This window comes from Delphinapterus leucas, chromosome 1, assembly GCF_059928025.1.
Source record: "Delphinapterus leucas isolate spDelLeu-1000000601 "Yukka" chromosome 1, BTC_Dleu_Yukka2, whole genome shotgun sequence".
In the NCBI taxonomy this organism is placed as follows: domain Eukaryota; kingdom Metazoa; phylum Chordata; class Mammalia; order Artiodactyla; family Monodontidae; genus Delphinapterus; species Delphinapterus leucas.
This window is the reverse complement of record NC_143129.1, coordinates 102,569,932-102,698,597: the sequence shown is the minus strand read 5'-3', so window position 1 is coordinate 102,698,597 and position 128,666 is coordinate 102,569,932. Positions and strand designations below refer to the sequence as shown.

The 128,666-nt window shown below is 36.0% G+C and overlaps 1 protein-coding gene across 2 annotated transcripts; it reads left to right on the top strand.

Annotated features, from left to right (window-relative positions):
- The first annotated feature begins 44,487 nt into the window (after positions 1 to 44,487).
- AGL (amylo-alpha-1,6-glucosidase and 4-alpha-glucanotransferase) lies at positions 44,488 to 127,749 on the top strand. Of its 2 annotated transcripts, XM_022584250.3 has the most exons (34): positions 44,488 to 44,820; positions 45,359 to 45,508; positions 56,710 to 56,920; positions 57,238 to 57,404; positions 58,811 to 59,014; positions 65,902 to 66,083; positions 66,248 to 66,359; positions 69,406 to 69,529; positions 69,873 to 69,975; positions 70,071 to 70,168; positions 70,827 to 70,966; positions 72,011 to 72,198; positions 73,954 to 74,077; positions 74,667 to 74,830; positions 75,108 to 75,209; positions 75,323 to 75,478; positions 75,568 to 75,718; positions 77,935 to 78,059; positions 78,149 to 78,261; positions 78,380 to 78,514; positions 80,940 to 81,070; positions 83,936 to 84,072; positions 84,345 to 84,478; positions 85,385 to 85,560; positions 89,802 to 89,904; positions 93,123 to 93,348; positions 94,551 to 94,662; positions 107,067 to 107,202; positions 108,540 to 108,652; positions 109,507 to 109,718; positions 110,917 to 111,014; positions 112,554 to 112,641; positions 112,751 to 112,884; positions 120,818 to 127,749. In XM_022584250.3, exons 2-34 carry the CDS (start codon positions 45,427 to 45,429, stop codon positions 120,933 to 120,935), a joined length of 4,599 nt encoding a protein of 1,532 aa, XP_022439958.1. In that variant the 5' UTR covers positions 44,488 to 44,820; positions 45,359 to 45,426; the 3' UTR covers positions 120,936 to 127,749. The 2 variants fall into 2 exon arrangements, with proteins under 2 accessions (XP_022439958.1, XP_089778487.1); XM_089922361.1 differs by lacking the exon at positions 44,488 to 44,820 and having other exon boundaries at positions 45,454 to 45,508.
- Positions 127,750 to 128,666: the final 917 nt, after the last annotated feature.

Genomic DNA, 128,666 nt, shown 5'->3' with positions numbered 1-128,666 from the left:
AGCCTTCTTCCCGCAGACATTAGACTATCGAAACAGAATGTGTAAGAGAAAGGGGATAGGACAAAAAAATAATAATAATAGGCAGTCTGGAAATAGTGAAACTTTTTGTCCATTTTTAGCATAAGCGAATTCACTGATAGCTAACTAAGAGTCCAGTCTGGATGGTGTGCCGTTGAGCAGGCTGGCTGGACTCAACAAAGATAATAATTTCAGTAGTTTATGGATTCTCCAGGAAACTTTGATAATCCCTATGGAGCAAACAGGAGCAGCTGTCTCTTTTTGATGGCTGCCATGTCTGTCCATTGGTCCCAACTCTGAGAGGCACTTCTGCACTCATCTAATACTCTCCTCCGGTCTCTTACTTCCCATCAGCCAACAGCAGAGCTGAGTACTGATCACATTAGTGATCTAAGTGCTTAGGAGAGTTGCTTAGTAACTAATCACTCCCAGTGCCTTCTCTGGGTCTAAATCTTTAACACACTGTTCTCTGCTGACCCCAGTAGGCCACGTTTGCTCTTCTCTAGTCTAAAATGGGATATTTTCTTTTAAGATATTAAAAATAAGACTCTAAGTTCAGAACACTGAATAAATTCTTGACCTGAATTACTAATAACTTTACCTCTCTGAGAGCAAAGGAAGCAACAACCAGAACTTTATCTCTTGAGTCAATTCTGATCAACAGAGAAATTTTGATGAATCCAAAGATAGAAAACTTGAGGGAAACAGGAAGAAATTGGAAGTGGTGGCATCTATTTGGATGGGAAGATTGGTGGGAAACAGGGGAGGAGCAGGTTTGAAGGGTAGAAACCAAGAGATGAGTGTTGGACATATTAGGTTTTAGATGCCATTAAAATATTCAAGTGGAGACATCTTTTCATATACATGTATGAAGATACACATTTGAGTCATTGGCACTATGGTGTGAGCATGGATGGAAAAAAGAAGAGGTCTAAAGAATAGGCCTCAAGTGCACTAATGTTTAGAGGTTGGGAAGAACAGGCAAGTTCAGTAAAGGAAATTGTGATTGATTGGCCAGTAAAGTAGGAAGATAACTGAGAGAGTGGTGAGTCCCAAAATGTAGAAAGTGGTACCGGAGGTGGATGAGGTCCATCATGTCCAATGTTGCTGAGAGCTTGAATATACTGGAGACTAACAATTGACAAATGAGCATGGTTCTCAGAGTCACCTGTGGACCTCCTGCATCAGAATTACCTACTTATTAAAATGAGATTTCTGGACCCACCTCAGACCTACTGGACAGACTTTGTAGGAAGGCACTCAGAACTGTGCACTTAAACAAGCACAGGGTTATTCTCACATACCCAAGAGTTGCTGTATTAGAGTTTTTGTCATCGGAATGATATCAGTCATTTCTCTAGACCCATGGTTCTCGGGCTTTAATATGCATCAGAATCATCTGATGGATTCCTTAAAACCCAGATTACTAGAACCCACCTCCACAGTTTCTGATTCAGGAAGACTGGGGTAAACCTGAAAAATTGCATTTCTAACAAGATCCTGGCAATGCTAATGCTGTTAGTCTGTGGCTACAATTTGAGAACCACTGTACCAATGTTTTTTTAAAGGCCCTTTAAAAACAGAGTAAGAGGGGCTTCCCTGGTGGCGCAGTGGTTGAGAGTCCGCCTGCCAATGCAGGGGACGTGGGTTCGTGCCCCGGTCCGGGAGGATCCCACATGCCGTGGAGCGGCTGGGCCTGTGAGCCATGGCCACCGAGCCTGCGCGTCCGGATCCTGTGTTCCGCAATGGGAGAGGCCACAACAGTGAGAGGCCCGCGTGTTGCAAAAGAAAAAAAAAAACAGAGTAAGAATATGTGTGATTCAAAATGTAGCCCCCTTCCCTGGCTAATAAAACTCTAAGATAACATGGTCTTCAAGATAATAAATTTCTCTCAAGTTTTCTCTCTCTCACCATAGCTGGAATTTCTCCTTCTTCAGGGAAGTCTCTGCTTTTAAGGCCTTTTAACATGCTCATCACTGCACCACGCTCACCCCAATATCTCGGACAATCTCCCTTACTGAAAGTCAACTGATTATGGACTTGAATCACATCTACAAAATACCTTCACAGCAACATCTAGATTAGCATTTGATGGAATAACTGGGGATTATAGCCGAGCAAAGTTGTTGACATCAAACTACTGTATCTAAAATAGTGCTCCTTTTAACTCTCTACCCATACCTTACTTTATTTTCTTCACAGAACTTATCACTGCCTGATATTATGTTTACATATTTATTTCTTTATTTATGTATTGGCTAGCTCATCTGCTGGAATATAAGTTCTGTCAGGGAAAGAATTTTATCTTTTGGCTTTGCTTTTAACTACTCTTTGTTCAAACAATCTCCTATTTTGGACATTGTGTTTCATTCTGCTGTTTTATTATTATGAACAACATTAATGTAAATATTCTTGTATATACATACACCCTGGGTCACTTCTTCAATATTTAATTTTTAAAAGTAATCTTTTTTAAATGTCATTTTTTGGTTAATTTTTTTCAAGTCATGTTTATAGAAGTATAATTCTACAAAGAGTGAAATTTTCCCTTTTTAGTGTAGAGTTCTGTGATTTCTGACAAACATGCAGTCATGTAACCACCACAATCAAGAAACAGAGCATTCATATCACCTCAAAATGTCCCGTTGTGACCCTTTATATTCAACATTTGCCTCACCCCCACTCTAGAAACCATTTGTATTAGTTTGCTAGGACTCCTGTAACAAAGTACCACAAACTCAATTGCTTAAAAAATAGAAAATCTACATCTCAAAGTCCGAAATCAAGTTGTCAGCAGGGTTGGTTCTTTCTGAGGGCAGTGGGGGAAGGATCTGTTCTAGGCCTCTCCCCTTGGTTTATAAATGACTGACTTCTTCCTATGTCTCTTTACATCATATTCCCTCTATATGGTTCTGTGTCCGCATTTTCCTTTTTTATAAGGTCACTAGTGATGTTGAATTAAGGCCCACCCTAAAGGCTTCATTTTTAACTTGATTACCTCTGTAACGACACTACTCCAATAAGGTCACATTCTGAGATACTGGAGTTAGGACTTCAACGTATGAATTTTGGGGCCACACAATTCAACCCATAGCACCATTGATCTGTTTTCTCTCCTTATAGATTTGCCTTTTCCAGAATATCATATGAATGAAATCATAGCTTCTATGGCCTTTTGCATCTGGTGTCTTTCACTTAGCATAGTTGCATTTGAGATTCATCCATGTTGCATGTATCAGAAGTTCATTCCTTGTTATTGCTGAGTAATATTCCATTGTATGTATGTACCAGTTTGTTTATCCATTCACAAGCTGAAGGACATTTGAGTTGTTTCCAGTTTGCAGCAATTATAAGCATAGTGACTTATAAGTCTATAAGTCACCATAAACATTCACATACTGGTTTTTGTGTGCACAAATGTTTTCATTCCTCTTGAGTAAATACCTAGATGTGGGATTGCTAGATCATATGGTAAGTGTATGTTTAACTTTATAAGAAACTACCAAATTGTTTTCCAAAGTGACTGCTCCTTTTTTTTCATTCCAACCAATGATATGTGAGGATTTAAATAATAAATAAAATTGTATTTTGTGACATCATTTGGTAATACTTAAGGATATTAATTCAGTATTGCAGAAATGATGGAAGCAAGGGGTATAGTTTTAACTCAGAGGTTATCTGCCTACACCACTCCACCCCAAGAAAAGCTCTTTGTAAGTAGCCTATTCTGAGGGGGGGGGGGCGGATTCTTCTAATTGCAACAAGTTGTTTATACATATTTAGTTCTTAAAAATTTTATCAAAATAAAACATGCAAATAGGTTTTTAAAAACCAAGTAGTACAGAAGCCATATAATGAAAAGCAATCATTCTGTGTTACTCTGTCCCCTACCATCAGTTCCCTAACCTAGAGGCAAAATCTTTTACATATATCTGCTTTGGTTCTTTTGGTTATTACCATTTTTGTTAATAATATACTCTTCCTACTATTTCTTGATACAATACCTTTAGACATTCTTTATTAATTTCCTGCCACTCTCCTCTGTTCACTTCTACTCTCTATATGTTCATATCACTATTTTTAGCTCCTCTAACTGGCTACTTTTGTGACTTAATATAATACCCAAACTTCTGTCTACTTGTCTCGAACAAAGACATTATCCATTGAATTTCTCCTATAGTAGATGAGGATAATAGGACCTGTAGCATTCTATTTATATTCCTTTCCCCATCCCCTCCCATCTTCTGTCAATAACTTGGTCAAGGTGAATAACATATTTACAGTCTATTCTGTAACCCTAATTAGGTCTTCCCTGTTTTGCCTGTAAATTGATTTCAAAATTGAAAACTATAAAGATATCTACATTATGATTATTGATTACTTTAGTATTGTTCACTGAAGAGTCAAGATGGATTTCCTAATTTATGTCTCCAAGTCTTGATCCAAGTGCCACTCAATATGACAATGTACAAAACGGATTCTCTTTTCTTAATTCCCACCCATTGTTAGAAATCGGACTACACTTTGTGTTGCTTCATGTTTAGAACATTGACTTTCCCATACTGTTTAATGTTTCTTTGTTTTGCCTTGGGGTTTCTTAGAATCTTTTTGTTTTTCTTGTAGGATAAAGAAGTAAATGCATTCCACCCAATATCTTTAATATCATCCAGTTTCTTATTCATTCCATCTGTCGCTTAGAATCCATATCCATTCCATTTTCCTTTAAGTCTATAGATTTCCTATTTTCGACTGGATTTTAGATTACGAGTTGCTTGTATAGTTTTTTTTTTGAAGATTTTAATTGTTTTTCCTTTCTAAAAAAAATGCATTGTATGCTCTTTGCCATGTCCTAAAGTTCTTACCTTTTTTTTTTTAACGGATTCAGTAGTTTCTTAAATTTTTCTGCGTATTGAAGGGCTTTATCCTGTTTTCAAATAGCTTCTGTTCTCTGAATTATCTATTTCCCTGAGAATCAGGTTTTTTCTTTCATTATTTTAGTTCCTCTTTTTTATATTATAGGCTTCCTGCAAATGACAGGAGGTTCAGCTGCTTATTTCAATTTAAGAATGTGGCAGTGGAAAGTCTGACGAGGCCTCAACAGGAACAACCTCACTCTTCCTCCGGTGTGTGTCTCTCACTCTCACACTACTGCCACACTCACTTCTCACACCAGATGTGTATGCATTTTTCCTCACACCAAGCAATTCTCTGAGACACCATCTAGGTGTCCTACAATTTAACTGAATTCTGACACTATCTACCTGGAGATAGCATCAGATCCCACAGGTTAAGGGCTCAGTTCTACAAGACTTCCCCCCACCCTCCCACTTCAGATGCCAATCACAAGTCCAGGTTGTTACCTAGGCTTCTGACTGACTGAACTGAAGGTTCCCATAACCCCCTCCTTGGGTTCAATCAATTTACCGGAATGGTTCCCAGAACTCAGGAAAACAGTTTACTTCTAAGATTACCAGTTTATTATAAAAGGACATAACTCAAGAAGATCCAGATGGAAGAAATGCACAGGGCGAGGTGTGTAGGAAGGGGCACAGAGCTTCCAGGCCCTCTCCAGGCCAGCCACTCTCCCAGGACCACCACGTGTCCACCAGCCCAGGAGTTCCCTGAACGCTGCACTTTTGGGGATGTTTGTGGAGGCTCCATCATGTAGGCATAATCAACCATGAACTCAATTTTCAGCCCCTGTCCTCTCTCTAGAGAATGGGGGTAGAGGGCTGAAAGTTCGAAGCTTCTAATCACAGCTTGGTCTTTCTGGTGACCGGGCCCCCTCCAGGAGCCCATCACATGTCAGCTCATTAGAACAAAACACATTCACAAAAATCCAAGAGATCTCAGCGTCCGCAACCCAGGTCAAACACCAGATATTGGAACAAACGACTGCTTAGGAAATTACAAGGATATTAGAGGCTCTGTGCCAGGACCTGGAGGCAGAGGCCAATGTTCATTATCTCTATTGTCTCACACCTTTTGTAAGAGGACAGGGCTTACGGTCAGATCGCTTTTGTTTTGGGGTGGGTAACCTATTGGAGAATCAGCCCAGACATCCTACTGGCTCCCAAATACCAAAAAGTTAATCAATAGATCTAAATATGTAGCTGTAGGTAAACTTTGAACATTACTGAAGGCACAAAGCAGATGTAAAGAAACTTCCAGTGGGACCACTAGACCAGGCTGAAGAATGTAAGCAGAAGCTCTGTACAAGTCCCAAGTGGCAGCAGAGTCCTGGAGACAGCCAGCCTTAAAAGAGCTGCTGCCATTGCCACCACAGACCCAGAGTGGCTACCCATTCAATGCTAGGAGCGGAGAGTCATGAGCAGGACCCTCAGAGAGATGAGTTGAGGGGGCAGGAGGCTACCAGGACTCAGAGCTGCCCTTGTGGTGCAGGAGCTACATCTTCTTCTTTAGGCTATATTTTTGTGTTCACCCCCTTAACCTCGGCTCCAATAACAGTGCCTGGCACATAACTAGAAGTTGAAAGTCTCCCAAATGCTGAACTCTGAAAACATAATCAAATGTATCTCAGCGAAGAGGAAGAAGAAGCAGCATTTGTGGCACACAACACTAATTTTTCCTCAGTGCTTATTCTTCCCTTCTCCTTTTAGTAATAGATACTCTTCCTCTTTTCAGCGGGGCATATGGCCACTCATCAAGGAAATACACTTCCCAGCCTCCCCTGCATTTAGGTTACATGATTAAATTCTCTCCAGTGGAATGTGAGTGGAGGTGACAGAAGAAACCAAGCCACTGGATGATCTTGAGAAATAAAACCAACAATAGGCCTTGGCTTGCCTGTCTACTATTGTGTAAAAGAAAAATACAATTATCTCATATTTTGTGCTTTCTGGTACAGCAAGTGTGCTTATCCCTCAGCCAATACTGTATTCAAACAACATAATTTGACTACTGAAGGAGCTCTCCAACAATATCAAGTTTGAAACCAATGACTATATAGAAATGGCACCAAAGCCAAAGATTTATGACAGAGAGACTAAAGCCCAGAGTCAACTGAAGTATTTTAATATGGCAAGAAGATTAATAAGGGCCTACCTGCTAAGGAATGCTTCAAGTACGAGATTGAGGAAGATAGAATCTCACTAAGAGAGCCAGATAGTAAATTTAAAAATGGCAGTGGAAAATAGAACTATCAATGCCTATTTTACTTTTTTCTCAATCAAAGAGAATAATCTTGAAAGTCGAAAGATTAAAACAAACATGATCAGAGAGAATAAAAAGAACAAGAGAGAGAGATGATGAAGTGCAGCTTCTGCATCTTGGGCCCAAATTACTTCCAGCCACTGATGACTTTTACCTGAAGCTTTGGTTCTCCCAAGTTTATAAATCAGAGAGCAGGTGTCAAACGCCAGACTCAGAGGTGCCTTAAAAAGACTAGTGAAAATATGCCCTTGGGGGTGGAGGGCAAGGCCTCGGAAGGTGTGGAACAAATGGCCTGATTTGTGAGAATTACTCGGATATGAATTCATTTGGTATTTTTTGTTTGTTTGTTTATTTGTTCGTTGTCTTCTTTCCACACACACACATCATGCGTCAATTAAAATGTAAACAGAGACATTGTCAGTCTTGTTTTCCACTGTGCCTAGAATAGTGATTAGTACACCCACTGAGAGGGTTGCTTGATTGACTCTCTTCAAGCTTGTTTCTGGCATACAGACATGTTGCCGTTTCTCCCCACTTAACAAAAAATTTCCGTGACTCCATTCCCCCTGACCAAAACCATCCCAATTTTTTTTTTTTTTTGTCTCCCTGTTACAACATAATGCAAGAGTTGCCTATACTCTCTGTATTGGTCTGCTCTGGCTGCCATAGCGAAATACCACAAACTGGGGTGGCTTAAACAACAGAACTGTATTTCTCACAGTTTTGGAAGCTGAGAAGTCTAAGATCAAGGTGTCAGCTGATTTGGTTCCCAGTGAGAGCTTTCTTCCTGGTTTGCAGACTGCGGCCTTCTTTCTATGTCCTCACCTGGCCTTACCTCCATGTGTGCACATGGAGAGAGTAATCTCTCTTTCTTTCCCTTCTTATAAAGCCACTAAGCCTATTCTAAGGGCCCCAATCTCATGATCTAATTTAATCCCAATTACCTCCCAAAGCCCCCATCTCCAAATACCATCACACTGAGAGTTAGGGCTTCAACATATGAATTTGGGGAGATACAAACATTAAATCCATAACATTCTACTCCTGGTCCCCTCGAATCCATGTCTTTCTCATATGCAAAATACATTCATTCCATCCCAACAGCCCCAAAGTCTTAATTCATTCCCACATAAGCTCTAAAGTCTAAGTCCAAAGCCTCATCTAAATAATGTCTAAATCAGGTAAGTGTGAGTCTCCAGGTATGATACATCCTGAGGCATACTTCCTCTCCAGCTGTGAAGCAAGGTATGTGCTTCCTAAATACAATGCTGGGCCAGGCATAGGAAAGACATTCCCATTCCAAAAGGGGGAAGTAATAAAAAGGGAAGGGTGATGGGTCCCAAGCAAGTTCAAAACCTAGCAAGGTAAATTCCATCAGATCTTAAGGCTCTAGAATAATCCTCTTTGGTTCAACACTGTCTTACTTTGTTCTGCGGCTTTGCTGGCAGTCGTGGGGGATGGGGTTTGTCATGCCCACAAGGCTCTGCAGGTGGTCCCAGCCCCATGGCTCCAGAGGGGACTCCTAGTCCCAGGGTTTTATTTGGAGGTCAGAGGCTGTCTGGCCTATTGAGACTGAGGTGGACGCCCTGCTGATCTCTGAATCACCTTCGGGGTCACTTTTCCCTCTTCCTGAAGAGCAGCACACATTCACAGCCAAACAGCTCTATTGTCCTGTCCCATCAAATCCAGGAAGTCCAAAAGCCTTCCTTCATTTCATCCCATTTCCATCCCATTCAGCTCATACTGGTAGTATTTCTATTTATATAATCCCATAAACTCTTTATCAAGTGAGAGTCCAGCCACATCCTTGGTATTCTCTTCAGAACACACTTTCTCATTTTTTGCAATATGGATAGGCCAAGAATTTTAAAATCTTTAAGTTCCGATTCCTTTTTGCTTAACAATCCCTTCTTCAATTCATATCTCTCCTCCCACGTTTTACTATAAGCTGTCAGGAGAAACCAAGGCATTCCTTCAACACTTTGCCTAGAAATCTCCTTAATTTGTGAAATAAAATTCATATTTATGGCAAGACAAGAAAAATTTAAACATAAAAATTCTTCTCTGCCCTTTGGCCTCCCCTCTCCTCGCACTGTGCATTGTGTATCCTCATTATGCATTGACCAAACCTCCCCCATCAGCAGGAATACCTTCTCAACCATAAATAGCAACATTCTCCTAGCATCAAGTCAACTCCTTGGGACTTCCCTGGTGGCACAGTGGATAGGACTCCACGCTTCCAATGCAGAGGTCCTGGGTTCAGTCCCTGGTCAGGGAACTAGATCCCACATGCATGCTGCAACAAGAGTTCACATGCCACAACTGAGGAGCCCACGGGCAGCAACTAAGGAGCCCTGGAGCTGCAACTAAGGAGCCCGCCTGCCACAACTAAGACCTGGTGCAACCAAATAAATAAATAGATATTAAAAAAAAAAAAAAAAACTCCTTAAAAGATAACATTCCTTCTTGATCTTGTAAAGGGTCACATGACCCACCACGATGGCACTTAAAACTGGTTTATGTAAGCTGTCAATAATACGTCATTTAACGTACAGCCCTCTGTCTCAAAAAACTTATATAAACTGTGTCTTGACTTCTAAAGGGTGGAAAGGTTCTCAGAGCATCCTGAAATGGTCTTCCTGGTAATGGTAATCCTCAAATTTGGCTTGAATAAAATTTTCCAATTCCTTCTTAGATGAACTGATTAATTTTTTGTCAGCAGTTAAACGTCCAATTTCATTGCTCAAAGGGTCTACCTTTCACAAATCTAAAATACAACACAAATGAACATATCTATGAAACAGAAACAGATTCACAGACATAGAGAATAGACTTGTGGTTGCCAAGGGGCAGGGGGAGTGGGGGAGGGAAGGATTGGGAGTTTAGGATTAGCAGGTGCAAACTAGTATATATAGAATGGATAAACAACACGGTCCTACTGTATAGACAGGGAACTATATTCAATATCCTGTGATAAACCATAATGGAAAAGAATATGAAAAAGAATAAATATATGTATAACTGAATCACTTTGCTGTACAGCAGAAATTAACACAACGTTGTAAATCAACTATATATCAATAAAAAAAATTTTTTTTAAGTTCTACCTTCCACAGAGCACTAAAACGGGAACACAATTCATCAAGTTCTTTACCAGTTTATGCTAAGAATCACCTTTCCTCCAGTTTCCAATAATATGTTCTTCAGTTCTATCTGAGACCTCACCAGAATCACCTTTAATATTTGTATTTCTAGCATGACCTCAAAATTCTTCCAGCTTTTACTCATTACCCAATTCCAAAGTCACTTCCCCGTTTAAGTGTTTGTTACAGCAGCTCCTCGCTTCTCAGTACAAAAATCTGTATCAGTCTCTGCAGAGAAACAGAACCAATAGGCTGTATATATTTATATATATACAGTGACTCAATTCCTTATAATAAAACTCTTTATATTTCCTTTATTTTTATATTTAATTTTAAATTTTTGTATATTTTTAAAATTTTATGTATATGAAGAGATTTATTATAAAGAATTGAGTCACACAATTATGGAGGCTGAGAAGTCCCAAGTTGGGCAGTCAGCAAGCTGGAGAACTAAGAGAGTCAATGACACCATTCCAGTCTGAGTTCAAGTCTGAAGGCGGAGAACGCTGACATTCTAGCCCAAAGACAGTCAGACAAAGAGACTCTTCTCTTACTCAGCCTTTTATTCTATTCAGGCCTTCAATGCATTGGATGAGGCCCACTTTGAAGAAAGCAATCTGCTTTTCTCAGTCTACCAATTCAAATGTTAATCTCATCCAGAAACACCCTCACAGACACACACAAAATATCTAGGCACCCTGTGGTTCAGTCAAGTTAACACATAACACTAACCAACACACTCCCTGACTCCAGCTCTTCTCTTCCCATTCTCAGCTAAGCCCACCCCAACAGGTTTCTGTCCTCAGCACTTCATGGAAACTACTTTTGTCAAGGTCACAGTGTCCTCTGCTCTGCTAAGTCCATCTTCCTCATCTAGTTTGACATATTAGAAGGATTTGACATGGTGACCACCCCTCTTCCTTGATATATTCCATTTGACTCCCAGGACAGCACACTCTCTGTGATTTTCTTTACCACACTGGTTCATCTTTCTAAGTCTCCTTTGCTGGTTTCTCCATTTTTCCATGATGACTTTTTTTTTCTTTTAATATCTTTATTGGAGTATAATTGCTTTACAATGGTGTGTTAGTTTCTACTGTATAACAAAGTGAATCAGTTATACATATACATATATCCTCATATCTCTTCCTTCTTGCATCTCCCTCCCTCCCACCGTCCCTATCCCACTACTCTAGGTGGTCACAAAGCACCAAGCTGATCTCCCTATGCTATGCAGCTGCTTCCCACTAGCTATCTATTTTACGTTTGGTAGTGTATATATGTCCATGCCACTCTCTCACTTTGTCACAGCTTACCCTTCCCCATCCCCGTATCCTCAAGCAAATTCCCTAGTAGGTCTGCATCTTTATTCCAGTCTTGCCCCTAGGTTCTTCATGACCTTTTTTTTTTTTAATTCCATATATATGTGTTAGCATATGGTATTTGTTTTTCTCTTCCTGACTTACGTCACTCTGTATGACAGACTCTAGGTCCATCCACCCCACTACAAAATAACTCGATTTCATCTTTATTGTGGCTGAGTAATATTCCATTGTATATATGTGCCACATCTTCTTTATCGATTCATCTGTTGATGGACACTTAGGTTGCTTCCATGTCCTGGCTATTGTAAATAGAGCTGCAATGAGCATTGTGGTACATGACTCTTTTTGAATTATGGTTTTCTCAGGGTATATGCCCAGTAGTGGGATTGCTGGGCCGTATGGCAATTCTAGTTTTAGTTTTTTAAAGAAACTCCATACTGTTCTCCACAGTGGCTGTATCAATTTACATGCCCACCAACAGTGCAAGAGGGTTCCCTTTTCTCCACACCCTCTCCAGCATTTACTGTTTGTAGAATTTTTGATGATGGCCATTCTACCGGTGTGAGAGGATATCTCATTGTAGTTTTGATTTGCATTTCTCTAATGATTAATGATGTTGAGCATTCTTTCATGTGTTTGTTAGCAATCTGTATATCTTCTTTGGAGAAATGTCTATTTAGGTCTTCTGCCTATTTTTGGATTGGGTTGTTTGTTTTTCTGATATTGAGCTGCAAGAGCTGCTGGTAAATTTTGAAGATTAATCCTTTGTCAGTTGCTTCATTTGCAAATATTTTCTCCCATTCTGAGGGTTCTCTTTTCGTCTTGTTTACGGTTTCCTTTGCTATGCAAAAGCTTTGAAGTTTCATTAGGTCCCATTTGTTTATTTTTGTTTTTATTTCCATTTCTCTAGGAGGTGGGTCAAAAAGGATCTTGCTGTGATTTATGTCATAGAGTGTTCTGCCTATGTTTTCCCCTAAGAGTTTGATAGTGTCTGGCCTTACATTTAGGTCTTTAATCCATTTTGAGTTTATTTTTGTGTATGGTGTTAGGGAGTGTTCTAATTTCATAATTTTACATGTACCTGTCCAGTTTTCCCAGCACCACTTATTGAAGTGGCTGTCTATTCTCCACTGTATATTCTTGCCTCCTTTATCAAAGATAAGGTGACCATATGTGCATGGGTTTATCTCTGGGCTTTCTATCCTGTTCCATTGATCTATATTTCTGTTTTTGTGCCAGTACCATACTGTCTTGATTACTGTAGCTTTGTAGTGTAGTCTGAAGTCAGGGAGCCTGATTCCTCCAGCTCCATTTTTCTTTCTCAAGATTGCTTTGGCTATTTGGGGTATTTTGTGTTTCCATACAAATTGTGAAATTTTTTTTCTACTTCTGTGAAAAATGTCAGTGGTAGTTTGATAGGGATTGCATTGAATCTGCAGATTGCTTTGGGTAGTAGAGTCATTTTCACAATGTTGATTCTTCCACTCCAAGAACATGGTATATATCTCCATTTGTTTGTATCATCTTTAATTTCTTTCATCAGTGTCTTATAATTTTCTGCATAGAGGTCTTTTGTCTCCTTAGGTAGGCTTATTCCTAAATATTTTATTCTTTTTGTTGCAATGGTAAATGGGAGTGTTTTCTTAATTTCACTTTCAGATTTTTCATCATTAGTGTATAGGAATGCCAGAGATTTCTGTGCATTAATTTTGTATCCTGCTACTTTACCAAATTCATTGATTAGCTCTAGTAGTTTTCTGGTAGCATCTTTAGGATCCTCTATGTATAGTATCATGTCATCTGCAAACAGTGACAGCTTTACTTCTTCTTTTCTGATTTGGATTCCTTTTATTTCTTTTTCTTCTCTGATTGCTGTGGCTAAAACTTCCAAAACTATGTTGAATAACAGTGGTGAGAGTGGGCAACCTTGTCTTATTCCTGATCTTAGTGGAAATGGTTTCAGTTTTTCAACATTGAGGACGATGTTGGCTGTGGGTTTGTCATATATGGCCTTTATTATGTTGAGGAAAGTTCCCTCTATGCCTACTTTCTGCAGGGTTTTTATCATAAATGGGTGTTGAATTTTGTCGAAAGCTTTCTCTGCATCTATTGAGATGATCATGTTTTTTCTCCTTCAATTTGTTAATATGGTGTATCACATTGATTGATTTGCGTGTATTGAAGAATCCTTGCATTCCTGGGATAAAGCCCACTTGATCATGGTGTATGATTCTTTTAATGTGCTGTTGGATTCTGTTTGCCAGTATTTTGTTGAGGATTTTTGCATCTATATTCATCAGTGATATAGGCCTGTAGTTTTCTTTCTTTGTGACATCCTTGTCTGGTTTTGGTATCAAGGTGATGGAGGCCTCGTAGAATGAGTTTGGGAGTGTTCCCCCCTGCTATATTTTGGAAGACTTTGAGAAGGATAGGTGTTAGCTCTTGTCTAAATGTTTGATAGAATTCACCTGTGAAGCCATCTGGTCCTGGGCTTTTGTGTGTTGGAATATTTTTAATCACAGCTTCAATTTCAGTGCTTGTGATTGGTCTGTTCTTATTTTCTATTTCTTCCTGGTTCAGTCTCAGAAGGTTGTGCATTTCTAAGAATTTGTCCATTTCTTCCAGGTTGTCCATTTTATTGGCATATACTTGCTTGTAGTAATCTCTCATGATCCTTTGTATTTCTGCAATGTCTCCTTTTTCATTTCTAATTCTCTTGATTTGAGTCTTCTCCCTTTTTTTTTGGGTTCGCGGGCCTCTCACTGTTGTGGCCTCTCCCGTTGCCGAGCACAGGCTCTGGACGCACAGGCTCAGCAGCCATGGCTCACGGGCCTAGCGGCTCTGCGGCATGTGGGATCTTCCCGGACCAGGGCACAAACCCGCATCCCCTCCATCGGCAGGCAGACTCTCAACCACTGCGCCACGAGGGAAGCCCAGTCTTCTCCCTTTTTTTCTTGATGAATCTGGCTAATGGTTTATCAATTTTGTTTATCTTCTCGAAGAACCAGCTTTTAGTTTTATTGATCTTTGCTATCATTTTCTACATTTCTTTTTCATTTATTTCTGATCTGATCTTTATGATTTCTCTCCTTCTGCTAACTTTGGGGGTTTTTTGTTCTTCTTTCTCTAATTGCTTTAGGTGTAAGGTTAGGTTGTTTATATGAGTTGTTTCTTGTTTCTTAAGGTAGGATTGTATTGCTATAAACTTCCCTCTTAGAACTGCTTTTGCTGCATCCCATAGGTTTTGGGTTGTTGTGTTTTCATTGTCATTTGTTTCTAGGTATTTTTTGATTTCCTCTTTGATTTTTTCAGTGATCTCTTGGTTATTAAGTAGTGTATTGTTTAGCCTCCATGTGTTTGCATTTTTTACAGATTTTTTTCCTGTAATTGATATCTAGTCTCATAGCATTGTGGTTGGAAAAGATACTTGATACGATTTCAACTTTCTTAAATTTACCAAGGCTTGATTTGTGATCCAAGATATGATCTTTCCTGGAGAATGTTCCATGAGCACTTGAGAAGAATGTGTATTCTGTTGCTTTTGGATGGAATGTCCTAGAAATATCGATTAAGTCCATCTTGTTTAATGTATCATTTAAAGCTTGTGTTTCCTTATTTATTTTCTTTTGGATGATCTGTCCATTGGTGAAAATGGGGTGTTAAAGTCCCCTACTATGATTGTGTTACTGTCGATTTCCCCTTTAATGGCTGTTAGTATTTGCCTTATGTATTGAGGTGCTCCTATGTTGGGTGCATAAATATTTACAATCTTCTTCTTTGATTGATCCCTTGATCATTATGTAGTGTCCTTCTTTGTCTGTTGTAATAGTCTTTGTTTTAAATTCTGTTTTGTCTGATATGAGAATTGCTACTCCAGCTTTCTTTTCATTTTCGTTTGCATGGAATATCTTTTTCCATCCTCTCACTTTCAGTCTGTATGTGTCCCTAAGTCTGAAGTGGGTCTCTTGTAGACAGCATATATATGGCTTTTGTTTTTGTATCCATTCAGCCAGTCTATGTCTTTTGGTTTGAGCACTTAATCCATTTACATTTAAGGTAATTATCGATATGCATGTTTCTATTACCATTTTAATTGTTTTGGGTTTGTTATTGTAGGTCTTTTCCTTCTCTTGTGTTTCCCACTTAGAGAAGTTCCTTTAGCATTTTTTGTAAAGCTGGTTTGGTGGTGCTGAATTCTCTTAGCTTTTGCTTGTCTGTAAAGGTTTTAATTTCTCCGTCAAATCTGAATGAGATCCTTGCTGGGTAGATTAATCTTGGCTGTAGGTTTTTCCCCTTCATCACTTAAACATGTCCTGCCACTCCCTTCTGGCTTACAGTGTTTCTGCTGAAAGATCAACTGTTAACCTTTTGAGGATTCCCTTTTATGTTATTTGTTGTTTTCCCCTTGCTGCTTTTAATATTTTTTCTTTGTATTTAATTTTTGATAATTTGATTAATATGTGTCTTGGCGTTTTTCTCCTTGGATTTATGCTGTATTGGACTCTCTGTGCTTCCTGGACTTGATTAACTATTTCCTTTCCCATATTAGGGAAGTTTTCAACTATAATCTCTTCAAATATTTTCTCAGTCCCTTTCTTTTTCTCTTCTTCTTCTGGGACCCCTATAATTCGAATGTTGGTGCATTTAATGTTGTCCCAGAGGTCTCTGAGACTCTTCTCAATTCTTTTCATTCCTTTTTCTTTATTCTGCTCTGCAGTAGTTATTTCCACTATTTTATCTTCCAGGTCACTTATCTGTTCTTCTGCCTCAGTTATTCTGCTATTGATCCCTTCTAGAGAATTTTAAATTTCATTTATTGTGTTGTTCATCACTGTTTGTTTGCTCTTTAGTTCTTCTAGGTCCTTGTTAAATGTTTCTTGTATTTTCTCCATTCTATTTCCAAGATTTTGGATCATCTTTACTATCATTATTCTGAATTCTTTTTTAGGTAGACTGCCTATTTTCTCTTCATTTGTTAGGTCTGGTGAGTTTTTGCCTTGCTCCTCATCTGCTGTGTGCCCATGACCTCTTAATGTTGGGATACGTTAGGTTTCAGTTCTTGGACATCTCCTCACCTTACAGTCTTTCCATTGGAGATTCTATTCCATGTCATGTGTATAAACACATCTCTATGTCCACAATTCTTAAAGTTACATCTTTAGCTCTAACCTCTCTGCCAAACTCTCAGTTCATATGTTCTACGATCTCTAATAGACATCTCAACCTCAGCATGTCCAAAATTGAACTCTTACTATCTCCCATCTTCAGACATGCTCTATTCACAGCCTTTTCCACCTCAAAAGATAACTTTCAGCTTACGTGATTTCCATGTGTCGTTGAATACTATGGGTCACTCCAGTTCTCTACATATTTTCTTAGCTACTGTGACTCCACCTTCTCCTAGTTTTCCTCTGATGGCCCTGGCATCCTGAACTCAGCCTCCTACATGGACTTCTATCTATACTCTTAAAGTTTTGGACTTAAACATTAAGCTTCCTCAGACTTTCGCACACAAATCTGTTGCAGGAAACAGATCTGTTGCAGGAAACCAAATGTTTAAGTTTAGGACTTAAACATTAAGCTTCCTCAGACTTCCACACACTAATCTGTTGCAGGAAACCAATCTGTTCCAGGGCCCAAGAATGGGCTCTTGTCTAACCCCAGAAATGTATTGTCTGAGGAGATGCACATGCTGGCAAGAGAATTTATTGGGAAGGGGGCGCCCGCGCAGAGAGCAGGAGTGCAAGGGAGCCCAGGAGAAATGCTCTGCCACGTGGCTCACAGTTGGGTTTTATGGTGATGGGGTTAGTTTCCAGGTTGTCTCTGGCCAATCATTCTGACTCAGGGTCCTTCCCGGTGGTGTGTACATTTCTCAGCCAAGATGGATGCCAGTGAGAAGGATTCTGGGAGGTTGGTAGGTCATACAGACTGGTGTCTCCTCTCTCCTTTTGACCCTTCCCGAATTCTTCTGGTTGGTGATAGCTTGTTAGATCCACATTCCTTACCAGGACCTCCTGTTGTAAGATACCTCATGCAAGTGGTTACTATCGTGTCTGGCCAGGGTGGGCAGTTTCAGTCAGTGGTTCCCCTAACAAATCTATTTTTCCAAATACTCATTCTCCAAGCTAGAAACCTGGTGCTTATCATAGTCTCCTTTCACTTATCCTCTACATTTTATTGATCATCAAATCAATACTATCCTACCTTCAAAATATTGTTCATATGCTTCCATGTTTTTCTACCCCCTCTATCTTAATCCAGGCCCTCATTGCTTCTTGCCTCCTAGCTGGTCCCCCTGCCTCCAGTCTTGTACCCCCTCTAAATCCATCTACTACACTGGTTTGTATGTATTTTTCTAAAGTATAAATCATTATATCATTTCCTTGATTAAAATCCTTTCCGTTTAAAATATTTTCCATATTGAAAATCTTCTGTTTTCACTATCAAGTCCAAGCTCTATAGCATAACACTCAAAGCCCTCTAGAATATGATTCCTGCTTACCTCTCTGGCATAATCTGCTACTTAGACACACTCTGCACTCACCACTGAAAACTCTTTGCAGTGCCCCACAGCCAAGCTTGTTTCAATTATGCTGAAAAGATAATATAGTACTTTCTGAGTTTAAGTTTATGTAAGCCTCTATACCAGAGCTAAATAAATACTGGTTTTCAAAAAGAGATATAAATTAAATTCTAGAAACTGCAGAGCTAGATGACAAGCCTCTAGAAAGCATTGATTGGCTCTACAATAACATATATGAAATTTAGTGTACTTATAAAAAAACTCGTGGTTGTATTTTGGGATCAAGTTAATGGTCTATAATGACAGGGAGTCATTCCCTGTCCCTACTCTTGCCTTTTAGCACCACTTTCCTACTCATAGTCAAGTGTTTCATGGGGTATGAAACATTTTTTAAATTAAGAATAAAGTTTAATATCAATCTAATAACTATAGCCACAATAGTGCAATACATCTTGAATCTGACAAATTATCTGACAAGCTGTGAGCTCTCAGCTTTAGGCCAAGTTGTGCCACTGCTGGATTTAAGCCTGTCCAAGCTTGTTTGGGGAATGACATAGGCAGAACCCACAGAGCTCTCTTTGTGTGAGGAGCTGAGTTATCACCTGAGAGAGAAATTTTCCCATAGGAATCAGGCAAAACAAGCTGATTCAGTAACAGAGCTTTGGTGGGAGGAGAAGGACAATTCTGAGCACAGCGTGGTGATTTTCAATTATATTTACTGCCAAGAACAATCTCCAAGGACTTATATTGCAGTCCTGTGAAGGGGGGAGTAATGTAAGCAAAACCAAAGAACTGTGTACTCATTATCTATTGTCATATAACAAATTAGCACACATTTAGCGGCTAAAAACAACACACATGTGTCATCTCACAGAACCTGGGCATAGTTTAACCAGGTCCTCTGTTTCAGGGTCTCTCATGGTGCTGCAATCAAGGTTTCTGGCATCTCATCTGAAAGCTCAACTGAAGAGGGATCTGCTCCCAATTTCACATGCTTGTTAGCAGGATTCAATGATCTATGTCCTGTTGGGCTGGGGACCTCAGTTTCTTGCCTGCTGACAGCCAGTAGCTGCCCTCAGTTCCTTTTCACTGGGCCTCCCATATGTGGATGCTTGCTTCATGCATGCAAGCCCAGAAGGCAGTCAGGGGAGTCTCCTAGCAACATGGAAGTTTTAGTGCTATGTAATGTAAGTATGGAAGTGACACCCCATCACCTCTGCCATAGTCTGTTGGTTAGAAGCTAGACACAGATCCCACCCACAGTAAAGGTAAAATGGTTACACAGGGCATCAATACCAGGAAACAGATAATTGGGGACCATTTTAGAGTTTCTCTGCCTCAAACTGACTTATCAAAAACTCAAAGTCATTGACGTATCAGCAGCATGACTTTAGTACTGCTTTAACACAGTGCTACAAAAGAGAAGAGTATTTAATGACGGAACCTCATTGTGAGTTTGAAAGCACAGGGAACCTAGAGGGGACTTAGGAGACAATCTGAGGTGAAGAGCACTAAAACACACTTAAAATTCTTTGTATTTTGGCTTAGGACAAGCCTTTACGGGAAAATACTCATTTGAATTCAATAAATGTAAATACCCACACGGTGGCAGTAGATGCCAGGAAACTCTAGGTAATTATAAGCCAGCGAGGTACAGAAGAGCAAATTTATCTTCCTATATGGCAACCCATGTTTTCCTTTTTGTCTAATGCTTCTTTCTGAGAAGACTCAAGAATTTCCGGGTCCTCTTCAAATGGATGTGATAAGGGATTGTCTTCTTCTTTATGTATATTCTGCCACAGTCTCCTCAAGCCCCATAAGTCTGGGATATTCCAGAGAGACTCCCTCAGAAATCTCTAGACTAGAAATAGGCACCAGTCTCTATATTCATGTTTGCCCCAAATTCCAGAGGGTACAAGTCAAGTTCTCCTAATAATTTCATCACCATACTTCCATGACAGCTCCAGGGGAGACCTATGTGTTCTGTGACTCAGCAAGCATCCAACTGAGAAATAAATGCCCCTCTCCTGCTTCTTGCAGGCTTAACGATCTTTTCAATGAACTGTCTTAATGCTCTCCTGGATAGATGTGATAGATTCAACCCTTGGGAAAATGGTTGGGGGAAGAAATGAAAAGAACAATGATTCTGGAGTCATGGTCAGTTTGAATAGACTCCTTTTCTATAAGAATAGCATGAGGGAAGTGAGATTGCCTATCCTCATAAATCAGCTACTGCTGGTGCTCCAGGTCCTAGGCAGCCCTAAAGCAAGGGATTTAGCCCCAGTTATGCAGGGAAAACTTCTGAATTGAAGACCGGTACCTCCAGGGCAGACGTCAACAAGACAGCATCAAGGTGGTCTGGATCAATCCCAACCTCACTCTCACTTGCTCCTAAGTACTGATAATAAGTACACAAGGATTTCTGGACAAATAAAAGGAGGGCCTTGAGGGAAACGGACCAGAACTGCTGCCAGTATAGGCCTGTAGAGCCTCATGTTCTGTTCTATATCACTAATGGGAGCTATTTCCACCCCAAATTATAAAAACATTAGCCTCAATTACTTTTTTTAAATATTAGGGTTTGTAAAGAAGATTTCACAACTGAAAATAAGTGAGCCAATGCAATGTTCTTCACACCCTCAGGCAGCCTCCATCCATTTGATGCAGCTGTCTGCTGAAATATGCCAACTGGGCAGTTAAAAATAGATGGCAGCTCCCTTAAAGGGGTTGCATGATTGATTTCTATAGCCTTCCGTATTTATTTGTCTAGATCAGTTGTCTCCAAATGTTTTTTCCTGTGTACACGTAAAAGAAATTTGAAAAACAATGTATCCTTCACGAATTTTTTAAGTTGACCATCTAATGTTTTTTAATATGTTTAAAAGTTTATTTGTCCTTGGGTTAATATTACCTTATTACTAGAATGAGTCAGGATTTAGCTATTCCTGTTTTTCATTTATATTTATAGCACTAAAAAATCTTATTTTTATACATAAGTAGATGAGAATGAAAGTTTTGTTAGTAAAATTTTAAATATATTAAGCATATATTTTGCATCTGATAATTAGAACAATATATTAACCTCAGAGAGGGAGAACTTGATTTAATAAAGCTGGTTTTCTGAAGTTTAGGGTACTATATCATAGGTGACTTTTTTTTTTAATTTTGTTCTACATTCCTTATATATTAGTATATGTCCTACTTTTTTAAAAGCATGGAAAGGAATCATGAGAAAAACAGAAAGACAAAGAGGAAGAGAAATAGAAAAAGTATCAGGTCCAGGGATGGATTCAGGTTTTGTTAGCCTGAAGCCTATATAACATGAGGTGCAGACCTCTTTAAAAAAAGAGGACAACATTATAAATTTTAAAAATTAGGTGGAAAAGTAAATATTTATGTAACGTGAGAATAAAATCATGACAAATTATGCATTTTAAAGGATGATAAATTCCACAAACATCATATAACCTAGAAAAGTATAACAATATCAATAACAATATTAATTAATATCTCTATAACAATTTTTCTACACTTTCTGGCTCAATACTTTTAATCATCTCTTCAAATGGCAATGCCTTTTTATACCATTTTCTATGGGAAAAAGAAAATCGAGATTTTTCCTCAACATAGTTGGTACGTTTTATTATTGATAGTTTAGAAAAGCTACTTTCTGCTTCATTGTTAGTGGAAGTTACTGGTTAAGCCACATCCACAATTTCCTCCCAGTTTCTTTCTCAGGAGGTGCTTCTTGCCAGGGCAAGCCCTTAGAGACTCTAGCCCTTTGACTGGCCAGGCTAAAGCTCTGGCATGGGGGCCACAGCCCTGGGGACAGCTCTGCCAGGTCTCCTTGACCCCCTTTCTCACCTACCGTGTGAGAGTGCTGCTCTGATATGACTCCCTCAAGAGTAACTCATTATTTGATAATAGCGAGAATATGAAAGAGGTAAGTTTGTCAAACAACAAAAACAAGAATTGTCATTGCACCAGCTGTCCCACGCTATTGAATCTGGAACATCCCCCAAAGGGTCAAACTACCCCTTTACTAATGCCGTGCCTCACACTTACTAGACATTCATATTAGGCAGGAAAAGACAACGGTCTATGAAAGGTTTATGATTATAAGAGGTTTCTCCAATACCAATATGTTGATTGTTCCTCTGAAAATTTTGCATCCCAGGGTGATGCATCATAGATGATTTGGGTGGATAAGAGGTATTTCTTTTGAAAAGTTGGGAAATGGTAACTGTAAAAGAGAATTTGGGCAAGGGGAAAGGAGAAACAGCATTAATATATATTCTCTGGTTGCTGGATATATTATTCTCCAAGGCTATACTATTCTCTGATTCGAGCCAACATCGATACTGTTACTCGCATTATTCAAACCTTCTGTAACTTTTCTAATATTTTATCTGCTTAATCTATCATTAATTTTGTGATATATGTTGAAATAGTCTATTGTAATTGTAGAGTTATCAGTTTCTCCCTGTAGTTCTATCCACTTTTGCTTTGTAAATATTGAGTATGTTTTATTAGGTATACACAAGTTTAATATTGTTATATGTTTCTGGTGAATTGAATCTTATTCTAGCATTTATCCCATTATATTAATTACTAGTTCAGGAGCTTCCCTGGTGGTGAAGTGGTTGAGAGTCCGCCTGCTGATGCAGGGGACATGGGTTTGTGCTCTGGTCTGGGAAGATCCCACATGCCGCCGAGCGGCTGGGCCCGTGAGCCATGGCAGCTGAAAAAAAAAAAAAAAGTACAAACTTCGTAACTCATCATTCAAATTTCTCAATGACCTGAAATTCACTGATTTTCTCCTCACATACTAGAAAAACAATCAAACTGAAATCCCCACTAGCCTTACACAAATCCTACATCCCTTCTGCTTTCCACATATAATATTGAGATAACGGTATAATTTCCCTTCGCAATCTGCAAGTTCAAACCCTTTAAAGTCAATCTTAAAAGCCTCTTCTGAAAGTTTTTGGCATATTCACCCCAATAAAAATATTCTCTCCTTCTTTTGAATGATGTTATGGACTCAATGTTTGTGTTTTCTCAAAAATTCAAATGTTGAAGCCCCAAACGCCAATGTGACTATTTAGAGACAGAGCCTGTGCCGAAGTGATAAAGGTTAAATGAGATCATAAGCGTAGGGCCCTAATCTGACAGGGCTGGTACCCTTATGAGGAAGAAACCCCAGAGCTCTCTCTCTCCACCATGTGAAGGCACAGTGAGAAGATAGCTGTCTGCAAACAAAGGAAAGAGCTCTCACCAGGAATAAAATCAGTCGGCACCCTGATCGTAGACTTCCCAGCCTCCAGAACTGTGAGAAATACATTTCTGTTGTTTAAGCCACCCAGTCTGTGGTATTTTGTCATGACAGCCTGAGCTGACTAACACAAATGACAACATACTACTTTATCAATATCTCTTCTTGGGTTTAGATTTTTTCCTTTGAATTATCATTGCTCATGTGGCATGGTTTTTCTCAGTTATTAATGTCTAATAATTAATAATGATTCAAAGAACCCAGCAACCTCCATACCAAATAAATAATCTCACATGCATGCTTGCAGAACCAGGTTTACTTGTCAGATTTATATTTATTTGGTATCTTGTCATCAAAAACTTGAGTCCTTAAAAGTTTGTTTACAAGATCTTATGCGATATTTTAAAAACTAAAATGATTCTTTGTTACATAATCCTTAACCTCTGAGACTAAGATGTTTGTTTTCAAGGTTTGTTATGAAAAATTATGTCTATTTATGTATTTAATATAGGAATTTGAATATGTTCTTCAAATGTAAAATATTTGAGTAATATTTTTAACTCGAAGGCTCTGATTTCACTGATTGTGTTAGAATGAATTCACCCAGCATAAAAATTGTTTGAATTCTCCTAGAATTAAAAAAGCACCTATTTCCCTTCTAGCATAGGTTGTACAAGTAAAAACAGTGAATGACTATAGTAGAATTATTTTTAAAAACACAATGCAGAATCTCTACTTTTTCATCTATACAAATGTGCTTTGAATTTATATGGCATTTCTTTTTCCCAAACTCTTTAATTTATACATTGCTCTGACAGTTACTGCATGCCTGAAATGTGTCATGAATTGTGTTGGCACTGAGGAAAAAAAAATGAGCAAAAAAGTAGAAGATTTGCAACCACTTAGAGGGGTGGGATAGGGAGGGTGGGAGGGAGACACAAGAGGGAGGAGATATGGTGATATATGTATATGTATAGCTGATTCACTTTGTTATAAAGCAGAAACTAACACACCATTGTAAAGCAATTATACTCCAATAAAGATGTTTAAAAAAAAGGTTACGCTAATCTTTCTTAAATTCCTTAAAAATAAATAAAATTATAAGAGAAATTGATATTTCTACATAACCATTAATGGGATTAGAAACTGGAATAACTTTTTGGTAGGTGTGACAACTGTGATAATATGTGTGTCTAATTCTATGAGTAATTTGACTTTTAGGAATTTATCCTGCAAATAAACTTTCACAAAATGGGGGGGAAAAAAAGTGGAAGAGACAGATTATAATTAAATTTTTAAAATTACAACTGATATTTACATAGTGCTTACTATGTTCCAGGCCCTGTTTTAAGCATTGTATATACACTAAATCATTTAAGACTCACAACAACCCTTAATATAGGTTCTATTAGTATCCCCATGTTCAAGATAAGGAAACTGAGGCACCAAGAATTTAAGACCCAAGATTCCAAGCCAAGCAGTCTTGGTGTGAAAACTCTTGCTCAACCATACTCACCTCACTAATCACACAAGTAAATGCAAAACTGCTACCGTACTATGCAGTAAGAAAGAGATATACAAAGGCCATTAAAGGCCTCCATAATGGGGAGTGGGAGCTGGTCAGGAGGAACAAGGAAGGTTCCCTGAGGAAGTCTGCTTGAGTTGAGATTGGAAGAATAGGTTAAGTTGCAGAGACGGGTGGGAGGAGTCTTCCTGGCAGACAGGGCAACAAATAAAATAGCCCTGTGGTAGAGCATGAACAAAGGACTGAACCACAGCTAGTTGCCTCAAGCAGGAACACAGGAGGGATGATGATGGAGGATGAGATTGGGGAGGGTAGAGAGCTATGAGAGGTAAGGGTGGAGGCAGATCATTTAGGCCCATCTAGGCCAATTTAAAGAATTTCACTCATCTTTTTTTTTTTTTCCCACTCATCTTTGTCTATGTTATTCTGATTAAGAGCTAGTTTTCTACTTCAAAAGGTAGAGCTAGAAGCAGATTTTTTGTTTCCTCTAAAAGAGAAGGCTGTCACGTAAAGACTCACAAGCTATGGATAAACTACTGTATCCAGCTTTTTGTTGTTGCTGGTGGTGGGAGGGTTGACCTGTTCACCATACTGAAGCTAGTTCATCAAAGCTTGACGCACAAGTATAAAGGTGAATATTAAAGCTCTGCATGGGGATGAGAGTCCCCAGAAAAAGAGCAGAGTAGAAGAGAGTGCCAACATTTAATTGTCAATTGGCAGAGGATGAGCTCAAAAGATTTAAAGAAAGAGAAAAAGAAAGGGTTTGGGGGAGAGGAGAGAGGGAGAGAGAAGGAAAGAAAGAGTGAAAGAGAGAAAGGAAGGAAAGAAGGAAGGAAAACAGGAAGGAAGGAAGAAAAAAGAACAATCTGAGGGGTAAAAGGAAAATCAAAAGAGTGTTGTCAATAGAGGCAAGAGAAAAATGTTACAAGGCAGGAGATGTTAACAATTTCAGATACTACTGAGCTACCAAGTCAGATAAGAAATGAGATTTAGCATCGTGAAAGTCATTGGTAACCTAACAGGAGCCATGGGAATAGGGCAACAATTCTAAACCAGAGGCAATTTTGCTTTGCAGGGGTCATTTGGTAATGTCTGAAAACATTTTTGGTTGTCACAGCTGCAGGGAGAGAGCTGCTACAGGTATCTAGTGAATAAAGACCAGGGATGCTGCTAAACATCCTAAAATGTGCAGGACAGTGTCGCAAATATAAAACATTGGCCTAAAATGCCAATAGTGCCAAGGTTAAGAAATCCTGAGATGGAGCAATGTAGGCAGAAGTTAGATTGGAAAAGGCTTAGAAATGGCTAGGTGGAAAGAAATAGAAACCGTTTTTCAAAAATTTGAACAGAGGAAATAGGGTAGTAACTAGAAGGGAATGAAGAAATCTAGAGAAAATTTCTCTCTCTCTTTCCTTTCCTCTCTTCCTTTCTCGTAATTGGGAGATACTTGATCCTGTTTTTAAAAGCTCCAATTGAAGAGAGTTTGAATATTCAGATAAAAGATAATCCATAATTTCAGGTACCTTAGAAGGTGGGAGGGAGTAAAATAAAAGTACCAGAGGAGGGGTTAGCCTCAGCAAAAATAATTATACCCATACTGTAACCGAAGGAAACTAGAATAGTATGGACAGATAATGGGACAGGTGATGCAGTTCTCATTTAAGGGCTTCTATTTTCTCTATAAAATAAAAATCAATATCATATTCTGAGAATCATGGGTGATGAGAGGAAGAAGGTTTGAAGAAGCTTGAAATAATCATTATGGAAAGTGGGAGAGAGCTTGGCTGAGAATCCTTACATGATTGCTGTACAGTTTGAAGTTGCTTTAATTACTTTTTTGTAATATCAGTAGGCCCTATTGTGTAACTCTCTCCAGCAGTGCTTTGCTGCTCAGGCACAGATGCAGAGAAAGCAGACAGTTGGTTTATCTATGGTTGCAGTCTTTGGCAGATGCCACAAAGAAGACAGAAGGGGAAGTTTAAGCTATTAGCAACAGTATTATTGAACACTACATCATGGAATCTTGCTGGACAAAGACAGATATGAATAAGGGAGACATATGGATGAGAAGAAAATGCATGAGTTAACAGTCACCAATAGGAGGACATTTTATCCAAGGCAAAATGGGAATATGGCAGTGACTTCAATCTATGCTACAAATATACAAACTGAGATATGAACTCCCCCAAAGCAGGGTATGCAGAACAAAGCCTTGATTATCATCAATAAATGTGCTGTACAAGATGGGTCCCCTGAGGTTCACCAGAGCTCTGGGTGAATTTTACAATATCATATTAAAGAATATGCTTTATCGAGGAAACTCAAGGAGTCAGCAACAAGAAAAGTCACAGGTCCTTTGATTTTCCCATTTTTCCCATGAGGAAGTATGCAGGGCCCCTGGTCATCTGATGGACACTTGGTCCAGTATTCTAGGGCAGATCCCCCACCTCACTGTTGCTCTCCTTTCTTACAGGGCAAGCATGATAGCAACCTTAATCAGAGGAGATAAGCACACAACATAAATGTTAGGCAGTCTGGATTGCATGCAATATATTTAAAGGGAGTAACTGTGAAAGCTAGCTGCCCAGCACCTGAGGACAGCGGAGATCATAGAAAGCTGTAGTTCCTGCAAGAGGGTAAAATAATGCCATCAGTCTAATAGGAAGCTGAGTTCAAGTGTGGCTTCTCCCACTGGTTGAAGGGTGATTCCTGGTTCCAGGTAGCCCAGTGCTTCGGTAACCAAGAGTGAGCTCTCAGGGTTACTTTCAGACAATCCTGCCCCTTGTGCCATGAACTTTTATACATTATTCAACAAATGACATTTATAATAGCTTGTTGTAAATATATTTCAGCAGACTTCTCTCACTTTATTTCTTCAACATCCTGTGTGGTTTTTAAAGAAAAGGAAGAAACAGAGGATATGGTTTCAAAGTGAAGAGAGGTCTTATGAAACAAACCATAATGTTGTTGGCACTTATCAACTAAAAATGTTTAAGTGTAACTTACAGAGAATATCTCTAAATGTGATTTATGATACAGACACAAAATACCTAAATACATAAATACCTAAATTTCATAATGGCAACATATTCCATGAGGGGTTTTTCCTTTTATAACAAAGATAGGGAAAAAAAAAAAAAGCTAAGAAAACAGAGAACAGAAAATGTCCAATAAAGATTTTCTTTAATTGGTTTAGAGTTCTAGAATAAAATAACAGAATGTTTATCACTAAGACACAGAAAGTATAGCTACTGCCAAGAGGCATGAAATTTCTGAGGTCCAAGATTTCTGTAATATGAAAAGTTAAACAAAACAAAAAGTTGAACACAGCAGAGAAAGCTGCCAAGTAGTCCTTTTTGTGGTTTTATTTTATTTTACTCTAAAGCTACTTAAAAATATGCAATATTGATATTAGTGGCAACTCACATTTATGATTGAATTTGGCAGTAAACAGAACCTCATTACCTCAATGTTATTGAGAGAGATGCCGTGGGAAAAAGTCTTCAAGTTGATCAGAGAGAGAATATGTCCCCTGGAAGCTAGAAGTGATGGTTTGTCTCCAAAAACAAAAATCATCAAGTGAAAAGAGGTGAAAAATATGGGGAATGCAAAAGAAAAAGTCCCTTCTCTGACAAAACAAGGAAGAGACAGCATAGGGCACACAATGTCACAGGTTTAGAATTTAAAAAACAACCAAATGAATTGGCTAGCTGATAGCCTACAGATTCCAGAAGAGTAGGAAGTAGAGCGTGCCTAAAAATAGAGGTTTAGGAAGGCATGACCTTGAGCCACAAAGGTATAACTAGTGCTTCTTAAACTTGAATGTGCTTACAAATCACCTGGAGATCTTGATAAAATGCACTCCGATTTAGTAGGCCTAGCATTAGGCTTGAGATTCTGCTTTTCTAACAAGCTCCCAAGAGATACCAATGCTGCCTTGTCCTTGGATCACACTTTGAATAGCAAAGCATCACACTGATGACACCAACTTAATGTAGCATCCTGGGAACCCAAATAGAAACTTTCCACATATTTGTTCAGCCATAGAAATGTACAGACCTTCACAAGACTAGGAAATTAGTGACATGGAGAAAGAAGAGTTTATTAACTTTACATGTGAGTCATTGAATTAATTTTTGCTTTATGCTAACCAAACTTTTTTTTTAATTTATTTATTTTTTGGTTGTGATGTGTCTTCATTGCTGTGCACGGGCTTTCTCTAGTTGCGGTGAGCGGGAGCTACTCTTTGTTGGGGTGTGCAGGCTTCTCATTGCGGTGGCTTCTCTTATTGCAGAGCATGGGGTCTACGTGTGCAGGCTTCAGTAGTTACAGGCTCTCGGGCTCTAGAGCACAGGCTCAGTAGTTGTGGCACACAGGCTTAGTTGCTCTGCGGCATGTGGGATCTTCTCGGACCAGGGATTGAACCTGTGTCCCCTGCACTGGCAGGCGGATTCTCAACCACTGTGCCACCAGGGAAGTCTTATGCTAACCAAACTTATTAACATAAACCTGTCATGAGAATACCTGTGCTATTTTTCAGATAATCCCAGAAGCACGGATAAAGTAATATATGCTCACCTGTCAACAGTCTATGAAAATACACATGGGACTTATTATAAAAGACAATAGCACCCATTTTACATGGAAACTTCACAGGTGTAAATCTGTGGACTTATGTGAGCAGAGCATCTCACTTAACTGCCAGGTAAAGCACATGCTTTATAAGTTGAACCATGTGTTCAGGTGCCAAAGAGCACTGTTTCTTGCCCCTGCCCACTTGAGCTCTGTCCAGCAGAGAGAACTAAAGACATCTGACCAGCAGATTGCACCCTGCTAATGAGAATACCTGGAATATGTCAAAGCATCTACAATTAGCCTATTTTCCTTCTGTTTCACTTCTGGGGTGACATCCCCCAGCCTATTAAATAGCAGCAGTCTCCTCCCCAAACATCATGCCCAATTCTCACTATGTTTCCCCAATCTTTTAGATCTGAGCAGCTATGCCAGTCCTGACTTGTGTTCTAATTCTGCAGCTAAGACTGGAACCTGGCAAAAAATCCTAGACAATATGGCTTCTGGGGGCCCTGATATTATGCTTAAGTCCTTGTGACCCTTCCCCACTTCTTCACTGTAGATCTGCCTGTGGTCCAACTCTACCCCCAAGAACAAAGATCCTGACATTTGACTAAAAGTATTATAATTAAGGCTATTTTTACCATAGCTTACCCAGTCAGATTGAATCCTTGCCTATTTATGCCATCCTGGACAGGATTCATGGCATCTCTGAAATTGTACTGTTTTATTCTACAAAAAAAATATCAGTGTGCTCTAGTATGTTCTCTCTGTCTGTATGTAGTCCATAATACCTTGTGACTGCACCTAGAAATCAAAAAACTTAGAAATTAGTTCCCTTCTACCACTGACTAGCCAGACTATATTACACAAGTCACTTTACATTTCAAGACACCATTTTTCTTATCTATAACATGGAGTTAGTTACTATCTTGTCTTCTTTGCAAAATTGTTGTGAAGATTAAATGAAATCATGAATGTTGCAATACTTTGAAAATCTGTAAAGTACTGTATAAGTATCAAATATTATCACTGATATTGCAAGTTTAATTTAGCAGATGAATAAATGACTTTTAAAAGCAATTTTTCCAAGTCTGGATTAATAATTGACAGTTAACATCACATTCTGCTGGGATTTCCCTGGTGGTCCAGTGGCTAAGACTCCACACTCCCAGTGCAGGGGGCCCAGGTTCAATCCCTGGTCAGGGAACTAAATCCCACATGCCTCAACTAAGACCCGGTGCAGCCAAATAAATAAGTTAATTAAATATTTTTTAATCTGCCTCTTGAACCCAAAGGACTAAAGGGACAACTTGATCTGTGGTTATGCTGCCAAATAAAATGCAACCAACTTACATGGCTTTAAGTACTCCTCTAGGTACTGACTAATAAAACATAACTACTGAACTTGTAGATGTCACAGTATCCTGTGGTTCACTTATTCTTTGTAGGAAAGCAAATTCTGTACTTCCATAATTTCTATTTTTTCTATTTTTGATATTATAAACCAATTAGATAATTATAAGATATCAAAAGGCAATTAGATTGTCTTGCACTGAGTAGGTTCCCAACAAATATAATACTAAATAAAGTATCAAAGAACTTTGTCAACCCAGAGATGATGCAACTCATGGTAAATCTGACCATATGAATATCTGACTATATGAATTATTCCTACAGTTTAATATTCATTTTCCAATATAGAAAATTTGGAAAATAAAGTATAAATTGATTCCAAAGTATTCATACAAAAAAATCATATTATTTCACTAAATATTTCTCAGTGTTGCTGAGAAATTCCACTTTGGTCCAAGCTCATAGTATCTCAAATGAAGAGATGGATACAAGATACCTAGGAGGCTGGACACTAAGTGTTAAAGCTTACAGTGGTAGTGAGAGTCCCTGGAACTGAGCGTCCAATTAGGGAAGAGGACAGCTGTAAAGACCATTCTTAAGCTTACCTGTAACCCTGCCTGATCCACAGTGGATGACGAGCTCCTAAGAGGAGCATTATGTAGCAGAAAGTGCAATGCCAAAAATGGTCCAAGGGTCAGAACTCTCTCCTATATTTATGGGTCCCACCTAGATCCCTCAGGATGCCTGTAAATTCTATGTGGGAGAGAGACATGTTGGAAGTCTCAACATCCCCAGAGACTCTCCTCCCCATCACCATCCCACACCTCCTTACCTTGTTGAGTGAGGGCATGTCAGTGAGGCATGCTTGGGCTCCCTCAATTTACTGCTCAGAAAACAGCTATCTCATGAGTTAGGCTGTCCAAGATTCCTCCCAGTCTTCCTGAAATGCAATATCATCCAATTATGTTTAGAGAAATTGCTCTGATTTCTGAAGTATGGATAGTTCCTCACTGTGGATTCTATTCCTAATGCACATGTCCCCTATTTATGCATTCTAGCTTAGAGATCATTGTATTGACACAAAAATTAAGGCTCTAAGAGTGACTTGTCCAAACAACTAGTTAGTGACTCAGCAAAGTTTTTAATCATCCTATCCGATGTGCACTCTAGTGTCCTTCCTTTTGTGCCACCTTGACTCCTAACAGTCCAGAATTAACACAAGAATGTTGTTTGACATCTTGATTTTAATGTTACTATTAAGATATAACATGAAGGAATCAGAAAGCACCTTAAATTTTCATTACTTTTAAAATTGTTATTTTAAAATATAAAAAAAAAGTCAATAAGCCTTGGGAAGGAGAGAAAGAAAAGTCAAGATGGGACCTAGAGAATATGTTAAATGAATATGATATGATTTATCAGTTCAAAGGCTAAATATTGGATCTGTTCTGAACTTAGTATATATTTCATATATTTGTACTTCAAAAATACCATTATTATCAAATTTAAGCCTCACTGTTTTCTTTTTAAAAGAAGAGTTATATTTCATTTATTTATTTTTAAATATCAATTACTCTATGTATTTATTTATTTTCAGACCTAAACAGGTATACTTTGCTATCCATTTTTCCTTCCAGTTTCAATTAGATATAATTAACATAAAGCACTGTATAAGTTTAAAAGTTGTACATCATAATGATTTGACTTGCATGCATCATGAAATGATTACCACAGTAAGCTTAGTGAACATACATCATTCTATATAGATGCAAAAGAAAAAAAAATTTTTTCCCTATGATGAGATCTCTTAGGATTTACTCTCTTAACAACTTTCATCCTTCCCCCAACACCCTCCCCTGCCCCCCACTGCCTCTGGTAACCACAAATCCAGTCTCTTTTCCTGAGTTTGCTTGCTTGTTTTTTTGTTTGTTTTCAAAGTATAATTGACTTACAACGCTATATTAGTTCCTGGTGCACAACATAGTGATTCTGAATTTTTTTTAAAAAGTAAATTTTACTATGTTTGAATCTCTAACTAAATTCTTTCCAGTAAAACATTTTTAAAAAAAAGTGAAAACTTATTAGTATTTTTCTATAATCAAAGAAGCAATCATTTGCCTTGACAGGACATGTTACCTATGTTCATGGAATAAACTTTCCAAAGTGCTGATTAATTTAGTCTTAAAGTTTTGCTGATTATCCACTATGCTACATTCATGATATACAAGCCCTTTATCACTGTGTAAGCAGTAAAATGACTCCCACAGTCACTGTAAATTGAGAAGAGGGCTTTTTTTAAACCTTAGGCAATTAAAATAGATTGGCCTTTGTAGTTATACCATTGACCTTTCATCAGAATTTATTTGATCATCAGTGAAACACTTGGGTCAAGTGTTCTGCTAAATTAGGTTATGTTGGTCATCAAATTGAGAGTCTATAAAGCAGGTATCACTCATAGATTATACTTCATCTAATTTTATTTTTACACAGTGTACTGTGATGCTTTTCATAACATAAAGCCTACTTTGAAAAGTTAGTCAAAGTACCTCTATTTTCCAATTCTGGCTTTATATTACGGTTTGTACATCTACCCTCAGACAGCCTATCAACTTAACTTTTGAGAATTAAATAATGCATGAGCCTATACAGCTTTGGAATAAGAAAATAATCAATAGTGACATGGTTAAAAAAAAAAAAAGTACATTCCTCTCTTAATACCAAAATCTAAATATTTCAATTCAACAATACTAAGTCAAATGAAAATGCACAATTGCTCACTTTTGCACTATTTGCAGAACTTGGATACTTTCATATTTATACTTCACAATAAATTAACACTATGAAAGTTACTGAGTCTGATGCAATCTCTCTTCGGGAAAGGAGAGGGAATAAAGGGCAAGGGGAACACCGTTGTTCTTTGATACCCTCCAAGATGTTTTATTAAGTGTTTACTATACAACAATCTCCAGTTCCAGGTAACTGGGGATAAGGGGAAAAGATATTTTCTCCCCTCAAGAACTCACTCTCTGGGTGAGACAGACCTAAGACTGTTATTGTCAGGATATTTTATGCATTCTTCCATTTTGAAAGCTTTGTTTTGAGAAGTTTGTTTGTTTTCCACCATTTGAGCTGGGCTGTGACTTTCCACCATGAAATCAGCTGTCCAATCGACTCTAATTCATAACTGAGAAAAAATTTAAACTTAACCAAAATTAATAATAATAATTAATTAATAATAAGAATACTACTTTTGAAAAGACAGTAAATGCAGCATTGTTAGCACCATGCTAGCCATGGACTTATTATAGTGTCATGAGAAACAGCAAATTCAAGCCCCGTGGCCTTTCCTATGACATTTCAAAAGGGAAAAGGAAATGCATATTCTTAAAAAGAAATAAAGGATCACCTCAACTGGTGCAGGAAAAAAGCATTTGACAAAAGTCAACATCCTTTTATTTAAAAATTCAACAAACTAGGAATAGAAGAAAACTGCCTCAACAAATAAAAGCCATGTATGAAAAAACCACAGCAAAATCATACTCAGTGGTGAAAGACTGAAAGCTTTTCCTCTAAAATCAAAAGCAAGGCAAAGATGCCCACTTTCATCACTTTTATTCAACATAGTACTAGTCCTAGCCAAAGCAATTAGGTAGGTTAAACAAATAAATAAGTAAACGGTATCCAAATAGAAAAGGAAGAAGTAAAATTATCTCTGTTCACAGATGTTATGATCTTAGAGTCGAAAACCCTAAAGATTCCATGTACACACACAAAAAAGCGATTACAACTAATAAACAAATTCAGCAAAGTAGCAGGATAAAAGTCAACACAAAAAAATAAGTTGCATTTCTATACACTAACAATGAACACCTGAAAAGAAAATTACAAAAACAACTCCATTTGCAATACTATCAAAAAGAATAAATAATTAGGAATTAACTTAACCAAGGAGATAACAGAATTGTGCAATGAAAACTACAAAATATTGCTAAAAGAAATTAAAGACATAAATAAACAGAAAAATAACCTATGTTCATGGATTGGAAAGCTTACTGTTGTTAAATGTCAGTATCGCCCAAAGTGATACACAGATATAACGCAATCTTTATCAAAACCCAATGACTTTTTTTTTTGCATAAATACAAAAATCTATCATAAAATTCATATGGAATGTCAAGGAACCCCAAATAGCCAAAATAACTTGAAAAAGAACAAAATTGGAGGACTCACACTTCCTGACTTCAAAACCTACTACAAAGCTACAGTAATCAAAATAGTATGGTAATGGAATAAAGATCCATGGAATAGAATAGGGAGCCCAGAAATAGATCTTCATATATATGGTCAAATGTTTTTTGAGAAGGGTGATAAGACCATTCAGTGGGGAAAGGACAGTCTTTCCAACAAATGATGCTGGGAAAACTATATATCCATATCCAAAAGAATGAAGTTAGACTCTTAACTAATACTACATACAAACATTAATTCAAATTGGATCAAAGACTTAAATGTAAAATTATATAACTATAATGTACATATAAATATATATATATAAACTACAACTATAGTTTATATAACTATAAACTATAGAACTACAAAACTCTTAGAAGAAAACATGGGCATAAAGTTCATGATATTGGATTTGGCAGGGATTTCTTGGATATGACACAAAAGGAACAGACAATAAAAGCAAAAAATAGACAAATTGGACCTCATGAAAATTAAAACTCCTGTGCATCAAAGGACACAATCAGGGCTTCCCAGGTGGCGCAGTGGTTGAGAGTCTGCCTGCCGATGCAGGGGACATGGGTTCGTGCCCCAGTCCGGGAAGATCCCACATGCTGCGGAGAGGCTAGGCCCGTGAGCCATGGCCGCTGAGCCTGCACGTCCGGAGCCTGTGCTCCGCAACGGGAGAGGCCACAATAGTGAGAGGCCCATGTACTGCAAAAAAAAAAAAAAAAAAAGGACACAATCAACAGAGTAAAAAGGCAACCCATGCAATGGGAGAAAATATTTGCATATCTATATCTGATAAGGGATTACAATCCAGAATGTATAGAGACCCCAACAACAAAAAACCAAACAACTCCATTCAAAAATTGTCAAAGGACTTGAATAGACAGTTCTTCAGAGAAGATATACAAGTGGTCAATAAGCACATGCAAATATGCTCAACATCACTATTCATTAGGGAAGTGCAAATCAAAATCACAATGATGTACTACCTCACACCCAACAGGATCACTGCTATCAAAAAAAAAAAACCCCAAGACAAACCAAAAAAAAAAAAGACAGAAAATAACAAGTGTTGGTATGGATGCAAACAAACTGGGAACACATGCATTGTTCATGGGAATGCAAAATGGTAAAGCTGCTGGGGAAAACAGTATGATGGTTCCTCAAAAAATAAAAAATAGACTTACCATATGATCCAGCAATTCCACCTCTTAGTACATACCCAAAAGACTTGAAAGCAGGACCTTGAAGAGATATTGGTACGCCCATGTTCCCAGCAAAGGTGTAATCACTCCAACAAAGACTTATGGATGGATGCTTTGGGCCTTGGACCAGGCTGAGAATATCTCATATATTCAAAGGAGTCTGTAGTGAAAGTAAGATTTCAAGGAAGGCTGAGATAGCAGGAAGGGCCTCTAGGCTCTGACCAAGCCAAGAATGACCAAGAAATTATCAGCTACATACATCAGTAGTTTTTGCCAACAGGATAACCAAGAATAAGATGAGACAGACATACTTCAGGTGATGCCAGTCCCTGCACAATGACCAGTTCAGGGTCATAGAGTTCAACTCCCCCAATGCAACAAGTTCATGTGAGACCCTGCTCTGTGTGCCAGACACCATCTTAGAAGTAAGCAGAGGAAGAGGGGTTGAAACCATAAAACAATGATTTCAAAGAGACAGAGTTAAAGAGTTACTTAAATAACTGGATCAGAATTAGTTTTAAAACAGACTAAATTTTTTTTTTTGTTTGCCATGCCTACCTAGCAGTTGGGGAATGGTAAAGAGATCGGAGCAGTTTGTAAGAATAAAGTATATATGGAAACAACCTAAGTGTCCATCAATGGATGAAGGGATAAAGAAGATATGGTATATATACACAATGGAATATTCTTCAGCCATGAGAAAAAAGGAAATCCTGCCATTTGCAACAATGTCCATGGACTTTGAGGGCATTATGCTGAGAGAAAGACAACTACTGTATGATATCACTTATATGTAGAATCTAAAAAAGCTGAACTTGTAAAAACAGAGTAGAATGGTGGTTACCAAGGCCTGGGGGAAGGGGGAATTGGAGAAATACTGTTTAAGGGTACAAACTTGCAACCAGTAGATAAATCCTGGAGATCTAATGCACAGCACAGGGGTTATAGACAACAATACTGTGTTATAAACTTCAAAGTTGCTGAGAGACTAGATCTTAAATTGTTCCCATCACAAAAAAGAAATGAATAAAATATGGACTGTAGTTAAGAATAATGTATCAATATTGGTTCACTAATTGTAACAAATGCATCTTACTATGTTAACAATAGGGGAACATATTGAAACATAGAAACTGGGTGTGAAGTAGTCAGGAACTCTGTACTTTCTTTGCAACTATTTTCTTAACTCTAAACTATTCTAAAATATAAAATGTATTAAAAAATTTTTTAAAGAATAAAGTATGGTTCTCTTATTGTATCTAAAAAGTGTAAATAACTTTACAACTTGCCATCCAGAGACAGAAAACACAGCCCCTGTCTAAGGGACCCCAGTGGGAAAGGGAGCAGTTATCATACAACATAACACAACATATACAACAAAGGATCATAGATAGGGAGCATCTACTCCAGACCCATGGGAGGGAGGGGAAGGCAGGGTAACTGAAGGAACTGTCCTGAGATGACTCTGTCTTAAATTAGCTAGAAAATCCATAGAAGCAAGAAAACAAACTCACTGTTGACACTGCCATAGATAAAGTAAGCAACATCCAACTTTAATTTCTAAAAACTTTATTGATTACCAGGCCATGGGGATAATGTTAGTGCCCTCAGATTTAGAGTTTACTGAACAGAATCACTGAGAATGCAATTGAAATCACATTCTTCCACTATCTGACCTTAAGCAAGTTACTTAAACTTGGGGACTCAGTTTCCTTGTCTTTAAGTTGGGGGTAATGACAGTGTTGTTTTGGGAATTAAATCAGTACATGTAATGGGCTTAGAACAGTGCCTGGTACCTCCTAGATGCTCACTAAATATTACTTGTTATTAGCTATTTATAGGGCATATATTCATTTTCAAAACATCTTATATATTTTATTTTTGCATATCCTTGGAAGAAAGATTACAGTTTAGGAATTGGGCACAAAAGAGGTTAAATGACTTGCATAATGCCTGAAGAAGAATGGCTTTCCCTAATTCTGTTTTCTTTAAAGAAAGGGCTTCCCTAAACAAACTCCTCGCTTCTCTTTGCTCTTTAACTTACTCCATTCCTGGGGAGGCAGAGTGACTTACCCAGTTGATGAATTTGGGAAGAATAACTGGGTGAGCTTGGCTCACCTCTGCCCTTCTTCCCTTTGGGAATAAACATGCAGTGAGCATGATTACCCCAGTCCTTTGTGACGTGAAGGGAAAGTTGGCCAGTTCTGAAGTTTAGTTTTAGCAAGCTCATTTGGCTGACAGATATAAAGCCGTAGTCTCCCGTTTGTTTTGTTTGTTTGTTTAGCAAGTGAATCATTGATTGATTCACCCCTAGGCTTTCTGACAGAAAACTGTGAGATGTTTGTGAAACATCTCTCAGTGCAGTCAGGCATGTTACATAATAAGTTTTTTTTTTCCCCCTTGGAGACATTCCTCCTGAGCCTTCCATCCCCGTGCTCCAAACTGTATTGCTTTCTAATAAAGTAAAAAATAAAGTACCATGCAAACTGTGTCAGAGACTACTGGTTATCTGCCAAAATCCATTCTTTCTTTCTGTAATAACAGAACCCAGGTTTTGGGTAGTCTCACTGCTGACTAGATAAAGGTTGCATTTGCATGTACCTTGTGACTAAATATTGGCTAGTGAGATGCAAGTGGAAATGTGTAGTATTTCCAGGAATTCTTAAAGGTAGGAAAATCACCCTTCTTCTCCTCTTCCTCCATTCTGTTCCCTGAATGTGGATATGATAGCTGGAGCTCTGGCAGCCTTATTGTACTATGATGAGTTCCACATAATAAGAGGAAGGAAGCTGTGAACTAGAGAGAGTCTGGCTTCCTGATGATGTTATAGAGCTGCCATGCCAGCTCTGAATTGCTCACCTCACCTATGGACTTTTATGTGAGAAAAAAATAAACTCATCTCTAGTTTAAGCCACTGTTGTTTTGTTTTTTTCTGTCATATGCAGCTGTAGTCACCCTGACAAACATAGAAAATTAACTTCAAGGTCCTCTTCCTTGTCCTTTCTCCTCAACCAGACTGCCTACTCTAAACCCTCCTATATGGAAACTCTGCAGCCACTATTTTAACAGAAAGTTAAATTTACTTGCAAGGGAAAATGATTTAGCATTAAATTGGAGACCAAAGAACTTTTTAAAGATCTAAGAATAAAGAAAAGATCACCACTAAAAATGCCCTCTTGAAGTTCCTCCTATCATGCTTTCCAAGCATTCCATGCACTGCTTTGGGCTAATTTGTTATATCAATGCTTAGGAATTCTTTAATGACTTTTCCTATGTTAGCTCTAAGAGCCCAAGATATTTTGTTTCAATAGAAATACAACTATATTTCCCTCTATATATGTACATCTCAATAAATTTTCAAACAAATATTTACTATATACCAACTAACACTTACTTCATTCTTAGCCTCCACCCTTCCTCAGTTTTGTACAATTTAGGCTGAAAACTTGGGCTCTGACTTTGTTCTTTGAATTCACCTTTATACTTCATGGAGTAAGAGACCTTTCAGTGATGTCTTTTGTCTCTGCCATGCCCTAGAATCCTCTTCATCTACTTTGTCTGACGGCCATCTTTGACCCAGCAAAGGCAACTAGTCATCACCCCTTCTTTCTTTCTTTTTAATATTTATTTATTTATTTTATTTAAGCTGTGCCGGGTCTTTGTTGCGGCATGAGGGACCTTTAGTTGCGGCATGCGGACTCTTAGTTGTGGCATGCATGTGGGATCTAGCTCCCCCACCAGGGATCAAACTCAGTCCCCCTGCATTGAGAGCACGGAGTCTCATCCACTGGACCACCAGGGAAGTCCCCATCACCCCTTCTTTTTTAAGGCTATCCTTATTAAAAGCCTAATTTTTGCTAAATGCTAAATGACACTATTTTATTTTATTTATTTATTTCTGGCTGCGTTGGGTCTTCATTGCTGCGTGTGGGCTTTCTCTAGTTGCGCCGAGCTGGGACTACTCTTCCTTGTGGTGAGCGGGCTTCTCACTGTGGTGGCTTCACTTGTTGTGGAGTATGGGCTCTAGGCACGTGGGCTCAGTAGTTGTGGCTCGCAGGCTCTAGAGCACAGGCTCAGTAATTTTGGCGTACGGGCTTAGTTGCTCCATGGCATGTGGGCTCTTCCTGAACCAAAGCTCGAGCTCGAATTCGTGTCCCCTGCATTAGCAGGCAGCTTCTTAACCACTGCGCCACCAGGGAAGTCCCCAAATGACACTTAAAATGCTTTCATTATTTCATCTCCTCTTCACAGTGACCCCACAAGTGAGGTGTTGTTCTCTCCATTTTATGGATGAATCAACTGTAATTCAGAGAGACTGAAACTAATCTGAGGTTTGTTTATCTCCAAAGGAGATGTTGTACTCTTTCCTTTTTGAAAAATCACTGTTTTTCCACACCTCTCTGACTTCAATTCTATTTCCTTTCCTATCTTCCCTTCTTCTCCTCACTGGCTATATCTGGATATTTCAAAACATGCAGAATAAATTATTCACCTTAGAAGGGATTTTGGAAACACAGTTCCAAATTTTATAAGATAAAACTATTAATAATATCAGTATACTATTGCTACAAAACAAAATACACAGAAAATACTGTTGAATATAAAAACCAAATAAGGCAGCCCCTCTACTTCAGACCCAGAAGATCACAGAATTGGGACCTAACCATAAATAATATCCCCAAATACTCCTTTCCTTTCAGAAAACATACACATACATACACAAACCTGAAGAAAGCCCCTTCTGACCACAGCCCTTCTCCCACTCGCCAGCTGCATTAATATCAATGTTTTAGAAAACACTAGAGTCTCTGCCAAATAGCTGAGATCATCCATCAGTTGTTCCTCAAGGAGAGTCTTCTCCTAACAACTCCAGCATGAGATTATTGTGTATATATAGCTCGCTGTCATGCACAGGACAGGCACATGACAAATGTTCACCAAAATGAAGGCGGCACATGGCACCACTATTGCCCTAGACTGCAAATTCACTGGCATTCCAAGAACTTCGCAAATAGCATGCCTTCTTTTTAAGAAGGATAATATGTTGCTTATAAATTTAATCTTAGAGACACATCACATTAAATCATAATGTTTTCATTACTTAACATTCTTCACTTTCTTTCACAACATGAAATCTCCCAAATTAAGGCCATTTGGATTAACAAATCTTCTTTTTAAATTTAAGCGTTTGTTTAAGAAGAATTCACAACTAAAGCAATTCACTTCATCAATCTGTTTTACTTCTTATACCTGGCTGAAACGCTGGGCACTGAAGTGAGTGTTTTGCTGGAGGAAGGACAGCAGGCAAGGCTAATTTTGGAGCCCTGGTGAAGAGTGATCACCAGGTGGGCTGTGCGATGACACAGTAATAGGAAAACCTGAAATCCAAAGGGGGTATGGAAAGGAGAGACTGAAGACAAACATAAATGTGGACTATGTTTCACAACAGGGTCAGAGCTGATATGTGTACTTACACAGTATTTAGTATGTATTAGGCACAGTTCTTAGGTCCTTGTTTAATTAATAGTAGGTACTATTTTTATCCCTACTTCACAGTTGGAAAAACCAAAGCACAAAGAAGTTGAGTATCTTCCAAAGCTTCACAGCTAGTTAGAGGCAGAGCTGGGATTCAAACCCAGGCACCATTTCATAATCATGAATTATTATGACTTCACACAGTGGCTCTCAAACTTGTTTTTAACCCTGACCCCCCAGGAGGAATACATGACCCAGCATATCAAAACATAAGTAATAGAAACAGAAGTTTTGTGAAACAATACTTTTATTAGATGCAGTGCATTCAGAGCTTTCTTATTTCTTTTTTAAAATTGCTGGTTGCAACAAATAAATCAATTTTACAACCCTTAATGGGTTACGACTCACAATTTGAAAAACACTCCTTTGGAGACCAGGGCTACAAATGGTAACTCAGTATCTCCACTTGGATGTTTGATGGTCATCTCAAGGAAGTGGACAGTCATCTTCACTTGCTTATTGACAGTCTACAACAACACTCCTGAATTTCACCCTCCAATCCTGCCCCTCCCCTTTGCTTCCTCTCTCACTAAATGACAGCTTCTTCTGCACTGTCCACATGCCACATGAAGCTATCAAGCACTTGAAATGTCGCTATCAGAATTGAGACATGCTGGAAGCGTAAAATATACACTACATTTAGAAGACGGTACAAAAAAGGAATCTAAAATACCTCATTAATAACCTTTTATACTGATTGCATGCTGAAATCATGTTTAAGATACAGTTAAATACAATATATTATTAAAATTAATTTCACCTGTTTCTTTTTACTTTTTTTTTTGATGTGGCTACTAGAAGAATTTTAATTACCTATGTGGCATATTATATTTCTGTTGGACAGAAATAATGTCCTGGTTGCTCAGGCTAAAAAACTTTAAATCATCCTTGACTCCTTTCTCTCCACCAGTAGGTGGTGTAGGCTTCACCATTAAAATAGATTCGTAGTTCAACAACTTCTCTCCACCTTCACTGCTACACACACACACACACACACACACACACCACTATGTCTTGCCTAGATAATTGAAATAGCTTCCTAACAGGTCTCCTTGCTTCCTTCCTAACCACACCCTAAGGTTCATTTAGCTATTCCCTATAAAGCTGCCGAGTTACCCTTTTAAAAGTCAGTCAGATTACGTCACTGCTCTGTTCAAAATCCTCCAATGGCTCTTTTCCCCAGAGCAAAAGCGCAGGTCCTTGCAATGGCCTACAAAGCCTTTTAGGCCACTCACCCCTCCCCATCTATCTGTCCTAACTTTTTACCTCTACTCCACTCAGCTACAGTGACCTCTTTGAATTCACCAAGTATGCTCCTACCTCCCAGCCCTTGCACTTCCTGTACCTATGTGTATAACCCTCTGCCCTGGATATCCTCTACCTTCTTTCTCTGTTTTGGATCAAATGTCAATTTACCAGCAAGTCCTTTACTCATTATTGTACTTAAAACTGCAAACCACCCTCTCCTGATTCTTCCATACTTTCCCCTTCTTAGCTTTATGCCTTATGACCTTTAATTATTGTATGTAATTTACTTAATTTATCTGTCTGCTACCAATCACATGTAGGAGTTCCATGAGGGCAGTGACTTTGTTTCATTGCCGCATTCCCAGCACCTATGTGCCTGGCAAATTGTAGATGTTCAATAAATGTCAGTTGAGTGAACAAATGAGCTGTGGGTTTCCAAACTCAGTTTTGCACCACTTGCAACTAGCCATTCTCAGAAAACTACTGAAACAAGCAAACATTTCAGTATCTTTAGTTTTTAACCCATTATTCTTCTTGGACCTACAGTAATTCCACAGTAAAGAAAGCAAGATTCTTCTCCACACTCCAGACCTTTTGTCCATTTTCTCATGATCCCTAGGTGCCCTCCAAAGGCCCTGAAAAATGGGCTTTCCTTTTCCCTCAGGCATAAAATCTCCTCAGGCATCTGCACCATGTCTTGAATGTCTGGCCTAAAATATGTGCAGCTATAGCCAATATAGATTCTTAGTCTCAGACGATCTTCAAGTCTACGCGGTGTACATTAGGTGCAACCAGACGTTGTAAACACACGTGTATTTGCCCCTTGGTCGTTCACAGACTGGCCACACTTCACCCACCTAGTCCTTACATGTCTGTATTCAGGAAGACGGGCCCGCTCTGTGATAGGACTAGAAATGTGGACACGCGAAGGATGGAATGTCTGAGACTGTAGCCAGGCCCCTCATTTTAGACACGGGGAAATCAAGGCTCAGGGAATTTAGGCCAAGAAAACTTAGGCCACGTAACAAAGTCAAAACGAAGACACAAAACATAATGTGGTAGAAATGGCACAGGAAGCCAGGTGGATTGCCTCCCGCCATTCAGCGGGTCCACAAAACGACGCTGTGGTGCAGCTCAAACTAGCTCGCGGCCCCCTACCGCGGCATTTTAACGTTCAACCATGCGCTCGCAGACTGTGAAAGGTGAGGCACGCACGCCCCAGCCGTCTCACCTTCCTCCGGGCGAGAAAAAAGGAAGCCCGCCGGCTGGTCCTCAGCCACCTCCTACACCCGGGCAGCCCGCGACCGGACTCTCGCGAGACTACCGGTTGGGGCGCGCAGGTGCGGAGATTCCCGGAAGTGGGCGAAGGGACTTGTCAGCTCCCACCCCGGCTGTGTGCTCTCGAGGCCCCGTGGGGTTCGAGGGTCTCCTCGGGGACCGGCGCGAGGCGGAGTCACGGAGAAGCTTTCTGTCACTCACACAGCGGCCTCGGCCCTGCCTCGGCTGCCGCCGCCCCTCCCTTTGCCCTTCACGGCGCCCGGCCCTCCTCGTCGGCGGCTTCTTTCTGCGCCTGGGCAGCCTGCCTTTTCCCTTTAACTTTCCTTTGCGTCTCCTCCCCCGACTGTTTTAACAGCAGAGTCGCGGGCCCTGCAGTGTCCCAGAAGCGGCACGTATAACTTGCTCGGTGTAAGTGCTAGGAATGCCGCTGGCGTCCTGGGGAAATGCGCTCCTTCTATCTATAGCTCTGTATGTACGTTCTGTGTCCACGGCAGCTATTCTAGGGACAACAACTGCTTCCCTCTGTTCTCATCTCCCCATTGGTGGCTTCCGACCCGAATTTGGGAATGGGGAGATCTCCCACCTGTTATCTTTGAGCAGGCTAATCTCTTGTAAGCAGAAGTGCCATATGAAAGTCTTCGAAGCCGGTTGGCTTGGGACTGGGAATTTTACCCCATTCCCCCCCACCCAGCTCCAGGCTTTCCAAAACGTATTGATTATGTAAAAATACTTCATTTTTTTAAACTGTAATTTTTGCTTCGGTCTTGTGCTCGAAGGGAGGAAACAACTATCAATTTGCTTTTTCTGATCTTATGTATAAGATTCATTCTTTCTCGTTGCTCTGCTAGGGTTAAAACACATTTTGAACATGTAAGTGTGGCTGTCAGCCTTAGAGAATCTAAGGTACAGTTATTTTCTTTATCTTGATTCCTTTTTTGTTTCGTAGGGGTACCTCATTCGATTTCGGAGTTCTTTTCATTCTTCTGAAAGATTTCAAATCCTCTAGAAGCCAAAATGGGACACAGTAAACAGATTAGGATTTTACTTCTGAACGAAATGGAAAAGCTGGAAAAGACCCTCTTCAGACTTGAACAAGGTCAGTAGTAAGTCATTTGATTAGCTCTGTGTCTTTTACATTTTTAATTCATAGTCATGTTAAAATTTCTTTTAACTTTTAGACATCATTTCCAAGGACCTTTCTAAACCTGATTTGTGCGAAGACGTTGCTCTGTTCTAAACAATATCACTAATGAAAGTGGATTTTAGTTGAAAATGTTTTATTTACATCTGTCATGTTAGAATGAGAATAAAATTGTTCACTTTACTTTGCATTCTAACTTCCACTTAAGACAGAAGTTGCATTTATAATCGGAAGATTGACCGTATTATTTCCATTAGCATTTACTATTAAAACTTGGGAAATTGCTTCATAAGTAATTTTCCTTTGGGTATATCTGTAGTTTTGCTTTTTTATAGCTCTCGCTCTTTTCCTTTACCAGACATTTGAATTAGTAAAATAGATCACAGCAAAAAGTAAACTATTATTTATGTTTGTCAAAAGCCTCTCAACTATGGAGAAGGTTAAAAAGCTGAAAATATTTTTTTGCTGAAAAAGTGAAATAACTGATCAGGTTGTGTTGAAATATATTTGAGCTGTGATTTAAAAGATCAAATTATATTTCTATAAGACTTATCAAATAGATGCTTTATTTTCTTAGACTTTATATTTTTCAGCATTGAAAAAAAAGCATTTCACACTTATTTATGTTAATATAACTTGTGAAGTAGTCAATAGAAGTTTAATGTATGAAAAATAAAATACAGTCCCCTTTATTATTGTACCAAATGAATGTTGATAGTAGTAAACATTTGAAGAAATTTTTTTTCCCTGAATTTCTCAAGAGCTGAATTTTTAAAAGAAATTTCGTCCATCAAATGTGTTTCCTCCATGCCAAATCTTTATCTTCTTCCAACTTCAGCATTTAAGATCACTGAGTACTTAGGCTTTCCTGACTCTGCAGTTTTCTGGTTTTAATTTTTTTTCCTACACTCTTACGTATTCCTGTCAACTTGGTGGTGTCTTTTGCTGAGCTCTCTTCTTCCACATTTTAATTGTGTATATCTGCAAGGAATCCTTTCTTTTTCTGTTCTCGTGCCCTCAAAGAAGTATACATTCTCATGGCCTCAGCTGTTGCCTCCATACTGATGACTCCTTTTGGAAGAAAGGCCTTGAGCTTTGCTTGCTTCTTGGAAGCAAGCGAGTGTAATGGCAAGAGTAGGGAACTAGAATTTTCCTGGCTCTGCTGCTAACAAATTGTTTGACTTTGGGCAAGTCACATTAATTCTAAACATTAATTTATTTGTGATATGAAGGTATTAATTTCTGCTTTTCTACTTTCCTGAGTTTTGAGGCTCAAAATGAATAATAAATGGCTTTAAAGCCCTAAATAGATATAAGGCATTGCTAGATCGCTATACCTGTCTATTCTCACCATCGATTCTTGGCTTCATCCTAGTATCATGCTATGGAAGAACCTTAGGATAGCTCCAGTCAGATTTGCTTAAATTTAACATGTCCAAAACCATCTCCTCAAAATTCTCAAATGTTCTTTACTTCTCAGCTTCCCTGTTTACTTTTCCATTTTCATAGTTTCCAAGGCTAGAAACTTTGTACTATTCTTTGATGATTTTTTCTCTTTAACTGAAGTCTCTTTTTAAGCCCTATAATTTCTTTCCAGATGTCTCCTCTTGCCTGCCTGTCTCTTCCATATGCCTGAATATGGATGCTGAAATAATCTTCTTATGCCATCTCTTCTCTTTTTATTAATTGGTGTTTATAAGGTCAAATTTAAACACCTCTGCCTGGCTTCCAGGACATTCTATAATGTCTACCTTAGCCAAGATTTTATCTCATTGTTCCTCATTATTGGTGTCCTATATCTTTCCAGTTCCCTTGTTAATTCCCTCCCCAGTGGCTTTTCTCATGCCTGTTCTTACACCTCCACTCCTGTCAGATTCCTGTATATCTATTAAATCCCTTTGCTATCATTTTATGTGTTGCCTCCCTCTCAACCTTCAGCTAAAATTCCACCTACTCCATGAAGCTTTTCCTTAATTTGTTATTATCTCCTTTCCTTGATTTCTGATTACTCAATGGGCATAGAACAGTTAAGTGCTTAAGGATGTAGCAGTGTCTAAAAGCTTATAGTGTCCAACTGGAGTTTATCTGTGAAGATAGAAATTATTACAAACCTAGTGCAGTGTGCAACAGCTAATAAATCCTTGCTGGTTGATTACTAAAGTGCCATTTAAAGCTAGCCAGGCTATTTGAAGAGGGAACTCTGAAGGGTTTATAAAATAAGAATATGGTGACTCTGTAACTCTGGTTAAAGCCAGTAAATTCATCCAAATGATATAAATGGGAACATGTCGAATTTTTTTCGTGCAGTAATGATGTCATTGTATTATTTTAGAAGATAATTATACTGTGAAAGATGAAGAGAAGGGACATTGGAGACAAGAAATCATGGAGAAGGCTATTTTAAAAACATGTCTGGTTTAACTACATCAGGGTTGAAAAAAAAAGGGACAGAGTATGAGACATTTTAAAATTCATAAGACTTGGTGACCAATTAGGTGTAAAGAAAAGCTCTGGCAATTTTTGGTTCTTTCACCAACCCCTTCTTCATGTTGCCTTCCTTTTCACTTTTCCCTAAGAAATGAATCCTGTGCATTTTCAAGGCTAATATCTCTATAGACTCTTGTAATTTAACAAGTACAAGACCGCGTAATTATCTTTTCTAGCCAAATGATAGCCTGGCCCTGTATTTCCTATCTCTTTTAGTGGCAAATAATGAATAAAATCATTATTCCCTAAACCTGGAATTCTTCCATTTTTTATATAGGTTGGTCAAATTACAATTTCTATTTTTTAAAAGAAAATATTTATAAAGATTCCTTGATTAGGAGTCAAGATTATATAGATTGAGTGGAGGGAATGGGGTAGAAAAACTTAGTTTACAGTAATAGTTTAATCACTCGTCTTGCCAGTTTAATTGCCTGCAAGAGGGAAATGGCTAATCTGAGTAAAGTATTCCTTGTGTATGAGGAATAAGATAAACACACCATGTGCTGCTGTGCTAAGCTAATTTTAGCAAACCGAGCAATTATTTATGGAAGCTGATACACTCTAGGTATTCTGATGTTTCATTTACTGTATATAAAAATTTTAGTTTCAGGGATATGGATTAGAGGTCTACAGAGTGGCTATATATATATACCCTTGGGGGTATGCACTGACCTGTCTATTGGGATATAGAAAGAATAGGATTTATTTCTCTTTCTTTTCTCTCTTTCTTTCTTTCTGTCTACGTATCTACCTATCTATTTTTGATTTTTAAAGTCAACTAAGGGGAATTTCCTGGTGGTCCAGGGGTTAGGGCTCTGTGTTCTCACTGCCAAGGGCCTGGGTTCGATCCCTGGTTGGGGAACTAACAGCCCACAAGCTGCGCAACACTACCAAAAAAAATTCTATTTTAATTAAAGTAATTAAATTTTGCTAATATATGAATTGATATCGATGCTCTCAGTTTGTACGTCAGATGCATTAATAATAAAAAAGATATATTCTGAGGAAAGAGTGGTGGTTATAGGTCTAGAAGAGGTTGACAGTCATACTGCCACTGGTTTGCTTGCATTATGTTGCCATGAATTACACTTTTACCTAAACCAGGTTAAGTAGATATACAAGCTATACTATCTTAAATAGTAGCATCTTTACAATACTTTGTAATGAGAGGTAGTGTAACCGTACATGCCTCTTTTACCTCAGGAGGTTGTCAAACTTAAAGATGAGTTAGAAAGTGTTTGAAATTTGCTGTTTGAGTTTTGTCCTTTTCTGAAATGACACACAGCTTTTTCTATAGTATACTTAGAAAATATTATCAGAAAAAATAAACACAATCCAACTCTGAGGTAAACATGAGTGTGAAAGTAAACTGCTTTTGTTGGGAATTGATGCTGTAGAGCAGAGTTCAACACATTTTTTTCCTGTAAAGGTTCAGATAGCAAGTATTTTCAGCTTTGCAGGTCATATGCTTTCTGTTGCAGCTACTCAGCTCTGCCATTGTACTATGAAAGCAGCCATAGACAATACATAAATAAATGGTGTGACTGTTCCAATAAAATTTTATTTACAGAAAGAGGGTATAGTTTGCCAACCCTTGCTACAGGGAGAGCATTTTGAATATGTATTTTTAGTAACACTTTCATCATATGATCTTACCCATATAAATGAATATCTGCTCACTTTTAAAAGTTGATAACAAAGTTTTCTAATCTGTTTGAAATCTACCAAATAAAGAATTTCAGTTGGTTTTCAGATCATCTCTTTAATATATAAAATGGGACATCTTCTCTTTAGCTTGTAAAAGCAATTGATGTATGTCAAGGAAAATATTTATATTTACTAGCACATTTCAACAAAAATATTTACATAACTGATGAATGGAATTGAAAAGTTAAGGTCACGGACTAGTATACATACCTACCAAGAACTTTATCCATTGGGATTTGGGTATCTTTATGTCATATTTTTTTCAAATCTGAGGTCATTAAATCAAGTATCAAAATAAATAGGACTTGGAATCTTTAAATTACTTTATCAGACAATATTAAACCAAGACTTTTTAAATTAATGAAGTTTATTTAATCACATTACTTTCATGACAGATATTACCAATATTAACTTTTAGTGAGAGCCAAAAGATTTGTTCCATTAATTAGTAAATAAAATTAATTATTTAAAATATTATTTATTTTATTTACATCTTACTCTTATTTTTGTGTTTTATAAATTACATGATCTATTAAATTATCATACACGTATATTATGTAAATAAATATTCAAATTTGGAGACTACTTGTCATTTTTTTTCTGAAGGTAGACCACTGATCCAAATACTGTTTTAGAGGTTTTGGATGAGTTTCAACCTTTGTTCTACAAGTTCTCTGAATCCTTGTGTAATTATAAAAACAATATTTGTATAAGCTGAACAAGGGACAGGTTATTTAGTTGTGCTCAGATGGCTAATCTCTGATATTTGTACTGTTCAAAATGACACCATTACTTCTGTAATAAATTTAAAATCATTCTTGCAAATATAAATATGATTCTCACAGTCACTTAAGTATTAAAACTTCACAATTTAATTCTTTGGGCAATTACTTCTCAATCTATCTCTTCATACTTATAGCTGTAATATAAAAATGTTTCCCAATTTTATACCTTTTTATAAATTATAAAAAGGTATAAAAAGTCTTTTATTTATGCTTTTTGTTTCAAAACAAAATTGGGTTTGTACTAGCTAAACAATTTTGATACCTGCTTACAGTGTCATGGTATGTGAATTCCACCTCCCTGCTTACTGCCACATTTCAGTCATACTTTTTTCCAGAAAGGATTTGAAAGGATCTATATAGATGCATAAAATATAAGAAAACAGTAAAAGTAATCATGTTATTAAATATCCCTTGATAATATGATTTATAGTGGCTTTATACTATTCCTGCTTACAGAATACCATAATTTGTACCATAATTTAATCATTCCCAATCATTAGATATTTAGTTTGTTGTGAGTTTATTTAATTATAATAAACTGTGATGAACATCCTTATATATAATCTATGTTTATATCACCAGTTAATTCCTCAGAAAATAAATGTCTTTATGAAATTATTGAGCCAAAAATCTAAACTTTATTAATATTCTTAGTATGTTTATGCCAAATTGCTTTATAGAAAAATTTGTGCATGTAGCTACTTGGAAAAGAAATTATTAGTTTCACTGTATAGTAAAAGTAAGAAGTAAAATTGAGTCCCTCAATTTTTGCAAAGTTACTTAATAACTACATTTGAATAATTTGTTTCTTGCTTGCTAAATCCATTTACTGTGAATAAATTTATATCCATATTTTGGTCCAATCCAGGAATATGGTTAGCAGAACTTATCACTAAATTATAATTTTTTCCAGGAATGCCTAGAACTTCCATTCTCTCATGTTATATGTATTGCAGTATATAAAACAGCATTCATATTTCTCTAGGCAAATACAGAAGTATTTAATTGGATTAGCATAAATTGGAAGAGTCCAGCATTCTCTTAATGTCTTATACGGATATCTTTTCTTCACAAAGAATATCTTACCCAATGTTTAATATTGTGGTGTAGAATTTACCACCTGTCAAACATCACTGTGAGAGATTTACTTCTATCAAAGAGCAAGTTTAGACATGACTGAAATATATCTATGTGTTCTCTATTTCAGGATTTGCCTTGAACCAAACTGACATTCTTTATATATAAATAAATAGCAGTTCACACTCATATTTCTGCTTCATATCACCACAGCAGGGTTCATTGTAGCTGTCTCCCTTGCTTATTGGTAACATCTTTCTCTGACAGTGAAAAACCTGGCTCTTATCACCTTTGTTTTTGAAAGATATTTTCAACAGGTATAGAATTCTAGGCTGACAGTTTTAATCTTTCAGTACTTTTAAAGATGTTGCTCCACAACCTAAGTGTCCATCAACAGATGAATGGATAAAGAAGATGTGGCACATATATACAATGGAATATTACTCAGCCATAAAAAGAAATGAAATTGAGTTATTTGTAGTGAGGTGGATGGACCTAGAATCTGTCATACAGAGTGAAGTAAGTCAGAAAGAGAAAAACAAATACCGTATGCTAACACATATATATGTAATCTAAAAAAAAAAAAAAGGTCATGAAGAACCTAGGGGCAAGATGGGAATAAAGACGCAGACCTACTAGAGCGTGGACTTGAGGATATGGGGAGGGGGAAGGGTAAGCTGTGACAAAGTGAGAGAGTGGCATGGACATATATACCCTACCAAATGTAAAATAGATAGTGGGAAGCAGCCGCATAGCACTGTGCTTTGTGACCACTTAGAGGGGTGGGATAGGGAGGGTGGGAGGGAGGGAGATGCAAGAGGGAAGAGATATGGGGATATGTGTATATGTATAACTGATCACTTTGTTATAAAGCAGAAAGTAACACACCATTGTAAAGCAATTATACTCCAATAAAGATGTTTTAAAAAAAGATGTTGCTCCACTGTCTTCTTGCTTGCATTGTTTCCCATGAGAAATCTGCTGTCATCCTTATCCTTGTTCCTCTGTACATACTGGTGTCTTTTTTCCCCTGTGGCTGCTTATAAGATATTCTCATTTTCACTGGTTTTGAGCAATTTGATTTTGATGTTCTTTGGTGTAATTTTCTTCATATTTCTTGTGTGGGGGATTTGTTGAACTTCTTGGATCTGTAAGTTTGTTGTTCTCACAAAATTTGAGAATTTTTTACCCATTATTTCTTCAAATAATTTACGTCTCCCTTCTTCTCTCCTTTGAGGACTCTTTATGTTAAGCCACTTGAATTGTCTGATGCTCTTTCAAATTTTTAGATTCTTTTTTCTCTCTTCGTTTCTTTTTGCATAGTTTCTATTCCTGTGTCTTGAAATTCACTTATCTTTTTTTCTGCCATGTCTCACCATCCATTAAATCCATTGTCTGTATTTGTCATCTCAGACATTGTAGTTTTAATCTCTAAAAGTTTGATTTGGATCTTTTTCTTTTGTTTCAATATTTTCCATGTCTTGACCTAACTTTTTGAACATATGGAATGCAGTTATGGTGACTGAAATCCTTCCTTGTTTACTAGTTGAACATCTGTGTCACTGCTGGGTCCATTTTCATGGATTGATTATTCTCCTTGTTATGGGTTTTGTTTTCCTCCCTCTTCATTTGTCTCATAATCTTTGTTTGGATGCCAGACATTATTAATTTTACCTTGTTGGGTGCTGAGTATTTTTGGATTCTTATAAATGTTCTTGGTCTTTGTCCTGGAATGAAGTTACTTGGAAATATTATAGCCTTTTGAGTTTTACTTTTATGATTTGTTAAGCCAGTCTAGAACTATGCCCTTTCTAAGGCTCATTATTCCCCACTACTGAAGCAAGATCCTTCTGAACTTTCTACCCAGTGCCTCATGAATTATGAGTTCTCCCAGTCTAGCTGGTGAGAACAAGCACTGTTCCTGGTCTCAGGTATTTTTCTCAGAGACGTGCACTGATCAGTACTCTTCTGAATACTCAAGGGAGACCTTTGGCAGATCTCTGGAGTTCTCTGTGCAGCTTTCTCCTCCTTATCCACAACTCTCATCTGAAAACTCTAGCTGCCTTCGTCTCCACAGATTCTTAGTTCCGTCTCCTCAACACAGGAAGTCAGTTGAGGTCTGCCTGGGTTCCTTCTCCCTGTGCCCCAACCTGGAAACTCTTTCAAGGTAGTAAGTAGGCAGGGACAATTGTAGGGCTCATCTTGTTTACTTTCCATGTCTCAGGGATCACTGACTTTTCTTGCCTGATGTCAGGGTCTTGAAAAATCATTGTTTCATATATTTTGTCTGTTTTTTTTGTTTTTGGTGGTGGTTTCTTTCTTTTAGGTTTCAGGGAGCGGGGTAAATCCAATCCCTGTTATTCCATCTTTGCCAGAAGCAGAAATCTCAGTCCTTTAGGTCTCTGTTTCCTCTGTGTGGAATGCCCTATTCCAGATATCTGTGTGGTCAACTCCCTCACCTCCTCTTTCTGTTTAGCAGTTTTTTCTTGGATGCTGGACATTGTGAATGTTCTGTTTTTATCTCTGGATTTTGTTGTCTTGCTTTAAAGGAGTGATAAGTTTTTATTTTAGAAGTCATTTACATTATCTGTGGATCACCTTAATCCTTTTGAGGCTTGTGTTCAAGCTTTGATAGGATAGGTTTATAGTAATTTTTACTCCAGGGCTACTTTAACCCTATTACTTAAGACATGACTCTCTTGAATACAACAGGTGTTCAGCAAGGTCTCTTAACTCTGGCTGCTTAAAAATTGTAATGTATCCCAGGCCTGAGTGAGCTCTGAAAATTGTTCAATTTACAGCTCCCACTAGTTGTTCTTTTCCCAGCCTTATGTAGTCAAACCCTACTCATGTACAGTTTAGTATTCAGGCAGACTCAAGATGACTCTAGGTAAATTCCTGGAACTCCGTCTCTGCATAGCTCCCTTCTTGTCATACTCTGCCCTGAAAATTGCAGTCTCTTCACCCTCCGAAACTCTAATCTCTGTCTCCTCAACTCAGTGAGATTACTATTCTTGCTCCCAGTGTCACAGTCCAAAAAGGTCCCCTAGTCTGATAACTAGAAGGTTCATAGAAATCATCCTTCTCTCAGGCATCACAGTCCTCTCTACCTGTTTTGAGAACAGTTGTTAATGTAGTTCTTTTAGTTTTTCATCAGAGGGCAAGTCCAGTACCAGTTACTCCATTATGATCAGAAGCAGACATCTTCAGAAGGATATTTTTAACACACAAGATACGTCATGTCACTCCTGCTTAAAAATGTTCACTGGCTCATTTCAGTCAGTGAAGAAGCCAAAATACTTACAATGACCTTTAAGACTGCATGATCTGGCTCCCCTGTTACCTTTCTTTCCTTATATCCTACTATTCCTCCCACAGCTTATTCCAATGTAGCCATGCCGACCTTCTTGTTATTTCTGGAACCACCAGGCATGCTTCCATCCTAGGTCCTTTGTGCTCTCTGTCTCCTGTGCTTGGTCAGCACTTTCTCTCCATGGCCATGGTGAGCCATAAGGCTCTCTCACTTCTCTCACTCTCATTGAAGCCCTTCAACTTCTCAATAACCATCCTATTTAAAGTTGCTACCGTCTCCTCACCATCACTCCTTTCCCTCCTTTTTCTTACACTGCTCTGATTTTTGTCCCTTAGCATTTATCCCTTTCTGCCATACTACTTTTTCTTATTTATTTGTCATGTCCATTGTTTAATGGCTGCCTTCCCTCATTAGAACTCAAGCTTCACAAGGGCAGAGATCATTGTCTTTTTTGTTCCTTATTACATCATATGCACTCAGTACGTCATTTTTTATTACTTTGTTGGATGTTTAATAAATATCAAAAGTATAAATATTGCTATACTTCTTTCTTCTCAAAAAGTTCCTTAAGCTTAAAGATTATAACCAGCAGAACTAAATTTCCCTGCCTTCATCAGTTATTATTGCCCATCATTAATTAAAATGTTACACCCATGTTTAAAATATATATGCCTGAATTTCTAATAGACTTCTAATAGAATTTCTATAGTCAGAATTTTCACATCCTAACAATTATAATCAAGGTTTAAAGTCGGCCTTGAACCAATAAAAATTTTTCTTTCATAATGAAGTTATAACTGTAATGTGTTAACTTTTTTTCCTCTTAGGGCAAAATACTTGTAATACAGTACAGAAATCTCAGATATATTTTAAAAGAAATAGCCTAACTAAGGCAAAAGTGAGAATGTTTTGGCTTTCAGAATTCCAAGAAGGGCTTAAGTAACTAAACCATGAACAGTAGGTTTAGAGGCAGTAGCATGCTGGAGTTGCTGGTGTTGTCTCACAAGAGCTGATCATGCATATCTCTTCCCAGTTCCACGTTCAGTGATGCCATGTTGGTAGCTTGAGATGGACCATGGTGAGACTTGTTTCCTCCAGAAGTCAGCAAACACTGCAAATCAGGGTTCCTCACCACTCCTACCCCCGTCCCACTCAGCTCCACACAGCCACTTGTCAACCCTCTATTACCACATCTCTGGAGTTGAGCCCACATCAGGAACAACTGGTATCAGGGGCTCAAATGCCTCTAGAACTGTTAGAAATCTGAATTCTGCCACTCTAGAGGTTGACTTCTCTCAGGGAAGACTGGCTTGCTCTACCTGGTAAGATAGTGTCCCATGATACCTCCCAACTTTTACGTACTATCACAGACTCTGATACCACAGAGAAACTCGCTTTCTCTGCTGCAGTTTGAAAAATACCAGCGAAAGTCTCTAGTTAGATGCTCACCTCTGAGCAGTTCAGGAAGTGGAACAGAGGTAATTGTGGGGAATGGAATCATGTAAGAACTTGCATATCCCAAAGTAGCCATGCGACTAGGAATCAGTTTCCAGGAGAAGAAGAGAGGGACAGTACAGAGCAGACAGTTCTATGGTGTTTACTGTATGTTAAAATACAAAATTAAGCTAAATTGAAGTGCAAAGTGGTTCCAGAGCAGCATTAAATGTTTGGAGTTCTTTTAAACATAGTTGAGAAATCATCGTTGTATAATACTTTAAATAAAACATCTTTTTAATGTGGTAACTTAAGTCCTGCAATGAGTTTATTAAAATGTGCTTTTTGTTTAGGGTTTGAACTACAGTTCCGATTAGGCCCAACTTTACAGGGAAAAGCAGTTACTGTGTATACAAATTACCCATTTCCTGGAGAAGCATTTAATCGAGAAAAATTCCGTTCCCTGGAATGGGAAAATCCAACAGAAAGAGAAGATGATTCTGATAAATACTGTAAACTTAATCTTCAACAAGCTGGATCATTTCAATATTACTTCCTTCAAGGGTAAGTCAGGCGTTCTGTATGTGAAAAAAAGAAGTTTATTTATTCTATAACTTGAAGTTATCTAACTTGTAAAAAGTTACCATATGAACCATGGCAGTCCAATTTTTACAGGGCTTTCCTGAGATGCAAATAGAATATGATCATTCAGTTTCTAGGAAGTAATTGTAAGCTTTTATTGCAACTTTTAAAATGATTTTATGTGCCTAGAAATATATTTTTAAATGGGACAATTTACTTTCCAATTAGAGTCAGACTATTAGATGAGAATTATTTTTCCTATCATTAATTGAGAAGTTTTTGTTTTGTTTTTTCCTTAGAAATGAGAAAAGTGGTGGAGGTTACATAGTTGTGGACCCTATTTTACGTGTTGGTGCTGATAATCATGTGTTACCCTTGGACTGTGTTACTCTCCAGACATTTTTAGCCAAGTGTATGGGACCCTTTGATGAATGGGAAAGCAGACTTAGGGTTGCAAAAGAATCAGGTAATGTCAGCTTTCTTTCTTTTCTTCTTCTTTAAAATAAATGTAACTATCTTCTGTGATACAGATGTCAAAGGCTTTAATTCTTTTAATTTCATTCCTTAGTACATTTAGTAACAAAAATAGAACTGTATGAAATTGTTGTTACTTGACCATTTTTAACCTACAAAAATGGCAAATTTTGTTGTTCAACTGAATAAATTAAGGAACTCTATGACAAAATAAGATTATTATTGTTCCTAAGACTTTACTTTGACGTATAAAAATTAGTAAGCTACCAGAATGTGTTGGAAAATACATTATCATGGACTTCCCTGGTGGCGCAGTGGTTAAGAATCCGCCTGCCAATGCAGGGGACACGGGTTTGAGCCCTGGTCCAGGAAGATGCCACATGCTGTGCAGCAACTAAGCCCGTGCGCCACAACTACTGAAGCCTGCGCTCCTAGAGCCTGTGCTCCTCAACAAGAGAAGCCACCGCAATGAGAATCCCTCGCACTGCAATGAAGAGCAGCCCCAGCTCGCCACAACTAGGGAAAGCCCTCACACAGCAATGAAGACCCAACGCGGCCAAAAATAAATAACTAAAATATATTATCATTATATATAATTTTAATTCAACAAGCCTTGATTAGTGGTCTTCCATGTGGAAGTCATGTGCTGCTATACATACCAAGAGTAAAATGAAACTTAAGGTGTATTTTACTCTTAAGTAAATGGTAATGTTAATTTTCTACTTTCGACTTGAACATAGAGTGAAGAAAGAAATGAGAAGTTCACTGACATAACTAAAACAGAATACAAGTACTATGGAACATTAAAACTAGGAGAAAGGGCTTTCCTGGTGGCTCAGTGGTTGAGAGTCCGCCTACCGGTGCAGGGAACACGGGTTCGTGCCCCGGTCCGGGAGGATCCCACGTGCCGTAGAGTGGCTGGGCATGTGAGCCATGGCCGCTGAGCCTGCGCGTCCGGAGCCTGTGCTCCGCAACGGGAGAGGCCACAACAGTGAGGCCCGTGTACTGCAAAAAAAAAAAAAAAAAAAACAAACTAGGAGAAAGATGTACTGATATACTTGCATAGGATATATTTTCTACATATAAATATATCAATTTAAGAAATATAAATTGAACCCCTAATAGTAACTAGGCATTGTGTGTGATTTTTTTCAAATACATCATCTCATTATCCCTATCTTGCATATGAGGATACTGATAATCCTGAAAGATTTAAGTAGACTTGCTTGAAGTCACTTGTGGTACAGCTAGGATTTAAACCCAAGTCTTTAACCCCTTCTCTGGTAGCATGGTTGCCTTGCCATTTAGAATTACTTATGGAAGTTTAACCTTACATTTTGCTTAGTTTTAGGTATGTTTTTTCTTATAGTGGTCTTTGTTTCTTTTCTTGTGTTGCAGGCTACAACATGATTCATTTTACCCCATTGCAGACTCTTGGACTATCTAGGTCATGCTATTCCCTTGCTGATCAGTTAGAATTAAATCCTGATTTTTCAAGACCTAATAAAAAGTACACCTGGACTGATGTTGGACAGCTAGTGGAAAAATTGAAAAAAGAATGGAATATTCTTTGTATTACTGATGTTGTCTACAATCATACTGGTATGAGCTTCATTAACTACTTCTATTAATTTTAATGAGAAAATTATATTCTAATTATTTCATTCCTTACTGTTTTATATAACATAAAATTTGAAAACACGAGTGATGATTAGGTGTCCTTCAATTTAAAAATCACTTTATACAATACCACTTTTTTTCTTTCAAAGAAAACAGTGTTAGTTGAAGATATAATCAATATGTAAGTATTTTACATGTGATGATTATAAAAACAGGAGTGTGATCATAGAAAAGACCACATATTTCAATTTACAGTATTAATACTTTACAGACCAACTAATGAATCTATATAGCCATAGCTCTGTTACTATAGCATATATTTGAAAAAACTGAATGGTGTTATTTGAAGAGAAAATTATTGGTAAATTCTTAGAACTTAAATTTGAAAATTGTATCTTTTACATGTTAAAAGATATTATTAAAGTTAACCTGTTTTGGGTCCCAGGATTTCTTACCAGTATACAAATCTATAAAAATGTATCAGAGGTTTCCAGATGCTGATCCTCAGGAAATGACTGCTTCCATCAGCTATCAGAGTAACTGGGTCTGGAGAAGCCTCTGGCCCTGATCAGCTTTCAGTTTAACCCAGTGTACCTTGCAGATGCTCTTTTCTGTTTGCCATGAGGTAGAAAAGTCAGGAAACCACTGACTTACTTATGTAAACAACAGGAATTCCATGTGGTACAAAACATTTAACAACAACAAAAATCTCTGGTGTGTGTGTCATAAAATTGTTTTCCAAGTAACCATAGGAACTATGAAGATGTTCAAAAGCTCAAAGATTTGGTTCATCAATATAGATAATAATCTCTAATGATAATAATAAACAATCAAAATTAGGCAAAGAAATAGGAACATTCTAAAATTTGTTTTTTCTGCATGCACCTGGAAACTAAGCATCAGGGTCCACAGTGAAAACTGCCTAATGTCTAAGAATTCAGTATTCTTTGCTTGAAAATTTGACGTTATTGATAACTACTTTGACATCTTTAATACTATTCACATCAAATTTATCAAACCACATAATGGCAGCGTATGAATTATGATATGGCTTAGGCAGCTGTAACAAAAAGACAAAAATATAGTGACTTAAGATTTAAATTATACTTATTTCTTATAAAAGATTAAGTAGGCATTCCAAGACTGGTGTGGTAGCCAACCCATGATAGGGAACGAAGTTCTTTCTCTCATGCTGCTCTGCTGTCTCCAGCACTTTGCTTCCATCTCTTAATCAAATATGGCCCCTCCAGTTCCTTATATCACCTCTACCCAGTGGCAATGAGGAAAGGGAAGTAATGTCTTTTAAGGGCATGATCTGGTGTATATATCCCTTCTGCTCACATTGCACCAGATGGGATTTTGTCTCTTGTCACACCTAGCTATAAAGGAGCTTGCAGTGTAGTATTTTGTTTGTCAGCCATGTCCGTCGCTGAACCTTGAGAGTTCTGTCACTAAAGCGACAAAGGGAGTGTAAGGTTTGGAGTACAGTCACAGACTGTCAGAGACTGTATTTGCTAAAGCATTTGAGAGATTCTGTGTAATATAAAAGAAGTGAATGTTGCTTCCACCTTGCATGGAAAGTGTTGAGTATCATAATGTCCTTTCTATGATATAGGTTTTCATTAAAAAGTTACTATCCAGGGAAAGTCAACTTCCAGAATGGCACTGTTAAGGGCTTCACAGACCCTCTACCTTGCAAAACAGCTGTAACTGTTGAAAATTATTTTTAAAAAACTAAAGTCTCCAAAAATTGTCCTAAGGGCATTCAGCATGTGGAGAGACATTTATGCAAGAATATGTACTAAACCTCAGAAAGAATAGTGAGAGTCTGTGACATTTGAACCACAACCTGCTCCTCCCTCCCTACCCTTCCCCAGTCAGAGTGATGATAGGTCTGTTCCTAGCAGGTGCTGCCAAGGACACCAGGCTCCCTTTCTCCCTGGCTCCCAGTCTAGGGCTGTGGTTGCAAGAGGCAGGCTTCCAGCATTTCTCATTCCCCCCTTTCAACACTATGTTACGGAAACTATTCTAGGCAAGAGCAGATGAGAGGCCTGGGGCTCCCTTCCTCCGCCCAGCCCCCACTCAGAGAGAGAAAGTTCTACTTCATGCATGGCAGGTCAAGAATACTGGACCCTTGCTCCAGCTTGCTTGTGGGGTCGGGGTTCCACACCTGGAGGGGAAAGCCAAGAAAACCAGAGGCTCCTACCCCTGCCACCACTGGTGGAGCAGTGACACAGGTGTTCTGCCCCCCGGGAAGAGATGTGCAGTAAGAACAGAGTAAGAATGGAACTGACTTTCTTTGGTACATAGCATGGGAAAGTTCAAGCCTGTGAGCACTGTTGAAAACAATGGAGACTTTGGTGGTAAACAATCCAAAGGAGGCTGGTATCTTCATGAGAGCAACATGCTAAACCATAGGCCAGCTACTGGTCTAACAGAGAGAACCAGGGAAAGAGACAGCTAACGAGAGCCTTCTTGGGGTCAGAACAAGCCTCAAAGACAGGCCTCAAAGACTACCCATGCCGAGGGACCCAAATTTAATTGGATCATATTGCAGTGCAATTTATGCTCCAGAATATTATCAAAAATAATAGCACAGTCAGCCTGAGTAACAGCTCCGGAGAGAAATAGCTGAGTGTGATACTAACAGAAGCAGACAGCTTAACAGATTTCAGGGAAAAAGACACTTAAGAGAGCCCTGCTAAAAACCACCATCATCCCAGGCTGACTACCCATAGCCAAGGCTGCACCCTCTGAGTCGCAGCATCAGAGTCTGCACACTGTGGGGGAAATAGACTTCCCTAAAATAGTCCAGACAAGTCACAAACCAGCAACCAAAAATACCTGGAGGGGATGGGATCAGTATCCAGAATTGCTACAACATACTATCTAAATCACCAATACTCAACAAAAAATTGAGACATGTAAAGAAACAGCAAAGTGTGGCCCTTATGCAAGAAAAAAACAGGCAACAGAAATCACCTTTGAGAAGTCCTAGATGTCATACTTGAAATAGACTTTCAAGTTTACTTTAAAGCAAGTATTATAAATGTATTTAAAGAATCGAAGGAAACCAAATTAAAGCAGTAAAAGAATATATTATGATGATAGCCCATCAAAGAGGGAATATCATAAATAGAAAGTTTTAAAAAGAGCAAATGAGAATTCTGGAGTTGAAAAGTAAATAACCAAAATGAGAAATTTCACTAGAGCTGTTCAGCAGCATGTTTGAGTGAACAGTGACTATGCAATCTAAAGAACAGAGAGAAAAAGGATAAAAATGAACAGAGTTTCAGTGAAATGTGGGACATGGAAACACCAGAAGGAGAGGGAAGAATGGAAAAAAATACTTGAAGAAATAATGGCTGAAAACCTCCCAACCTCCAACATTAATTTACACATCCTAAAACTCAGGGATCTCCAGATAACATAAACAAAAGAGAGCTACACTCAGACACATCATAGTAAAAATTTCGAAAGCCAAAGATTTAGGGAATCTTGAAAGTAATGTCTTGAAAGGCAGAGATTATCGGAGTCAATTAAAAAATAAATAAATAAAACAAGATCCAATTATATGCTGTCTACATGCCACACACTTTAAATTCAAAGATACAAGTAGGTTGACAGTAAAAGGATGGAAAAAGATAAACCTGAACTGGTTAGTTTAGGAGTTCCCTCTCTGACTGCTGCAGAGATGGCTCAGCCTTGGGCATACACAAGGTCTTCCAGACTGCCAGAGGTGAATGGGATTTCTTTTTAAAGTTGGCTTCCTAGAAGTCACCCTAGGTCAGAGTGTACTTCGTTGTTCACTCGGTGTGCCTGCCTCTCCCAGAATGAAACTAACCCCAGACTGGGAGGTAAGGGGAGAGGGCATCTCCCATCTTGGCCACACCTGCCTGGAGTAGAGCACTGGGGTAGAGCTTCCATAACACGTGGTTCGTCGGGTGGGATAAGGGAGCAGGTTGTGGTTCAAGTGCCACAGACTCTTGCTATTCTTACTAAGAATTAGTAGGTTTTCTTGAATAAATGTTTCTCCATGTGCCAGGTGCCCTTAGGACAATTTTCAGAGTCTTTCTTTACTGTGCTACTCTGGAAGTCCATCTTTCATTTTTAATTTTAATATGTATTAAGACATAGTTTGGAGTTTAACTCCTCTTTCATATAGAATGAGAAAAAATACTTTTATTACCTAATGTTTAGAATTCTTTCATTTTACACTTGATTTTGTTTCATAAAATTGAGATAAGAAACAAAGCTTCAGGATTTTACCATGTAAAAAGTTGGGGTTGCCTTAGTATTTACTCTTAATAAACGAAAATCCAAATTGGATATAATTATCATGACATTTTTCTCTTATATAATCTTGAATTTCAATGACTATGATGATAAATCTTGGGAAAACTATCTTGATTCAAATTTGGAGAATTATCAATTTAACTTTTATTACAACATCTCTGCTTCTTATGTATTTTGTCTATTAAATAAATACTAAGTAAATCAGTGACTTACTAAATGATTTATCATATACGTGAAACTAAAAATAATAATGATTTTAAAACTCTGTAAGGATTGTAATGGTTCTCAGCTGAGTGAACAAGGCATGACCACATTCATCTCAGCCATAGAGCAAAATGGTTAGACTGCAGATTCTGAAGAGACTTGCCCAGTTCTTTTTCTGGCTGTGTGACTTTTGCTGAGGTACCTATCTCAGGCTCTCATCTGTCAAATGAACATAATAGTATGTCCTATATCATTTGGAAGGGCATGAGGGTTAATAAATTAATGCACTTAACAGTTCCTGGCATATGGTAGGTATTGAATAATTGTTACTACTTTCATATACATTAACCACTCCTGAGCATGAATTTACAGGGCATTAGTCCATTTTAAAGATGAAGCAAAATGTGTCTAGCTTTTATTTGTTTATTAATAAATTAAAACAAATTACCTCCAATGTTGTAAACACTTGAAATACCTTGCAAAACTCCTGATTCTGAACTTACTGCTACAAATGGGTAATAAGATACAAGCTATACCCTTGTTATTTGAGTATATTTTTTTTAGCAGTTTCTCAGCCTCACTTGTATCAGTTTTATCGAAACAATATATCTTATTAACCTTTCAAGATTAGCTATACAAAGAGGCTGCCTATGAGAGAACTGAGTTTTCTTCCATCAGGATTGTCTAAGCAAAATTAAAAACAAAAGCAAACAAAAAAACCCTTTCTAGAATGAAGGCTCCGTGAGCACCTGAACCTTGCTCCCTTATTTGCTACAGAATATCTAGCTCCCAGAACAGTGCCTGGGATATATGACACTTTCAGTGTAGATGTATGTGGACCTATGAATGGATTTTGAGTTAACGTGCTGTCCCCAGGCAGTGCTATCATCACATGCTTGGGTAGATGTGCCTGGGCCTCAGCTGGAGTCTGGGCCAGTTTGAGAGATGTACTGAGAAGAGTGGGTGTGAGGAAAGAGAAGGACTAAAATGTAGCAAACCTCCCTCCAGGGCTTAGGGGAGATGAGAAGGAAAAGAGAGGGCACAAAAGAGAGAAGCAAAAATTTAAGGCAACCAAGATAACGACACCTTTTGAAAATCAAGGAAGAGGTCTTTTGTAAATCACGGAAGGACTAATCAGTAATGACAAATGTAGAGCTTGAAAGTGATGAAAATGAGAAAGTAACACCAAATTTCATGATTAGGAGGCTGGAGTAATCTCGGTGGAGCGCTGGCTGTAGAAGCAGACTGTAGTGGGAGAAGGAATGAGAGTGTGGGGAGAAAGTGGAAGCAGTAGATACAGGTTGGATTTTCAAGATGTTTGGTCTCGATACTAATAGACCCTGCAGAACTTAGAGAAATAACTGCATTTAGATAAGTTGTGTGTTTGTATTCTTAGCTTTGGGGAGATACAAGCATATTTAAGGATCTAGAGGAAGGAATCTCACCTCCCTCTCCCACTCAAAAGAAAAAAAAACCCACAGGAATACATGATATGTAGGAGAAAAAGATATAAATGACATTTTGCTTTCTAAGGTTAGGTAAGAGAGAGAACCTAGAGCTTAGGTGGGGCCGAAGGAGGGCCCTGTCACTCAGGAGACCAGAAGTAAAAAGGAGAAGCTCCTGGGGAAAGTAAATGTCAGGGGGCTCTTCTGCCCTAGAACCTAACAGCCAGACACTGCAAAGCCCAAACCAGAATTGAAGATACAGGTAACTTTCTGCTTTAATGAGGCCAGAGAACTTGAAGTCAGGGCAAAAGTCCAGTCTGCCTTAAAGGAAAAGATGTCCTTTAGGTTTAGAAGGAGCATTCCAAAATATAGTTCACCCAAGGAGCATCAAAAGAGGCCAAGGGGGCTTCCCTGGTGGCACAGTGTTTGAGAGTCCACCTGCCGATGCAGGGGACATGGGTTCGTGCCCCGGTGCAGGAAGATCCCACATGCTGCAGAGCGGCTGGGCCCGTGAGCCACGGCCGCTGGGTCTGCGCATCTGTAGCCTGTGCTCTGCAATGGGAGAGGCCACAACAGTGAGAGGCCCGCGTACCGCAAAAAAAAAAAAAAAAAAAAAGAGGCCAAGGACAAGACCCTTCTTAACTCCCACTGCAATAGTAAACAGTTTATACAATGGCATTAATAAATGTGTTGATCCTATTTACTATCAATTAAAAACTCTTACAACAGAAAAGAAAAATATATGGTGAAATAGATGATAGGATACCACAACCAAAAAATTGTTTTCATACTACAATATCGTTATAAAATATTGATATCTAATATATAAGAAAATGAGTGATAGATGTTGATATTTTATTTTACCTTTAAACTTAACTTCAGTTTAATTACATGGTATTCCTTTATGTTTCCTTTTTCTTTAAGCTACTAAAAGTAAATGGCTCCAGGAACATCCAGAAAGTGCATATAACCTTGTGAATTCCCCACATTTAAAACCTGCCTGGGTCTTAGACAGAGCACTTTGGCATTTATCCTGCGACATTGCAGAAGGGAAATACAAAGAAAGAGGAGTAGCTGCTTTGATTGAAAATGATCATCAAATGAATGTCAGTATGTATAGAGGAATACCACACTAAAGCAATAGCAGAATTTCTAAAGTGTAAAGTAAATGTGTGGTTGAAAATCATTTAGAACCTGTCTTTTAATATGCTAAATAATGTTTAATAAAAAGATTTTAAATGTGTATATTTTAACTATTGATATTTTTCAGTGCATTCGAAAAATAATTTGGGAGGATATTTTCCCAAAGATCCATCTCTGGGAATTTTTCCAAGTAGATGTTGACAAAGCAGTTGAGCAATTTAGAGGACTTCTTACACAAGGTACAAGATATACACTAGAATGTTTCTATCGATTTTAAGAAATCTAGTATTGCTCTTGAAGCGATAACTCTTCTCTTGGTTAACACATTATTAAATCTGTTATTATTATATGATATTTGTATTGTTTTTGATGCTCTAAAACTATGATTCTGGAAGCTATCTTAGAGTTAGCAGAGATATCTAAAGGGCATGTCATAATACATACTTATTTCCCTCGGGGACTGTTTCTTACACTGATTCCTTAGCACAATGCTCAGAATACTGTAGAGCTCAATATGTATTTGTTAAATGCATGAATGGCAGGTAAGTAGAGCAGAGTATTTCAGCTGCCAAAGACTCAAAACAGTCTTTGAAACTGAGAGATGTATGTCCTCTGTTGGCTAACATAGGAATCTTAACTGAGGTAGAGGGGCTTCTAGCTGATGGCGCCTACCATTAAGGCTACCTAACCACTAGTGAGACTGACTCAGGTACTAGCCAGTAGCAAAGATAAAGAAACAGATCTCCCTGACAAAGTAGGATAGAAAAAAACATGCTGAAAGGGAAATTAGGGTTTTTCGGAGGCAAATTAGAAAAATTATAAAGAATGTATCTTCAATTAGTATAGGACAGCCTAACAGCAAGGATCTTTGATGGCTAGAAATCCTCTTCCTCATCCAGAAACTAGAGCTTGCGTAGGGCCCAGAAATACTGCCTTCAAAGTAGAAATCAGTATGACCTGAGGCCCAGGAAGCCTAGGGTCAGATTTACTCTCTCAACTTTCACAATTGTGTAACATCTTAATACGTGAATTTTTTATATTAACTTTCCTTCATGTTTTATTTTACTGAAGAGCCTCCATCTCCCCTTCCCTCTGATGTTTATAAGCTGTATTATTTATTTGCAATAATGTGCAAAAATATAATAAATGGAATGTGTGTGTTCCTCTCCCCCAAAACCTACTTACTAGAAGGAACTATCAATTAATAGTTTCTTGTGTTTCTTTTCAGACTCTTTTTGAAAGAAATTCCAATTTTATCTAATTATATATATATAAATTATATTTGTAAGTTTTATATTTATATCTATTTTATACACACACAAATAAAACTATAGCATATGGATTGTTTAACAACTTGTTATTTTAGTTGACAGCATGATCTTATTACAGCTAATTATTTCTTTTAACCTCTAGATAGAATACACTGTTTTAAAGTACTTGAATTTCTTTAGCCTTTTAGATAGACTATTTGCAGTTCATTTCTCATTCATTCAATACGTATTTATTGAATCAACTGTTATGTGAAAGGCACTCTTCCAGGCGTGGGGATTCAATGGTGAACATAGTAGCAAGCCCTTGCCCTAGTAGAATTTATATTCTTATAAGCAGTACTATAGAAAATATATCCTTGTACATGTTATCTTTACTTGCTATGTGAGTAAATCTGTAGGACAAATTGTTAGACATAGAATTCATGGGTCAAAGGGTATACAGATTTCATGATAAATTTATGATAGATATTGTCAAATTGCTTTTCAACACAAGTTGTACCAGTTTACATTATCACTAACTATACCATCACCAATGTTAGATACCATTAATCTTTATAATCTTTGTCAATAAAGGAAAATATTCATTATTTTAATTTACATTTCTTTGCCTATTAGTGAAATATCTTTTCACATGTTAATTAGCCATTTATAGTTCTTCCATTAATTCCCTATTAATGTTCTTTCCCTATTTTTCTACTGGGTTGTTTGTCTTTTTCATATTGACTTATTATTCTTTGTGATTCCTTATTATAGTGGCCTCAAATATATCCTCCTAGTATGCTGTTGATCTTTTAACTCTTGTTTATGGTGGTTTTTCCCCCAGTGTAACCAAATTTTTTGATCTTTTCTTTTATGGCTTCTGATTTCACATTGTGCCTAGACCTTCAAACAGCAATCTATGTTTTCTTCTGATAATCTTATTTATATTTTACTTTTAAATATTTAGTATACTTGGAATTTATATAAAGAAGATATTTAACTTTATTCTTATTTTTAAAAATGATATTGAGTTGATAATCCATCCTTTTATACTGATTGGGGTACCACCATGATACTTCATAATGTATAATCATACACTAAATACACATGGACCTGTTAGCTGTGTTATTCCAGTGATCTTTTAGTCTACCAGTACTAAAGACTTTTATAATGTACACTGATTGTGTAGCTTTTTCTCTTTTTTAAACACTTCTGGAATTTTTCATGTATGTTACTCATCTGGATTAACCTCAGAAAATACATATTAAAATCTATTTAATTTTTATCTTAGTTTGTTTGGGCCTTTATAAGCCCTTGCAAAATCTTTTTAGAATAAGCCAGGTATTAATTAATATAAAATCAAACCCAGTGGAGGCAATCCTGTACCAATACCTGATTTATTAGGAACAAGTTCCAGAAGAAGAGTGAAAATTCCCCCCACAAAAGGTTTATTTACTTTTTTCATTTTTTATTATTATGTAAGAATATGCTTGTTGATGAAAAGGAAAACAGTATAAAAACAAACCTGTGTGCTTCTTTCAGAGAAAGTTAGGTTGTTAATATGACTTACTTTTTAGAATAGAAAGCAATCTTTGAGGAAAAAAAAGTCCTAATGTTAATGTATTTGGTAGCACCTGTGAAGAAAATTTGTACCATCAACATCCTTAATGCCCTAAAGAATATATAGAATAACTGAATGCCAACTGAGGTAGAAAGATGGGACTGAGATTGAACTGGTAGGAATTGCTGTGTTTTTCTTTTATAGTGTTTTTGGTTTTTTTTTCCTCAGTCAGTCTCTCTCTCTCTCTCTCTCTCTCTCTCTCTCTCTCTCTGTCTGTCTTTCCTTCCGTGTGTGTGTGTGTGTGTGTTAGATGGTGTGCAGGAGGATGGACAGGGAGGTAGGAAGGATGCTTATGAAATAAACATATGTTTTATTTTCCAAGAAAAAACTATAAACTAAAAATTTGAAATCAGTAACAGTTATAATCTCCTTATGCATATCTGCATTTAAGATATAATATTTTCTTTCTTTCAGAAAATAGGAAAACAACAAAGCCTGATCCAAAACAACACCTTAAGATTATTCAGGATCCTGAATACAGACGACTTGGCTGTACTGTAGATATGAACGTTGCACTAGCAACTTTCATACCACATGAGTATGTTTTATATTTTACTACATATTAAAGAGTACTATTACGTGTAAACCTTTATGGATAGTATTATTTTCATGCTATTGTTAAAAGCCTGAATATAAAATGAAAAAAAGTAATTCACCATAATTCTACTACTTCAAACACATGACATTTCCCCTCTTGTCTGTGTGCTGGTCCATGTTCCTATACATAAATGTAAAAATGTATACAGTTGGAAAACTTCTTCAGCCGTAATTAAGATCCTGATGAATATATTTAAAGTTTCTATGACCATTATTAGAAAATTTTTAAATGTAGAATTTGTAAAACCATTAAATAATGTTTGTATTGCTTTATCTGTTTCAAGTAATGGGCCAGCCGCAATTAACGAATGCTGCAGTTGGTTCCAGAAGAGAATTGAGGAATTAAATTCAGAGAAGCATCAACTCGTGAACTATCATCAGGAACAGGTTTTACCTACTTCTTTTGAACTGCTGTTTTTCTTTGAGTGTTAATACTGTTTCTTGTTGTTGTCGTTGATGTAATATAATTTCATGTTTTCTAGGCAGTTAATTGCCTTTTGGGAAATGTGTTTTATGAACGACTGGCTGGCCATGGTCCTAAACTAGGACCTGTCACTAGAAAACATCCTTTGGTTACCAGGTATTCCATTTTTGTTTTCTTCTCATTAAAGGTTAAAAATTGAAAATTGTATTAAACTCTTCAAATTAACCTAAATGTTTCCTTTAATGTGTGACTCAGTACATTTCTTAAATTGAAATAGAAGTTTTGATCTGGTAACTAAGCTTAATATTAATTAATTTTGTTAGGCACATCTTTAGTTAGAGAAACTATCATTATTATGAACCAATTTATAATCATTTACATTCATGTTTCTGGAGGACTGCATACTTACTAATAAATTCAACGTTAATCAAATTAAGCAAGCATTTAGTTCCTTATACTTTAAGTAATGTACAACATAGATTAGGCAACTGAAGTGTAATAAAAACCTTTGCAAAATAATGTCAATACCTCAGTGATTTTCTTAGTAATTTTATGAGATTTTTAAAGTTATTATTTAGAATGTTAATCAGATATGCTATAATACTAACTCAATTTCTCAAATCCTACTAGGTTTACTCAAAATGTCTACTGACGATTTTTTTACCTATATTGCAGTTTATTTCCCATAAATGGTGTCAAACTAATCTTTTCTATTCTATTCACTAGGGAAGAAGTTTAATTTTAATAGTGCTAATTCACATTCTTTCCAAGGAGTTTCTCTGTATGGATTTCATACTTGATTGTATCTCCCTAGATATTTTACTTTCCCTTTTGAAGAAATGCCCCTCTCCACAGAAGAATCTATGATTCATGTCCCAAATAAAGCTTGTTTTCTGATGGCACATAATGGATGGGTAATGGGAGATGATCCCCTTCGAAACTTTGCTGAACCAGGTATATCATTTTTGTTAACTTCTCTATGGATAGGGAAATAAAAGTTCACGGCAAGCTCAAAATATAAATTGTTTATTGATTTTCCCCCCACTATGCTAGTGTTTTTAAAACTATTTCATTACAGATGCCAGAGGTGCATACAGTTTGAGAGAGAAGAGAAGGGATTGACAGGATGGGATTCACCTTCTTCTTTTCCTTCCTTTCCCTTTCTACCCCTTATCTCCTCAAACAGAATAGCTTTTATATATCTATTTTATATTGTGGTTCTGCCTAAGAGTTTATTTGGGCAACAATTTATTGCGTTTTTAAAAGACATTTGAAACCTCTATTATTACAACTACTTACTATAAGAGATATTTTCACTCATTAGCCAGAGGAGTATTTAAGGTATTTGAATGGCAGTTAAACTAGAAACCAGTTGTTTTTAGATTCCCTCTCACTTAATACTAGCATCTTATTTTTCTACAGCTATTTCATTGCCAGGAAGAATTTTGCAGGGGACCTATCAATATATTTATTTTTTAACATTTTAGAATTAGAAGCCTGTTTTAATGACATTAAATTTAATTCAGAAATCTCATTTTTAAAAAAAAAAAGAGTGTAGCTTTGGATTTAAGTATCTCTGCCCTCTCCTTTCTAACCATTCTAAATGAAAAAAGATATTCTGCTCTACACCGTGGATTTAATGTAACCTATTGCCAAAAATTGGTAGCAAGGTGGAGATGGAGCTTTAAATGTTTTTGGTAGAACTATAGCTTTAAAGGCCTACTATTATTGTTTTCCTTCAAGAAGTAACTTAAATTTTTGCCATTAAGCACACATTTTTAGAAGAGACAATAAGGTACAATTTTAGCAAAATAGATATGAGATCCAAATTACTATTAACTTTAAAAAATTTTATCCCATGCTATTTTAGATGTAATTTTAACCTATATATGGTTTGTGTTAGAAATAGTAAATGTGTTTTAAAAACAAGTTTTTCCTTGAAGTAAATGTTTTCATTTTGTTTCTCAAACCATTGAAAGCAAGCTCCTTTCTTAACAGGTTCAGATGTTTATCTAAGGAGAGAACTTATTTGCTGGGGAGACAGTGTTAAATTACGCTATGGGAAAAAACCAGAGGACTGTCCTTATCTCTGGGCACACATGAAAAAATACACTGAAATAACTGCGACTTATTTCCAGGGAGTCCGTCTTGATAACTGTCACTCAACACCTCTTCATGTAGCCGAGGTACAGAAAAACAATTCATCTACATTAAGAAAAGAAATTCAGTATTCTCTCCTAGCTTTCCTTAAATAGAGTATACAAATATATGTTTTCTTTTGCTAGTTGGATACCAACATTGATTTGGTGGTAGTATTTAACACTTGCATAATTTGCATAGTTCTGACAATTTTTTGATGCAGCTGTTATGGAGTACTGGGCTATAAAATGTTTGAGTTAATATTTTTATTTTAAGTTAGGGAAGTACATTATATTGTCTCTGATAATACACACACAACCATATTGCTGTATATATATTATTAAAATATTCATATTTTAATATTAATATTTTAACAGAATTAATCTTAATATTTTAATATATAAATATTAATTTGTCTTATTCTTGTTATTTTTAGGTTGCTTTCAATACATTAGTAGCCGCTGTGAAGTTGAATAGCTTTTCATATTATAATGATTATTTAAACCCTAACATTACAGCATATTGAAACTATCTTAGCCTCATTGATTCAATTTTTATTAATTGTTTATAAAAATGTAAATGTAAACATAAAAGTTTTCTATTCCTCTTTGGGTTTTTTACAGTAACTTAAGCAATGCCAACACTTACAGCATTATCTTTTACATTTTGCAGCTTTGTAAACACTTCAAATTTTCATTCTGTTTATAAGATCTTTGATAGTTTTCTAGTCACAAGTTAGTGTTCTTTGGAAATGTGTGCTTATCTGAAAAACATCTATTTCTATACTTTTAAAGCAGTATTATAATGTATATGTTTCAAGTCCTGTGATGAAAAATTGATTTGATTTGGAAGAATTTAATGAACATTAGTTAAGGTGGTAGACGTTTTTTAGCTTCAAAAAATGGCAGAGGATTTTTTGTGTGTGCCTTTATAGCAACATCAAAAAAAAATACACTTTTAAGATTGTTATAACATTATGGCAAAAGTTAGAATATTAAAATTTAATTTGCTTAATTTTAAGTTACATAATCCTCTAGGATCTTACTTGATAGAATTTCAAGTATTTTATTAGTCTTTGTGTAAATGTTATGTTAAAAAAAAACTTTTTGGAACTGATCTGATTTCTGATTAAGAGTTTTGGGGGAAAAAAGAAAAAAAAAGAGTTTTGGGGAATTCCCTGGTGGTCCAGTAGTTAGGACTCAGTGCTTTCACTGCAATGGCCCCAGTTCAGTCCCTGGTCAGGGAACTAAGATACTGCAAGCTGCAAAGCATGGCCAAAAAAAAAAAGTTTATTATCATCTGTAGGAAAAACTGGCTTCAGTCTGGTCAGACCTAATCTTTGCAATAGCTAAATGATTCACCAGTAGGGAATTTATCATGAATAGCTTAGTCAAGTGCCTGGAAATTAATGGTGTGATTAGAGGTATTAAAAACAAACATAAAACGGGGGGAAATCCTAGCAGAACTGCAGTGTTATGGTTTACATTTTTTAATGTGACACTAACATTTTTCTTCTTTCTTTTTTCCTCCCCCTTGTGTCCCTATATCTGCAAAATCTAATCTTCCTTTTTAACTGTTTTATTGTCTTTATAAATTCTCTTGTTTCCTGTATGTATTGGTCTATTTTATGTTTTCTTACATATGCACAATTACTTTATTTGGAAATTCTTCTTGGATTTCCATTTTGTCTTGCTACATGATATTTTCCTTTGTCAAATCCATGCCTAATCTTGCCTCCTCTCCTTCCCCTGCACCATCTTGCTTTTCTCTTTCTGTTACATTTGTAACTGTGCCTTTTGCAGTACATGTTGGATGCTGCTAGGAAATTGCAACCCAATTTATATGTAGTAGCTGAACTGTTCACAGGAAGTGAAGACCTGGACAATATCTTTGTTACTAGGCTGGGCATTAGTTCCTTAATAAGAGGTAGGCTTATTGAAAGTGTTTTTCCCATCTAAAGCTTTAGTTTTTGTTTAAGTAGATTAAAAGGCATTTAATAGCTTTATATACAGGATTTAATAATGTTCAACATAGTTACTGTTCTTTTAAATATTCTACTCAGAATTTCCTAGTATAACTTAGTCTGTTTTCATCAGTAAAAATTTCCACTTTGGGGTAAAATATCTCATTTTAACTTGAAAGAGCAGTGGAATGAACTGATGATTCATGAACAAAACCATTTTTTTGGTTGTTGAAAATATACAAATCTGTTTTTCATCTCCTACCTGCCTATGTGATATAATCTTTAGATTTTTCTTCATAGATTTTATATAACCAACATCCTGATAAACAATATATGTTCCCTTTTACCTGCATGAACCATTTCTCTGGTTAAGTTACAGAGAAGACTTTTTTGTCATTTAAACTAATGGACATTTGTTTAAATGTTTAAAGCTGTTTTATTTTTTATAATATTTATGTGGTCTTTTTTTGAAAATCAGTCATGATACGAAATCTAATCTCTTCTTGGACATTGATAATGAAGATTGTTAAAATATTCTGTAATGCCTTGCAGAGGCAATGAGTGCATATGACAGTCATGAAGAGGGCAGATTAGTTTACCGATATGGAGGAGAACCTGTTGGATCCTTCGTTCAGCCCTGTTTGAGGCCTTTAATGCCAGCTATTGCACATGCCCTGTTTATGGATGTTACCCATGATAATGAGTGTCCTATTGTGGTAAGCATCTAACGTGTTTCTTGTATTTACTGATTTTGCTAAATGTTTTGATATTTAGTTCCCTGCTATTTAGTGGTAGTAATATCCACAAAACTTCAAAATAGTGCCTTAGTGATTGTGATACAAAGGTTTTTGAGCGTTTTGTTATTTGTTATCTTATCGAATGTATTTATGCACTTATCCTGTTACTTCATTATGCTATAGGATGGCACTTTGCATTTGAAAGAAAATAAACTTTTGGGGTTTTTTTTGTTTTTGTTTTTTTATTGTTTTCTAGCATAGGTCAGCATATGATGCTCTCCCGAGTTCCACGATTGTTTCTATGGCATGTTGTGCTAGTGGAAGTACTAAGGGCTATGATGAAATAGTGCCTCATCAGGTTTGTTTATGTGTTGTTTTTTAAAATCTACAAGGCAAAAAACTTTGATCATTTTTACCAAATTTCTCATTGTAATTAAAACGTACACATGGCTAAGTTTTAATTTTGTTCAGATTTCAGTAGTTTCTGAAGAACGGTTTTACACTAAGTGGAATCCTGCAGCATCACCATCCAATTTCGGTGAAGTTAATTTCCAAAGTGGCATCATTGCAGCCAGGTGTGCCATCAATAAACTTCACCAAGAGCTTGGAGCCAAGGGTTTTATTCAGGCAAGAAACTAAATTTTCTAGGTTTCTTAAGGTTCAATTTTAGAGTCTTCCCAATTTGAGCACTAATGTGTTTTCTCTTTGTTTCTCAGGTGTATGTGGATCAAGTTGATGAAGACATAGTGGCAGTAACAAGACACTCACCTAGTATCCATCAATCAGTTGTATCTGTGTCTAGAACTGCTTTCAGGAATCCCAAGACTTCATTTTACAGCAAGGAAGTGCCTCAAATGTGCATCCCTGGTAATGGGATCTAAAAAGTGTTATTGTGATTATATTGTTAAATTGTTAATAATAATAATAATAAATATTATTAAATTGTTACATATTGTATATATTGTAACACAGTGCAAGTGTAGATGTAGTTGAGAAAAAGCATTAGAAATTTTTGAAAGCTTATATTTTTACTACATGGAACAAAACCTGAAAATACTCTCAAATGTTAACATTTTTTGAGTTGTGAAGTGATTTTGTTTTCATCCTAATACATTCCCTTATCTCCTAATTTGTATAAAATGAACATGTATTTCTTCTATACCCAGGAAAATATATATGTATGTTCATGTGTTTGTATATATGTATATACATATATTCATATGTGTGTCCAAGTGTTTTTATGTATGTGTATACACATATTTACATATATAAACCAAAATGGAAAATAGTTTAATATTTAAGGCTCTTTATAATCCATCCTCACCTACCTTCCTGGCCCTGTGTCACTCCACTATTTCAACCAAATAGATATTTTCACTGTTCCCCAAGTAGTCTTACTTACACTTATATATGAATTCTTTACATCTTTCAAGGACTAAAGTTTCACCTCCTTTGAGAATCTTTCTCTAAGTATTCAGTGAACTCTCTCTCCTCTGAACATAAAGTAATTATATTCTCTCTATATCACTCTGACACTTAGTTATAAAATACATCCTTGAGATATATCCTTAGTATTGCTTGATTTTTTTCTAGACATGTGTATTTCATTTCCTTCCTTATTATTATATAAAATATATTATGGCATAACATGCTCCTGTGCATACAGCAGCTGTCCAAGTCTGTTGATTAATTGAGTGAATGAAGATTCTCATAAAAATCATCATATTCTATATTGGTTGCTAGTTGCTAAATATTCGTAACTCCCATTTTTAGAAATTATCAACTTGAATAGTTTCAGAGTTAAACGTTTATTACTTTTTTTGACTAGTCACATGTTTATATTCAGTAATCTTATTTGGTTGTTGCTAATATACATATATAGTTTTACATGGCTGCACTCAGTGTATACAGTAGTTTCTCAGGGGTTTTTTTTTTTTTTTGGTCAGTGATCATCCTTAAAACATTTTCCACTTTATCAGTCCACAAAATTGTGATTTTCATTATGTTAAATATTTCATATTTTATTATGTTAGTATTCCATTTTTAATATTTTTGGGTACGTTTAGCAGTGTTCTTTAAGATTTGAATATACACTAGGAATAATTCTTTTTCTTTTGAACAATTTTCTTAGTATATACTTCCAGAAGTAGATTTCTGGATCAAAAAGTCTTTCGTTGTCAGATTAATGGTTCAAATTATTTAAATAATTTAAATAATAATGTTGCAGTTTTATATATCCTTTGGTCCAGCAGTTCTATTCCCAGGTATATATCTGAGAAACTCTTCTGCATTTCCATTAGGAAATATGCACAGAAATATTTATTGTAACATTATTTATAGTAGAGAAAAACAATAACAATGTTAATAAAATGAATGCATTTTGGTATATTCATACAGTGGAATACTATTTGGCATTTGAAATAAATGAGGTAGAGCTAGTTTATATTAGCTGAACAAACCTAAAAAATACAGTGTTGTCCAATAGAAAGGAAGTTGCAGAAATGTATATATAACTTGAATCCACTTAAATAAACTTGGACATATGGAGAATAGTATATATTGCTTAGGGAAACATACATATGTAGCAAAAATTCACAGGATCAATGAACCCCAACCTTCAGGTAGTGGTTGCCTCTGAAGGGGGAGAAAGGGTACACAGGGACATCAGTTGGATTTGGAATGTTTTCTTAAGTGAGGTAAAGAGATCTGGGTGTTTTAAATTTTTCCCTATTTTTTCTGTCTTTGAAATATTCCATTTTTTAAATGTAAGCCTTTCAAGTGATCTACTTTCTCTCCACTCAGTATTAGGAAGGTTGTATATTGTTCCCCAGAGCTAAGCCATTATTACTTGATGAGATCTCTTTTCAAATAAAGCTTTGTTAATTAAGTTGTGATTTTTTTTTTTAAAGCATTGTGTAAAAGTTGCATCTTGGGTAGAATTATCTACTTTCAGACTGTTTTTTTTTTAAATTAACTGATATTTCATATTCAGCTTTAAGTTAAGTGATTTAAAACCTCTTTACCAATTCTTAATTTCAGATGGTTTAATATGAAATTTTGCTAAAGTTTTTATATATCCCTAGGCAAAATTGAAGAAGTAGTTCTTGAAGCTAGAACTGTTGAGAGAAATACAGAACCTTATAGGAAGGATGCTAATTCAATCAATGGAATGCCAAATATCACAGTAGAAATTAGAGAACATATTCAGGTATTTGGGACTCTCATCCCACTACTGTGTTTAACATTTTAAGGACATTAGAATTATTTATTGAACAGTTTTATATAATTTTTTTCAAGCTTAATGGAAGTAAAATTGTTAAACAAGCTGGAATTACCACAAAAGGACCCAATGAATATATTCAAGAAATAGAGTTTGAAAATTTGTCTCCTGGAAGTGTTATTATATTCAGGTATGTTAATTAGAGTTCAAACTGTTAACTTTACTTATATTTAAAGTGTTTTACATATCCTGTTAATTTTGAATAAATTACTCCTAAAAATTAACCATATTTTAATTAATGTTTTCAGAGTTAGTCTTGATCCACATGCACAAGCTGCTGTTGGAATTCTTCGAAATCATCTGACACAGTTCAGTCCTCATTTTAAATCTGGGAGTCTTGCTGCTGACAACACAGATCCTATATTAAAAATTCCTTTTGCTTCGTAAGTATGCCTTATATTATGGTGATTTGCACTTTAATAACTGATAAGTTACCGCAAGCCTGATTTAAGCAGTTTTAAGAGTCCTGTATATCCTTGTTGCTTAAAGGATGGTCTAAGGACCAGGAGTATTTTCATCACTTAGTGTTAACATTTTGTCCTGTGGCTTGTGCCTGTGTATGCAAGCATGCGCTCTCACCCATACACTCCCAGATAGATAGATAGATAAACATGTATACATATATATGCTATACATATCTATCTATATACACATCTCTCTACACATATACACACAGTTTTTCTGAACTATTTGAGACTAAGTTGCATACATCATACTTCTTACCACTTCATTTATTTAATGTCAATGCATTATTCTAATATATGGCTATACCATAATTTATTTCATCAGTCTACATTTTTTGGACAGCTGAATTGCTCCCAATTATTCCTTATTATGTATGTCTTTGTACATTCATCTTTGCATAAATCCTTAGTTATTCCTTTACTAATCAGATTAGCCCTTGCTAGGTGGTACCATATAGTACTAAAGAGTATGGGTTTTGAAATTTAAGGCTGGGTTTAACTCCAGCTTCACCACTGTCAGTATGATCTTGAACAAATTATTTAGACTTTCTTCATCTCAGTTTCCTCATCCGGAAAATGGGGCTTATAATAGTTCCTACCTCTTAGATTTTGTAAGGATTAAAAAGGATAATGCATATAAAGCACTTAACACAATTCATGGCACATAACGAATACTCAATATATGTTTGATATCATGAGTACTAGGATAATTTCCAGGGTTGGAATTTCTGAGTTAGACTGTCTGTATATATGAGGCTTTTAATACTGCCAAATCTGCTCCAGAAAGATTATATTAATTAATATTTTCAGCTCTATGTAAAAGAGTCTAGTATCGCACATCCTTACTAATACTGAGTATATATTATTGTAATGTTTAACAGCATAGAGGATGCGACTAGACTGCTAGGGTTTGAGTCTAATTTCAGACTCTTTGCTGTAAGACATAAGACCTTGGGCAAGTTACCTAAGAGATATAATTATAGTGACTCACAGAATAGTGTTTGACACAGAGTGAGTGATCAGTAAGTGTTAGCTATTAGTCAAATTGGTAAATATAGAATACTTTAAAATGATATCTCAATTTATTTTAAATTTTAAGCTAATTTTTTTGTTCATCAGCCATTTGTATTTATTTGGTGATATGTCATTTTACATATTAGCTCATTTTTCTGTTCCGTTCAATTGTTTTTGTTGTTTTTTAAGAGCTTTTATTAATAAGGGTATTAACTCTTAATTCAAACCATACTTAGTAGTTACATTCTAAAGAAAAATCTGTGATGAAGCAGTTTTGTGTTTCTATGGAAGGTTTATAAAATGTACATTCCTCATCAGAGCTACTTAGATTATTTTGGGACAAGATCAAGAAATCTACACTTTAATATGCTTTGCAGGTGATTCTTATGCAAGGAGTTCACTGACTACATCTTGAAAAATACTGCACTAGAATGGACTTGGTACTGAGGCTACTGATAGATTTGACTCACTCTTGATTCACAAATTGCCGAGGAAGGGTCAGTCCCAGCTGGGAGGAGGGAGGCTAACAAAGACCGAGGGAACAAAGCACAGCTGACAGTTTTCTAAGCTCAGAGGATATGTATTCAGTTATATAAAATGAAATTATATAACTGAGTAGTTAGAAGTGCAAGGAAAGAAAGTAGGGTTTCAGTTGCATTCAGGTGTAGTCATTTACACAATCTCACTGCTAACTGGACAAAGGGAAACCAAGGCGATGATAGTTAAACACTTCCTTCTGCTCATTATCAAGAAACATCTTTATCTAAGAAAATCTGGTTTCTTAAACAACCAAGCTGAAGGGTAATGCAACCTTAGGAGCTGAAAGGAGAAGAGGAGAGGAATGTAGCAGTAGAGTAACACATGATTTCTAAGGTCGTTAACTGTGACTTTTGATTATACTTTTATTGGTCCTTTGATAATTATTTTGAGTTTAAGATAATTAGCATAAAAAGTTCTTATTGCCCCACATAGGAGAATGTAAAGAAGAGGAAAAACTAAGTCTGAACTAGAAAGATTAAAAACAAATTTATAAGATAAAGGATATAGCAACCAAAAGATTTTTCCAGTATACTTCTAATTAATAAAATTTAGCACTTGATTATTTCTTTGGCTTGGGAGAAATGTTACTTCTAATTGAGTTTTTAGCATGTTTATCCTCTAATTATTATTTATAAATGTATATTGTGTACAATGTATAGTATAATGCTGAGTTCCTAAAACATACATTGCTAAAACATTTTTTGTTATGATTCAGATTTTCTTTATTTTTATTGAGAGCAAGTGAAATTTCAGTATGTTTAACCAGTTTTCTTTATTTTCCAACTTTTAGTATTGCCTCTAAATTAACTTTGGCTGAGCTAAATCAGGTACTTTACCGATGTGAATCAGAAGAACAAGAAGATGGTGGAGGGTGTTATAACATACCAAACTGGTCATCTCTTAAATATGCAGGTCTTCAAGGTAAGCAAGTACAAGGATAGTGAAACTTTTCGGGGTTTTTTGTTTTTGTATTTAAGGGTCATATGGTGTCTTCCTTATAGGAATAAGAGTATGGGCTCAGAGTTCAACTGCTTTGGTTCAAATTATGGCTCTGCCACTGGCTCCGCCACCTACTCATTGACCTCTGGCAAGTAACTTAAATTCTCTGTGCCCCAACTTCTGCCTCCATAAAATGTGAATAATATTGTCTGATTCATAGACTTTTATGAGGGTTAAATGAGATCATTCGTTTGGGCTCCAAATGGGACTAGGTTGTAAATATATTCATCTTCCTTTTTTGTCTAATTGGAAATATTTTTTTGTTGCATATTTGTTTTAACCTACAAAGAGAACTTTCAGTTAAATATTATGCAGTTAGAGTAGTTGTAAAGTGGGATACAGGAACTAAATATTTAACTATCAGTTTAATTCATTTGGCTGGTAATATTTTCTTAGATTTTTATCTAGGAAATTTGGTTTCTCACACATGTATTCCTGGTTCATATAGTTTCCCACTTATCAAACCTCCTTTTCAACTCCTTATTTCTCTGTCCATCTAACCCATCTTTAAGGGCCAATTCAATTCTTAACATCTTCCACAAATCCTTCCTTAACTATTGCTTTCACAGTAATTTCTTTGTCCTTCAGACACCCATTGCATTTATCTATTATGTCTCTTATTAGCCCTTGGAATTTACTGCCTTATTTTAATAATAAATATAATTTTTGTATGAATCTTTATTATGGTGGTCAAGAAATAGGCTTTAGAACCACACTTTGTGGGTTGCACCGACTAGCTGTATAACTATGTGGTAAACTCTCTGTGGCTCAGTTTTCTCATCTGTAAAATGAAGATAAAAACAGAATCTACCACAAGGGGTTACTGTTAGGATTAAATGAATTAATACATGTAAAGTACTTAGAGAGGCTTATAGTTCATAGTAAGTATTCAGTGATAATTAGCTTTAAAACTCCACTACGTAGACTGTACCTTGAGAAAGAACAATGTTTGCCTTTTGGGGGATTCTTGGTTTTTAGCTTTCATACCTTCTACAAAATCAAGCACATAAGAAGCTCTCAATAAAAATTTGTAAGACTTTTTGTGCTTATGACATTTTGTTTTTTTCTAAAATATTCTCATTTTCAACAAAAAATGTTTTGTGCTGTGAGTAATAAAGAAATATACATCTTACCACTCTTAAGCAGATACCTACCATTTTCACTCTGAGCTGTTAAACTCCTTCTGTTTGCCTGAAAAGACCATAGTTGTGTGAACTTTTTTTCTGGCCTTTATGTTTCTTAAAGTTAAGTCCGGTTTTTTACTAATTTCTCTTTACCTTCTCATGAAATGATTTTTCTCATTCTTTCTAAGTATAATTGCCCTTCCCTGATTTATTTTTTACTCTATACCAATCCCTTTACCCTCTGGCAATTTAGTATTTCCAGCAGCCACCTGATATTTCCAGCAGGCTGTTAATAGCAACCTCAGATTAAATCACACTTAACCATTTCACTGACCTTTCTCTCCTCTAATCAAAATCCCCCTTCCCTACTTCTTGTAACAATACATATTCAGTCATGTTGGAATCCAGGAATCCACTTTTGGACCTGCCCCTTTTATCCTCAACATTTGATCAATAATTAATCAAAATTATTGTATATGTGTTCACCCCAAATCAATAATCATGACTTCTGGATTTTTTTCTGTATTCTCTTTTGGTATACTATTTCCTTTTTATTTCCACGGTTATCATCCTGTCTAGGACTAAGTCCTGTCTACAAAACCAACTAACCAGTTTTCCAACCTCTTGATACCTTTTCCACAAATCATACCATCCCATTGGGTATCATCAGACCTCTCTTCTAAAACACTGCTCCGTCAGTGGAGCTAACACTTAGTGTTAGTGGAGCTAACACTTACTGAGCAATATTTACCTTCCCTGAAAATGCTAGGGTGTATATAGACCATTATTTTATACTGTCTTGTTTTCTAGACTTTTTTATATTTTAAGCTTTGTTTCCTAAAGAAGATTATAAGCTTCCTGAAGGAAAGAATATCTTAAATTTATATATTTATTTTTTAATTTCTCAAAACATGCTATATACACAGTAAAATTAATTAAATTCTAACTAAATAAATTTATTTGAAATGAAGCCAATATAATTTTTTAAGGTGGAAATTACTACCTTATTAAATAATGAAAGTTGTACTCTTGCTCTGTCATTGAAATAATAGAATGTGCTATATATGCATAGGAATTCTAATACTTCTATCTGAGTAGTACTTGAGGATATGCCTGTATACCTCATTTTGATACTTCATTTAGTTCAAGTACCTCCTGTTATATTTCAAAGAGCCTCTCCAAAACAGACTTTATTTATTACCACCATAGGTGCTCTTGCTGTCTCTGAAACCAGTTCTATGATTTTCTTAAATCTTGCCTGAATATTAAGGAATCCACCACTTTTCAACTGTGAAAAGATACAGACTTATCAGTTTTCTTCCCCCAGATCCTTAGGGCAGGGAAGCTATGCCAATTGCCTTTGAATATTGTAATATTAAAATTCAAAAGAGCAGGACCAGCCCCAGAAAATAGGAATCTAGGAAAACTCCGCATAGCTCCTGTGACAGCAGTCCCCTTCAGTATGCCTTTGTATCTTGGTTCAAGTCAGTGTTGCCACACTTATCTCCAGCCCTGGGAAGTGCCACTAAGGACTGTGCAGTCCTTCTGTCTACCTGTATATGTGTTCACCCCAAATCACTAGAGACTAGCAGCAGCCCAGGCTATGAGAACAAACTACCTTTGCCAGTGATTAAATTGTCATGATATTTCTCTGAATTTTCAGGATTAATGTCCATATTGGCAGAAATAAGACCAAAGAATGACTTGGGGCATCCCTTTTGTGATAATTTGAGATCTGGAGACTGGATGATTGACTATGTCAGTAACCGGCTTATTTCACGGTCAGGAACCATTGCTGAAGTAAGTAAAGCTATATTCTAGTCCAGAAAAACAAGGGCACAATAAGAAGTATATTAACATACTACATATAATATTTATATTGTTTTCTAACCTGAAACATTATTTTCTAAACTGAAACATTTTCCTCCCTTCTTCATCGTCTTTCAGTTCTAATAAGTGAATATCTGGTTAATAGACTGCTAGATAGTAGAATTGCATGTTTGGATTTAGCTTTTAAAATACATCTAGCCTATAAGCACATCAAATTAACTTTTAAAATTATTTTATAACAGGTTGGTAAATGGTTGCAGGCTATGTTCTTCTACCTGAAGCAGATCCCACGTTACCTTATCCCTTGTTACTTTGATGCTATATTAATTGGTGCATATACCACTCTCCTGGATATAGCATGGAAGCAGATGTCAAGGTATATCCAGCAAAGCTTGAGTAGATAAGCATGTTTGTGTAGAAGCCACATACAGTCAGTTTAAACACTCTTAAAAGACCAAAACATGAGGAATTGTCATACACGCATAGAGCTGAAAAAGTTGATAAGTGGATAGTAAATTTATTAACATCCTTTAATCTGGAACACACAAAAACAAACAGTTATTAAAATCTGTTCTATGAAACTAAAAAACGTGTTGATGGGAAATTTTACTTGTTTTATGTTATCTGTTTCTATTTATTCCTTGACTTGTTAAGTTAATGGATACAATTTCATAAATCTACACACAGCATTCTTTTTTCTAATTTTTCATTAATTAACAGAAAAAATATTCTGCTATTATTATAAAGGAAATTTGCCTTTATTGGTGAATTTCCCTAAAATGAAACCACAGGTCGGAATGTACCAGTGAAGAGCTGCCAAATCAATTTGAGCATGATTTCAGAAAGAACAAAACTTCAGCCCCACCATTTGTTTTACAACAGGCCTTTTAAAGCCAGCTAGACAGAATACTGGGTGAAATGAAAGCAGTTCTGAAACCTTATCCAAATTGAAAATTTTGTTCTACTGATATTAGCATTGTTACACATTTGTGTAGAGAGACTTTTTGAAGGGAAGAAACCAAGTAAAATAATACTGCCAAAAATTTTTGAATCAATGGGTGTAAAATTTCAGGTATGCAAGATAAGTAAGTTTTGAGATCTGATGTACAACATTGTGGCTATAAATAACAATATTGTGTTGTACTCTTAAAAATCTGTTTTACACAGGTAGGTCTCAACTTAGTTGTTCTTACCCTAATAAAATTTGTTGAATAAATAAATGAATAATAAAAAATTCTGTATTTCTACACATAATATTTTGAACTCTATAACATTGTTGCAGCTTTGTTCAGAACGGTTCTACCTTTGTGAAACACCTTTCCCTGGGTTCAGTCCAAATGTGTGGAGTAGGAAAATCCCCTTCTCTGCCACTTCTTTCACCTTCCCTTATGGATGTACCATGCAGGCTGAATGAAATCACAAGAGAGAAGGAGCAGTGTTGTGTGTCTCTAGCCGCAGGTAAGAAATTATGTACAAGGTTAAATGTGTAAGTCAGAATTAGAGAGGACATTATGAAGAAATTATTATTAAAAAAAACTCATGATGAAAAAAAAAGAAAAAAAAAAAACTCATGATGTTATTCAAGATTTCATGTTACTGCTTAGTAAAATTTCATAGGTATTCACTTGTAAAAATAATAACCGTTCTAACTATTTAATTACCACTGTGCACCAGACATTTATTTATGTGCATTTTTTATTGTGGCCAGTTAATCCTTTTTTTCATGTTTATTTTTCCAACTTATGACATTTTGCTTTTTTTAATCAAATTTGTTTTACTACCCTTTTTCCATTACATATACTTGTTTCCCAATATTAAAAATTAACCCAACCTTGTAAAATTAACCCAACCAAGTTACAAAACACGAAACAAATGTTAAATAATTTTTATTATGTGTCTAATTGCAATCAAATGCTTTCAGCTCTATTGGTGTTTTTCCTGAAAGTAGATTTAAAACCCGAATCAAGTAACAAGTTGAAATCTAAGCAAAATAGGCTTTTGGTTTCTTCTTAATAAATTTCAAGCTATTTCTAAGAAGTATTTAATATTTGAGTCCACTGAAGTTTAGAACTTTCCAAACTAAACTGAAAAATACTAATTGCAGGATGAAAGTAACAGTGTTGTCCTTGTGAATTCCTCTGTTTACCCTTAAATTTGCATTTGCTCAGACCAAGAAAAAAGACCTAGTGGACCCAACAACTAAAAAAGAAGTTAACTTTTCATTTGGAATGATCATGTGAACCTTCTGAAATGTTTTAATTATGTAATTGTGTTTTAGATTTTCACTCAACTATTTGATCTCCTTCTGGTACTTTCTCCTGTGAATCCATGCAGATGGTCATAAAACTGAACAGGGCCATTGTGAAAAAAAGTTGATAGGCAGAATTTGATTTTAAAGCTTATTGTTTAGAAGCCTATTACATAGAATAGTGATCTCAACATTTTTGATTATTCACTGCTGTTGTTAAGCACTCCCAAAATAAATATACTGATGTATTGATATCATAAATGATATACTGATATAAGTTATGATACTTGGTATGTTTACATATCAGGTACAATGTAAAACAAAAAGAGAAACTAAAAATATAAGTTCATAAATATAAATAAAAGTTCTGGGATTTCTTTCTAACATGCTAAAGGAGAGTTTTATATACTCCATACTAACAATATATAGGACTGTACTCAGATTTGCAGATAGATTTCTTCGTCTCATTTTTAAATGAATACAAAGGCCAGGAATACCTTCCTTTGGTGACAGTGGTGCAATATATATATATAATTATAAGCTTTTATAATAATTGACAAGGTAGAAATCATTCAGAAGATGTGTGATCTTAAGTCATATACTCTGAGAGGTCAAAAAGTAATACAAACATTTCCACACATCAGTGCTAGAGATTTTATAGTTTTGACTTTTTAACAAAGACTAACTGCCTGTATTTTGGGGCATACCAACTCAGACTCACCCTTGGATCTATCTATACTTACATTTTATGCAAGGTGTTAAGTGGGTTAAAGTACCAGGAAGTCTGTGCCGCACAGAGTACTATATATATGTATGTGATAGCTGCTGTCATCATCATCATCAGAATCACATCATCAACCATATATTGGGTTGGCCAGCAGGTTCCTTCGATTTTTACAGTAAAAATAAAAGACACGTTTTTAATTTTCACCAAGAAGTTTATTGAACATCATATGCACCGTTTTGTTCCATTACCTTCCCAAAACTTTTTATCTTTTTGAGCAAAGAACTGTTCCAGGTGCCTTTTACAGTCTTCCAGGGAATTGAATTTTTTTTTTTTTCCATTAAGAGAATTTTGTAAAGACCGAAATGAATGGAAATCCAAAGGTTCAATGTCTGGTGAATACAGCGGATGAATCAGAACTTCCCAGCCAAGATGTACCAGTTTTTGACTGGTCATCAAAGAAACATGTGGTCTTGCGTTATCCTGATGGAAGATGATGAGTTTTCTGTCGACTAATCCCAGACGCTTTTCGTCAAGTGCTGCTTTCAGTTGGTCTAATTGGGAGCCGTACTTGTCGGAATTAATCATTTAGTTCTCCGGAAGGAGCTCATAATAGAGGACTCCCTTCCAATCCCACCATATACACACATCACCTTCTTTGGATGAAGACCGGCCTTTGGTGTGGTTGGTGGTGGTTCATTTTGCTTGCCCCACGATCTCGTCCGTTCCACATTGTTGTACAGTATCCACTTTTCATCACCTGTCACAATTTGTTTTAAAAATGGAATGTTTTCATTATGTTGCAGTAGAGAATCTCATGCGGAAACGGTCAAGAAGGTTTTCCTCACTTAACTTACGTGGAACCCAAGATCAAAGTGATTAACATAACCAAGCTGGTGCAAATGATTTTCAGTGCTTGATTTGGATATTTTGAGTATGTCGGCTATCTCCCATGTGGTATAATGTTGATTGTTCTCAATTAGTGTCTCAATTTGATCACTTTCAACTTCAACTGGTCTACCTGATCATGGTGCATCATCCAGCGAGAAATCTCCAAAACAAAACTTCGCAAACCACTTTTGACAAGTTATCAGTCACAGCACCTTTCCATACACTGCACAAATCTTTTTGTGCGTTTCAGTTGCATTTTTACCTTTCTTGAAATAATAAAGCATAATATGCCAAAAATGTTGCTTTTTTTCTTCCATCTTCCGTATTAAAATGGCTACACAGAAATTCACCAATTTTGATAAGTTTTTTTTTTAATGCACACTGATATGACAGCTGTCACAATACAGTATAACAAAATTATTTTGAATGAAGTTAAAGACAACTAAGCGCTACTAGAGCCATCTTATGGAAAAAACCAAACGAACTTTTTGGCCAACCCAGTGTATAAACTGTATATGTGAACCGTGTATAAATGATACACAGAGTGTTTAGGGAAATTTTGTACCACTGTTTGAAAGACAATATAGAAAGAAACGTCTGATGTTACCTTTAGTTCTGATGTTTTCTTAACAGAAGAATATACAAGGTGAAGACCCAATAAACAGAAACTTAAAGTTTTGTGAAGTATTGCCAATTTTTGTTTATCTTAGTCAAATTCTTTCACCTCTCAATTTACCTTTTATAATTAATCTTTTATTTCATTCATTCAGTAAATTTTTATAGTGATATGTGCCAGTTACAATTTTCAGTGATATACTTTGGTAAACAATGCAAATGAGATTTCTGTTATCATGAATCTTATTTTCTATTGGGGAGAGACATTCATTCAACAAACCAGAAAACAAACAAGATATTGTCAAATAGTGTTAAGTGCTTAGAAAATAGTTATGAATGAATGCTGTGAACATTTTATGACCTCAGTTTTCCCTTCCTAAAATATTTGTTACATTTACTTCAGCATAGTTGGTTTTCTTGAGTGAAATGCTAATTTCCTTTGCTTTACTTTCCTACTGATTATTGTTTTTAGTACAAGTACAGATAACAATTATATTCTTTTCATGTTTTGTAAGAAACCAAACTCAATCTAAAAGTAAAATTTTCGATTTTATCCACCAGTCACTCTGTTTTACTTCATGCATAAAAGCTGCAGTTACCTAGAATGTTCAAGTTATTTGGCATCTGAAATCCTTGTTTTCATCTGTAAAAATTGTCTCTGGCTAACAAACTATAACACTTCTAAGTCATTTTAAGTCAATGGGAAATTTGGTAATAAAGTAACTCTATAGTGATAGATTAATAAACATTTAATTATGTATCATTAAGGTAATCATCTCATATTTAGATTAATTTATTGCCTTCGAATTGCACATAGAACCTTTTAAAATATATCATTGCTATTATATTAAGAGTTCCTTCATGTGTTAGATATTTGACGTCTGATTTTAATCTTTAACTTTAATTTACTAAAAGAAAGTTTATCTGTGTTTAAAGACTCACACATTTGAACCAATTCAGATAAGCATCGCTCTCTAGCACTGATTCTTAATCTATTTTGGGTGACAGATTCCTTTAAGAATCAGATATGATTATGGAACGTCATCACACAAAAGTTGACATAAGTATAGCCATACATTCTGCAGATACCATAAGAGGGTTTGAAGACTCTTTTTAGCTCATCCTTGACCCCCAAGTTTAGAGCAACTCATCTGTAGTAATGGAGTTCATAGGTTTGTGTATATTAAGGTTAATATATTACTTTGTTGTGTTTTCTGTTAGGCTTACCTCACTTTTCTTCTGGTATTTTCCGCTGCTGGGGAAGGGATACTTTTATTGCCCTTAGAGGTCTGCTGCTGATTACTGGACGCTACTTGGAGGCCAGGTAGGAAATCTCTAAAAAGTTGCAATGCAGGTTTATGTTCGAATGTTTTTCACATGCTCTTCAAACATTTCTTATTCATCTATTCTCAACATTTGGGAGGCATGTTTTCCTTAGGTGTGTTTTTTAATTTTATTTTTTATATATTCAATTAATAGGATCATAGAATTTCAAAGAAGTGAAAATCTTTAAAGTTACCAAATTCTAACCCTTCATGTTACAGATCAGGTTATCTTTAGCATTTGCTACTTTATTTCAAGTAAAACTAAAAAATGTATAACCATATTACTAACATCACTCACTAAAGAGTAAAATTTCTATGCCCAAGTTAAGTGTAAGAACTCAGATGAACTTTTAGGTAAAATTGGAAAGTCTGCCATTTTTTGTTCTTCCATAATGAAGGCATTGCTGGCTTTTTGATGGAGTCCGGTAGAAAGAATTATAATACCAGGTTTTCTTCTTTTTAATGTGAGACCTCGTAACCTCCAGTTTTATGTTTTCTAGACTTAAAATAGTGTTTTCTTATGTCACAATATTATGTATGAATTTATCGGAGGTAGAAAAGAAAGGCTCTACATCAGTGCTGTATAGTGTTCCACAAATCAGCAGTGTCACCATCATCTGACAGCTTGTTAGAAATGCAAATTCTTGATCTCTATGCTGGATCTGCTGAATCCAAACCTGGGGGTGGAAAGGGCAGAGTTGGCAGATGGCAATCTGTGTTTTCACGGGGGCTCCAGGTGATTTTCAGCGGCCTAAGACTAAAGTTTGAAATCACTGCTCTGCAAGTTAAAACTTGTAGCAAAAAAAGCATTTATATGATACCTTATTTTGATGTCACCCGAGAAATAACTGGAGGTTTGCCTCTCCAAATGACAAGTTTTATTTCTTATCCTTTTAAAATTGGAAATTTCTAAGTGAGCATCTAAAATGTATTATATGCTTCCCTATACTAACCTAATATATAATAAGACATTTTATTATGGACTTAAGATACTATTATGGGGCTATAGAAATTTGGGAGGCTGTGTGCTTCTCCCCCAAATGCCCCTAAATGACCGTGATTAAGAAGTAGGAAGTGGAACGTCAGGAGCATAGTATAGTGGTTAAGAATTTGGGTTTGGGCCAGACTACCAGGTTCTAATCCTGGTTCCAAATGCCCACCTGACAAATTATTTGTTCTCTTTGTGCTCTTCGTAGAATGGTTATAGCACTTACCTTATAGGGTTTTTGTGAGGATTAAATAAGCTAATACAGTTAAAGTATCTAGAGCAATGTCTGCCACATGCTAAGCACTCCATAAATGCTCATTTTTAAAATAATTATTGTTACTTTCATTGTTATCTGGGCTCCCAATGATCACTTCTATGTACTGTCAAAAATTTCTGCTACTTAGTTTTACATATGACTGTCTAGATCAGGCATCAGCTAACTATGGCCTGTCAATTGTTTTGTATGACCTATGAGCTAAGAATGGTTTTTACATTTTTAAAGGATCATTAAATATATATATATATATATATATATATATATATATGATGAGACCATATATGGCCAACAAAGCCTAAAATATTTACTATCTGACCCTTTACAGAAAAAAGTTTGTTTACCCCTGATCTAGATGATTTCCCAGAATATAATGCATTTGTTACGGTAGTGCTAGCTGCTATAAATTATAAACTCTTAAATTTCAATGGCTTTTCACAAACGAAATTCATTTGCTTGTGATCCTGTACGGGTGTTGAGGAGGGAACTTTCTACTTAGTGGTGAAGGGATATAGGCTTCTTTATCTTCAGGATATACCATCTTCCAGGGACTCTAGGTTCTCTCCAGTCAGCTGGCAGAGAGGGAAAGAGAGCCTGAGGAACACACACCTGTTCCATGTACTTAACATTCTTTTGCCTTAGAATGCAGTCATTTAGCCACAGCCAAGTGTAAGGTAGGCTGGGATGTATAGGAAAGCCATTTTGGTGGACACATGGATGTCTCTACCACAGATAGTTCTACTTCCACCCTCTGCAGAGATGTTCATGGACAGAGGACTTTTTATTCAACTTTCTCATGTATGACATGTTCTAGATGATTAAGATTGCTAATACTCTGACTTTTTATTAATTGGAAGTATCACAGTCCATACTAACACTTTTGTACTGCGAAGATAAAAAGTTCCTCTTACACTATAATTTAAGAGATGGGCATGGGACTTCCCTGGTAGCGCAGTGGTTAAGAGCCCACCTGCCAATGCAGGGGACACGGGTTCAATCCCTGGTCCGGGAAGATCTCACATGCCACGGAGCAACTAAGCCTGTGCGCCACAACTACTGAGCCCATGTACCGCAACTACTGAAGCCCGCATGCCTAGAGCCCGTGTCCTGCAACAAGAGAAGCCACTGCAATGAGAAGCCCGCACACCGCAACGAAGAGTAGTCCCCACTCACCACAACTAGAGAAAGCCCATGCACAGCAATGAAGACACAACACAGCCAAAATTTTTTTTTTAATTTTTTAAAAAGAAATGGGCATTGAACTGATATATAGAATTAATTAAATTTCTAAATGGTTTAGCCAAAAAGCGTTGAGGCCTAGAGATTTTAAATGCCTTTTCCAAGGTCATACAGATGGCAACACTAGGATTTAAATCTCAGTCTTCTTATTTCTCAGTTTCATGCTCTTTCTAGAATGCCATGCCATCTTACAAAGTTGTCATTTGGTGTATGATAGTAGAATAACACTTTGAAAGATAAAATTTTCTCTACAAGTTTTTGAAAATAAATTATGTTTTTCAAGGTCAGTTTTTACCCATTTATTTTCTTATATGGTTGTTTTATTCTTGGTATCTGCTATTTAAAGTAATAAGATTCATGTTCTTAGTTCCTCAGATTTTGAAATACGAGGGATTTCAAAAGTAAAACCTAGAGCTATGAGGGACCTTAAAAATCACCCAGTCTAATCCCAAACTCCACAGATGAAAAAATATTCTCCCAGAGGTGGTTAGTCACACAGATTGTTAGAGAAAAAGACAGGGCTAAGATCAAGGTTCCTAACTTTTAATTCAGTGCTTATTTTATATTATGACCTCTTTCTACATGAAAACACAAAGAAATAAGGGCAGGAGAGAAAATACATAAAAAATAATGATTACCAAGAGTGACTTTTTTGTCTTCAATTTTTTAAGTGATTGTTTTCATGTCAAATGATTCACCTAATTCTGTTGTTTTAGGAATATTATTTTAGCATTTGCTGGTACCCTGAGACATGGTCTCATTCCTAATCTCCTGGGTGAAGGAACTTATGCCAGATACAACTGCCGAGATGCTGTGTGGTGGTGGCTGCAGTGTATTCAGGATTATTGTAAAATGGTCCCAAATGGTCTAGACATTCTCAGGTGCCCAGTTTCCAGAATGTATCCTACAGATGATTCTGCTCCTTTGTCTGCTGGTACACTGGTAAAGATCATTTCTTAAAATAATTTTTTTTCCTGAAAAATGACTTTTAGCGTCTAATATAAAATACATGTAAAATTAAGAACCTGAATCTTACAAATTCTTCAAATATTGGTATTTATTTAGCACCTGCTGCTACTATGAGAGATTACAGAGATAAGACTTGCTGTTTGCCTAAAGAGCTTGCAACATGGTAGAAGAGGTGATGTGTATATAATACAATCATTGCAAAAAAGAGGGAAGTGCTATGTAGTCTCATAAAAGAAAGAGAGATGATCTAGTAGGTGGGTCTCAGGGAGGACTACAGAAAGTAACTAAAATTTCACCTAAACTAAACCTTGAAAGGTGAGTAGGATTTCATCAGAGATGAGGGAAGTTGTGAGAAGATATTAAAGATGAAATGAATAATAAAGCACAGGGTGGATTGGCGCACAGTTTAGGAAATACTGCTCAGTCTAGTTTGGCTTTTTGTGTAGGGTACCTATAGGGTAGTAAGGGATCGTGGAAAGGGTGGACCAGGTTGGAGAGCCTTGGCTACCAATCCAGGGAGTTCAAAGTTTATCTTATGAGCAGTGCAGAATGAATAAACATTTTTTTGTGTTCTTTTTTCCCCCAGGGATATTGTACTTTTGCCACTTCTGATCTGCATTTATGTTACAGTTTATTTGGTATGGAGGACTTCTAAGCTACCTCAGGGCTAGCATAGATTTATGTCACTACCATGTTTCTATCATGAAGTGTTCAAAGAATATTTGTCCAAAAAATTTTGTAACCTAAAGTAAATTACCATTATAGTATATAGTTTGTCTCCATTGCTATGTATGTGGATGAATTAGAAGAGCAATGCCAATTTAAAACTCAGATTTCTGTATAATAAGCTAGATTCATTTATTAGCTGAACTGTTCACTCTAACGCAGATTACACAAGCTCACAAGATTATTTTTCATGTATCAGCAAATTACAAATTATTTCATGTCACAGAATTTATAGTTAAAACTACAGTATGTTAAATGTTCATATGCCAAAGGTCTGATCTATTATATGATGTATAGGAGCTGCTTCTTTCCCCAGTCCCACCCCTTATCCCCGTTTCTCCTTTTAAGGGAAAAATATATGTTTCCACAAAACTTCAGTTGTGGAATTTGGGAGACGATAAGAAAAATGTGATTTCTAACAGAGGTAACATCCATTATATCTCAAACAGGATCAACCATTGTTTGAAGTAATACAGGAAGCTATGCAAAGACACATGCAGGGCATACAGTTCCGAGAAAGGAATGCTGGTCCACAGATAGATCGGAACATGAAAGATGAAGGTACATAACTTTAGGTACATAGTAAAGATTTAGTGATGAGATGAAATTAAACCTTGTAATTGTTCATTTATTTCACAAGTATTTTATTTGTGTATAAAACTTCAGAATATAATAATGAAAAAGATTAAGAGTTTCTGATCTCACCAGTTTAGTTTTAGTTTCTAGAGGAAAGATAAGATGTTATATCTTTTGTCAGCCAGTTTGAAAGGTAATTTTGGTGCTTGAATTTATAATCATAACAATAATTGCTAATAATTGAGTGCTTGCTATGTGCTAAGCGTTGTGCTAACTACTTTACCTACGTTATTCCCATTTAACACTTCTGAGAACATTGGGCATGAGTTACATTGTTCCCTTTTTTATTGATAAGGTGACTGAAGCAGAGTAGTTTGCCCAGAGTCACACAGGTGCTAAGTGGCAGAGCTAGGATTTCATCCATAGTTTGTCTGCCCCATAATCTAGGCTCTTATAAAATACTTTTTATAAAGAGGTTTATTTGTATTCAGAGTTAAAATATACTTTTATAACCTCTTTGAAATTCATCATATTCCTATTTTTATGGCACACTGTCATCATCATTAGCCAGTGCAAGGCTAACAATAATTTATTTTATTACTCATTCCCCTAAGAGACATTCCAGTGGGTTTGTTGTATATTCATGTATTGTCTTGCAAAATATATATTGCTTTAAGTGCATGTAGACCTTTTTTTCAACTTTTTAATTTTGAAAGAATTGGGGACTGATAGAAAGTTACAAAAATGACACATAAGCGTACCCTGAACCCTTCATCCAGCTTCCCCCAATGAGGACATCTTATATAACTGTAGTACAATATCAAGATCAGGAAATAGATATTAGTGTCATACTGTTAGCTAAGCTATAGACCATATTCCTTTTTCACCAGTTTTACGTTAACTCATCTGTGTGTGTGTGTATGTGTGTGTGTGTACTTCTGTGCAGTTTTACCTCATGTATAGTTTCATGTAACCACTACCACAGTCAAGGTACAGAGCTGTTCTGTCACCAAAGAGGTTTTCCTTGTGCTATCCCATTATAGTCACACCAGCCATCCCTGGTCTCTAACAACTGCCAATCTGTTTTGCATCTCTATACTTTGTCATTTTGAGAATGTAGATAAATGGAATCATATAGTATGTAACCTTTTGAGATTCGTTCTTTCACTAAACATAATCCCCCTTGAGAACTATCCAAGTTGCTGCATTTATCAATATTTTATTAGTTTTTATTGCTAAGTAGTATTCCCTTTTATGAATGCACCATTCATCTTTTGAAGGATATTTAGGTTGTTTCCAATTTTTTTGGCTAATACAAATGGAGCTGCTATAAACATTCATATACAGGTTTTTGTGTAAACATAAGTTTTCATTTCTCTGAGATAAATGCCCAATAATGTGATTGGGTGATGTGGTCAGCACATGTTTTGTTTTATAAGAAATTGCCAAACTATTTTCATTTCATATTCCCACCAGCAAGCTGGATAGATCCAGTTTCTCCACATCCTTGCCAGAATTTGTTGTTATCACCTATTTTCAGATGTGCTGATAGTTGTGTAGACCACTACACATTGTGGTTTTGATTTGCATTTCCCTATTAATGGTTTTAAACATCTCTTCACGTGCTTATTTACCATCCATATCCCCTCATTGATGAAATGTCTATTCATGTCTTTTATCCATTTTCTAATTGGATTGCTGGTTTTCTACTGTTAAGTGTGTGTGGTGAAATACACATTTACCATTTTATCATAAAGTATATCATTTTAGCCATTTTTAAGTGTACAGTGCAGTGGCTTTAAGTACATTTGCACTGTTTTTCAACCATCATCGCTATCCATCTCCAGAACTTTTTCATCATCCCAAACTGAAACTATACCCAGTTAGCAATAATTCCTCATTCTCTCCCTTGCTAGCCCCTAGTAGCTACTAATCTACTTTCTGTCTCTATGAATTTGACTATTCTAGGTACCTCATATAAATGGAAGTATGTAATTTTTGTCTTTTTATGTCTGGCTTATTTCACTTAACATTGGTATATCAGAGCTACATATACTATACTCTTATGACCTTTGTTTAAACACTACCACATTCCTTTCCAGAATTACTGCACCAGTCTCTATTCCCATTAACAATCATAGTAGCTTCTTAAGTGTCCATATGCCTACCAACATTTGGCATTATCCTCTAATGCCAAATATGGGTGTAAAGCCATATGTAATTGTTTTAACTCGCAATTCTCCTGTTATTGAATTTGAGTATTTGCTCATATGTTTATTGGCCTCTTTGGAAAGTTTCCTTTTCTATAAATTATTTGTTCATGTTCTATGCCTTTACTCATCTTTCTTTTGGCATTCCTGTATTTTTCATGTTGATTATCAGGAGTTTTTTGTTTATTCTAGATATTTGTCCATCATTAGTTTTAGAATTGCACAAACCTTTTCCCAATTTATCTATGGTGTCCTTCACCATATTTCATTTCAGAAATCCTACCCCACCTTCATGTCTCAAAGATAATCTCACATTAACTTCTATTAACTATGTGAGTTTGCCTTTTACAATTTTTTTTTTTTTTTTTTTTTTTGCGGTACGCGGGCCTCTCACTGTTGTGGCCTCTCCCATTGCGGAGCACAGGCTCCGGACACGCAGGCTCAGCGGCCATGGCTCACAGGCCTAGCCGCTCCGCGTCATGTGGGATTTTCCCGGACCGGGGCACGAACCCATGTCACCTGCATTGGCAGGTGGACTCTCAACCACTGCACCACCAGAGAAGCCCTACAAATTTTTTTTAAAAGAAACAATTCTTTCCACTTTAATTCATTCTATTTTTGTTCTTATGATTCTTGTTTTCAAGACCTATATCTGTATTAATTTACCATGTCTATGTTCATTTCTTTAACTTATTAAAATCCATATTGACCCCTAACAGAATAAGTAATTTAGTGTGTGCCCCTCTCCCCGAATTCCTATTTGATATTATCTAGGTGGAATTTCAGTTTGAATTGTTATGACTGTACTTCTTTTTGTTTTCTTTGGTTATTGCTTTTTCTTAGGCAACAATAAACTTTTATGTGTAATTTGATCATCTTTTCATTCCGTCTCTCTTACTAGTATCCTCTAAGATTTATTTCTTTCCTTATTTGAGTTAATCAGATGAGCTTATTTATTTATGTTAATATATGAAAACCTCTCAGAACAGTGCCTACTACTACAGTGCCTTGCTGTAGTCATTTTATTGTTGCTATATGAGTATCTTTAGTGCTGCTATATGAATGTTTTTAAAGTTGGAACTTACATGTCAAGCGCTCTGAGGCATTGTATGGCTGGCAGTATTTTTATTATGCTTTCATATTTAAATGACAGATTAGACATAAATGCTTTTTTTCTTCAATGCTTTAGAAAATATTATTCTGTTGACTTCTTGTTTCCAATATTGCTATTGAAAGGTATATGGACCTATACCTTGTTCCATTAGAAGTGATCTACTCTTTCTTTCTTGAAGATTTTAGAACCATCTCTTTGTCTGAATTCAGGATTTTACTCTAACTTTCCTTATCTGTTTCATTTGGTACTGTATGAGTGCTTTTAACCTGAGATCTTTCTTGATTCTAGGATATTTATCATTTTATTTCTTCAAGTATTTTCTTCCTTCTCTTTCCACTTTCTGGGGATACTTTTGTCAGGATAGCTTTTGATTTAATTCTATCCCCATAGCTTTTATTTTATTTTATTATTATTTTTTTTTTTGCGGTATGCGGGCCTCTCACTGTTGTGGCCTCTCCCATTGCGGAGCACAGGCTCCGAACACGCAGGCTCAGCGGCCATGGCTCACGGGCCTAGCCGCTCTGCGGCATGTGGGATCTTCCCGGACCGGGGCATGAACCCGCGTTCCCTGCATTGGCAGGCAGACTCTCAACCACTGCGCCACCAGGGTAGCCCCCCATAGCTTTTAGCTCTTTTTTTCTATTTTCTCCCTTTAACCATTCCTGCTACCTCTGGAGAATTTTTCAATCTTATCTTCCATCTCACTAATTCATTCTTAGCTGTGTCTATCTACTATTTAGTCCCTTATTATCACTTTGTTTTCTTTATTTCAACTATTAAAATTTTCAGACCTGGGCTTCCCAATGGAAGTGCTCCGCAATGGGAGAGGCCACAACAGTGAGAGGCCCGCGTACAGCAAAAAAAAAAAAAAAAAAAAAAAAAAAATTTTCAGACCTAACGTCTCCACTTAGTCATTTTTAATGTCTTTTGTTCCTGCTTCATGTTAATAATATCTCACCTATGTCTTTGAGGATATTTATTTTGCTTATTGTATATTATTGGTCCACCTGTTCCAGTAATTCTGCTTCATGTGAAATATGTTACTCAGCTTCTCTCTTTTATATAGTCATTAGACTTCTCTGGTATCTGATGTTTATCTTTTCCCAATAAGCTCATATTCCCTTGATTATTAGCTACTCTGTAAGCACTGAAAAGAAGCAATCTCCTTAAGTTGTAACACAGCAGCCTTACGAGCCGAGGTGGAATAAAAGTCCAAAGTGTCTGGTCAGGTCTCACGTATTTTTAGTTTGTTTTGTTTTTTTTGTTTGTTTTTTTTGGAGGGGGTTATTTTTTTTAAGGAATTTATTTAGTTTTGGCTGTGTTGGGTCTTCATTGCTGCACACGGGCTTTCTCTAGTTGAAGTGAGCAGGAGCTACTCTTCTTTGTGGTGCACGGGCTTCTCATTGCAGTGGCTTCTGTTGTTGCAGAGCATAGGCTCTAGGCACGTGGGCTTCAGTAGTTGTGGTCCGCGGGCTCAGTAGTTTGTGTCTCGTGGTCTCTAGAGCACAGGCTCAGTAGTTGTGGTGCACAGGCTTCATTGCTCCGCGGTATGTGGGATCTTCCTGGAGCAGGGCTCAAACCCGTGTCCCCTGCACTAGCAGGCGGATTCTTAACCACTGCACCACCAGGGAAGTCCTCACGTGTTTTTATTAGTTTCTCCCAAACATTATGTGACTTCTTCACATCAATACCTCACATATACTTCTGTAGTTTCTCCAGGGTTGATTGTGGGGAGGGAGCCAATAGCCTGGAATACTTTGCCAACTCATCAGAAAGTGCAAAAATAAATTTTCTACCCACTTTTTGCATTTGAAACAACCTATTCATTCATAGTCATTTTGACTTGTGTACCTTTTTGTATGTGTTCTTATGACTTTGTAGCTAAATCTCTGAGATTTACTCACTAAACATTGACTATCCAATTATTTAATATCAAATAAATTAAAAAGCTCTTTGCCTTTGTGTCATATATTTAATATCAAATAAACTGAAAAGCTCTTTGCTTTTGTGTATCACTTGACAAACATTTTCCAGAAGCTAGTACCTCTATTCCTAGCTCATAATAGAGGAAATAGGAGGAGGTAAAAGTAGCTTGCCCAAGGACATACATCAACCATCCATTAATAAACATAGGGGGAAGCATTCAATCTCACCAGTACTCAAACAAATTCATGTTAAAGTAGATCACTGTATATATATATATATATATACCACATCTTCTTTATCCATTCATCTGTTGATGGACATTTAGGTTGTTTCCATGTCTTGGCTATTATAAATAGTGCTGCTGTGAACATTGCGGTGCATGTATCTTTTTGAATTAGAGTTTTCATCTTTTCTGGATATATGTCCAAGAATGGGGTTACTGGATCATATGGTAGTTCTATTCTTAGTTTTTTAAGGAACCTCCTTACTGAAGTGAGCCAGTGAACAGTTTTGAGCAGGAGTGATATGACCTAACTTAGATATTAAAAATATCACAGTGACTGCACCAACTTACATTCCCACCAACATTGTACAAGTGTACCCTTTTATCCACATCCTCTCCAACATTTTTTATTTGTAGGCTTTTTGATGACAGCCATTCTGACAGATATAAGGTGATACCTCATTGTGGTTTTATTTTCATTTCTCTATTAATAGCTGTGTTGAGCATCTTTTCATATGCCTATTAGCCATCTGTATATTTTCTTTGGAAAAATGTCTATTCAGGTCTTTTGCCTATTTTTTATTCATTATTTGGGTTTTTTTAATATACTGTGTTATATGAGCTGTTCATATATTTTGGATATTAACTGCTTATTGCTTGCATCATTTGCAAGTATTTTCTCCCATTCTGTAGGTTGTCTTTTTGTTTTGTTGATGGTTTCCTTTGATGTGAAAAAGCTTTTAAGTTTAATTAGGTCCCATTTGTTTATTTTTGCTTTTATTTCTTTTGCCTTAGGAAACAGATCCAGGAAAATATTGCTGTGATTTATGTTAAAGAGTGTTCTGCCTATGTTCTCTTAGTTTCAGGTCTTACATTTAGGTCTTTAAATCATTTTGAGTCCATTTTTGTACATGGTATGAAGGAATGTTCTTATCTCATTGTTTTACATGTGTCTGTCCAGTTTTCTCAGCACAACTTATTGAAGAGGCTGTCTGTTCTCCTTTGTGTATTCTTGCCTCCTTTGTCATAGATTAATTGACCATAGCTGCATGGGTTTACTTCTGGGCTCTCTATTCTGTTCCATTGATCTATGTGTCTGTTTTTATGCCAATACTATGCTGTTATGATTACTGTAGCTTTGTAGTATAGTCTGAGGTCTGGGAGGGTTATACCTCCAGCTTTGTTCTTTTTCCTCAGGATTATTTTGGCAATTCAGGGTCTTTTGTGGTTCTGTATAAATTCTAGGATTATTTGTTCTAGTTCTGTGAAAAAAATATCATGGATATTTTGATAGGGATTTAAATCTGTAGATTGCTTTGGGTGGTATGGCCATTTTAATAATATTAATTCTTGCAATCTAATAGCACAGGATATCTTTCCATTTCTTGGAATCATCCTCAGTTTCCATCATCAATGTTTTATAGGTTTCAGAGTATAGGTCTTTAACCTCCTTGGTTTAGTTTATCCATAGGTTTTTGTTTTGTTTGTTTTGTTTTGTTTTTTTACTTTCTCTTTCTGATATTTCATTATTAGTGTATAGAAGTGCAACAGATTTCTATTTATTGATCTTGTATCTTACAACCTTGCTGAATTCATTTATTAGTTCTAATAGTTTTGGGATGGAGACTTCAGGGTTTTCTATATAGAATATCATGTCGTCTGCAAATAGAGACAGTTTTACCTCTTCCCTCCCAATTTGGATACCTTTTATTTCTTTTTCTTGTCTGATTGCTGTGGCTAGGACTTCCAGTACAGTGTTAAATAGAAGTGGCAAGAGTGAGCATCCTTGTCTTATTCCTGAATTTAGTAGGAAAGCTTTCAGCTTTTCACCATTGAGTATTTTTGTTGGCTGTGGGTTTGTAGTAAGTGGCCTTTATTATGTTGAGATATGTTCCCTCTATACCTATTTTGATGAGAGTTTTTATCATGAATGAATGTTGAATTTGGTCAAATGCTTTTTCTGCATCTATTTATTTCTTTTTATTTATTTATTTTTGGCTGCATTTGGGTCTTTGTGGCTGTGCAAGGGCTTTCTCTAGTTGCGGCGAGCCGGGGCTACTCTTCGTTGTGGTGCGTGGGCTTCTCATTATGGTGGCTTCTCTTGTTGCGGAGCACGGGCTTTAGGCACAAGGCTTCAGTAGTTGTGGCATGCAGGCTGAGTAGTTGTGGCTTGCAGACTCTAGAGCACAGGCTCAGTAGTTGTGGCGCACGTGCTTAGTTCCTCCACGGCATGTGGGATCTTCCTGGATCCGGGCTCTAACCTGTGTTCCCTGCATTGGCAGGTGGATTCCTAACCACTGCACCAACGGGGAAGCCTTCCGCATCTATTTAGATGATCATGTGATTTTTTTTCTTTCCTTTTGTTAATGTGGTGTAACACATTGATTGATTTGCCTATGTTGAACTATCCTTGTGACCCTGGAGTGAATCCAGCTTGATCATGGTATATGATCCTTTTTATGTATTATTGGATTCAGTTGGCTAATATTTTGTTGAGAATTTTTTCACCTATATTCATCAAAGATAGTGGCCTGTAATTTTCTTTTTTGTAGTGTTTTTGTCTGGTTTTGGTATTAGGGTGACAGTGGCCTAGTAGAATGAATTTGGGGATGTTCCCTCCTTTCAGGTTTTTGGAATAGGTTCAGAAGGATAGGTATGAGGTCTTATTTATATGTTTGGTAGGATTCCCCTGTGAAGCTTTCCACTCCTGGAATTTTGTTGGCTGGGAGTTTTTAAATTACAGATTCAATTTCACTTCTAGCAATCAGCCTGTTCAAATTGTCTGTTTCTTCTTGACTCAGTCTTGGCAGGCTGTATATTTCTAGAAATGTGTCCATTTCTTCTAGGCTATCCAATTTGTTGGCATATAACTATTCATAGTATTCTCTTATGAATTTTTGTATCTCTGTGATAGCATATATTATTTCTCCTCTTTCATTTCTTATTTTGTTTGTTTGGATCCTCTCTATTTTTTCTTGATGAGCCTGACTAAAGGTTTATTAATTTTCGACAAAGTAACCTAGGTTGTAGGTTTTTCCCTTTCAGGACTGTAAATATATCATGCCACTCCCTTCTGGCCTTCAAAGTTTCTGCAGAGAAATCAGCTGATAATCTTATAGGAGTTCCCTTGTATATGACTCTCTGTTTTTGTCTTGCTGCCTTTGAATTCTCTTTATCTCTAACTTTTGCCATTTTAATTATGATATGTCTTAGTGTGAGCCTGTTTGGGTTCATCTTGTTTGGGACCCTCTGTGTTCCTGTACCTGGATATCTGTTTCCTTCTTTGGGTTTGGGAAGTTTTCAGCCATAATTTCTTCAAATACATTTTTGATCCCCTTCTCTTTTCTCCTTCTGGAACCCCTATATATTGACACATTTTATATTAGCCCATAGATCTCATATGTTGCTTTTTTTTCCCATTTGTCTTTTTGTCTGCTGTTCTAATTGGATGATTTCCATTATTCTATCTTCCAGATCATGTATGCATTCTTCTGTGTCATTTAGTCTGTTATTCATTGCTTCTCAAGTGTTTTCTATCTCAGAAATTGAATTATCTCTTCTTTATTGGGTCTTCCTTATAGTTCCTTGTTAAAATGATCCCATGCTTAGATCAATTCTCTTTCTTAATTCAGTTAGCATTTTCATTACTAACTTTTTGAACTGACTGGTAGGCTGATTATCTCTGTTTCATTATTTATTTTTTCAGGGGCTTTCTCTTGCCCTTTCAGTTGGGAGTTCTTTACCATTTCATTTTGCTTAACTTTCTCTGTCTCTATGAATTTAGGTGAAACAGTTATTATCATGGTCTTGAAAGTGTGTTTTTATGTGAGGGCATCCCTGTGTGGACTACATGTGCCAAATATCTTTAGTGTGAGGGCTGGATTTGATGTGGACACAAGCCATGCCTTTCCTCAGGGTGTACTGGCCACTACCTTGATATGGGGTGTAGCTGGTCTTGTAGGAGCTGGAGCCTACACAGGGTGTGAGGTGGGATTTCTTCTCTGTTCAGTGGCAGTCACTGCCCTTTCAGGGTCAGGGTCTGCTCCCAAGTTTCTGGAGCAGGTGTCCTGAAGGTCAGGCTCGAGTTGGCTCTGTTCCCTTTAAGTGTGTATTTTTCCTTCTCCCCACACTGGGACCTTTGCCCCAGAGGTGGGGGGGTGCCATAATAAGTGGGGCTCATACACTTACAGAGGTCCAGTGTGCTGCCTGTGTAGGCATCCACTCAGACACAGTCCAAGGTCACATTTTTTTCCCCTGTTGTAGTTGTCCCAGATCTAGTGCAAGGTTATGGCCTGGAGTAGGCAGGGCTGAAGCATTCACTCAGCTGGCACTGGGATTCATGGCATTGTGGTTGTGGGAATTGAAGCAGCTTCACTCCTGTCAGAAATCCGGGCTGCTTCTCTGGCACTGTTTGAGTAAGTGCCAACAATGGCCACTGCCACCCTACCTGGACCACAATCCAGGGCCCCAGACTGCCTTCTGTGTCCCTGCATGGAGTCTTTTCCCAGGACCTGGCTGCCATAAATCCAGTGCCAAGCTGTGGCATGGAGTGAGTGGGGCCATGGTGTTTACTCAGCTCAGATTGGGGAGCACAAGGAGGCAATAGCCACTAGGGTAGACCTCTCTCTTCACCCTGTCTTATGGAAAGCCAGCACCCACATACTCCTCACAAGTGGAATCTGGGCTTCTCAAGCCTTTCTGTCTGTCCCAGGAGTTCTCCAAACACCCAAGGGAGCTTGTATTCTCCACATAGGACCCTAGAACTTGGACACCCAGTCTGTGGCTCTACCCACTCACTTCCCAGGGTGAGTGTCTGCCCATGTGATCTCCCTTTGCCCTTATTCCCCTCCCAGGGGCACAGGTTCCAACCCAATGCCTTTCTTTTCATCCTACTTTATTACATGGGAATAATTTTTGCAGCCTTGGTTGTGAAGGAGTTCTTCTGCCAGGTTCCAGTTAGTTTTCCATGAGAATTTTTCCAAATGTATATATATTTTTGATGTGTTTTGGGAAGAGGGGTGATTTCTACATCCTCTTACTCTGCCATCTTGATCCCCCATTGAAGGGAAACTTTTTCTTCTTTCTCAAAGTTGTTTTGGCTCTTTGGGGTCTTTTATGTTTCCATGCAAATTTTAGAACTAGTTCTGTGAAAAATGTCATTGGTATTTTGATAGGGATTGCATTGAATCTGTAATTTGCCTTGATAGTATGGTCATTTTAACAATTTAATTCTTCCAGTCCATGAGCACTGTATATTTTCCATTAGTTTGTATCATCTTAGATTCCTTTTATCAATGTCTTATAGTTTTCCAAGTACAGGTCTTTTACCTCCTTGGTTAGATGTATTCCTAGGTGTTTTAGTCTTTTTGATGCAGTTGTAAATGAGATTTTTTTCTTAATTTCTGTTTCGGATAGTTCATTATCAGTATATAGAAACACAACAGATTTCTGTATGTGAATTTTGTATCCTGCAACTTTACCAAATTCATTGATGAACTCTAGTCATCTTTTGATTGGTGTCTTTAGGATTTTCTGTATATAGTATCATGTCATCTGCAAACAGTGACAGTTTTACTTATTCCCTTCCAATTTGGATTCCTTTTATTTCTTTTTCTTGTCTGATTGCTGTGGCTTCCAATACTTCCAATATTTTGCTGAACAAAAGCAGTGAGAGTGGGCATCCTTGTCTTGTTCCTGAATTTAGCAGGAAAGCTTTTAACTTTTCACCATTGAGTATGATGTTAGCTGTGGACTTTTCATATATGGCCTTTATCATGTTGAGGTACATTCCCTCTATACACACTTTGCTGAGAGTTTTTAATCATAAATGGATGTTGAATTCTGTCAAAAGCTTTTTCTGCATCTGTGGAGATGATCATATGATTTTTATTCTTTAATTTTTTAATGCAATGTATAGATACCACATTGATTAATCTATGAATATTGAACCATCCTTGCATCCCTGGGATGAATCCCACTTGATCATGGTATATGCTTTTTCAAGTTGAATTTGGTTTGTTAATACTTTGTTGAGGATTTTTGCATCTGTGTTCATCATCTCTGAGTTATTTAAATTTTTAATTTTAATTATGAAATATCTCAACGTACAGATAGCGATGTAAATTATGCTTTGAACCTAGAACTGAAATTAGACAGATATTAACAATTGGCCAGATTTTCTTCAGCTTGTTCTCTTTTGTTTTGAAAAGAAATAAAACACCACAGATACCACTAAAATTTCATCTCTATCTCTTTCTCTTCCCTCACTCTCTAGAATTAACAACCATCCTATAATCAGGATTTACTATTTCCCTGTATATTTTTGTATTTTGTGTGTTTATGTGTGTTTGAGTATGTGTAAATTATGTATGATATATATTATGTAGCATATATTCAGTATATCATAGTATATACTGTATAATGTATATATATTATATATTTTATGTTTTCTAATTTTATACAAATATTATCATATTAGACATAGCCATATAGACATACATGGTTATATGTGTTAGTATTATCTATATTTTAAATTTTACAGAAAAGGCATCTTATTATGCATATCTTTTGCAACTTATTTACTCAGTCATTCTGATTTATCCATTTTGCTTTATGTAGTTCATTAATCTTAAATGGTATAGAGTTTCCCATTATATAACTAGACTAGGGTTTTTCTGTTCATCTTCTCAGCAGTTATTTATTTTCTTGCTAATACAAGCAGTGTTGCAATGTATATTCTTGTATGTGTCTCCATGTTCACATAGGTAAGCATTTCTCTAAAGTGTATGTCTAGAAACGAAATTATTATGTGGTAGAATATGCACATCTTCAACTTTTAAGGTATTACCAGATTACTCTCTAGAGTAGTTGTCCTAATTTATTATATTTTTATAAATGTTTTATTTTTCTTTTTTAGGTTTTAATATAACTGCAGGGGTTGATGAAGAAACAGGATTTGTTTATGGAGGAAATCGCTTAAATTGTGGTACATGGATGGATAAAATGGGAGAAAGTGACAGAGCTAGAAACAAAGGAATCCCAGCCACTCCAAGGTAGTGTTTATTTTTAGTGCTTATATAGTTATATCATTTGTAAAACCACATACTTGTGGAATCTTTTATTCTATTAACCATGAAATCTTCATGTTAAATCAGTCAAAATCTTCCTTCCTTCCCCCTACTTCCCCTTCCACACACTCCTTTGTCTCCCCTAATATACACATACACAATCCTCTTGATATGTCATCAAGTAAAGCTCTCTGTTCTCTTCTGGACATTCTCATGGGTTGACTACCTGCAGGCACCTCAAAGGAAAGTTTTATGACTTATTATCCCCATGGTTAAGACATTTCTTTATAACATGAAGTGTTTTCTTTGTAAGTATTTCATTATTATTATCTTTTGTAAATATAGAAAACAACCAGTTGTCCTGTCTTTTATGAAATCCTTTCACTTTCTGAACATTTTCCCCTTAATTTTTAAATCTTTTATCCCATCATTTCTTTTTATGATTTCAAGTTCTTACTACAATATCAAGTCTGAGAAACTATTTTCTTATTCCAAATTTTATCTTCAATCAGAATTGTCAAAAAAAATTCTTGAATAGTAGTTGTCATTACATGTTTTAGAAATTCTTTTAAAAACCTGTTTATTTTGGTGAGTTATTAGATCTTATACTTCCCTTTCATTTTCCCTAAAAATGAGCTTTCAAATTATGTTCACCTTCCCTGGCTTTCTTCAATTCAATATCCCATATTTTCTGTCTTTTTCACTGGAACTCTATCCCAGTATTCTCTGACTCCTACTTCTGCCTTTTTCCAGCAGCTATCTCCTTTTACTCCATAATCTCTATTCTACTTCATAGAATTTTTTTTAAATACATTAAGTTGATAAGCAATGGCAAAGTAATAAGAGGAATGATTTCTTTTTTTTTTAATTGGATTATAGTCGCTTTATACTGCTGTGTCAGTTTCTGCTGTATAGCAAAGTGAATCACAATTTCTTACATATGCAGTGCACATTCCTATAAAGTGAGGATTTTTTTATAGACAGTCATTTTTATAATGTGTTAGTTATATAATTCTTCAAAGCTGTTTTTTGAATGCCCTTTCTTAAAAAAAATATTTATTTATTTATTTGGTTGCACCGGGTCTTAGTTGCAGCTCGTCAGCTCCTTAGTTGCGGAACGCAGGCTCCTTAGCTGTGGTATGCGAATTCTGATTCATTGCAGGATGCATGTGGGATCTAGTTCCCTGACCAGGGATTGAACCTGGGCCCCCTGCATTGGGCGTGGAGTCTTTCCACCGCACCACCAGAGAAGTCCCTGAATGCCCTTTAGATAGTGCTTAATTTACTCATTGTCACAGAGTAAAATTTATTTTTAATTTTAGAGATGGGTCTGCTGTGGAAATTGTGGGCCTGAGTAAATCTGCCATTCGTTGGTTGCTGGAATTATCCCAAAAAAATATTTTTCCTTATCATGAAGTTACAGTAAAAAGACATGGTAAGCTGTTTCTTTTCTTTACAAAGAAACTCCAAATGTACTGTCTATATTCTTAACCTACGTAATCATCATGTGACTCAATGAACTAGTATTAGAAAACCCTTAAGATTAAGGGGAAAGACAAACCATTAATTTACTAGTATGAAAACTAACAAACCTGATTACTAACCATATTTTCATAGCAACTTTGAACTGAGATATGAAGAGCATCATACTTATTTTTTTTCCTCAGTATGACTGTGAGCAAGTCAAGTTTTGGTGAACAATTATGAAATCTTTACATCTCTTTTTCTAGAGCAGTGCTGTCCAATAGAAATATAATTTAAGTCACATACATATTTAAAATTTTCTAGTACCTACATTTTAAAAAAGTTAAAAGAGACAGGTGAAATTAATTATGATTATATATTTTTATTAACTCAATATATACCAAATATTATTTCAACATGTAATCAATATGAAATTATTCATGAACTATTTTACATTCTTTTGGGGAGTACTATGCCTTTGAAATGCAATATATATATAAATATATATATATATAAATACAGTATATACTTCTGGCATCTTTCAATTCAGACTAGCCTCCTTTCAAGTGCTCAATAAAGGTAATTTTATCAAATGTAAGAGTGATCCAAGCAAAGACAAATGATCTGGGATCATTTGTTAGAGTCTAATCCTTTTTTGGTAATACAGTGAAAGATAATTTTTAATTTCTGGGTAGTGTTCTTCAAAAAGCCCTGACAGTTTTAAAAAGTGGATAATTTATTGACTAAATATTACTCTTTAGCTGTAACTAAATGTATGGGTTTCTTTGAATGCCTAAAACTACCAAGTCTTTTGTAATGTTTCAGGAAAAGTTGTGAGAGTCTCATATGATGAATGGAACAGAAAAATACAAGATAACTTTGAAAAGTTATTTTATGTGTCAGAAGACCCTTCCGATGTCAATGAAAAGCATTCTAATCTGGTGCATAAACGTGGCATATACAAAGATAGTTATGGAGCTTCAAGCCCTTGGTGTGACTACCAGCTCAGGCCTAATTTTACCATAGCAATGGTTGTGGTAAGTGATTTGTTCTGTTCTTTCCAAATTTCAAAAATGTTGTGATAGGGTTTATTTAGTTCTTTATTCCCATTTGTTTTCAAATTCATTGAATTGCTAAAAAGTGCATTGTTTACCAGCTAGTTTTATATGGTCTTTTCTAATGAATAAAGCATTATGCATATCACCATTAACCTATAACATTTGGTGTCAAAAAATAGAAAATAATGGATGATGACTAATGAAGTTCTTCTCAATAACACACATAGAAAATGATGATATTTGTACAGCACGCTGGCCCAAATGGATTAGGTCGCTGCCAGATCCAGCTGCTTCAGTTAGGCCCAGGCCCTACCCAGCTGGCTTGAAAGCAGAGGGCATCTGTATTTCAGCACACCTGTGCCATGACCAGTGCCTCAGCACACTAGTTGGAAACATCTGGACTAATGAACTAATATGGGTAGCTTCAATTCACATTTCGTTTTCTTCGTTGTATTGCACTAATGAGTTCCGTCTAGCCAAGAATTCTAGACTCTCCTTATTTTCTCTATACCTAGTCTAAAAATACAGTAAAATAGAGAACGTATGTGTTCTTCTATGCCTGCCTAGATGTTGCCACTTTGTCAAAAAGAGTATTAAATGTAGTATTATTAATTATAGTAGAATAAAAAATACTAAGGTACATAATGGTAGCTTTGATTCAGTGTGCATTTGATTTCATTTAACATTTAAAATTAATGCAGATTCTTAGTCACCAATGCTTTCTCTCCTTCTCTACCTCACAAGTAAATTTACTCATACTATTGGAGTGCAAATCCTTCTGTATTATATTATGACCCCAAAAGCAAAAAATGAGTTCCAGATGAACTTAAAGGAAGCTATTGTAAATCTTCTAAAGAATGAATTATATGGGTTTAAATGTGTTCTGCCTTCACTGTAGCTGTGACAGCTTCATTCTGGAGCTAGTATACTTTCTTAAGTGACACAAGGAAACAATCACCTCAAACAGCTTTCCTAACCTCTAAGGCCAAGATCAGCACTTCCAAGTCGGCCTGATAGGATTAGGTCTGATTAGGCATCTGCACTTGATTTCTGACCGGCACTGTATTTTTAAAGTTTTCGTTACTTTCCAAGTTTATAGTCTATTTTCCAAAGTGGGTGGACACTAATTCTTCTGTGATCTTAAAAAGTTTGTATATTTGTTTTTAACACTCATTAGGCCCCTGAGCTCTTTACTACAGAAAAAGCATGGAAAGCGTTGGAGATTGCAGGAGAAAAATTGCTTGGTCCTCTTGGCATGAAAACTTTGGATCCAGAGTAAGTTATAAGTATTAAGAATTTTGTTCATATTATACTTAATATACAGTTATATTCATATTGGCATGAAAACTTTGGATCCAGAGTAAGTTAGAGTATAAGTATTAAGAATGTGGATATTTTATTGCATCAAGCCATAATTTTTTTGCTTATCAATAAAATCTCTAAAATTGCATTCAAACTGAATTTTTAAAAATCTGTTTTGTATCTTCATTAAACATCAGTGTTCAAAATGCCTTTGGCTTGTTTTATATTCAATAATCAGTAAAAGAATTTTATAAACTAATATGTCATGAATATTTTCTAATGCCTGTTTTTTCTGACTGTAAAAGTCATACATGATTATCATTAACATTGGAAATATAGATGTATTGTCTCCTCAGAGACAACCTTGATTTTCTAAATTGTTGCTCGTAGTAGTTCCTTCCATATTTCTAAATGGTATGTGTTTGCACCTGTTTCTTGATTCTTTTAAATATTAGACATTATTTGCTTACTGCTTGCGATGACAGATGAGGATTTAACTCTGTCCTTACCTTGCCACAAACCCTTTCCATCCTCTCTAAGTAATTACACCACTATTTTTACTGAAACCAATAAATAATTTTGTTTTTATGATTATGTGTTTATCTCATTTTGTATTTCTTCTCTTTTTCAATTTTTTTTGAGTTTCTAATGACCTTTCTGTTTTTCTTCTACTTTTTTGCTTTAAAGCTTGATACCCATCATCAATTTGCTTTCTCTTTCATGTGTGAGAGATCCTCATTTTTGTAGTACCTTTACCTTTGTAGATTTTTCCTGACTTATTGTGTACTCATTTCAGTCTTGAGATGCAAAATTTTATATGTATGTACTTATCTGCATTCTAAAGTATTCTCAATATTTTCAGAGGTGTTAAGAACCACTGGTCAAAACTAAAACCCACAGTAAAAGCTTACTCATTGCAAGTTCTATCTATCTCACTAAAAGAAAAAAAAAAGTAATAATTTAATTAAACAGAGTGTAGATAACTGTCTTGTATTAAATGTTGCAGTGTTTGTAACTTTAATTTGTAAGTATGTGTAAATTGTGTGCATTTAGTTGCTATTTATAATCTAATAATGTACCAAGTTTACTTAATTTTAAAATAACTTCATGGAGAAGTTTAAAAAACAGCCTTTCCAATATATAATAATTAATAAAACCTTATCTTTAATGTTTACTAATTCAGATTATTCTGTGTATATTTTAATTGTTATAAGTATATTAGAGGCCTAGTAAAATAATTAAATTCAACCAATATTTAGTGCCTCCTTGAAGGCAAGATACCTGAATATTTCATATTTTTTGTATTAGGCAGTAAATGTTTCTTAATCATTCCCTAACACATTCTGAACTCAGTATATACTAATTTAAGGTTAAATGGATGGTGAGCTTTAGTCTAGAGATTGGAAAACAAAATAATTTGATTAGTTCTTACCTTCGCTATTAGGAAATTTTTCTAATGCTTTCTGTGTAATGCCTGATCTTTTTTTAACCTAAATTTCAATTATTTTGCAGTGATATGGTTTACTGTGGAACCTATGACAATGCCTTAGACAATGACAACTACAGTCTTGCTAAAGGTTTCAATTATCACCAAGGACCTGTAAGAATTTAATTTTTCTTCCTTGAGTTTTCAATTAAAGTTATTTTTCAAATAATTTTTGATATCCACAGCTCTTTTTTTTCCTTCACTGTTAAATTATCTTTTTCAGGAGTGGCTGTGGCCTGTTGGGTATTTTCTTCGTGCGAAATTATATTTTTCCAAATTGATGGGTCCCGAGATTACTTCAAAGACTATATTTTTGGTTAAAAATGTTCTTTCTCGACATTTTGTTCATCTTGAGAGGTAATTCGTCAGGGCATGTAATTTTCAAAATTAATGTTTAGGGGCTTCCCTGGTGGCGCAGTGGTTGAGGGTCCGCCTGCCGATGCAGGGGACGCGGGTTCGTGCCCCGGTCCGGGAGGATCCCACATGCCGCGGAGCGGCTGGGCCCGTGAGCTGTGGCCGCTGGGCCTGCGCGTCCGGGGCCTGTGCTCCGCAATGGGGGAGGCCACAACAGTGAGAGGCCCGCGTACCGCAAAAAAAAAAAAAATTAATGTTTAGTCTATTTATTAGCTAGTAAATGGCATTTCCTTAGAATTCATTTCAGTATATTCTATGTGAAATTTGAAAGCTTTACTCTTTAACACAAGTTCTATGTAATTTTCACCTTCTTTTAATTGTTTTAAGTTGTTATTTAATTTAAAGACTTGATATTGCATGATTTATACATGTGGTGGAATAGTCTTTGGTTTTTAAAATTTAGCTGACATTTTTGGGTATGGTTAGCACAGGATAAATACAAAAACTAAAAGTCTCAGGCTGGGCCTTTTGAGTTAACTGATTTAAAGATATATCAATAAATAATCTTCAGAAGTGATTTCATTATAATTAAAATATCAGTGTTGGTGTTTTGACTATTTCAAACCCATTTGTCACCTCCTTTGTCCTAATTATTAGCAGATAAATAGTATCAGAGTTATGTGCCTTTATAAGATGATATAACTCAGTCAAAAGGTATCTTAATTTCACAAGTTCTAGATTAAACCTAGATATATGTACATCTTATTGCTCAGAATAATTATGCATAAATATGCATAAACAACATAGTTTTATCTCCTCTATTATAAGAACATGAGAGACTTCCATCTAGCAACATGAATGTTGTCAAAATTTTTCTTTTTATTTAAAGTTTATTTTCATTAGCTTAAGTATAGTCACAGAAACCCTAATCCTGTCACACTTCTACCTCATCTAGAGATTAAGTCTGAAGTCTGTGTGATGTGAACATTCTTATATTCCATCCTTTACTGGCCAAAGTATTTCTCAATATTTGCATTGCTTTTCTCTTTCTTCCTTTTTTTCCACGAGGAGTAAGAATATCTTGCACTGCAGAGATGATTCTTCTACTTTACCTATAATCACATACCTCCTACCTGTTCCATGACCTTGTCAAATAGTTATCCTTTCTTGGTATTCCACTTGATCCCTCCTTCCTAAGCTACAAAGATATCTGTCAGCCTATCCTAAAATAAAGTCCCTTCATGCAGTTCCTGCCTCAAGCCTTGTTTTATCATTCTGTTCTCTTTTCAGTACATTTTCTATACAATTAACCTCATTTATTTTTCTTTTCTGACACCCAGTCAGTCATCACCACGTACAAACTGGCTTTTGTTTTGCCCTCACCACTCTGGTGAAGCCACTCAAGAAGATCCTTTCTGGTTCCCATATCCCATGGCTTCCTTTCAGTTCTCTTCTTTGACCTGGCTATAGTATTTGACATTGTTGCTTTCCTCTTTTCATGAAAAACATTATGCTAGCCACAGCATTAGGTTTCTCTTGTTAACCTAGTAATAGTAACAACTATAATAATAGCAAATAATATTTATTGAGTACTTACTATCTTCAGCTATTGTTCTAAATGCATTCATATAACATTACTCATTTCATCCAAAAAACTATATAAAATAGCTACTACTATTATTATTATCCTATTATTGTTATTCACATCTCCACTTACTAGCTATGTGGCTGTGGGAAAGTTACTTAACTTCTCTGAGCCTCAGTTTCCTCATCTTAAATGGATGTGCTGGTATTGTATTGAGGATTAATATATTAGTACATGTAACACAGACGAGATACTAACTCAAGATATGAGCTACTGTCTCCATTTTATAAATTAAGCTTAGAAAGTTAAGTAATTTATACAAAGTCAAATGGCAAGTAATTTGGTAGAGCTCTTACTGAACTCCAGGCAAGCTGACTTCACAGGCTGTGCTCTTAACCACTACACTATTGGCTCTATTTACTGTTTTTCTGGCTTTGCTTCCTGGCACCTAAATATGTTCATTCTCCAAAACTCTTTCCTTGATCTTCCTTTCTTTTCTATCTGACTTGTCTTCTGTTATATTTCACCTAATTTCACATCTTCACTCTTCAGGTAATTTTTAACTTTCATAAACTCCACTTCTACTTTTTAGCTACCTGATAAACTTGTTACCTCGGATGGCCTTCTGCCATCACTCATTTTCTCTCACACGTTTTTTTCTTCCTATAGTTCCCATGTTTGTTACAGCATTACCATTATTCATGCTCTGCAAGCTCAAACACCCCAGGTACTTTTAAATTTTACTTCATTACCTCTCCAGAACATCCAGATAGTTGTCGAGACTTGATTATAGTTCTGTTCCTTCTAACAGCCCACCGTGTTCCTTTCTGTTGCCAATGCCTGATTTGTAACTCATAACCTTTTCTATGGACTAGGCAATAACCTCCATACTTCCACTCTCTTTTCTCCATTTTGGCATATTACCCCAAACAAGATCAATCTTGTGGAAATATAACTCACAATTTTAATCTTATGTTTAAAAATCTTCAGTAACTCCCCACTGGCTACAGAATGAAATCCAAATTCTTTAATTTCCACAATTTTTTCTCAAACTACATTTCCATTTTTATTTCTTGCTGTTTCCTGTAGCTACTTTTGATAGCATAATATGCTTTAACTGTGAGCTTTGGATTCAGATTGAATTTCAAATTCTGTCCTTGCTGCTTATTTTTGCATGTGACTTTGAACAAGTTACTTAACCTCTATGAAATAAATTTCTTCATCTATAAAATGAGAATAATATCTCATTACTTGCTGTCAAGACTAAATGAAAAGATAGATCAAAAATACTTGTCACCTGTGGGGAGGTGCATGGCCAGCACTGTCCCCACTAAGTCCTCAAGGCTTGTTCTCTTGGTTACATGAGGCTGGAAATGATGGAGTTCCGTGTCACTGCTTTCTACTGCTTTACCCTAATATGTAAAACTTTTTCCTCAATAAATGATAGAATAAGTAAAAAAAAAAAAAAAGTCACAATTCAAGAAATGGTTTCATCTAAAGTGCATTATTACTTTTTAAATTGTCTATAGAATCTGTAGTAATGTCAATATTCTCATTCTTGATATTGATAAGTTGTATTTTCTCTTTTTTTTTCCTGATCTGCCTGGCTAGAGGCTTATCAATTTTATTGGTCTTCTTAAAGAACCACCTTTTGATTTCATCGGTTTTCTTTTTGTATTGGTTTTCAGTTTCTATTTTATTGATTTCTACTTTACTTTTTATTATTCTCTTCTACTTACTTCAGGTTAATTTGTCTTTTTCTGTTTTTTCAAGGTGTAAGTTGAGGTCATTGATTTAAAGACCTTTCTTCTTTTCTAGTATAGGTACTTAGTGCTATAAATTTCCCACTATGTACTAAATTAGCAATACCCCAAAATTCTGATGTGTTGTGTGTTTTTTTTTTTAATTCAGTTGAAACACTTTCTGTTTTCCCCTTTGGTTTCCTCTTTGACTCATGTGTTATTTAGAAAGGTGTTATTTAGTTTTCAAATATTTGGGAATTGTCCAGAAATGTTTCTGTCACTGATTTCAAAATTAACTCTATTGTGGTCAAAGAATATATCTAATATGACTTATCTTTCTAAACTTATTGATACTTATTATATGATGCAGAATATGTTCTAACTAGGTCACTAAACTCTTTGCAAGTGAAAAACTGTGCCTCCTGCTGTTGTTGGGTGGAGTGTTCTTAAAATGTTGACTAGGTCAAGTTGGTTGGTAGTGTTATACAAAGTACTCACAGATTTTCTGTCTACTTGTTCTGTGAGTTACCTAGAGATGGGTATTGGCATTTTCTGCTACAATTATGGATTTGTCTACTTCTCCTTGGAGTTGTATGGGTTTCTGCTTCAAGTATTTTGAAGCCTTATTATTAGATGCATAAGTGTTTGGAATTATTATGTTCTCTTGATGAATTGACCCTTTTATCATTATGAAATGACTTTCTTTATCACTGGCAATATGCCTGTGCTCCAAAATCTTCTTTGTTTGATATTAATATAAGCACTCCAGATTTTTTGTGTGTGTGAATCTGTTTTTTTAATTGAAGTATAGTTGATGTATGTACAATATTATATGTTACAGGTGTACAATATAGTGATTCACAATTTTTAAAGGTTATACTCTATTTATAGTTATTATAACTCCAGATTTCTTTTGATTAGTTGTGAGAATGATATATATATTTCCATCTTTTTGCTTTTAACCTTTTTGTGTCTTTATATTCAAAGTAGGTTTCTTGTACATAGAGCATATAATTGGGTCTTATTTATCTATGCAGCCTGATAATCTCTTCCTTTTAATTGGGATGATTAGACCATTTACATTTAATGTGATTATTTATATGGTTAAGTATAAATCTATTTGCTTTCTGTTTATCCTGTCTGTTCTTTGTTAGCTTTTTCTTTTTTCCTGCTTCTTTTAGACTGATTATTTTATTTCCATTTTATCTCTTTTGTTGGCTGATTAGCTATTCTTATTTCAGTTTTTTGCATGTTTGCTTTAGGTGTATAGTATACATCTTTAACTTATCATAGTTTACTTTCAAGTGAAGATATAGCGCTTCAAGTGTACTATAAGAACCTTAAAATAGTATAGTTCCATTTCTTCCCTTCAGACCTGTATGCTGTTATTGTCATCTATTTTGCTTTTACATATAATGCCCATACTACATTGTTATATTTTTCTTTCAATCAGTTATCTTTTGAGGTTATTTAAATAATACAGAAAAAAGTCTTATATAAATACATAGTTGCCAGTGTTCTTCATCTCCTTGTGAATATCCATATTTCCATCTGGTATCATTTTTTTCTGCCTAAGGACTTCCTCTATTATATCAGGTCTGCTCATGATGAATTCTTTAAGCTCTTGTATGTCAAAAAGTATTTGCCTTCATTTTTTGAAAGGCGTTTTTGTTGTGTATAGAATTCAATGTTGACAAGTTTTTCTTCTAGTACTTTAAAATCATTGCATTATTTTGACGAGAAATCTGCTGTCATCCTTATATCTAATTTGCCATTAATTTCATTCAGTGTATTTTTCATTTCATACATTGTAGTTTTAATCTCTTGAAGTTTGATTTGGGTCTTTTGTATATCTTCCATGTCTCTGCCTAATATTTTGAACATATGGAATACAGTTACAGTAACTATTTTAATGTCTTTGTTTGCTAATTGATTTCTGGGTTGGTTTCACTCATGATATTCTCTTATTATGGTTAATATTATCCTATTCTTTGCCTGTCAGTGTTTTATTGGATGCTAGATGTAAATTTTACTTTCTTGGATGTTGGATTTTTTTCTGTATTTCCATAAATCTTCTTGAACTTTAGTTTGGAATGCAGTTAAATTATTTGGAAACAGCCTGATCTTTTCAGGACTTGATTTTAACTTTTTTTGGACCTAACCAGAACAGCATTTAGTTCAGGACTAATTAGTCTACACTAATGAGTCAACACTCATCTGAGTTCTCTATCCCATTTCCCTAAAATTACAAAGTTTTCAAATCTACCTGGTGGGAATAAGCACTGTTCCTGACCCTCTCTGAATGGCAGGTACTACTTCATCTAATACTTTTGGGTGGTTCTTTCCACATCCTTGGTTAGTTTTCTCTTGTGTATTTGCTGATGATTATGCTGCAAATACTTGAGTGGGACCCTTTACATGTCTCCAGAGTTCTCTGTTTGTGCAGTTATCTCATCTCTAGTACTCTGACCTGAAAATTCTAGCTGTCTTGGTCTTTCTGGACTCTCAATTCCATCTCTTCAGCTCAAAGATCCACCTGGGTTCCCCTCCCTTTGTCAAATCCTAGACGCTCTCTCAAGACAGGAAGGTATAGTAATCATAGGACTCACTTCAATTTTTTTCTTATTTCTTAGGAATCATTCTTCTTTGTTGCTTAATATTCAGTGTCTTAAAAACTACTGCTTCGTATACTCTGCTGTCGCCACCACATGGACCCAGCTCACCCTGCTTTAGCTCTGACATCCCATGCTGGGGTGCCACAAGACATAGATGCCCTCTTCACCTTCCTTGGGCCTGACAACCACATGTAGGCCACTCTTATGCATGGATGCTCTCCTTGCACCACTGGGGCTCTGAACTACCCCCACCCTTGCTGTGAACTCCTTCCTCATACCCCCTAGACTCTAACATTCTACTCAGTGCTACTCCTGCTACCCTTCTCTCCTTCCCTCCTCAACTGTAGTTACTGACCTTCTTGGTCCCACCTAATGACTTGAGGAATGAATTTTTCAGAAAGCAAGGGAAAGGGGACTTCTTTATACAAGTATGGGTATCTTCCACGTTCTTGTGTTCATATCCAATTATGAGCAGCATTTAATGGTTCTGTAGGTTTGTTTTGTTTCTTAATTTTGGTGCTATATTAGTTTGCTAGGACTGCTGTAATAAAGCACCACAGACTGAGTGGCTTAAACAACAGAAATGTATTGTCTTATGGTTTTGGAAGCCAGAAATCTGAAATCAAGGCATTTGCAGGACCATGTTCTGTCTGAAGGTACTAGGGAAGGATCTCTTTCAGCCCTCTCTCCTAGCTTCTGGCATTTCCTTGGCTTGTACAGCATAATTCCAGTCTTCTCATGGCATTCTCCTTGTGTTCATGTTTGTGTCCAAATTTCCTTATTTTGTAAGGACACCAATCATATTGGATTAGGGGCCCACCCTGATCCACCTTAACTAGTTACATCTGCAACAACCCTTTATCCAAATAAGTTCACATTCTGAGGTACTGAGGGTTAAGACCTCAACATATGAATTTTGAGGGGGACACAATTTAGCCCATTATAGATACTCAGGAACCCAACTTCAGTAATCTGACATGTTACTATGAAGTAGTTTGAACACTTGAAAATGAATAAGTTTTCTATGTTTTCTATTTCTCTATGACAGTTTTTTGAAATATGGTACCTAGCTGATATTATTATTAATTATTATTCAAAATATTGCCATATTTACCTAATTGAATCATTTTTTCATTTTTATTATGAAATATTTCATATCTTCAGAAAAGTATATATAAGTTACAAAGCATAATAATGAAACAAAAAATGAACCAAAAAAATGAAACATTACAGAATTCTGTATTTTTTTAAATTTCATATTTAAGGGATTACATTACATCAAAATGAAGAATAAATTTGCTATGCTAATAATGCTGTGTTTTGATAGTGAGATCTGGAACAAGTCATTAACCTTCATAAACTTCTCTTACCTCCTCTATAAATAGGAATAGTTATGATACCTACCTTATAGAGTTGCTGTGAGCATTAAATGAGATAATGCCTATAAATCACTTAGTATTAGAACATAATAAATGTACAATAAATACTAACTGTACTATTATTCAGGATAATGAGAAATTAGTATGGAAATTTAGATTGTTTTTAATTGGCATTCTTTTCCTAGTCATAATCCAGTGTTTCTTCATCATTTCATATTCATTTTATAATTTTGTCAAGATCAAACATAATACAGTCACATAATTACAATTTGAGTCTCATAAACTTACTCCAAAAGAAATAAAATTAGGCCTGAGAGGATGTTTGTATCTATACTTATATATTGCTTGGGATGGTAGTTTCCTCTGTTTTTAATACATAAAGGGATTCCTTTGTAATTTAAAGTCTTAAATCCAAACGATTGAATATCAAAGAATAATTTCAATCTAAATTCTTTATACATAAGCTTTAGGATATTCTGTTTTATTTTGTAGTAAATGAGTACATATTGTTTTCTAAAAGAGAAGGCAAAATCACCCAGGTGTATTGCCTATTTTGTTAATCCAACAAGATATGTGTTTGATTATATCTCATAAAATGGCTTTTCTTTCTTTAAGATCCCCTTGGAAAGGACTTCCAGAACTGACCAACGAGAATGGCCAATACTGTCCTTTCAGCTGTGAAACACAAGCCTGGTCAATTGCTACTATTCTTGAAACACTCTATGATTTATAGTTGACTCATGCATATGATTGCATTAAGTATGCAATCAATTTTATTGTTGAATGCAAGGTAATAATGTAATGTAAATGCTTTATATGCACATGCTAAAGTCATTCTTAAAATCTCATTCATATAATACTGATGCCCGATTTAGGTAAGACTGTAAAGCATTAGTTTTTCTTTTTCTTTTTTTTTTTTTTTAAAATAGGATGTTTGTCTTTTGAATTCAGGAAGTATTCTTCAAATGCCTAGAAAAATCAATAATTTGAAATCCAGAGTTTGAAAACGAAAAAAATCATGTAATCTTCTATTTGTACATAAGTGAAAATGAAATATGAGAATGTAATAATGAAAGAAATGAAAAAGTATCTTTAAATGGTGGTATATATTTTCTTCAGTAACAATATATACCAAATAGGCTGTGGTTAATACTTTTACTATGGTATTTCTAGCACCTTCCACACTGCATTCAATAGATACTAAATGAATGCTGAATCATAGAAGTGTCCACCTGCAATATGTGTTCATAACTGGAGCACAGATGTTTATAATGTGCTTTTATTTTTTTCACTGATATATTAACATGTTTTTAATATAATGAATTTCAACAGTATATTTAACATAATTTACTTGTGCTAATGATGCATAGGATATATGAAAAAACCACAAAGCATTAGGAATTTATTTTCTAAAAACAGTTTTATAAAATTAGTCTTGAGTGCCAGTGTCCTACTATGAGATGGTTTACCTTTTCGTAACGCAAATTGTTGGCCATGTTTATGAGAACTTTAAAGACAAAAAATACTATATTAGTTTTCTAAAACTTAATAACTATTTTTAGTTTGTGTGTAAAAGTGTATTATACTGGTTTCCTAGTAACCAAAATGTGTTGACAAGTTTAACATTGAGAACAATCTTAACATAATATAAATAGAGCTATGAATTCAGTAGTTATCTTGAATTCAGTATAATCATTTGAAAAGTTTTTCATGTTATTTTAACACACCTTAAATCTGGAAAAGTCATAAAGAAAAAAGGCTTTTAACATTTATATGATTTGACATTTTTTAATAGTACTTATTTTCTAGATGAATTTTTTTTTACTGTCTGTTTTTGTCTCAAGAAGGCTCTTAAATTAGATCATTATACTTACAGTTGAAAGGAAATAGTTGCAAAAATCCATTTCATTATTCAATTGTGTATTTATAGTTAAAGTAATGGTGCAATAACACTTTTCTCAGCTAGAGGTCACATATCCAACCACCTTAACTCTGAAGAAGGAGTAAAAATAAAGAAGAAAAACAAGTAAGCTAAAATTTCTGCGTAGTAAAAATGTAAAAATGCTTCAGATACCAAATACCCATTCTCGACCCTCCTTTAGTTTTAACTGGCTTCGTTCCTGGTTTCCCAACCTAAGGCAGATTAAATCCTACAGATTTAACGACCATTGTGATAGTAATCTGACCACTGTCTATAAACACATTGATTTCCAAGTTTCCCTTCCTTCTTTATTGCTCAATGTATAACCTTCTCTAACCTGTGCAGTTAAAAAGAATGACCTTCCTTGAGAGGCAGAACCATTAGTCATCAAAGATTCACATAGTTCTATTGTTCTAATTTAACTCCTATATTAAAAGTGGTAAGAAAAGTAACCGAAAACCAACATTAAATATGTTAAATATAAAAGCAAGAAGCAATGGCTGGCTCATGATTAAATGTGATAAATAAATAAGTAAATGAATATGTTAACTCTAATAATTAAATAATTGTCAAACAAGTGGACAATTTTAAATACATAACCATATTGGGTTATCTATGGTAGGGCAAATATCCACCTCAGTAAATTTTTAGGATATCGTGTTGCAGTAGAAAATTAAGTGATTCATATTCCTTACTAGGAATATTAATGAAAGAACACTGTTATAATCTGCATGGCCTATTTTAAAGTTTAAGAGGCATGTTACACATTACTTCATCAAAGGTTGTTAAAATAATAGTTTTAGACTTTAGAGAGATAAATGTTGACTAAAAAACATTTAAATAGAATACTTCATTCCTGAGTGATGTTGGACGAGGTACCATTATATTACATCTTGAAAATGGTTCTGTGCCTTGGTTCTTAATTAATTCAAATCATTCTTACTTTTTAACTTGAGAAGTTTGCCAGTTTAACCAGTATGCTGTGATAATTTAATACATTTCAAAGATAATTGAGGAAACATGAGACCTGTCATTCTGTCTATGAGCATTATAACCTATGTGAACTGCAGTGCATTTCTGATATGTCTTCAACTGCTCTATCTAGTAGGCAAATGTCATTTTTATGTCTGTGTGCCAAGAAAATAAAAATCTTTTCTAAAGGACTATATTTTGCATTTATTCCATTATTTACCAGTTAACTAATTTGTTGATGCTGACTACTACCATTTATTCAGGGCTTGCTTATTTTGGGTGCTTTATCTTTTTGCAGGATGTGTGGGGACAAAGAGAGGAAGAAGAATTTTAGGCTGTTCGGTAATTTATTTAATTAGCTATGTTGAAATTAGAAGCAAAGTTAACTTTTGATGTACAAACTGATCTGTTAGCAGCTATACACTCCCCAGGTATTTCTTGAAATCTTTCACGCTACTGTGAATTTTTTGTTTACCTTTCTTTCATGAGTATGAGTGAATTTGTCAAACTTGCCAAACTTATTTATATAGATCCTCAGTGTGCCAAAATAATAAACTCAAGTAAGTTGCTCAGTTTTGGGGTTTTTTTCCATTTGTATGAGATTTGAATTATTAAGTAATACTGATACTTTGTCATTTTGACACAATTTTTTCCTAATATATATTTCTTAATATATCTGGTATTGGTTGGAGGTTTTTTGTTTAACTTACAAAAGCTTTTCATTTTCCTTTGATCAAATTTTTTAGTGTTTATCTTTGCGAACTCTTCTATCTCTTCAAAATTTAATTGAAATTTTAATTGATCCAATAATTTAATAAACTTTTGTTTCTGTGTTATATTCTGGTTTTATATTTATCTATTTACAGCAGCATACAGTATGAGTTGAGACATTACTTAGCTTTTCTTTCAAAATTGTTATACCCAAATTCATGAATTGAATTTGATTTGTAGTGATTCCTTTTCTAAATTATTGAATTTTTATGTAATAATAGGGTGTACTTCTGGGATGTACCGTTGAAATTATCTGTGCCTGTTCACTCATTTAAGTATTATAATTTTTGTTTTAATATTTGTTAGAGCTTTTCCTCACTGTCTTTCTCTCACTAATCCCCTACTCCTTTTTTAGAATCTTGTTTTATATACCTACCTATTTGTTCTTCTCAAGTACTTTTCCATGTCCAAAGAGTGTTCTCTTACCATTTTTACTAAACTTATACTTAACACTGTAATGTAATTTGATAGGAATTGACATTTACAGTATTTAATCTTCTAAGAACATAGAGTGTCTGCATTTATTCAATTTTTATTTTTTTAGATTGCTGAAATTCTTCCTAATGTTTGTTTTGCCAGTTAGAATAAAAAACTCAGATTTAACAAACATTTATGAGCCCCTACCATATAATGGGCAATTTTATATTGGAAGTATTATACCCATTTTACGTATGAGAACATTGCTATAGCATCTTGCCCTAAGTCACACGACTGATAAATTACTGGACCAAAACTCAATCCCTGATCTTCCTACCGCAAATCCTTTTTCAAAGATCCTCAAGACTGAAGTCTTCTGTGCTCACCTTCATGCTTCTTGCCACCATTCATCCACAGGTCGAGCTGTGGCTATTATTAGTTGCCCACATGATTATGGAAATCCTTAGATGCTGTTCTGCTTGGGTCTAGATATACTCCCTTAATATCCTGGTCAGATAATACGTTTGACTCCCTGGTCAAAATGTATCTGCAGCAATCTGCCTTGATAGGATAACTGGTATATTACTGGCTCAATATTCAGACTCAAAATGCATGAGTTAGGTTACACAACTTGGATAAATTTGCAAATATAAGTGTCTTATCAAAGTGAGACAGAGAGAATTCAAAGGCAGTAGGGAACATATTTGTCCATGAGAATTTTGGTCAAAGGAAGCAAGTTATATCTATAGAAGTTCACTAACAAATATGGTACTTAATTAGGCAAACACTCAATGTTAATATATTTATTGTAACTGATATATTTTGAAAGTGCAAAACTGAGCGCTAAACATCTTTTCTTATAATCATAACATAAGGAAGTGCTCCAAAGATGATTCATCTTGACTCCCACATCACACTCAATGAATCGCAGGCTTCACTTTTACTTGCCTGGGCTCTCATCTATTCCCCACTTTGTATTTGCATTCTTGTCTTGTCCTTAAACAAACATAATGATTGCTTAATTGATCACAACTTACACCATCCCTCATAGAACTGAGGAAAACCTTTCTTGAACACTGCTTATATCCCACCACTGATCAGATGACGTTTGGGATACTCTATAATTTGGCCCCAATCTCATTTCAGTTTTGTTACAATAACTTTTTGCTCTTTCCAAAGCTGATTACTTGCCACTCTGAGTCTTTGATTTTTCAACTGTAAAAACAAGAATGATGGTAATACCTACCTTGCAGGGCAGTAAGAATTCATGAAGGCAACCCATAGTATGTTAGGATTAAGTTTGACTGCACATAACAGAGCCCATAACAGTGGTCTCTATGAGACAGAAGTCCAGAAGTGTGCAATCCAGGGCTGATATGCTGGTTCTGTGGTCATCAGGAACCAAGGCTAGTATCTAATGACAAAAAATATTCTATAATTTCTTATATATAATTTTCTTAATATGAATTCATTGTCTCCTAGATGTGGTGAACAAATGTACAATAACCTCTTTACTTATTTTGATCAGTGGTTTCTCCAAATTCTTTTTCTTCTTGACTTCCCAAAGCCTTACCTTGAGGAGAAAAGAATTCAAGGTTTACATCTTTCAAATTAGTTGTAAATTTTATGGCTTGGTTAAAATAAGAACAAATTTTATAATTCATAATTTTATATTTACATTTTTTCATTCATAATTTTATACTTACATTAAAGTTTAAAGAAGCAAAATAGCAATTATTGAAGTCCCTACTAATAAGGCAAGATGGAATTTTGTACAAATATTTGTTGTTTTCGGTTTGGGTGGTTCTCATCACTGGTGAAAGGGGAAAAAATGTATTTCAGCAGAAAAATAAACGAAATGGTTTGGAATAATTACCTAGAATGCAATTGTTTAATAGACTTAGAATTCCCTTGTTTCTGAGTGTCTTTAGAAAACATAAGCTTTTTTATTTAAAGCAACTTCAAAGCACTAACTCTAAGACCTAGAGTAGCTTTCTATTAGAGCTTCACTTAACTTACTGGAATTCATCTCTGCTTACTCGGAAGTAAACAAATATGTTATTTTGAATGAAGGGGATCTACATTTCTGTGTGTTTCTCATAATGTGATTGTTCCATTGGGTCAATGGATTCTAGTGATTAAAAGATGTCATGTGATTCTAATGTTTAAGAGATGCCATTTTGCACAAAACATAGTTCCCTAAACCAGTGATTCCCAATCTTTTATATATTGTGGAATATGTAGAAAAAGCTATTTAAACAGCATTTTGGTAAATGAACGGAGGATGATTCTGGCTGCTGACAACTAGTCAGAGATGTTTGGCCTGTAGGGCTAAAGAAAACTATCTCATTACTCTTGGAACCTTTTTACCATGGGGCCCCACATTAGTTGGAAAACTGCTCTCAACACAGAGGCTACTCATGCCCAACCTAAGGAAGAGCAAACCATTTATAATTAAAGGAGTAATGGTTTGTTGGGCTTGTTAAAGACATGGCTTATCAGTTTTCAGTCTAGAAACGTCTTAAGGAATGTTCAAGTACAAGTGCTTTCCTAGAGAAAAATTATTTTGAAATATATTGTCCATATAAAAAGTATATAACATATGTGCACCTTTAAAGAAGATTAATTAAATGAATTACCATGAACCTGACACAGAATTGAAAACTGATACAAATTTCCTGTCCCCAGTTTAAACAATACTGAGACCAAGCTAAGATAATAGCAGTGTATTGCAGGAATTCTGCTCTAGGAAGATAAGACTGTAAAATAACTAAAACAGCCTGCACAGCAGTATTTTTCTGAAGAGATTTGCAGCAAGATTTGCTTCACAGGTCCTTGGGAATGGAACAAGCTTTACACTGAACACTGGGAGTCAAACACCCTCCAAATTCATCAAACCATCTGACAGACCTGTGAGAGCCACAGCATCAAACTCAAGACAACTAGTCAAGCTGCTGTCTTCACAGAAGTAAGCAGGATGATGGAAAGGCCACATGCTGTGTGTTAGAGCAGGAGTCCCCAACCTGCAGGCCACGGACCAGTAGCGGTCCGTGGCCTGTTAGGAAGCAGGCCGCACAGCAGGAAGTGAGTGGCAGACGAGCAAGTGAAGCTTCATCTGTATTTATAGCCGCTCCCCATTACTCACATTACCACCTGAGCTCCGCCTCCTGTCAGATCAACTGTGGCATTAGATTCTCATAGGAGCACAAACCCTACTGTGAACTGCACATGCAAGGGATCTAGGTTGCGTGCTCCTTATAAGGATCTAATGCCTGATGATCTGAGGCGGAGGTGAGGCGGTGATGCTAGTGCTGGGGAGTGGCTGCAAATACAGATTATCATTAGCAGAGAGGTTTGACTGCACAGAGACCATAATAAATCAATTGCTTGCAGACTCATATCAAAACCCTATCAGTGAGTGGCAAGTGAAAACAAGCTCAGGGCTCCCACTGATTCTGCATTATGGTGAGTTGTATAATTATTTCATTATATATTACAATGTAATAGTAATAGAAATAAAGTGCACAATAAATGTAATGCTCTTGAATCATCCCAAACCCACACCCCACAACCCCATCCATGGAAAAATTGTCTTCCACAAAACCGGTCCCTGGTGCCAAGAAGGTTTGGGACTGCTGTGTTAGAGAATGCTCCCCAATTTAACATCATCTTTGAAATTACCAAAGTTGTTCTTAGGTGCTACATTTTATTGAAATTTAACTCGAGAATGCATTTACCAGATGGTTGTCATAATTCCTTTCCTATCCAGTCAGGTAGTTCAAGAATATTTTGTATGGGGACTTCCTTGGTGGTCCAGTGGCTAAGACTCTGCACTCCCAATGCAGGGAGCCCGGGTTCGGTTCCTGGTCAGGGAACTAGATCCCACGTGCCGCAACTAAAGATCCTGCACGCAGCAACAAAGATCCCATGTGCCACGACTAAGACCTGACACAGCCAAATAAATATTTTTAAATATATATATTTTATATAACCTACCGTTTTAAAACTTGGATAACAAGTTTTTCCCTCTTCTCTTTTTTTCTTCCAGTTTTATTTTTATATTTGACTCTTTTCTGTCTTTTGTAATCCTGTTGAAATGGTCATATATATTTATTTTAGAAATAAAAAAGTTGTCCTATTTAGGAATAGCTGAACAGTTTTTTTAAAACCCTACTCTCCTTTTATCTCACCTTCCTTTTTTTTGTGGTTTCCCTTACTCCCTTTTCCTCTTTCTTTCTTTCCCTTTTTTCCCCTCTCCTATTTTATTTTATTCCTTGAAAGTACCTTATTCTTACCATAGGAACTATAAACATTGCATGGCCTCATAGCAGTATTCGCAGACAAAAAACTGCACAGCTTTGAGTTCAATACCTACAAAATCTA

Coding starts and splice junctions, on each gene's coding strand:
- AGL (XM_022584250.3), top strand. CDS start 45,427: ATGGGACACAGTAAACAGATTAGGATTTTACTTCTGAACGAAATGGAA. Junction 75,479..75,567: donor GAGCCAAGGGTTTTATTCAG/GCAAGAAACTAA, acceptor TTTGTTTCTCAG/GTGTATGTGGATCAAGTTGA. Junction 112,885..120,817: donor CATTTTGTTCATCTTGAGAG/GTAATTCGTCAG, acceptor TCTTTCTTTAAG/ATCCCCTTGGAAAGGACTTC.